The sequence below is a fragment of the Heteronotia binoei genome, chromosome 12 (genome assembly GCF_032191835.1).
Source record: "Heteronotia binoei isolate CCM8104 ecotype False Entrance Well chromosome 12, APGP_CSIRO_Hbin_v1, whole genome shotgun sequence".
In the NCBI taxonomy this organism is placed as follows: Eukaryota; Metazoa; Chordata; class Lepidosauria; order Squamata; family Gekkonidae; genus Heteronotia; species Heteronotia binoei.
In genome coordinates this window covers 15,574,223-15,716,757 of record NC_083234.1, presented here as the reverse complement: position 1 = coordinate 15,716,757, position 142,535 = coordinate 15,574,223, and the positions used below count along the sequence as shown (strand labels likewise).

Sequence of the window (142,535 nt, the reverse complement as noted above, 5' to 3'; positions counted from 1 at the left end):
TATTGTGCTCTCCCCCCCCCCCCAGCAATACTTGCTTCTGGGCTCCATGGTTCAACACCCCCCCCCCCGGTGAGAATTTTGCTGAACTCTTAAGATCTGACAGACTTTCTTTATTTTTTCCCCACAAAAAAAATGAGAAAGTAACCCAAACATATCAAGCAAACAGCTGGAAATCTTCCTCATGCTACTTATTTGCATATGCAAATAAGCCATGCAAAATGAGTCGTGCTAATGAGCCCCCACGCCTCTTTTTCTATGAAATGACCCCTGCCGGTTTGTACACCTTCCCCTCCATAGGTAAACAAAGATCCTGGTAAATGATAGCTAGCAGTGATCCTGCCTTGATTTTGCCAACTGTCTAATGCCAGCTTCCATTTAGGAGATTGCTCGGAGGGATTTTGGTGCAAGGGAGGTGCACGGATTCCCAATCCGATGGATGGTGTCTCAGGAGCTCCCTGCCCACCTGGACATTACTGTCCATCAGGTACGGAAACGTCTATTCCCATTTGGTCCCCACCAATGCCCCTTGGTGGTAGAAAGTGCGTCCAGTTGCCACCCTGTTGGGTGTTCAAGGCAAGAGAGAAACAGAGGTAGTCTGCCATTGCCCACCCCTGTGGAGCTACTCTGGGCTTCCTTGGTGTACTAACCAGGATCAGGATTGCTTAGCTTCTGAGATCTTATGAGATTAGGCTAGCCTGGACCATCCAGGTCAGGGCATTGTCCCTTAGTCCTCTGTAATCTCCCCCTCCTCCCAACCTCAATGTCTAAGTCAGACATCCATCTCTCCCATTCCCTCCAGGAACCCTCAGTCCATTGGCGTGTCCACACGGAACCTGGTCTGGTGACCTGGAGAATAAAAACCTCCAGAGTTGCCAACCCTGCCCCGGAGGACATTTCTGCAACGGCAGCGGCCTCATGGCTCCATCGGGACGTTGCACAGCTGGGTATGTGCAATATGTGCTTTCCAACAATGCAGTGGCAGCTTTGAGGTCTCCAAAATAAATCAGCAGGCAGAACTGGTCTTTTTTTAGTTGCTGAGTCTGATGGGCAGTGGCTAAGAATGCAAAGTGGTACAAAGTTAGAATCCAGTGGCAAAATAGCGAAACGAACAAATTGAACGAACATTTGGTGTGGGTAGCATTTGCATGGGAAACCAATAGAACAGTAACATGTCAGAATGGGAGAACGAGGCAGTCAACGCTGTCTGTTAATTGCTCTTTTGCTTGCAAGTGAAGAAGATATTGGATTTATATCCCGCCCTCCACTCCGAAGAGTCTCAGAGCGGCTCACAATCTCCTTTACCTTCCTCCCCCACAACAGTCACCCTGTGAGGTGGGTGGGGCTGGAGAGGGCTCTCACAGCAGCTGCCCTTTCAAGGACAACCTCTGCCAGAGCTATGGCTGACCCAAGGCCATGCTAGCAGGTGCAAGTGGAGGAGTGGGGAATCAAGCCTGGTTCTCCCAGATAAGAGTCCGCACACTTAACCACTACACCAAACCGGCTCTCCACACCAAACCGGCTCTCCGGGTTAAACGGAGGACGTGTCTTCCCCAGGGGTGTTCCTGTCTACCTAATTTACTTTTTAACATGTAACACGCATTATAAACATCCTTCTAGTTTGCCATTAGAAAAAAAAAAGAATACATTAAAATATAGTGGAAGATGGGTTTGGTATATGTAATGAGATAAACAGCCAATATCTCTTATTTGAGTATGTCAATACAAAAAACATTACTTTGATACATTGTTCTAAAAGAGAAATACATTGGAATACTGTACTTGTTGAGAATGTGTTTAGCATACGTAATGAGATAAAAACCAATATCCCTGTTCAGTCTTGAGAAGGTGTTTGTTCCAAGTATGAGATCTGAATTTAGCGCATAACCCCTGGATATGTCTCTCTGCAAGTTCATTCATTCACTTAGATCAGGGGTCCCCCAATGTGATGCCCATGGGCACTGTGTTGCCCACCGTGTTGCCCACCTGCCAAGTGCATTTAGAAGATGACGAGGAAGCTTCAGCCATCTCTCCTTTGATACCGTGGTCGCTCTCAGAACCAAATCCTTGTGCACCTCAGAAGCCAGTTTGGTGTAGTGGTTAAGTGTGCGGACTCTTATCTGGGAGAACCGGGTTTGATTCCCCACTCCTCCACTTGCACCTGCTGGAATGGCCTTGGGTCAGCCATAGCTCTGGCAGAGGTTGTCCTTGAAAGGGCAGCTGCTGTGAGAGCCCTCTCCAGCCCCACCCACCTCACAGGGTGTCTGTTGTGGGGGAGGAAGGGAAAGGAGATTGTGAGCCGCTCTGAGACTCTTCAGAGTGGAGGGCGGGATATAAATCCAATATCTTCTTAAGTTCCAAACATGGAACTCCCGGGCCACACGTGTTGACCTGAAATGTGAGGAACACAAGGATTTTGCAACATGTGAGCCAGCCTTGTGTGTCATCACTTGAGGATGCCAAGATAAAACCATAAATTGTCCTCATTGGAATGCCCTCCATTTGGTATCTTCTCAGGAGATGCAGAAACACTCTCTGGGGTTGCGCCATGGCTATTTCAAACACACACACACGCACTACCATTTTATGTTTCAGTCACAGAGGCAGGCCTTGAATTCAGCAGGAGCTCACAGGAGCACAGCTCTTGAACCTTTCTGAGGGTTCCCCCTCTTCCTCCCCACCTACTTACCTTCTCCACTGAACAGTAGGTGCAGCTGCATAACAATCCCTGGATGAGCTCCACTACCTATTTTTCTACAAAATGACCCCTGCACAGAGGGTTAGGGTTTCCAAGCTCCAAGGTAGGGCCATGGTGTGGAGAGTAACCCAAAATACTAAAGCACCACCATCTATACAGCAAAGATGAGTTTCTCTTTTATTTTGACTAATAGATATTAATACACAACATATATCACAAGTGAACTGACTAAAGTATTTTTGTTCTAAATCACAACAGTAAAGCCTTTACATATATGAACAAGCATTCCCAAATTAACAATACAGATGTCAAATAGTTTTTGAAACTTATAATAGCTCAGAATGTTCAAACAGACTTTCTATGCCATGAGCAGAGCTTTTTTGTAGCAGGTACTCTTTTGCATATTAGGCCACACACCCCTGATGTAGCCAATCCTCCTGGAGCTTACAGTAGGCCCTGCAATAAGAGCCCTGTAAGGATTGGCTACATCAGGGGTGTGTGGCCTAATATGCAAAAGAGTTCCTGCTACAAAAAAGCCCTGGCAATGAAGCATAATAGTTCCCAAGTGACCCAAAATACTAAGTCACCATCTATACAGCCAAGATTAGATTCTCTCTGTTTTGAGTAATATATATATATATATATATATATATATATATATATATATATATAATATATAAAACACTTTTCTTTATATATAATATATATAGCATTTTGTTATATATAATATATATATATAACAGTAATAACATATATATCACTTTTCACAAGGGAACTAAATAAAGTACTTTTGCTCTAAGTCACAACAGTTAATCCTTTTACATATATGAACAAGCATTCTCAAAATTAGCAATAAAGATGTCAAATAGTTTTTGAAACTTATAATAGCTCAGAACTTTCAAAAAGAATTTCTATGCAATAAGGCAGGGGTGACCAACGGTAGCTCTCCAGATGTTTTTTTTTGCCTACAACTCCCATCAGCCCCAGCCAGCATGGCCAATGGCTGGGGCTGATGGGAGTTGTAGGCAAAAAACATCTGGAGAGCTACCGTTGGCCACCCCTGCAATAGGGCATATTAGTTCCCCCCCAAAAAAGTTTTTTTTTTTAAATTTCAAACAGACTTCCTATGCAACGATGAGGGGTTGATCCAAGCTTCCCGTTTCTTTTCCCTTCTTCAAGTCTTGTAATACGAAGTCAGACATTTGAATTAATACCAATTGTGAGAACTTCTACTGTGGCAACCAATTGTTGCTTCAATGTAGTATTATAAAACATTGATCAGAATTGGAGGGAATCACCATTCTAAACATGTACATGCGGCATCAGCCTACAAAGATTTCCACATCTGGCAAGATTCTCTAATTTGGATCAATGTTTGTAACACTACAGCTTTTACCCTGGAAGTCTGGTTGGTCTCAAAGGTGTCGTTGGACTCTAATCAACTCATGGATGGGTGAACTTTCTGTGGAGATCCAGGTTTCAGAACATTGTCTCTCTTTCGGTGCTTGCAATCCATTCTACCTTATTTCTCTTCTCATCCTGCCAGGTTTTACTGCCTCTCTGGGTCTATAACACCAACACCCACAGATGGGATCACAGGAGCTCCCTGCCCCATGGGGCACTTCTGTCCCTCAGGCAGTGAGAGTCCCATGCCCTGCCCACCTGGCTCCTACCTGGCTGACACACCTGGACAGGAAAGGTGCCACCAATGCCCAGAGGGAAAGTATTGCATCCCTGGTCATATGCCACAGCTTTGCCCCAAAGGTGAGTCCTCTAGCTGCCACAATGCCAGGCTTTTTGTTCTTCAAGAATTCCTTGCAAAATCAGTGGGTTTGGGGTTTTTTTGTTTGTTTTTTTTTGAGAGGATAAGCACACAAACTTCTCGTTCTCATGGTTATATCAATATTTAGATATGTATGTGAATGTTCTAGTACAAAATGACTCCAGCCTGTGTCTCAAACATATTACCTTGTCCTTCAAAACATGGAGGGGGTGGATCTAGGGTTGACAACCCTAGCTTGCAAAGTACCTGGGGGTGCAGCTTGGAGAGGGCGGGGTTTGGGGAGGAGAGGGACCTCAGCAAGCTATAATGCCCTATAACCCACCCACCAAAGCAGCTGTTTTTCTCCCAGGGAACTGATTTCTGGAGTCTGGAGAACAGTTGAGATTCTGGGAAATCTCAAAGCCTCCCCTGAAGGCTGGGAACCCTAGGTGGATTCCACAGAGTATTCTTCTGGAGAAGGAAGGACTTCTGCCAATGAAGCGCAACTTCTGTGCCTCGCTTTCCCCTTCCTGCTGCAGCCCAAAATGCCTCTCCAAAATGCTGCTCTTGGGTACAGCCTTTAAGCGTGGCAACCACACGATGGTGAAGGAACTCTGTGGAATCCCATCCATGATTTTTCCAGTGCCCCCCCCCACCCGCCCCGTATTGACCAGAGCACCTCTTTCATATCTCCTCTTGGCTAATATAAAATCCTAAATGCATTGATGTCACACAGAGATTGAGTCTAAGTGGAACAGGACACCTTTTAACACTGGTGGTAGAAAGTGCTGTCAAGTCAGAACTGACCTATGGTGGCCTTGCAGCGTTTTCAAGGCAAGAGACATTCAGAAGTGGTTTTGGCATTGCCTGTCTCTGAGCAGCAACCCTGAACTTCCTTGGTGGCTTTCCATCCAACTACTAACCAAGGCCAAGCACTTAGCTTCTGACATAGGGTTAGCCTGGACCATCCAGGTAAGGGGTTGTTTTAAAAAAAGGGAGAAGGAGGAGATTGGATATATGCCCCACCCTTCACTCAGAGTCTCATAGTAGTTTACAATCTCCTTTCCCTTCCCCTCCTCACAACCAGGGCTTTCTTTGTAGCAGGAACTCATTTGCATATTAGGCCACACACCCTTGATGCAGCCAATCCTCCTGGAGCTTACAGTAGGCCCTGTACTGAGCCCTGTCAGCTCCAGGAAGATTGGCTACATCAAGGGTGTGTGGCCTAATACGCAAAGGAGTCCCTGCTACATAAAAAAAGCCCTGTCTGCAACAGACACCCTGTGAGGAAGAAATTAATATTTATGGGCAGAATTATAACATCTCAGATCCTTTGGGTTGTCTCAAGGTTCTTTGGACGGATCTCACAGATATCATGAAACAGGTTTTTGTCTGAAGAAATCCACACAAATAATAGGTTTGGCTTGAGAGTGCCTTTAGGACATAACATAAGAACATAAGAGAAGCCATGTTGGATCAGGCCACCTCCTGTGGCAATATAAGAACATACTCTCAGATTGTCCCAAGAAGAAGAAGACTGTAGATTTATACCCAGCCCTTCTCTCTGAATCAGAGTCTCAGAGCAGCTTGCAATCTCCTTTATCTTCTTTTCCCACAACAGACACCCTGAGAGGTCAGTGGGGCTGAGAGAGCTCTCCCAGAAGCTGCCCTTTCAAGGACAACTCTTGCAAGAGCTATGGCTGACCCAAGGCCATTCCAGCAGCTGCAGATGGAGGCGTGGGGGATCAAACCCGGTTCTCCCAGATAAGAGTCTGCACACTTAACCACTACCCTAAACTGGCTCTCATAGACCAACACTGCTCTCGTCTGCTCTCCGTTATCCATGTGTTTAGGGAATCCATTCTGCTCTCCTGGCCATCCATTGTTCATCTTGGGAGCTTCCCATTCACACGTGTCCTTCCCTTCCAGGCTTCTACTGCCCTGAAGGCACAGGCTTGACCTGGCAGCCCTGTCCCCCAGGGACCTACAGCCCTAACCAAGGGGTCAGTCACCGCACCGACTGCAGAACTTGCGACGGAGGGAAGTTCTGCCTGTACCCAAATGCATCGGATGTGACGGGGCAATGCCAGGAAGGGTATTACTGTTCCCAGGGAGCAGACAGGCCTGATCCTGAGACCCAGCACGATGGTATCAGCTCTTTGACTTGCAGCAATGTGCACTTTCAGTACCTGTCTAGTTTGGTTGTCCAAAGGGCCTCTTTCCTTATCAGTTGTGTCAATCACACTACCAGCTGTGCCTCTCTTCTTGTCAATTTATCAGCCTAGTTCACAGCAGTGGAGTGTAGAAAACTGATTGTGGATTGTACCACTGCAGAGGTGGCGTTTCACATGGGGAGGGACGGTGGCTCAGTGGTAGAGCATCTGCTTGTTAAACAGAAGGTCCCAGTTTCAGTCCCTGGCATCTCCAACTAAAAAAAGGCAAATAGGAATAAAAAACCTCAGCTTTCTGAGACCCTGGAGAGCCGCTGCCAGTCTGAGTAGACAATACTGACTTTGATGGACCGAGGGTCTGATTCAGTATAAGGCGGCTTCATATGTCCATATTTGAAAGTTTCACTGTATATGCATTTTTAAAATATTCTGGATGTTCTAGAAAGCCAGATGAAGCTGTAACGTCTTCCCCTGACTCCATAGCTTTGCGCTGTGCTTGTGAATGAAGAGCAAAGTCTTCTTTCAAGGTGTTAGGCCTCATTAAGTCATGGAAGTGCAGCATCTTCCTTATTCTTGGATGGCCCTCAATAGTTTTTCTCCACACCGTGAATGGAAGGAGGCCCGCTCACTTTTGATGATGCATAAAACAGCAGATTATAATTCAAGGACTTTTATAAAAATGTTATTTTTTGCCCTTCTTGCGAGCTAAACTCCCCCCCCCCCTACTCTCTCTTGTTCACAGGTCATGCAGGTCCTTGTCCTACCGGTCACTATTGTCCAAGGGGCACTGCTGTCCCCCAGCCCTGTCCTGTAGGAACCTTTGGTGCCAGGAACAAACTAAGCTCTGAGGTAGGACCAGAAACCGAGTGACGGTTCTTATGCAGAAATTATAACCCTTTCCTTTGGGCCAGTTAGTCTGGTAGCCTGCCCTGCTCAGAGGGACCCACTGAAATTATGATCGTGGCAGGAATCCTGTTTCATAAACCTTTCATATAGATTCACCCAGGGGTGGAATTCTAGCAGGAGCTCCTTTGCATATTAGGCCACACACCCCTGATGTTGCCATTCCTCCAAGAGCTTAAAAAGATAAAGGTAGTCCCCTGTGCAAGCACCAGTCGTTTCCAACTCTGGGGTGACGTTGCTTTCACAACGTTTTCACGGCAGACTTTTTACGGGGTGGTTTGCCATTGCCTTCCCCAGTCATCTACACTTTTCCCTCAGCAAGCTGGGTACTCATTTTACAGACCTGGGAAGGATGGAAGGCTGAGTCAACCTCGAGTCGGCTACCTGAAACCCAGCTTCCGCCGGGATCGAACTCAGGTCATGAGCAGAGCTTCGAACTGCAATACTGCAGCTTTCCCACTCTGCACCACTTTGCGCTTTTTTGTAAGCTCTTGGAGGATTGGCTACATCAGGGGTGTGTGGCCTGATACGCAAAGGAGCTCCTGCTAGAATTCCACCCCTGGATTCACCTATCACTCGGACTGTGCTAATTCCATCAAAATAGTGGATGGCGGTGGCAGAAAGCGATTTACGATGACCTTATAGGGCTTTCGAGGCAAGAGATGTTCAGGGGTGGCTTGCTGTTGCCTGCCTCGGCATAGCAACCCGGGACTTCCTTCGTGGCTTCTCATCCAAATACTGACCAGGGCTGACATTGCTTGGCTTCTGAGATTTGACAACATCAGGCTAGCCTGGGCTATCCACGTCAAAGTGAGAGGCATGCAAAAAAAACCCCTTTGGTATTTTTGGGGTTTGGGCATATTGAACCTGAAGAATATCAGAAATTTCCAGTATTCCCGAATCCCAGTACTGGTGTGGTATCTGGATTCTGTAAATATTCAGGATTGCTGAATTTTTGGGGGCCCCACTATACCCTATGGGAAGGGGTCATTTTGTAAAAAAAAGAGGTGCTGGAGCTCACTAGCACAACTCATTTGCATATGCCACACACCCCTGACATCACCGGAAGCTGAACTAATATCAGCTCAGCATCTACCTTAAAATGCTTCTTGAATTAGAATTGTCCTAATAAAACCTGACTCCCATCATACTTTTTAAATTACTCTCTCCTATGTGGCCACAGTGGCATGATGAAGATTTCCATCTGTCTGTTTTATATGTTTTGGTTATTTTCCCATTTTTTTGTGGGGGAAATATTAGCAAGTTTGTCGAATCTTAGAGTTCAGCAAAATGCTCACAGAGGGTTTGAACAATGGAGTCCAGAAGCAAATTTGGGGGGGGGGGGGTAAGAAAGAGCCCAATAAAATTTCGAGGTTCCAGAGCTCTGCTCCTGTGAGTTCCTGCCCAAAATGAGGCCTGCCTATGGGGACCATTGTAGCCTAGAGAGTTAATTAGGGCTGCCAAGCCCCCAGTCCGGGCAGGGATTCCCCCACCTGGGAGGTGCCCAACCCGCCGGCCCACAGCGGTACCATAATAGTACTACAATATGGTACTACAATAGGTACCATAGAGTTTTAACCTCCCAAATGGCTAGAGCATCTGGGAAAACCATAGAGTTTTCCCAGAAATGCCTAGAGTGGCCTGCTTGTGCACCGTCATTTTGATGACATCACTTCTGGGTGACGTCATTTCGTCGTCCGTGTGAAAGTCCCCTGCCAGGTCGTGAAGAGGACTTGGCAACCCTAGAGTTAAAATTAAAGCGGGTTAGAGAGTTATAGTCTCCTGTCAGGATATCAGACCTCATTGGATTATTTTAGGAAACAAGTTGTATGAGAAACTAATCGGGGCCTAAATTAATCTCTCGCAGGCTGATTGCTCCCCCTGTCTGCCCAGTCACTACTGCAACACCTCTGGACTGACAGCCCCCAGTGGACTTTGCGAAGAAGGATTCTACTGCACGCGGGGCTCCACGATTCCCAATGTGCCAGTCATGGGTCAAAGCGGAGGGCCCTGCCCAGAAGGTAGCAAGTTTCCCAGGGATTGCATGACAAAGAAGCCAGAAATGGCAACTTATGTCTTTTGGGGTCCCTTTTCAGACTGTCTCAAAGTCAGATAAAAAAAAAACACCTCTCTTTCATTCCTTGTGTTGACTGAGGTAAATGGGCATTAAATGTGGGTAGGCGATTATATATCTGGTGTTAGCATCAAACCTAGAGTTGCCAGCTCTGTGTTTGGAAATTCCTGGAGATTTGGGGAGTAGAGCCTGGAGCCTCAGCAGGGTAACATGCCGGAGTGTCCTCTCCAAAGCAGGCATTCTATCTAGAGGATAGGGTTGCCAATCCCCAGGTGGGGGCAGGGGTTCCCCCGGTTTGGAGACCCTCCCCCCGCTTCAGAGCCATCAGAAAGCGGGGGGGGGGGGGAATGTCTGCTGGGAACATTATTATTCCCTATGGAGATGTATTCCCATAGAAAATAATAGAGAATGGATCCATGAGTATCTGGGGCTCTGGGGGGGCTGTTTTTTGAGGTAGAGGTCCCAAAGTTTTAGTACAGCATCTAGTCCTCTCCCCAAAATATCCTCTAAGTTTCAAAACGATTGGACTAGGGGGTCCAATTCTATGAGCCCCAAAAGAAGGTACCCCTATCCTTCATTATTTCCTATGGAAGGGAGGCACTGAAAAGGTGTGCCATCCCTTTTAAATGTGATGGCCAGAACTCCCTTTGGAGTTCAATTATGCTTGCCACAGCCTTGATCTTGGCTCCACCCCAATGTCTCCTGGCTCCATCCCCAAAGTCTCCTGGCTCCACCCCCAAAGTCCCCAGATATTTCTTAAATTGGACTTGGCAACCCTACTAGAGGAACTGATTTCTGTTGTCAAGAGCTGAATTGTAATTCTGGGAGATTTTCAGCCCCCACCTGGAGGTTAACCAATCTGAAAGCACTACCAGAAGAACTAGATAAAGATATATTGTACTAATTGCTCCTCGCTTTTTACATTAATTAATCTATACCACATGGCAAATTAACGCTCTTGTAAGCACGGTACAAATTACACAACAACTCAAAAAAAACAATTAAAGCAGCCGACGAACAAGACAGATCCTCTCCTTAATAAGAACTATTCACATGAAGAGTCTCTTAGTCCTCTGTTGAGCAAATGACTGGCAGACAATCTCTTGAGGTGATCCACAGAGATTTCATACACTTTTCGATGGGAGTCTTCCACTCTTCAACCAAGCCTCGTTAGACACGTCTTGCTAATGTGAAAGCAAAGCAATGCGGGGTTATAGCCAAAATATACCAGCAGGATGTTGACAAAAAAACGGTAAGTATCGAATCACAGATCTAATCTGCAGTAGTCATTTGTCGAAAGCGATGGCAGCAATATTTATTTATTTATTTCATTCTATTTATATCCTGCCCTCCCTGCCAAAGCAGGCCCAGGTGTTGGCAACCAAACCTCTAGATTCAACTGGATTCAAAAACTCCTTCAAAGCCAACAGGCTAACATATCTATGTCATTATATCGGGGCTAACAAAAAAAAAAAAAAAAAACGCCACAGTCACCTCGAATGTAGTCTTGTAAGGCACTCTGGAGAAAAGGGGGGCCAAAAGTCAATAAAGAAAACCAATCCCAACAGTCTGTAGATTTCTCCCAGACAGATGTCTTCTGATGGTGTTTCTCAAGCCCCCTTCTACTGAGGTTTGATCCTGTACAAATCTTCCACCTTCTTCCATGATGGGGGTTCAACCCGTCGCATGAGCATTGGATCTAAATTACTTTCCTCTCTCTCTTTGCAGTCAACAGCTGCACAGCTCTGATCCTTCCAAACAGGAGCATGGCTGGAGACCCCAGCAGGTGTTTTATGTGAGAGAAATCAGGGCTTTTTTGGTAGAAGAAGCTCAGCAGGAACTCCTTTGCATATTAGGCCACATAGGGCTTTTTTGTAGCAGGAGCTCCTTTGCATATTAGGCCACATAGGGCTTTTTTTGTAGCAGGAGCTCCTTTGCATATTAGGCCACACACCCCTGATGTAGCCAATCTTCCAAGAGCTTACAGGGCTTTTCATACAGGGCCTACTGTAAGCTCTTAGAGGATTGGCTACAACAGGGGGTGTGGCCTAATATGCAAAGGAGTTCCTGCTACAAAAGAAGCCCTGAGGCCAAACCCCCTGACACCAAGCCAGCTGGATCTGCGTTCTTGTGCGTTCCTGCTAACAACAACAACAAAAAAGCCCTGGGCTTGCCTATTTCCTTTCTCCGTTTCCCTATTAGTCTTTTAATGTTGTCTATATGTTCTGCCATTTTTATGCATAACTAGGCATCCACTTAATATCAGTCTCACTACTGATATTTGGGTTGGAGAAAAGATGGCTGCGATTCCATCTCAAGCACTCAGAAACCCCCCGAAAAGAAACTCCAGCTTTCAGATTAAAACAGAGCAGTGGCAAAAATTCAGCAACATGCCCCAATTATAATCAGAGCAATTAAATAATTAAAACAATCTGAAGGCAATTATCTAATCACAAGAGATACCAAACGAGCAGTTAACAAGAATTCCTAAAAACAGTAAAGCAATCAAGGGGGACCAGACAGTTGCCTCTCATCCAAAACCCAGGAGAATAAAAACATCTTCGATTGGCTCCTAAAACTCCAAACTGCAGAAACCAAGCAAACAGTGATTAGCATAATCATTCGGCTTGCCAATCTCCAGACAACATCGATCATAGAATCATAGAGTTGGAAGGTGCCTCCAGGGTCATCAACCCCCTGCACAATTCAGGAAATGCACAAATACCTCCCACCACCACCACACACCCAATGATCCCTATGCCACACCCAGAAGATGGCCACAAAGACCTCTAGGATCCTAGCTCAAGTAGCCAGGAGAAAATTTGCTTCCTGACCCCAAAGTGGTGACCAGCATTTCCCTGAGCGTGTAAGAAAGGGGCCACCAGAACTAAGCACTGATGCAACCCTTCCTGCCCTCCCTCTCTGTTCCCCCAGAGAAAATGGCAGTTTTGCAGGGTGGCCTCTAGGGGCATCACATCCTGGCTGATCTTCCTTGCCACACTCCACCCACTCCAAGTTCTGCCCCTAAATCCCTAGGAATTTCCCCATCCACAGACTGAAGCCAAAGGCCTTCATATTTTCTGGAGCCATGAGGGTTTCCTGCATTTGCTTTGACATGTTTTGAGAAGGGGTTTTGTTTCGGAACATGTCCCTTTTCCTCCTCCAGGTTTTTAATGTTTTGCTTCTCTCTCAGGTTACTTCTGTCCGAGGGGCGTAGCTGTTCCACAGCCCTGTCCAGCAGGGTCCTACAATCCTTTGCCGAGGCAAGGCAGCTGTTTCCCCTGCCCTCGGGGGTAAGGAAGAGAAACTCTGCATAGGGTTGCCAAGTCTTACCTTGGCTTTGCTGGGCAGGGGGATACCATAGAGTTTTTACTCAGAGACTAGAGCATCCCCAGTGCAATGTGGCCAGAGTGATGACATCACTTCCAAGTGATGTCATTGCACCAGACATGTTGCATGATGATGGAGCTTTTGGGGGGCGTAGATCCCATCGGTGGCCCGCTCCATGCCAGCAGGTTGGGGACACTCAAACCAGGGGATCCCCTGCCTCCAGCAGGAGTTTAAGCAACCCTACAAGAGGACCACGATAGTAGGTAGCAGGAAAATAAAGCACAAAGCTTCCGTGACTACCAGCCTCAACCACTAAAGAAACAATAACAATATTATCAAAAACTTAGTATATTCTATATAACATAAAGAGCAGACACAACTCAATTACTTAAAGAACAGAACATCCCAAAGCGGCCATCGGAAAATAAGTCCAATTTTTAAAGCAGTCCAGTGCTGTTTTCGACGTAGCACTGAAGGAGGATGATGAGTGATGTCCAAGTAGATTCAAATTTAATTCATAAGGCAGCCAGCAGTCCAATTATTGAGACAAGGATGTACTTTTGCCTTGTTTCACAATTGCTTCTTCAAGCTTCAAGTAGTCAATTTCAGATTCAGGGGCATGAACGCCAAGCAATTCAAGTCTCCAAACTTCAAGTAACTGTAAGCATTAAGTTGGGATGTTCTGTTCTTTAAATAATTGAGTTGTGCCTGTTCTTTATGTTATATAGAATATACTAAGTTTTTGATAATATTGTTATTGTTTCTTTAGTGGTTGAGGCTGGTAGTCATGGAAGCTTTGTGCTTTATTTTCCTGCTACCCAGCAGGAAATTGGCAGCCCTATTTCTGTGGGAAGAAGAAGGAGAAGGAGGAGAATATTGGATTTATATCCCATCCTCCACTTTGAATCTCAGAGTCTCAGAGCAGCTCACAATCTCCTTTGCCTTCCTCCTGCACAACAGACACCCTGTGAGACGGGTGGGGCTGAGAGGGCTCTCCCAGAAGCTGCCCTTTCAAGGACAACCTCTGCAAGAGCTATGGCTGACCCAAGGCCATTCCAGCAGCTGCAAGTGGAGTAGTGGGGAATCAAACCCAGTTCTCCCAGATAAGAGTCCGCACACTTAACCACTACACCAAACAGTTGGGCTTGCAACATCCAGTGAGTTAGTGGGGAGGTCAGTGAAGCTGAGAAGCAACCACCCACCAACGTGTTGGGATGGGGAAATACAGCAGATTCAACAACAGTCAGCACTGGAAATCAAGGAGCAACATAGAACTGGAAAGGAATAATTGGCAATGGAAGTCAGTATTGTCTACTCAGACTAGCAGCGGCTGTCCAGGATTTCCAGTTGAGATCTTTCCTGTCACCTCCAGCCTGGTTTTTTGTAACTGGAGATGCTGAGGACGGAACCTGGGGTTTTAGGCATGCAAAATACTGTACTAAGGCTGACAATGTCAACAACAAAAACTGAACTCCTCTCTTCTCTTGTTTTTTCCTCCTTTCTAAATGCAGGTATTTCTGTCCCAAGAATTCCTCTTCCTTGGTTGGGAGCGAATGCCCAGCGGGGCATTATTGCCCTCTTGGGACGGTCTCAGCAACACAGTTCCCATGTCCCCAGGGGACTTACAACACAAAGACAGGAAGCAGCAATGCATCTTTTTGCTCGCCGTGTGGTCCTGGTGAGTATTAAGAACATAAGAAGAGCCCTGTTGGATAAGACTGGTGGTCCATCTAGTCCAGAGCCCTGTCTCACATGGTGGCCAACCTATTCTTCTGGAGGGCCAACAAGAGGGCACAAAGACCAAGACCTTCCCCTGATGTTGCCTCCTGGGATCCAGAGGTTTACTGACTCTGAATGTGGAGATTCCCCTTGGTCACCATGGCTAGTAGCCACTGATAGACTTATCCTCCAGAAATCTAATCTAATCTGCTTTAGAAGCTGTCTATGCCTGTGGCCATCACTCCATCCTCTAGCAGAGTTCCACATCACTCACTGTGTAAAGAAGTATTTCCTTTTGTCCATCCTGAGTCTATGGTCCTCAGCTTCATTAGATGCCTTCAAGTTCTACGTCTTGAGAAGAGGGACAATAAGTTCTCTTTCAGCTCTCTCCACCCAAGAATAATTTTATAAACCTCTATCATGTCTCCTGCTTAGTCATCTTTTTTCTTAATGGAAAGCTCAAAGGGTGTCTTCTCCACCTGCAGTGATGCCCCACCATCTCTGAAATGTCTATTTCTTTTTATGGTTTCTCCAGGCAGATTATTGGTGTCCCAATATGTTGTCAAAAGTTTTTACGGCTGGAATTCATTAGTTGTTGTAGTTTTCTGGGCTTTATGGCCGTGGTCTTGGCATTGTAGAACCTGACATTTCACAGGACACGGTATTTTGTTCCGTACTGTACTGTAATGCTGGACAACACATCCAGTTACCATGTCAGATGACACAGGGAGGCCATCAGTATCCATAAGCACAAATACAATTTCAACAGGAAATAAGAGAGTTTAAAAATGAATAGGTCATGGTTTCCAGTCCTGAAAAACACAAAATGCTCTGCATCTCACAACAGCACTACAGATAAGATTAGAATTTCAACAGCCAATCCATATGAAAAAGAACCTCCTCAGGAAAGCTCTTCCATTAGCATGTCACAGTCTGTGAAACTCCTACAAGATAATAACTCAGCCCTACTCCACCTTTTCTTGAGTAAATATAAATTACCTGCCTACCATCTTCTCTCTTTGACACAGAGAGAACTCCAGTTTTCTGTGTTATACCTCTGAGGATCCCTTTCACAGTGGCTGCTGAAACGTCAGGTTCTACAATGCCAAGTTTGGAGAGCCAGTTTGGTGTAGTGGTTAAGGGTGTGGACTCTTATCTGGGAGAACCGGGTTTGATTCCCCACTCCTCCACTTGCAGCTGCTGGAATGGCCTTGAGTCAGCCATAGCTCTTGCAGCAGTTGTCCTTGAAAGGGCAACTTCTGTGAGAGCTTTCTCAGCCTCACTGAGAGACCTCCTGATGGCCTCACTGATGGACCTCCTGTTGGAACCTGGGCGTTTTGGCCACTATGTGACACAGAGTGTTGGACTGGATGGGCCATTGGCCTGATCCAACATGGCTTCTCTTATGTTCTTATTGAGGCCACCTATCTCATAGGGTGTTTGTTGTGGGGGAAGAAGATAAAGGAGATTGTAAGCCGCTCTGACACTGTGATTCAGAGAGAAGGGTGGGATATAAATCTACGGTCTTCTTCTTCAAGACCATGGCCATACAGCCTGGAAGAGCTACAACAACTAATATTAATGTCCCCTTTGTGGTTTTGGCTGACAAAGAATAACAGATTTCCAATGTGTCTTGTAGGTCAGTACTGCGCCCTGCCAGGACAGCCTCATGTCACAGGCCCTTGTTCAGCAGGATACTACTGCACCTCAGGAGCTTCCAGCCCAACACCTACAGATGATCGGAGTGGCAACGTATGCCCAAAGGGGCATTATTGTCCAAAGGGGTCGGCCTTGCCCCAGCCCTGTCCCCGGGGCTCTTATAGCAACTCCACAGGGAATACCAAGATGGACGACTGCCTCTCATGTGATGCAGGTATGGCAAGGAGGAAAGGGGGCCTGAGGTGTCTTGCAACCTCCTGCTTTCATAACTAACAAACGAGGTGTGGCTTATTCCTTATGAGAACGAACCTCTGAACTACTTGGGTTCATGAATTCTCACTCCACTCTTTTCTGCTTCTCCCTTTACCCAGATATTGAAGTGTCCTCACAAACTGCAGTCTTTCTAAACTGAACAAAACAGCAAACCGTGCTTTGTACCTTGCCTGTCCAGGACTTTTCTCTTTTTTTGTAGCAGGAACTCCTTTGCATATTAGGCTACACCCCCCCTGATGTAGCCAGTCTTCCAAGAGCTTACAGTAGGCCCTGGAATAAGAGCCCTGCAAGCTCTTGGAGGATTGGCTACATCAGGGGGTGTAACCTAATATGCAAAGGAGTTCCTGCTACAAAAAAGGCAAGCGTGCCTGTAACTGAGCATTAATCAGTGGTTCAGAATCCTGGTTTACAAATTATTTATTTGCTTTTTAAAATACCCTGCCTTTCTCCCCAGTAAGGCCCCAAAGCACCTTTTTCCTGTTCTCCTTTTTATCCTCACAACTTTACTCTGCTCTGGTAAGATCTCACCTGGAGTATTGTGTTCAGTTTGGGGCATCACATTTTAAGAAGGATATAGACAAGCTGGAACGGGACCAAAGGAGGGCAACGAAGATGGTGAGGGGTCTGGAAACCAAGTCCTATGAGGAAAGGTTGAAGGACTTGGGCATGTTTAGCCTGGAGAGGAGGTGGCTGAGGTGATAAGATCACCATCTTCAAGTACTTGAAGGGCTGTCATATAGAGGATGGTGTGGAATTGTTTTCTGTGGCCCTGGAAGGTAGGTCCAGAACCAGTGGGTTGAAATTAAATCAAAAGAGTTTCCGGCTTAACATTAGGAAGAACTTCCTGACCGTTAGAGCGATTCCTCAGTGGAACAGGCTTCTTCGGGAGGTGGTGGGCTCTCCTTCCTTGGAGGTTTTTAAACAGAGGCTAGATGGTCATCTGACAGCGATGAAGATCCTGTGAATTTGGAGTAGGTATTTGTGAGTTTCCTGCGCTGTGCAGAGGGTTGGACTAGCTGACCCTGGAGGTCCCTTCCAACTCTATGATTCAATATAGGACAGAGAGACTCACATTGTAGCGGTATGTGAAGAAGTGAGTAGCGACTCACAGACGTTCATACCACTACAGATTCTTCATAGCTACTGCTGATACATCACAGATGCTCTCTTTATGTTCTCCTCTCAGGGTATTTTTGTGATGGGACAGGGCTTGTCTCTCCTTTGGGACTCTGCATGCCGGGATTTTACTGCAGTGGGGGTGCTGTTTCTCCAAGACCTGCGGAGGTAAGTCCCAGATGGAAGGGGGGTTGGAGAAATGTTGTTTCATGCATCCCTTTGCTCTGTTGCATTTTTGGCTTCTGCCCAGTTTACCTGCAGAAGGCAGCTAACTTCCATCAGAAGCCCCCTTCCGTCTGCCTTTGCTGTTCATGTGGATAAATCCAGTTCTGGAAATACCCTTCAACTGATCCAGGATTGCCTCCCGTGGTTCTCATGTCTCCACCTAAGCCGTTATGCCCTGTTGGGATCTGCCATCATTTTGTCTGTCCTCTTCAGGTCCTGTTTTTGTCTTTCCTGTTCTTTGCAATCATGGCGTGCGCCTCTATATCTGCAGGTAACAAGCAGAGGGGGGCAGTGCCCACCCGGCCACTACTGCATGCGGGGAAGCAGCCAACCTCAGCCATGCCCAGCGGGGAGTTACAACCCATTATGGGGCATGACCCAGTGTTTGGAATGCCCAGACGGTGTTTACTGCGAGATGGGTTCTGTTAACTACACACACTGTCCAGTGGGTGAGTTTCTTTGTGTCAACTGTTATTCTTTCAGATGCGTTCTGTCTGATTGCTTGTTTGCTCCAGTGTCCTAGCTGGGGTGCATAGGCAGGTTTCTTCCCACCTGCTTCCATGTCATCTTTGCAACATCAGGTTTTTATTTTTTGTGCATAATATGCTTTCAGTACAGTTGCTAGAGAAGTTGTCCATTTTGACACGTAAGTTAAGTGCATCTCTTTTTTGTAACCATCAAGTTGCAGCCCACACAAGCCCAGTCTTGTCAGATCTCAGAAGCTAGGCAGGGCCAACTATGGTGAGTACTTGGATGGAAGACGTCCTTGGAATACCAGAGATGGAGGCAGGGGCAGGCTTTATTCAGCCACCTGCCTGAATATCCTCCAGGCCCCCAGTAGGAGTCAGTCTCCAGAAGTTGCTGTAACTTCCAGATGCACAAACACACATGCAAATAACAGTAAAAAATTAAATAAATAAACCCCATAGGACAAGAGAGATTCAGAGGTGGTTTGCCATTGCCCAAAACTTCCTTGGTGGTCTCTCATCCATGAACTAACCAGGGCCAACCCTGATTTGTTTCTGAGAACTGATGAGATCAGGGTAGCCTGGGCAATTCAGGTCAGGCCACATACATACATACATGCACACACACACACACCCAGGGGTGGAATTCTAACAGGAGCTCCTTTGCATATTAGGCCACACACCCCTGATGTAGCCAGTCCTCCAAGAGCTTACAAAAAAGAGCCTTGTAAGTTCTTGGAGGATTGGCTACATCAGGGGTGTGTGGCCTAATATGCAAAGGGTCTCCTGCTAGAATTCTACCCCTGTACGTACATATGTATGTACGTACATAGATACTACATACATACAACTTTATTTGTTGCCATCACTGATCAGCCACGATTAATACACAGACAGTCATAAGCACATTTACATGCAATAAAAATTTAGGCCACATAACAGGCTAATTTCAAATAGTGCAGACATTAAAAAGACTTAATGAGCTGCTTCCTTGTTAAACTTGTTGAGGAGCAAAATTTGGCCACTGTAACGACAGTCCCTTTAACAACAATGACAGCCTTTATTGGCATAACAGCGTAGATGTGTACAATCAGCAAGAGAGAAAACATACATTACCCCAACATTTGAAGCATTCCTCTCTTCTTAAAAGCACAGCTACTTAGCCACTGTCTCAATAATCTCAGGATTATGAGTGGACAATGGGAAGAGAGTCTTACCGCCATCAGATAGTCCCTTGTGATTTTGAAGAAGAGGATCTAAGTAAATGGCGCGAATATCACAGTAAAATGTACAGTACAGGAGAACATATTCAGTACTTTCTATATCCCTTGAACCACAACCACAAAACCTGTTGGAATATGGAATTTTCTGAAACCTCCCATACAGTACTGCAGAAGCTAACATGAAGCGAGCTAACATGAAGACTCTACAAAGCAAGCTAACGCGAAGACTCTACGAAGGTTAGAGGAAGTCAAGCAAGAAAGATATCTTGCCAAGGTTCCACTAGAGGAGATCCCTCATAAAGGTGGACTCATTAGAGCAATCCAAAAAAACAAAGGCATTTCAATACTTGTCAGTTACGTTTGGAAGGGTGATGATGATGGATCTGTCTGCTAAATTAATACCTGCCTTCTTTCTCCCTCCCCAGGACATTACTGCCCACGAAATACAAAGTTTGCCACCCAGTTCCCTTGTCCGCGGGGGACGTACAGCGAGATCCTGAACATCAAAAGTGTCTCTGAATGCCAACCGTGCCCTCCAGGAAAGGTCTGTTCCAAGCCAGGCTTGATGAGCCCAGATGGAGTCTGCACTGCTGGGTGGTATTGCCCACGTGGGTCGACGTCAAGCAAGCCAATAGTTCCAGGAAGTCATTCTGGTATGGAAGAGAACACTGAGTGTGTGAGATCACGGGGAAGAAATGAAATTTGCACCCCAAAAGAACATAGAATATGGCACTACAGCTGAGTCAATATGAAGGAGGGGATTTTTAACAAGAGCTTTTTGCAAATTGTGAAAATCATCCTTTGGGGGCGATCACCATTTCAGAGCGAGGGCTGGAAGAATTGCTCTCACTCCGCATTGGTTCTGTGATATGGTCATGTTGCCAAATCTGAATGGTTATGTGGTATCATCATGGTGCCATGACATTGTTGCATTTACTGATCAGACCCTGACTGGCTGGGATCGTGTAGTCAGTGAAAACTTTAAAAATAATGGTGCCAAAGCAAAAGCCAATCTAGCAGTACACGAAATTTGGCAAAATTAGCAGACAGGGGAGGAGTTTTCAGGGAACGTTTTGCTTCCTTTCCCGAAAGCCTCATTTTGAAAAACGTTGCCTTGGAGATTCTTCGTTCAGCCCTGGTAGCTTGCAGAATTCATCGTCCTCCACACTTCAGCTTTTTAAAAAGCCCATTTCTGATTCTAAAAGTGCAACATTTGGATTGGCCGCGTACAGAATGTAGCTTTGAGCATTGGCTACACCTCCACTGTTATTTTTTCACAAAATTCCTCTTCCATTCCACTAGCAGGATCTGCAACGGGTTTAATCCAGATGTGCCAAGCCGGAACCTTTTGCCCAGAGGGATCCTACGTTCCAGTTCCTTGCACCCCAGGTATATGTACTCATTCTGTGGCAAGCCCAAGTCACCAGTTTGCCAAACCCTTGTTCCCTTTTCTAGTCAAGAAATTCTTGGGGTGGGGTTTGCCATCAAGTCACAGCTGACTTATGGAGACCTCTGGTAGGGTTTTCAAAGTAAGGGATGTCCAGAGGTGGTTTGCCATGGCCTGCCTCTTCATAGCAACCCTGGACTTAGGGTTGCCAAATTCAGTTCAGGAAATATCTGGGGACTTTGGGGGTGGAGTCAGGAGACTTTGGGGGTGGAACCAGGAGCAAGGTTGTGACGAGCACAATTGTACTCCAATGGGAGTTCTGGCCATCACATTTAAAGGGACCGCACACTTTTTGGTTAAGTTGATCTCCACACTTAACCAGTTGCACAGCTATAACCAGCTAGACAACCTAGTTCCTTGCTGTTGGTGCCACCACCTGTGAGGCCAGTGCACAATGAAGCACACACTTGTGGACTGCAGAAAACTTTGCAAAAGGACTTCTGCTGAAACTTTGTTCATGGTGATACTGTAACCCCAGTGGAACATCATGCCGATAGGACGAGACTGTGATGAGAAGACTCATAAAAGCATGAATCTTGACTGTGCTTTCCCCACTCCTCTTTGTCTAGGATATTACTGTTCATCTGCAGAACTGGCGGCTCCATCGGGACCTTGTGATGGAGGTTTCTACTGCACTGGGGGCTCCACAATCCCCAATCCAACAGATGGAGCAGTAGGAGATATTTGTCCTCGAGGCCATGTCTGTCCCCAGGGAAGTTCTTCACCATCTCCCTGTCCTTCAGGTGGGTCTGAGAACAGCTCGGTGCCATGAACCTCACCGCTCTGTCGAGCTTCATTCAGCCATTCAGTCTGTGCCATTTCCAAATGGAATGGAAAGGTATCTCCATAGGGTTGCCAAGTCCAATTTAAGAAATATCTGGGGACTTTGGGGGTGGAGCCAGGAGACATTGGGGTGGAGCCAGGAGACACTGGGGGTGGAGCCAAGACAGAGCAAGGCTGTGACAAGCATAATTGAACTCCAAAGGGAGTGCTGGCCATCACATTTAAAGGGACGGCACACCTTTTCAATGCCTTCCATAGGAAATAATGAAGGATAGGGGCACCTTCTTTGGGGGCTCATAGAATTGGACCCCCTGGTCCAATCGTTTTGAAACTTGGGAGTTATTTTGGGGAGAGACACTAGATGCTGTACTGAAAATTTGGTGCCTCTACCTCAAAAAACAGCCCCTCCCCAGAGCCCCAGATACCCGTGGATCAATTCTCCATTATTTTCTATGGGAATAAATCTCTATAGGGAATAATAGAGTTCCCAGCAGACATTTCCCTCCCCTCTCCCCGCTTTCTGATGACCCTGAAGCGGGGGGAGGGTCTCCAAACCGGGGGATCCCCTGCCCCCACCTGGGGATTGGCAACCCTAGATCTCCACCTAAGAAACTGCGGGGAGTTTGCTAGTTAACATTAGTGCAATACATTTTATTAGGACTGATAGACGATCAGACTTCATGGCACATCGACTCCATTGTCGAAGCTGGAACTTGCAGCCATATAACTAGGGTTGCCAAATCTTAACATGGCTTCAGACAGGGGATTTCCATAGAGTTGGGTTTTTTTACCTGATTGCTAGAGTGCCATGCGCATGATGTGTCCAGTGTGATAACATCACTTCCAGGTGAATGTCACCATACCAGGCATGTTGCGGTGCGCCGGAGCTCTTCAGGGGTGGGGCTCCCTTTGCTGGCCTGTTATGGGTTGGTGGGTTGGGGGCCCCAAAGTGGGGGAACCCCTGCCCCTGGTGGGAACTTGGCAAGCCTACATATAACAACCACGAACTCCTACATGGAATCTACTGTTGGCATCCTGCAGCAGTACCCCATGGTGATCAAGCAGTAGATGTAATATGTAGTTTGGCCCTGTAATGCCATAGAACAGCCAGCAAGCAAGCTTTTGAAGGCCTGGAATGGAGACTTCGCATACAAAACACACAGTTTCAGCACATGCCCAGGGTGGAATTCTAGCAGGAGTTCCTTTGCATATTAGGCCACACACCCCTGATGTAGGCAATCCTCCAAGAGCTTACAAAAAAGAGCCTTGTAAACTCTTGCAGAATTGGCTATATCAGGAGTATGTGGCCTAATATGCAAAGGAGCTCCTGCTAGAATTCCAACCCTGGAAAAGCCCATCAGTGTGCAGTTTATAATAGGGCCAGTTTGCACATCACAAAGTCCTTGTGGAAGGCTGGGTCTCAAATATGCAATAAGAGTTTTGAGCATCCCAAGCAATGAGAGTTCCATGCCTTCATGCTAGGAGGCAAAATCAGGGGATGGCCTCGGCCTCTATGCCCTGTTGTTGGCCCTCCAGAGGAACCAGCTGGCCACTGCTGGACTAGATGGACCACTGGTCTGATCCCACAAGGCTGTTCTTTATGTTCTTACACACATGGGCCCCTTTTTTTTATTTTAGTGCATCTCAAAGTATAACGTCCTTCACAATTCTGATCCACTGGGCTACCTTGCACAGGCTAGAATCAGCTGGTATAGCTTCTCTTGGACCCTAGAATATTGGGAAAGGGGGCTGTGTTTCTGTATTTATTTATTGATTTTATTATTATTCCACCCATTTGCCAGGGAGCTCGGGGCAGCCTGTATGGTGTCCTCCCCACATTTTGTCCTCCATCTATCCCATCTCACAAACTGTGAGTATATAACAGGAAGCAGACCCGGTTCTCTGCCCTGAGCTTCCTGGAGGACAGGTGGGATAAAAACTGCTCACCTGGGAAACTCCATGGCTGAGTGGGGGTCTTCCTTCTTGTAGTCCAGCATTCTTCACCATTATAACCACTGGCATGCTCAGATTGCCTCCTTCCCATTGTAGTTGTGTTGGTCTGCAAAGAACTAGATTTGAATCCACTAGCAGCATAGAGACGAACACGATTTTCAAAGTGTGAGGCAGGGCTTTTTTTGCAGCAGGAACTCCTTTGCATATTAGGCCACACACCCCTAACGTAGCTGATCCTCCAAGAGCTTACAGAGTTCTCAGTGCAGGGCCTACTGTAAGCTCCAGGAGGATTGGCTACATCAGGAGGTGTGGTCTAATATGCAAAGGAGTTTCTGCTACAAAAAAAAAAAATCCTGCGGTTTCCAGAGTCAAGCCTTTTAATTGACAAAGAAAACTTTGATTTTAAAAAACTTATATCCCCAAAATCTCTAAGGACTTGAGTGGACTTGAATCTAAACAGAAGAAAAAGGTACCAGTTCCAGCTTCATGCACACACCCAGCTATACATGGTATCAATTCTAAGTTATAATATTTTTGTTTCTATTTTATGCATATTCTCCCTCCCTTCCTTTCTGTTTTTAAATTCTATTTAGGAGATGGGCTTTGAGTTTTTTCCCCTTTTTCTTGGTTATTTTTTTAAAATAAATAAATAAAATATTGCTATGAAAGAAGATCAAAGAAGAAGATGATGATGATATTGGATTTATGTCCCACCCTCCACTCCGAATCAGAAGGCTCACAATCTCCTTTATCTTCCTCCCCCACAACAGACACCCTGTGAGGTGGGTGGGACTGAGAGGACTCTCACAGCAACCGCCCTTTCAAGGACAACCTCTTCCAGAGCTATGGCTGACTCAAGGCCATTCCAGCAGGTGCAAGTGGGGGAGCGGGGAATCAAACCTGGTTCTCCCAGATAAGAGTCTGCACACTTAACCACTACACTAAACTGGGTACACCCTCCCTGTAAGATATATGTGTATGCATGCTTATATGTACACACACAAACTACAGAAATACACCTGCATTTTCATTTACAGGATCCTTTTTTGCTCACCGCGGTGGCCGGTCGGCACAAGACTGCCGGCTGTGTGTGGCTGGCTGGTTTTGTTCCCGCCAAGGTCAAAGTTCTCCAGAAGGTTTGTGCAAAGAAGGCTGGTTTTGCCCGGAGGGCTCAGTGTCGGATCGAAATCCAGGTAAGAAAAGAAGCCGCTTGTCCTTGTGAGGTGAGACTGTGGAAGGAAACAGAGACATGAATGCCTGGGCTGTGAGGTAATAAAGGAAGAGTGATGGAATTAAAAATTATTAGCCCCTCAGGCGTCAACTTGAAAGCTTTGGCTTGGGCTGTTGAACTCTGGGATGGAACAATGTTGAAGCAGATGCAAGACAGTTTGCTGAATAAAACAGCCATCTGTCTCCTGCCTTTTCTCTGACCCGTGTCCCATTCACCCCGTAAATAGAGATACTCCACAAGTGACAATAACAGAGGGAAAGGCCAGTTAGTTTCTGTAGCAGCAGAAATAAACAGGAGCCCTGAGGCACCTTAAGAACTGGCAAGCTTTTATTCTAACGAAAGCTTTTGTGGCCCTCAATTGGCTGTCATAGATATATAGAGACACAAAGTGATGAAGAAGGAAAAAAAACATTGTAAACAGAGGGACCAAAGGGCCATGAAACGCAGAAAGTACAGGGTGAGATATATTTTGTGTAAAACTGAAAGGTAATCCAAAAAAATACAGAGCCCGTTGATGAGGGCAGGAACCAATGAGACTGCAGTTTTCCTAGTTCAGCTAATTAGGTTCACATACTTTAGTGGCAGAGGAATCTCAAGAGCAAGTGGTGTGTGAGTTTTCTCCACAACTGCGAGTTTTCTCCACTACAGTGGCCACAGTTTGCAGTAGGGGCAGGAAAATGCCTGATGATATCACACACTGCAAATGTGTAGATACTGAGCGGGGAAAATGAGATGGCGGGCTGCCATTTTTAACAGCAGCTCCATTTTGTTCTTAATGTCTTGTTACATCCTTGGGCAGTTAAGGGAAATTGAGAATAAGCATGAACAAATCGATTCAGGTTTCATGATTTACCTCTTCCATTGTGCCTTCAGGATGCCAAGATTTTATGGTTTTTATTTATTTATTAACAAAATTTGTATCCCACCGTTTTTTGCTCAGTCTGGGCCACAAGGTTAGCCTACAGTTCAAACAAGCATGTAATAATTCATATAATAATACATAGCATTTGTGTAGCATTTTCAACTATTGAAAAGTTTTGGGCACCACATTTTAAGGATATAGACAAGCTGGAGCGGGTCCAGAGGAGGGCGACAAAGATAGTGAGGGGTCTGGAGACCAAGTCCTATGAAGAAAGATTGAAGGAGCTGGGGATGCTTAGCCTGGAGAGGAGGCGGCTGAGAGGTGATAGGATCACCATCAAGTGCTTGAAGGGCTGTCATATAGAGGATGGTGTGGAATTGTTTTCTGTGGCCCCAGAAGGTAGGACCAGAACCAGTGGGTTGAAATTAAATTAAAAGAGTTTCCAGCTCAACATTAGGAAGAACTTCCTGACAGAGTGATTCCTCAGTGGAACAGGCTTTTTTGGGAGGTGGTGAGCTCTCCTTCCTTGGAGGTTTTTAAACAGAGGCTGGATGGCCATCTGACAGCGATGAAGATCCTGTGGATTTAGGGGTTGATATTTGTGAGTTTCCTGTTTTGTGCAGGGGGTTGAACTCGACAACCCTGGAGGTCCCTTCCAACTGTATTATTCTAAAACAGCGCAATCACTCCTAATCCCTTCAACATCCTTGTTAGATAGGGGAATAGTATCTCCAAACTGCAGAGGGAGAGGGCTGAGAGACAGACAGACAGACACAGGGAAATACAGAGAGACAAAGACAGAAGAAGAAGACTGCAGATTTATATCCCACCCTTCTCTCTGAATCAGAGACTCAGAGCAGCTTACAATCTCCTATATCTTCTCCCCCCACAACAGACACCCTGTGAGGTGGGTGGGGCTGAGAGGGCTCTCACAACAGCTGCCCTTTCAAGGACAACTCCTGTGATAGCTATGGCTGACCCAAGGTCATTCCAGCAGCTGCAAGTGGAGGAGTGGGGAATCAAACCCATTTCTCCCAAATAAGAGTCCACACACTTAACCACTACACCAAACTGGCTCTCACACCAAACTGGCTTAAGACCAGCTTATTAGTTCATAACAGAGCCAAGATTCAAACAGAGGGGCTTTCCCTAATTCATAGCTCAGTTTCTTACCTATTGCAGGATCCCAGCCCTTACTTTGTTCAACCCCACAATACCTAGATGAGATTAAGCTACTAATAGTTCCCTTTTCCAAAGCTGAATACCGCCAGAGCTTCTATGATACGAAGAGAGCAAAAGTCCAGTAGCACCTTAAAGGCTAACACAATTTGTGGCAGGGGATGAACTCAGTGGTTGTTCAAGCATCACTCGTTCTGCTTCAGAACGGGAAACAGAACAGATCCTCTCTTGACATTTCAACACATTGTTCAAGTTTTTGCTCTTTTCGTGCTAGCCATTCAGGCTTCCTTTTAGATCAAGTGCCCACAACACAAGATAATGTACTGCACAATTTCACTGTATAACTATTTCCCCCTCTGTAGATCATCTGTGTCCTCCTGGTCATTTTTGTCCTGCGGGTAGCCCGGAGCCTAAGCCGTGCCCTGCTGGAAAATACCAGGATGAAGCTGGCCGAAGCACATGCAAAGTCTGCCCTGCGGGAAGGTAAGGAGGAAACCTGTCAGGATCGTTTGCCTCCTGTGGTTATCTTTTGGGCAAAACTGGACCTTGTGTTCTGTGCAGTTCCATGACTCATTTTCCTGAGGAGGTCCTTTGATTAAGCTGGGCCACTGAGGAAGGCTTCAGGTAGAGCCCATGACTGCCAGGAGGAAGGAGGGAAAGAGGCTGTTGAACCTCTTACTTTCCAGCCATTCAAAACTGCCCTCCAAACAGTTGCCTCTTTTCCATCACTCAACAAGATTTATGAGTATCCTGACCCTTCAGGAACCCCAAACCCTTCCCAGTTTCTTGTCCTATCCTAGCAGCAGCCCTCTGACAGAAAAGATCTTTCTTATTTCCCTTCCTCTCTTTGGCACCTAGAATACTGGGATTCCAGGGGCTGGGAACTCTGGGATATGTAGGGTTTTTTCATCCTATGGAGCAAGAATTACTCCTTCAAAGAGCCAGTTTGGTGTAGTGGTTAAGTGTGCGGACTCTTATCTGGGAGAACTGGGTTTGATTCCCCACTCCTCTACTTGCACCTGCTGGAATGGCCTTGGGTCAGCCATAGCTCTGGCAGAGGTTGTCCTTGAAAGGGCAGCTGCTGTGAGAGCCCTCTCCAGCCCCACCCACCTCACAGGGTGTTTGTTGTGGGGGAGGAAGGTAAAGGAGATTGTGAGCCGCTCTGAGACTCTTCTGAGTGGAGGGCGGGATATAAATCCAATATCATCTTCTTCTTCTTCTTCTTCTTCTTCTTCTTCTTCTTCTTCTTCTTCTTCTTCTTCTTCTTCTTCTTCTTCTTCTTCTTCTTCGTAGCAGCAAAAGAATAGGATGTGATAAAAACCAAAAGAGAAGGAACACTTTTAAAAGGTCTTGTACCTTCTGCCTAAGTATGTTTTTATCACATCCCACCCCATAGCAAACAGGGAAAACAAGAGGTCAGCAATTAACCAAACGCCTGGGCAAATCAAAAGGCTCTGAACTTGACATACCGCTGCGGTAAGGATGACATTCCGCAGCCAAGGTGCCACCACTTTAATGGCCCCGCCACTCGTTGCCATCCACCATAATTTTTTGGAGGGGGGATGGAGCAGGGCCTCTGGTGCTACATTTTATGGATTACAGCTAAGCATTACAAGCTGGTCAAATTCATTGCTTCACCCTACCACCTTGAATTTCATTAATTATATCACAAATTATTGCATTGCAGATCACAAATTCAACTTGATTGCCTACCTAAGGGGTATGAGTTAATAATCAACATGAGTGTTCATCAGGGCTTTCTTGCCACTTGGCTACTAGCTCCCAATTAAAGAATTCACATGCACTAGATCCTCATCTTCCAAATAACTTTATGTTGAACTGTTTGATTGGCAGGTTCTGTGGCCCTGATTTCCAGCCACAAGATTCTCTGGAGAACTCTTCACATGGAATGATCACACCTTTCGAATGCCCACCTGGATACTACTGTCTCTCTGGAACAAAAGCTGCCAAGCAGTACCCATGCCCAGAGGGCACCTTCAGTAACCAGACGGGCTTGACCAGCTCCAGGGAATGCAAGCCGTGCCCTAGAGGCAAATACTGTGCAAACCCAGGTGTGTGTGTGTGTGAAGTGCCATCAAGTTGATGAAGTTGCAGCCAACTTAGGACAGCCCTGCCCCCATGGGGATTTCAAGGCAAGAGATGAACAGAGGTGGTTTGCCATTGCCTGCCTCTGTGTAGCAACCAAGTAGATCAAGTTAATAAGGAGCACAGAAGAATTTAGATGAAGCTTTAAGAATGTGTACATGGAGACAAATTCTGCTGAATTGACATTTTATTTGGGAATCCTTATGTGCAGCAGCAGACTGTGCACTCTTCCATATGCTTATTTTCATCACCTGTGTGCCCCTAGCTTTTTGGGGAAGTGCCTTTTCTGTGTGTGGTTTGCTCCCTCTAGAGGTCGCTTCAATATTACATTACTTTGGACTATTTTCCTGCAGTTCTAAAGTGCAGGGAAATATGCTGGAGATATAGAGATGTACTATTGAAATGACCTCTAGAGGGAGCAAAGCATGTACTGGGGGGAGGAAGCAGCAATGGGGGCACACAAGTGAGAATGAGAAGAGCCCCACATATGGGATGTGAACCAGAAGGTTCTGTGTTCAGTCTCTGGAATTTCCAGTTTAAAGGACCTTGAACCGCTGAGCTGGGAAGGACTTCTGTCTGCCTACAATCTCTGGGATCCTCCACTAGTAAGAGAATATAATATGGGACTAACGAATAGGCTGCTGATGCAGTTGAGTGTGAAACAGATGTGATGCAGACAACACTACCAAATATCTTTTCCTTCAAAGTAGCAGCATCGTATGGCTATAGCATGCTACTGGAATTGGTAGATTGTAGTCCAGTAGCATCTTACAGACCAGCAGCATTTTGGGGGTATAAGCATTGAAGAGTCAAAGTTCCTTTCATCAGATATCTGACAAAGGGAGCTATGAATCTTGAAGCTTACTGCAAATCTCCTATGTAAGTTTTGGTGCCCTATGTAAAGCAACTGATATCCCAAAGCAGAGCAAAAATTTACTAAATCTAAAAATCTTTCCAGCTCCATAGAAGTGACGCATTTTGGTACAGATTTGACCCATTTCCTTATGAACAGGACTTTTTTTGTAGCAGGAATTCCTTTGCATATCAGGCCACACACCTCTGATGCAGCCTATCCTCAAAGAGCTTACAGGGTTCTTCTTACAGGGCCTACTGTAAGCTCCAGGAGGATTGGCCTAATATGCAAAGGAGTTATTGCTACCAAAAAAAAAAAGCCCTGGATTGCTGTATCACAGTGCCTAGATTTGGAGCCATAGAGGGAGGCCAGTGGGCTGAAACGCATCCAATCCAGATCAGTTATGGTCATTTCTGGTGCGCATATATTATGCATCTTAATTGAGTCTATCACAAGGGCCAATATCTGTTTTTAATTTAAAAAGATAAAAGTAGTCCCCTGTGCAAGCACCAGTCGTTTTCGACTCTGGGGTGACATTGCTTTCACAACGTTTTCACGGCAAACTTTTTACAGGGTGGTTTGCCATTGACTTCCCCAGTCATCTACACTTTCCCCCCAGCAAGCTGGGTACTCATTTTACTGACCTCGGAAGGATGGAAGGCTGAGTCAACCTGAAGCCGGCTACCTGAACTAACTTCCGCCGGGGATCGAACTCAGGTCGTGAGCAGAGGGCTCTGACAGCAGTACTGCAGCTTTACCACTCTGCGCCATGGGGCCACTGTTTTTAATTTACTTTGAGATAAATGTGTATATTTTTTGTGCACTGGTTAATATTTATTCATTTTAAATTTGACTCCCAGAACCACGGGGCTTATATCTTTGATCACATGCAATTCAGGACTCCCAAGCTAGATATTATCACTCAAACAATCATTTTTTTTTTTTTTAAATCCTCTCTCTCTCCAGGACTTGTGACCCCAAGTGGCCCATGCTTGCCTGGCTATTTCTGCACCCTGAAGGCCCGTCTTCCCAACCCGGTGGATGATGAAACAGGGGACTCGTGTCCAGCTGGGCACTTCTGCCCTCTGGGGAGCAGCAGCCCCACGCCGTGCCCAAGTGGAACCCTTCAGCCCCAGTCTGGGATGTTGTCTCTCGAGGCCTGTTTACCCTGCCCGGGAGGAAGTTTCTGCCAAGGCGAAGGGCTAGCAAGTGCTTCAGGTGAGTTCTCGGCTGCGATTCATGAGTGTGTAGACAAGTAGACTGCTGTTGAAGACGCAGCTGCGCTGGGCAGGGCATATTTCCAGGATGGAAAACCACCGCCTTCCCAAGATTGCTCTGTATGGCGAACTTTCCACCGGCCATCGAAATAGAGGGGCGCCAAAGAAGAGGTACAAGGACTCCTTGAAGAAATCCCTTGGCACCTGTCGCATCAACCATCACCAGTGGTCTGACCTAGCCTCAGATTGCAAAGCATGGAGGCACACCATCCACCAGGCTGTCTCTTCCTTTGAGAATGCACGCATAGCTGGTCTTGAGGACAAAAAGAGATTGAGGAAGAATCGCACTGCTACAGCACCAACCCCAAATCAGACTTTTCCCTGCAGCCACTGTGGCCGGACCTGCCTGTCCCGCATTGTTCTTGTCAGCCATCAGCGAGCCTGCAGCAGACGTGGGCTACTGCACCCTTCTTAAATCTTCATTCGCGAAGTCAAGCCGAGAGAGAGAGAGACAAGTTTGGATGGAGAAAGTTCTATTAATAGACCTCGCCCTCAGGATGCTTGGAGCAAATGGGCAGGCTTTTATATCCAGTTTCTGCCAAAGAAAATAATTACATACGATACATGAAATTTTCAGGGTGCTTGAGGATTTATAGCAGCTTGCTTCATAAAGAAGAAAACAGTGTCTTAATGATTGTTAGAACTTCCTGATCATTAGAGCGGTTCCTCTGTGGAACAGGCTTCCTCGGGAGGTGATGGGCTCTCCTTCCTTGGAGGTTTTTAAATGGAGGCTAGATGGCCATCTGACAGCAATGAGGATCCTATGAATTTAGGGGGAGGTATTTGTGAGTTTCCTGCATTGTGCAGGGGGTTGGACTCTATGACCCTGGTGGTCCCTTCCAACTCTATGATTCTATGATCGTGTGGTGTCAGGGTTAGAGGGCTAGTCTAGGATCTGGAAGACCCTTGCTTGATCTCACACGCAGCCATGGATGTTCACAAGGTGACCTTGGGCTAGTCACCTTCCTTTGGGGTTTAGTTTGTTTTTGTTTTGCATAACTTCCAACCTTATGAAGAGTCTTGATGAACTCAAACCAGGGAGTTTTTTTGTAGTAGGAGCTCCTTTGTATATGAGGCCAAATACCCCTGATGTAGCCAATCCTCCAAGAGCTTACAGGGCTCTTCGTACAGGGCCTACTGTAAGCTCCAGGAGGATTGGCTACATCAGGGGGTGTGGCGTAATATGCAAAGGAGTTCCTGCTACAAAAAAGCCCTGACTCAAACATTTAATCACTTCTTCACAAACCTTAACTGGTACTAGTGAGGGTGTCCCTCCAACAGAGGTGTAGCAGTGGCCACAGGCATAGAGATTTCATGGAGGACAGGTCTATCAGTTCCTACTAGCCACGATGACAAAGGGAACCTTCATGTTTAGAGGCAGTTACCTCTGAATCCCAGAGCCAGGAGGCAACATCAGGGGAAGGCCTCTGTGCCCTCTTGTTGGCCCGTGAGAGAAACTCATTGGCCACCGTGTGAAACAGAATGCTGGAATAGATGGACTGCTGGTCTGATGAAGCAGGACTTTTCTTATGTTCTTGTGAGCGAGTTTCTTTTGCACTCCAGTTCCAAAACCAAGCAGTATGAATGATTTACCTCAGGCACAGTCAGTTGCTGGCTATTGTTTTCAGTGTCTCCTGCTTCCGCAGGACTGTGCCATGCTGGGTACTACTGTGATCTGCTGTCTACGCGCCCCGACCAGGAGCTGTGCCCACCAGGATTCTACTGCCCTGAAGGCACGGGGTCCCCAATCCCATGTGCTGCTGGAACCGTCAATCCATACAACGGGAAACAGGAAGTCTCCGACTGTAAACTTTGTCCAGCTGGGCATTTCTGCAGTGGTATGTGTGTCAATGGCTAACCCCACCCCTGTGCGATGTGTCGTTTGGGTGAATATTCCAGTGGGTACTTGCCCAATTTATATACATCTTTCTTCTCTGCTATTTCAGGGCTGGGGAAGACAGCTCCAGAAGGGATATGTTCCTCTGGTTACTATTGCCCACCAGGACAGACTTCAGCCATGCCCGCTGCCCATCAATGCCCACATGGTTTTTACTGCCCCAAGGGATCTGAGGCTCCAGTAGCTTGCCGGAAAGGAACCTACCAAGCAGAGGAAGGGAAACAATCATGTGATCTTTGTCCAGCTGGGTTTTTTTGCGAACCAACCAATTCAAGTAAGGAAGTGGCAATGCTACACTGTTCAAATCCGCACTTGCTACACTGTTCAAATCCCCACTTGCACCATGAGAGTTTACTGGGTGATCTTGGGCCAGTCACATGCTCTCATCCTAACCTACTTCACAGGGGTGGACTAGATTACCCTGGAGGTTCCTTCTGACTATATGATTCTGCAATTCTGTGCTAATGGTGCATCTTCCCTCTTGCATCATGGCAAAGTGCCTTGCAACAGAGGGAGGCATCTGTATTGGCAGAACACATCCATAGCATCCATCCCAAAGAGTAGCTAAGCATGAGAGACATATCTGAATGGATCTGGGAGCCATGTTAGATTTTACAAGGTAGTACTAGAGGTTTAACCTGGGGCTGCTCCACCTTCTCATTTCCCTTGCTTGTGTGTACCTATTGCTTTAGGGTGGTTTTTTTCCCCACATTCGTTTTCCCCTCTCTAGGGATCAATTTGATATTATATTGCTATATGTCCAGCATCACTGTATGTCTGGAAATAGACCTATGTAATATCGAATCAATCACTAGAGGGGGCAAAACACATGTGGGAAAGGAAAAAAAATTAAGCAATAGGGACATACAAGCAAGGAAAATGAGAATGGAGATGAGTTCCTGACCACTGCAGGAGTTGCATTTTTGAAGAAAGTATCTTAACAAAAAAAAGCCAGGAGTAGAAAGAAGAAGATGAAGATGAAGAAGGTTATGATGATATTGGATTTATATCTCGTCCTTCACTCCGAATCTCAGTCTCAAAGTGGATCACAATCTCCTTTACCTTCCCCCCCAACAAACACCCTGTGAGGTAGGTGGGGCTGAGAGAGCTCTCCCAGAAGCTGCCCTTGCAAGAGGTATGGCTGACCCAAGGTCATTCCAGCAGCTGCAAGTGGAGGAGAGGGGGGATCAAACCCAGTTCTCCCAGAGAAGAATCCGCACACTTAACCACTACACCAAACTGGCTCTCTACACAAAAAGAATGTTCTGTATTTTCTAGGTGCTGCTGTCCAGGCTCCTGAGCCATGCCCTCCAGGGCATTTTTGCCCCCTTGGTACTACGTTTGGAACAGAACATCCTTGCCCCAGGGGCACATATGGGCCTAAGCCTGGTGCCACTGGGGAATCTGAGTGTGAGCCCTGCCCAGCAGGTAAGCAAAGGCACGGATCAAGGAATGCACAGCTTGTATAAGACAAAGAGAGACAAGATGGAAAGGAACGGAGCTTCATATTTTGCATTGTGCTGCCCAAACTAATGATGGGCCTGCAGAGCCAGTTCCGGGTTTTGGAAGTCCCAGGGCAGGGAATGTCTGGAAGGCCCCCTGTCCTCTCCATCACTCCCACTTCCTTGCTCACCTGCCTGCTTTCTGCTTCCCCACCCACCTGCTTGTGCATTTGCTAGGTCTCCCAGTGCTTGTATGGCCTTGTAGACTATATTGGGTGGTCTGTGCAACTGGGGAAACTGCTGCTGGGAGTTTCCCTGCTGTTCATTTCCCATACGCTCTTTCCCCAGCATAGAGCTGCCAAGCCCCCGGGCCGGGCGGGGATTCTCCCCCAACGTCACTAACGTGATGATATTACCCATGAGTGACATCATCACGACGGCCGCTCTAGGCATTTCCGGGAAAACTCTATGGTTTTCCTGGACGCTCTAGCATTTTGGGAGGGAAAACTCTTTGGTACAATAGGTACACCTCTATGGTACAGTAGACACGATGATGTCACCCATAAGGGACTTGGCAACCCTACCCCAGCAGTACTGGGCATCCCTTGCAGATGGGGTTGTGAGTAGTGAAAGGGGTCACAAGCAAGCCAGCGGGCGGTAGGGGAGGCAAGGAGGTGGGGAAATGTGGCAATGCCCCCCCCAGAAGACCTGGGCCACTTCAGGGGTTTTCCCTTTATTTTGCAGGGATGTACTGCTCATCTCCAGGATTATCCCAACCGACTGGTCCTTGCCTCCAAGGCTACTATTGCACCCGAGGAGCCATCAACCGAGCTCCGATTAAGCACAGGGTAAGTGCGTGTCAGGAACAAGCAGAGGCACAGCGGGTTTTATGAACTGCTCAGCGCTAGATCATGTGACACATGGTAGTATTCCCCAGGCTCCTAAAGGCCAAACCAGATGTGTTGTGGGAGTTACCCATCTGGAGCGCCCCACAATTAAAAAAAATTATTTGAGGGGTAGTAGGGTTGCCAATCCCCAGGTGGGGGCAGGGGATCCCCCGGTTTGCAGGCCCTTCCCCCGCTTCAGGGTCATCAGGAAGCGGTGGGGGAGAGGGAAATGTCTGCTGGGCACTCCTTTATTCCCTATGGAGACCGATTCCCATTGGGCACAATGGAGAATTGATAAACGGGTATCTGGGGCTCTTGGGGGGCTGTTTTCTGAGGTATTGGCACCACATTTGCAGCATAGAATCCAGTGTCGCTCCTTAAAACGTCCCCCAAGTATCCAAAAGATTGGACCAGGGGGTCCAATTCTATAAGCCCTCAAAGAAGGTGCCCCTATCCTTCATTATTTCCAAGGGAGGGAAGGCATTTAAAAGGTGTGTGGTCCCTTTGAACTCCCTTTGGAGTTCAATGATGCTTGTCACAGCCTTGCTCCTGGCTGCACCCCCAGTGTCTCTTAGCTCCACCCGCAAAGTCCCCAGATATTTCTTGAATTGGACTTGGCAACCCTAGGGGGTAGAATTTGGATTGGGACCATACTTTATGGGGAGGGGCGTGGGGCTAAGCCTTCCAGCATGCACCATGCACCACCATACCTGAAATAGCCCCAGAACCATTATTTGCCCTACTGAAGTGAACTGTATAAGCTTGACTTTAAGAGCTACATATATGCGGATAGTGTAAGGTTGCCAACTTCCAGGTGGGGCCTGGAAATTGCCAGGATTTAAAATAGGATTTTTTTATGTTGTGATCTGCCCTGAGCCTGCTCGCGAGAGAGGTGGAATAGAAATGAGAATAATCTCTCTGTGGCACATCCTATTTCTTGATTTGTTTCCTGTTTTCCGTATGCAGGTGGATGCTGCCAGTGCCCTCTTGACCGGGAATGATATCTGCCCTCCTGGACACTACTGCCCCAATGGGACCGGCTACCCCATCCCTTGCCTTCCGGGCTCCTTCTCCGCCTCCCTGGGGCTGAAGTCAGAGCGGGAGTGCCAGGCTTGCCCAGCAGGGCTCTACTGCAGCCAGTCGGGGATGTCTGACTTGTCTCAGATGGAACCCTGTCATGAAGGGTGAGAGACGGTGGTGGCCGCTTTCTCTGATTGGATAGCAAGCGGAGACTTGCTGGCTCCCTATGAACAGGACGGGGTAGCTTTTGCTCTCTGTAAACGAATCTGGTCCACTTGACTGATGGAAGCAGGTTCAGATTAGAAGGAGGATAGGACTGCAGATTTATACCCCGCCCTTCTCTCTGAATCAGAGACTCAGAGCGGCTTGCAGTCTCCTTTATCTTTTCCCCCCACAGCCAGGCCTGTAGCTACAGGGGGCCTGTGGGGGCCCTGCCCCCTGACTTCCTGTTGGGTGTCCCATCTCAGGTGCCCCTGACCTTCCCCCTCCCCCACCATGGATGTAAAAGCTGAAAGATTGGGGGCTCCCCCTCCTTCTCCCCATGATTTAAATTGCATGGGAGAGGTACCTAGGAGCAGCTGCTGCTCTCCCCAGACCTTTAAGTGGTGTGGAGGGGCAGTGACTGCCACTGTGTACCTCTCCCATGTAATTTAAATCACTGGGGAGGGAGGGGATAGCCCCCAGCTCTTAGCTTTCACCTCTGCTAGCCCCCAGGTGGTTGCAGTGGTGGGGAGGGGGTAGAAGGGGAGGTCACTGAGTCGGGTGCCCTGGGTCAGCCATGGTGGCCAGGGGAGGGGAGCTGTTAAGTGCCCCCCTGACTTTTTAATATGCCCCCCGACTTTTAAAATCCCGGCTATGGGTCTGCCCACAGCAGACACCCTGTGAGGTGGGTGGGGCTGAGAGGGCTCTCACAGCATCTGCCCTTTTAAGGACAACTCCTGAAAGAGCTATGGCTGACCCAAGGCCATTCCAGCAGCTGTAAGTGGAGGAGTGGGGAATAAAACCCGGTTCTCCCAGATAAGAGTCCGTACACTTCACCACTACACCAAACTGGCTCTCACAAGGACAGCTCTGCCAGGGCTATGGCTGACCCAAGGCCATTCCAGCAGCTGCTAGTGGAGGGGTGGGGAATCAAACCCGGTTCTCCCAGATAAGAGTCCATGTACTTAACCACTACACCAAACTGGGTCTCACATGGACAACTCCTGCAAGAGCTATGGCTGACCCAAGGCCATTCCAGCAGCTGTAAGTGGAGGAGTGGGGAATAAAACCCGGTTCTCCCAGATAAGAGTCCGCATACTTAACCACTGCACCAAACTGGGTGTCAAACTCATGTCGGGCCGGGCTGGGCCATGTGTGTGCCTATGTGGAGAGCCAGTTTGGTGTAGTGGTTAAGTGTGCGGACTCTTATCTGGGAGAACCGGGTTTGATTCCCCACTCCTCCACTTGCACCTGCTAGCATGGCCTTGGGTCAGCCATAGCTCTGGCAGAGGTTGTCCTTGAAAGGGCAGCTGCTGTGAGAGCCCTCTCCAGCCCCACCCACCTCACAGGGTGTTTGTTGTGGGGGGGGGAAGGTAAAGGAGATTGTGAGCCGCTCTGAGACTCTTCGGAGTGGAGGGCGGGATATAAATCCAATATCTTCTTCTTATTATTATTTAAGATTAGGCAGCAGAGATATAAACTTTTTAAAGGACACAGACAAGAAGGACTAAAGTTTTTTTTTTTTTTTTAAATCTTAAAATAAAACATGCTTAAAACATTAGCCCTTAAAGGTGCTTTCCAGGGAACTGGGCAAAGGAAGCTCTGGCTCTTTCTCTCCTTTCCCAGGGGACTAGGAGGGGGAGGAGCCTCAACCAATGGAGAAAACTGTGGTTTTGCTCTGTAGCTCCTGTGCGATTGAGCAAGCCTGGCAAAGCAAGTTGAGATGCAGAAGGAAGCAAGAGAGGGAGAAGGAAGCAGATGACATCCAGTTGCCCGGGGACCTGACAGGCCCATAGCCAGAAAGTTTTAGGTTGGGGGGTCTGAGGGAATAATATTTTAGGTGGAGGGGCCCAAAATGACATCACACACTTTAAAAATAAATTTAAAAGGAGAGTGGCAGTGGCAGCAAGGGCAGCGAGAGCAATGGGGAGAATGGGGAAGGCAAAAACGGGGAAGCGAGAGTGGCGGGGGGAGTGGGGACAGCAAAAACAGGTGGCGGGGAGAGCAGGAGAGGCAAAAACGAGGCGGCAAGAGCAGTAAGAAGAGCAGGGGAAGCGAAAACGGGTGGCGGGGAGAGCAGGAGAGGCAAAAACGGGTGGCAGGGAAAGCAGGCAAAGCAAAAATGGGAGGCAGGGAGAGCAGGGAAGGCCAAACGAAGGAAGCAAGAGAGCAGAGAGAGTGGCGGCAGCGAGAATGGCAGGGAAAGAAGGGGCCATACAAGTGGAAGGGGGGTTGAGTGGAGCGGCTGCCCCAGTCCACCGTAGCTGCGGGCCTGGGGCTTGATAGGACTCCTCCAGGGGCCTGATTTGGCCCCTGGGCTGCAAGTTTGACACCCCTGGATTAAAGGAAAGAGAGCTGTGTTGGGTAACTGGGACTGAGGAACCGCAAAGAACAATGCAAGAAAACAAAGCAGCTCTTCCAGCCCTTCAATGGCCCAGGAGGATCTTGCTTGGAGAGGAGGCATCTGACTCTCTTTGGGGAACGTTATGAATAATCAGGGTGGCTTCAGTTGAAACGAGAGGGATCGTGCGTAGCCCAGAGGTGCAAACCAGCCTTAGATCACCTCTCTGTATCCACAGGTATGTCTGCCTTGAAGGGAATTCCGCTCCCTGCCCCAATGATGGGATTCATGGGTACAGATGCCCCAAAGGTTTCCACTGTCCCGAGGGCACCGCCTTGGAGGTCCCCTGTGAGCCTGGCACGTTCAGCCCTATGCTTGGGGCCAGCGCCTGCCTCCTTTGCCCAGCGGGTACAGCCTGCAGGCATGCTGCCACCACGGAGCCAGCCATCTGCCCTAGAGGTAAGGCATCTCAAGGTAATATTGAACTCTAGGAGTTGGGAAGACACTGAAAGATTTGCAAAGAAGGACCGTCCTCTCTCCTCTGAACTATCCTATCTTCTGGGTTTATTTCACCAGTGATGGTAATGGGAGGGATGGTGGCTCAGTGGTAGAGCATCTGCTTGATAAGCAGGAGTTCCCAGGTTCAATCCCCGGCATCTCCAACGAAAAAGGGTCCAGACAAATAAGCATGAAAAACCTCCGCTTGAGACCCTGGAGAGTCGCTGCCAGTCTGAGTAGACAATACTGACTGATGGACTGAGGGTCTAATTCCGTATAAGGCAGCTTTGTATTTCCATATTTCCGTATCCAGGGCTGGCCCTGCCACTAGGCAAACTAGGTGATTGCCTAGGGTGCCGGCCTTCTGGGGGTGCCAAATTGGGTGGCAGGTGACTCAATGACACTATCGAGGGTGCGGGGTGCGTTAGCCTTGCCTAGGGTGCCAGACAGTCTATAGCCAGCTCTGGTAATTAACTCCATCCTCTAACGCCCTGGTAGGTCACCACTGTCCACCTCAGACTGCCACCCCTTTGCCATGTCCTGCTGGTACCGTGAACCTCCTGGAAGGGGCAGTGTCCTCCTCGGCTTGCAAGCTCTGCCCGGTCGGGAGGTACTGCCGTGGGAATGCTAACTGGGAACCTGACGGTAAGCCAACCTGGTCACTGATGGCCTGAGATAACCTATGTGCCGTAGGAGATTCAAAAAATAGAACGCAGATCAGTTAGCTTAGAGTTCCTTCATGCTTCGGCAGAATTCAGATGGCCCATTTGGGCCAACACCAGAACAAACCGTGTCCGGATTTAAATGGCGTGTTCAAATGCACACATCTGGGTCCTGCCTTTCCCTCGTCCTCCACAATAGTTCTGCCACTTCAGAAAGCTACCAGGTAGGAAGTGGTAGCAAATTGCTGAAGCACTTCCAGGGTGCCTTTCCTGGCTATCTGATTAGCCAGGAAGTGCCAGAGAAGAAGACGACGACGAAGACGAAGAAGAAGGCGACGACGACTACTGCAGATTTATACCCTGCTCTTCTCTCTGAATCAGAGACTCAGAGCGGCTTACAATCTCCTTTATCTTCTTCCCCCACAACAGACACCCTGTGAGGTGGGTGGAGCTGAGAGGTCTCTCACAGCAACTGCCCTTTCAAGGACAACTCCTATGAAAGCTGTGGCTGACCCAAGACCATTCCAGCAGCTGTATGTGGAGGAGTGGGGAATCAAACCCGGTTCTCCCAGATAAGAGTCTGCACACTTAACCACTACACCAAACTGGCTCTCTGTAGACAGTACTGACTTTGATGGACCAAGGGTCTGATTCAGTAGAATGCAGCTTCCTGTGTGGAAATACCTAGCATCTGTTTGCATTTCTTCACCTGAGCACAGCTCCCAAGCATCGTTTCTTTCTCCCACTGTCAGGTCTCTGCTCTGCTGGGTATTATTGCGAGGGTGGAGCCACGGATGCAGTCCCACGAAGCAGCCCTGAATTCCCCCTCAATGGGCCCTGCCCATCCGGGCACTACTGTCCAGAGGGCACTTTGGTCCCCGTAGCCTGCCCAGTGGGCACCCTGAACAATGCTACAGGTGAGTGTGGGCATTGGTCTGAATGGGACACACAGGTTTCAGATGCTGGTTGCTACCAGACTGACCTCTATGGGTAGGCAAAAGAAGCTATGGTTTTGCGTAAAACGCCAAACAATGCTATTAAAGAAACAACTACCAATAACAACCACTTAGGAAGCCACTTAGGAAATTACTTTGAATGCCTTAAAAGTACATAACAAAGCATAAAGGACAGAAGAAAATATTACATTTGAAACCTTTTAGGGAAGTATAAAGTATGTAAAGTGCCGGATCGGTTGGAAGTGCTTTGTTGTGTATTGAAGCTTGTAAAAAGCCCTTCGGGTGAAAACGAGGTTCAAAAGTCCCGGGAGAGCCTGTTCAGCTCTTACATCACACATCAAAGAATCTCTCAGACCATAGTTCGCAATTCCCCTTGCGACCTGAGGTGGTATCCCTTCTGTATCTACACCACGGGAGGAGTAGACAGTCAACCTCAAAAAGATAGTAAAACTAACTTACCAAAAAAACTAACTTATAATGGTTTAACTGTCTATCTAATTTTAATTTAATTTATGAATGTAATGTTATCTATTTTAATTGTTTTATAGTAATGATTGTATTTTACCATAATCATGGTGCATACCATGTCGTGTTAGCCGCCCTGAGCCTGCCTTCGGCGGGGGAGGGCGGGATATAAAAATAAATTTATTATTATTATTATTATTATTATTATTATTATTATTATTATTATTATTATTATTATTATTATTATTAGTTGAACTGTTAGGTTTTAGAAACTGATTGTTCCCCTTCCTGTTTAAATGTAATATTTTGTTCCGTCCTTTATAAGTGTATACTTTGTTATGTACTATTAAGGAATTCAAGGTAATTTTCTCAGTGGTTTTCTAAGTGGTTGCTATTGCTAGCTGTTTCTTTAATAGTATTGTTTGGACATTTTGCCCACTGCTTCCATCCGTGAGTCTCATTTTGGTTGCCATCTCTATGGGAGTACAGCAGGAAGTATTCTGGTTTTCTGCTTTTTGCAGCTGGTTTTGTATGTCCCTTTGCACGTGGTGTCGTTTACTCAAGTCGTACGACCTTTAAGTGCAATTCGTGCAATACAGGGAGATGTAATAGATGCCATTTGGGGATGATTGCGAAAAGCCGTTGGGCAGATTTCCCAATTCAGACTGCTTTTCAAACTGCAAATTGATCTATGGGAGAGCTGGTGAGCAGTGGCTCAGTGGTAGAATATCTGCTCGAGGGGTCATGGCCCAGTGGTAGAGCATCTGCTCAGTACATAGGAGATCCCAGGTTCAATCCCCTGCATCTCCAATAAAGAAGGACAAGGCCGCTTCATGCACAGGACCAGCCCTGCCACTAGGCAAACTAGGCAATTGCCTAGGGTGCCGGCTTTCTGAGGGTAACAAATTGGGCACCCCTCATGTGACTTGGTGACGTTATCAATGCGGGGACTTCAGAGGTTCATTCTCATAATGAACAAACCATGGCTAGTTCTTTACTTACAGAAGCAGCCTTAGTGTTGAAAGAGTTACGGGAATGCTCATTACCATTCAAACCATATAATTTATAAGAGAAACAGACAGCTGTATTTTCAGTTTTGTGTTTGCCTGTAACCTGCTAGCTTGGCAGGGAAAACCAGGCGTCTAAAGGAAATGTTGTGAGTTAATGAATGTTGCAATTAGGCTTGCCAATCCTCAGGTCCCAGAGGGGGTTCTTCCGCTTTCCCAGTCTCCTTCCCGCCCCCAGTCAGCTGGCCGGCGGGGGAAAGCCCCGTCCCCAAAGCCACCATGTGATTTTTTCCCCCTCCGGAGGCTTCAGTCTCCGATTGGAAAGGCTTCCTCTTGGGATGGGGTGTCTGTGTTACTTGGAAGAAGTTGGCTGCAACTCGTGAGTGGAGAGGCCAAGCCCTCACTTCAGAGTCGCCAGAAAACGGGGGGGAGAGGGGAGGAACGTCTGCTGAGCTCTTCATTATTCCTTATATGGAGATCGATTCTCATAGGATATAATGGGGAATTGATCTGGAGGTTTCTGGGGCTCTGGGGGAGCTGTTATTTAGGTAGAGGCACCAAATTTTCAGTATAGTATCTAGTGCCTCTCCCCAAAGTACCCCCCAAATTTCAAAACGATTGGACCAGGGGGTCCAATTCTATGAGCCCGAAAAGAAGGGCTCATATGGAAGGAAGACATTTAAAAAGGTGTGCTGTCCCTTTAAATGCAATGGCCAGAACTCCCTTGGAGTTCAATTATGCTTGTCACACCCTTGTTCCTGGCTCCACCCCCAAAGTCTCCTGGCTCCGCCCCCAAAGTTCCCAGATAGTTCTTGAATTGGACTTGGCAACCCTAGTTGCAATAAAAGGACACAACCCCTGTTTTGGACAGAGAAGGGTAGGGGGCAAATGTACAACTTCTTTGAATGTGGGGCAGATCTCTTCCAGAGTTGTCTTTTCCCTGCAGGAGGTTTATCGCCAGACTCCTGTGTCCCCTGCTCTCCAGGCTTCTTCTGTGCCAGCGTGGGCTTGAGTTCACCTACAGGACCGTGCGCTGCTGGTTTTTACTGCCCCGCAAACTTCAGTTCCTTCAGCCCAACTGCATTTGTCTGCCCTAAGGTCTGCCATGTTCACTGGGAAGCAGTGTGTTTTAGGAACTCGCATTGTAAGCCGGCTGTTGCTTAGCGACAGGGTTCCTCAACGAGGGGCCTGTCTTTGCACCTATTGAGCTTTTCAGAAAGTGGGTGGGGCCATTGTAGAACAGGGCTTGTTATTGGCTGCCCTGTTTCAAATGAAGGGGTTTTCCATTGGAGGATTAGGAGGGCTGGTAAGCACTTGGGCTTTCCTTAGTCAGTGTGTGGCTTCACTCCCCCTTCAGGATTTGCTTTTTCCCAGGAGGTGTACGGAATGAGGTATTCCATTTTGACTCTCGCCTTCTAAGACAGCCATTTTGGACTTGGCTCCTTCTCCTTTGGCAAATTAAAGATACCCGCCAGATTGGTTATCAAAAGTGTGCGATTTGTGGGAGACCACAGCCCTATTCTCCCAGTTGCTTGCCATCAAATGACCTAGTACGGTGTGCTATATTGCCTCTGAACACAGATGTTCCATCAGGCAGCCATTGCTAATAGGCTTTCATAGGTCCATGAATTTGTCCACTCAAAGGCAGAAGTTTTCATGGCAGTCTGTTTTTAGAACATGTGAACAGGGAAGTTTCTCTGAACTATATACCACTCAAATTTCATTCCCTTTTTTTAAAAAAAAAAATTGTATTTATTTTTAACAATTTTTACAATACATAATAAATACACAAAGCGATAGTAGAATAAGTAAACACTTAGACAAAATATAACCTTAAAAAGGTATTTAATAAAAAAAAGAATATTTGTATTTAGATGGTAGTTCACACTTCTTAGTTGTCTTTTCAGTAATATATTCCAAACCAGGGACACCCTATTGGAAGTACCAGCAAAAATGTGGTAGAATTTATGAAATCACAGAACTGTCCATGTTTTGTTTGCTTGTTTGGTTTCAATTTTGCTTTACTGTGTTTTGAACATTTGAAATATCTGGTCTGAGAGCCAGCTTGGTGTAGTGGTTAAGTGTGTGGACTCTTATCTGGGAAAACCAGATTTGATTCCTCCCCACTCCTCCACTTACACCTGCTGGGAATGGCCTTGGGTTTGCCTTAGCTCTTGCAGGAGTTGTCCTTAAAAGGGCAGCTTCTGGGAGAGCCCTCTCAGCCCCACCCACCTCATAGGGTGTCTGTTGTGGGGGGAGAAGATATAGGAGATTGTAAGCCGCTCTGAGTCTCTGATTCAGAGAGAAAGGCGGGGTATAAATCTGCAGTCTTCCTTCTTCTTTTCTATACAACTTGTTTCAGAAAAAGACTGAAGCCCTACAATGTAAAGGGGGGAGGTGTAAGTGTATTGCCTTGTCTTATCCATGCTCTTTGCCCTTTCTCTGGTTCCAGGGGCACTACTGTTCTCCTGGATCTGCCTACCCAGCCCCATGCCCTGTTGGGGAGTACCAGTCCAACCGGGGCTCTGACCACTGTCTCCCCTGCCAAGCGGGATTCTACTGCCAAGAGGGCTTTGCTGGGAACCCCAGGCCCTGCCCGCCCTACGCATACTGCCCTGCAGGTACAAAGATACGTAAACTTGAGTAAGGGAAGCATGTAGGGTTGCCAATCCCCAGGTGGGGGCAGGGGATCCCTGGTTCGGAGGCCCTCCCCCCGCTTCAGGGTCGTCAGAAAGCGGGGGGAGGGGAGGGAAATATCTGCTGGAAACTCTATTATTCCCTATGGAGATTTATTCCCATAGAAAATCATGGAGAATTGATCCGCGAGTATCTGGGGCTCTGGGGAGGCCTGTTTTGGGGAGTAGAGGCACCAGATTTTCAGTATAGCATCTACTGCCTCTCCCCAAAATATCCCCCAAGTTTCAAGAAGATTGGACCAGGGGGTCCAATTCTATGAGCCCCAAAAGGAGGTGCCCCTATCTTTCATTATTTCCTATGGAAGGAAGGAATTGAAAAGGTGTGCTGTCCCTTTAAATGTGATGGCCAGAACTCCCTTATTTCCAATGGAGGAAAGGCATTTCAAAGGTGTGTGGTCCCTTTAAATGCGATGGCCATCCCTTTGAGTTCATTTATGCTTGTCACACCCTTGCTCCTGGCTCCGCCCCTAATGTCTCCTGGCTCTACCCCCAAAGACCCCAGATATTTCTTGAATTGGACTTGGCAACCCTAGAAGCATGAGGCTTGCACCAGTTTTGGTTGCTCCACGGGAATCAGTAGCTGACAGCTTTACCCACAGATTAAAACCCTGAGGTCCTTTCCCTGAAAAGTGCCAGTGGCTGAACCTGAAGCTCATTGCATGCAACGGTGTGATTCACCACTGATTCACAGCCATTCCATTAAATGACGATGAGGGAAGGGAAGGGATTCTTCTTCTGGCATTCCCCGCCAAAATATGAGCAGTATTGGCTGCTCCTGTCAAATTTAGCTGGGTGTGATGGGGAAGCCTCTTTCTGCCCCTATATCCATAGGCTAACAGGGCCGGATTAACGATTAGGCCAAGTAGGTACTGGCCTATGGGCCCCCACACCTTTCGGAGCCCTGGGCTGACTCCCCACCTCTAATTTCCCCCCTGCTTGCAGCCCTCCCAACCTGCGTGCGCAGCCAGCAACTGACCCGCTCTTTGCCCAACTTGCCTGGTGCAGCTGCTGCTGGCATCGTTGCCAAGTTTGCCTCTCTCTGCCTCTCCCCCACAGCTTTGTCAAAGCGACTTTTGAGAAGGTTCCTGCAGGCTGCAGCAGGGGCCGTGGGTGGCAGGGCTGGTGCTTCAACTCTGAGATAATTTGCAAGGGGGCCTCCGAGATTTTGACTGCCTAGGGGCCTCCACAGGGTTTAATCCGGCACTATAGGCTAGCCTGTCAGGGAGCCAAGTCATACCTACTTCATTGACTTGTGGGTTTTTCTGTTTTGTTTTTCTAGGTACTTTGGTTCCTCATCCCTGTCCTGATGGCACTTTCACTTCTCGGGATGTGACTGGCCTACAAGAGGAAAGAGAGTGTCTGCCTTGCCCTCGTGGTCACTACTGCAGGTCATTAGTCTCTTGCTAGCCAGAGCAAGTTTTATTGATTTTTTTTTTTTACCTTCTTGTTTCCTATCAGTCAGGGCTTTTTTTGTAGAAAAAGCCCAGCAGGAACTCATTTGCATATTAGGCCACACCCCTGACATCGCCATTGTTTCACACCGGCCTTTTTCTTTTAAAAAGCCCAGCAGGGACTCATTTGCATATTAGACCACGCCCTTTGCTGTCAAGCCGGCTGGAACTGCATTCCTGTGTGTTCCTGCTCAAAAAAAAGCCTGGGTAATATGTTATTCGGAGAAGGTTTTAACAGAGGCCGATTTCCCACTGGCCTTATGCCGCTCTCATGCTCCTCTTCTGCACAGGGTTTTGGTCGGATTTTACACTATCTGTCCCGGGGCTGTAAATAGCTTCGTCTTTTTCTTGTGGCAAACAGAAACTGGTTTTTAGTGGATCTTGTTTGCTGCGCAAAAGAGGCAGAGTGACTTGCAGATCCCAGGGCAGATAGTGTGAAATCCGACCCCGCGGAGAAGAGGAGAGTGAGGGCGACATAAAGCTAGTGGGAGATTGGCCAGTGTTTTAATGTTTGAGGTGGGTTAGGGTGAAAGATTGTGGTGACCACCTGCAGAAGTGTCAAGGCAAAGCAGGGATTTCAACCCAGGTCTGATGTAAATATAACGTGGCTTTGAGTTTTTCCAACAGTTCCCTCCCCTCTAACTAAATTCTTGCCCATTTCCTTTGCACCAGGAGAGGCCGGATGGAAGGGAAATGCGCTGCGGGCTACTTCTGCCAAGAAGGGAGTTCTGATGCCACCCCGCAGGGCCGTAACTTCACCTGGTTCCCTCTGGCTGAGTGCTTCTGGGGTCAGGAGTGTGCAGGGATTTGCCCGGCAGGTAAATGATCCGTTTCGAAGGCTTTTGAAAGATCTCAGGCGCCAGCTAAAGTGGACAACGAATGGTTTTGATGGTGATATCTGGAGACCTTCAAAGTGATGGCGTAGCAGCATTTCTAAGGGGCCAGGTCTTTCTAAGAGACTTGGGAGCCATCCCTACAACTTCTCAGAAAAAGACTTTGCGGGGGTGGGGGGAGGACAAGCTCTGTTCCAAAGTGAAGTGGGGCGCATTCCCCTATTTCAGGTTATTTGCTGTCACTCTGACCGATTTCGCAGTCACCCTACACTGCTCTGACGTTCCTCTTTTCAGCGGGGCGTCCTCCCAATTTCTCACTATCTTCCCCGGGGCTTCATCTTGCGTCGCGTTTTTTGCGCGGAAAACATAAACTGGTTTTTAGTGGTTTCTGTTTACTACACAAAAACCACGACGCACGATGAAGCCCCGGGGCAGATAGCGGGAAATCGGGAGGACGCCGTGCTGAAAAGAGGAACATCAGAGCAGCGTAGGGTGAGTGCGAAATCAGTCTCTGCTTGCCATTCCTTTTCCAGACCTTCGCATCAGCAGATAGATAAATTCTCCTTCTTTTACTCGGAACCACAACCTAGGTGTGAGCAGTCCTTAGTAGCCAAGATCACAGCTCTTGTATCCTCCAGCTTAAGCTACTTTATCTCCAAAGTGTAATCTTTCCATAACTATTGAAGCAAACCCAAGTCATGACTAGACCTTTCTGGAAACAAAAGCATGGTGGAGATAAAAGATTCAAGAATTCAAAACAGGCCCATTCATCTAGGCCAGAACACTAACATATATTGCAATGGGAAGACTCTAGTCTCTTACGGCCCTGTGGCTTCATCTTCCTTCCAAAGAATCACTTTACAATATGCTCTGATGCCACAGAACAACGTGAGGAGCTGAGCACATTTTTTCTAAAGAGAGGTTGCCTTGTTTTGCAGGGTGTTGCAGAAGCTGTGCCATCTTTGCTGAATCAGAGTGGTAAAGCAATGTCATGATGTTTGCTGTCAGGCATTTTAACTCCATTGTGTGCATGTTTCCTCCCAGGATTCTATTGTCTGGAGGGCGCAGGGGCACCCATTGCTTGCCCAGATGACACCATCGGTTCCCTCCCAGGAGCTGGGCAAAGAGAAGACTGCCTGCCCTGCCCACCAGGCCGGTGGTGTAAAACAGGTTATGATTGATGCATTGTGAGGCTCCCCCACTCCCAAGACAGTCTCCCTGCCTTCCACCATCCAAAGAGGGCGACTGGGCTACAGCTCTCTACCAGCACGCTCACACTTGCTCTCTCTCTCTCTCTCTCACACACACACAGGGTTGCCAAGTCCAATTCAAGAAATATCTGGGGACTTTGGGGATGGAGCCAGGAGACTTTGGGGTGGAACCAGGAGAAACTGGGGGTGGAGCCAGGAACAAGGTTGCAGCAAGCATAATTGAACTCAAAGGGATGGCCATCGCATTTAAAGGGACCACACACCTTTGAAATGCCTTTCCTCCATTGGAAATAATGAAGGATAGGGGCACCTTCTTTTGGGGCTCATAGAACTGGGTCCCCTGGTCCAATCTTTTTGAAACTTGGAGAGTATTTTGAGGAGAGGCACCAGATGCTGTGCTAGAAATTTGGTGCCTCTATCTAAAAAAAAACAAACCAGTCTCCCCCAAGCCCCAGATACCAGTAGCTCAATTCTCCATTATATGCAAAGGGAATCAGTCGCCATAGAGAATAATGGAGTGGCCCCTATAGAATCTGCAGCGACCCCACCCAATCTTCCCTTTCAGTGGTTGCATGGCGTGTCTCTCCCAGAACCCCTCCGTGTGCTGCCATTTCACCGACTCGCCCTCTTCCTTCTCAACCCGCTTCTTCCTTTAAGCTACTAACTCTGGACCTCAGTGGTCCTGATTGCCTATAGAACCTGGTCCCTTCAGTATGTATCATAATAAAATTATTTTGGATTCTTTCTTTTTGGTCATTCTCCTGAATCTGCAGTCTTCCCCTACTGAAGAAATATCAGTTTTAAGATCCTTGAGGGAGGGGGGGGGGAGTGCTTTCTTTGTAGAATGGATGAGCAATTTCAAAGTATAAGTTGAGATCCCTAATATCTAAATCCCCTGCCCTCGTAAATCTATTTCTGAACCAAGAAATGCTGATTTGCATATAAATGAAAGGCATTTGCATGCTATTTGCTTCTTCTTTTCCTATCCATTGGGAAAGATAAGGAGCTCTGCGGAGCACTGAGAAACCCCGCCCATTAACCATGCTGTTCCTCTGCGTAGAAGGTAGATTCGGATTTGCACTGGAATATCTGCAACTCGCTTTTTAACCCTCTGCCTCTCGACCTCTGCAGAAGATCCGGTGGCCTACCCGTGTCCTTATGGACACCACTGCTACGGCGCGAATTACACCCACCCTGGCGGACCCCGGGCTCTCCCTCTGTGCCCCAAGCAAGCTTTCCGAACTGAAGGCAGCCCCGAGCCCCACCAGTCTGACTGCCAGCCCTGCCCACCGGGTTACCTGTGCCCTGAGACAGGTGAGCGGCCATTTCAGCAGCCAGCTTTCGATTCAGCTCAGGAGGAGCAGATGAAGCAAGGCCGCAGGGGGCTGTTGTGGTTTGGGCGTGGGGCAGCAGAGGGGTGTTCACAACGCAGCAGCATGCAGCCAGAAGGGGGGGTGCAGAGAGGGGTTCCCATTTTTGCCAGGTCTGGAGGAGTGAAGGCTCCTAATTTGATGCAGGGGACTTCAACTCTTGGAAATCTCCCTGAAATCCAGGGCTTTTTTTTTTTTTTTTGGTAGCAGGAACTCCTTTGTATATTAGGCCACACACCCCTGATGTAGCCAATCCTCCAAGAGCTTACAGTAGGCCCTGTAAGAAGAGCCTTGTAAGCTCCAGGAGGATTGGCTACATCAGGGGTGTGGCCTAATATGCAAAAGAGTTCCTGCTGCAAGAAAAGCCCTGCCGAAATCTCATTGGGGTCTGACAAAGAGCATCTGATGAAGGGAGCTTTGGCTTTGGAAAGCTCATCCCCCCAAAAATCTTGTTGGTCTCAGGCAATGTTTGCTCTAAGCTGTGGAGTCTTGTGAGCAAGAATTCTACTTTGCGAGAGACTGGCATTAAAGAAGAAGACTGCAGATTTATACCCTGCCCTTTTCCTTGAATCAGAGTCACAGAGTGGCTTACAATCTCCTTTATCTTCCTCCCCCACAACAGACACCCTGTGAACTAGGTGGGGTTGAGAGAGCTCTCCAAGCAGCATTTGCATGCTATTTCAAGGACAACCTCTGCGAGAGCTATGGCTGACCCAAGGCCATTCCAGCGGCTGCAAATGGAGGAGTGGGGAGGAATCAAATTCGGTTCTCCCAGATAAGAGTCCGCACACTTGACCACTACACCAAACTGACTCTCTTTGTGCTGTGAGCTACTGCAAGCATTAGTTTGCTCTGGGGCCACCCTTCCTAAGCTAAGACATAAATGAATAACAAATGTGCACAGGCTCTGTAATGACATTTTGTTGTAAAGAAGCACAAGGTGGTGGAGAGTAAAGAATCAAAGCAAAACTGAAACAAATGATTTGGAGGCCGAAACAGCAGGGCTGAGAAATACACTGTCCTCTTGATCATCAGGTAGCTTGTATTCGGCCTCGTTAGGCCTCGTTAGGCTGATTTCAAAGGCGCTTTCAGCCTTTCTCCTTTTTTATAGCATCACAGCAAAGCAAAAAGATGTAAGCAATTCCTAGCATGATAGGATGCTCTTTTCTCTTGCCAAAAAAGTGTCTTCTTTTTAATCCCAAACCACAAGGATTGTTTGTTCCCTTCACAAATCAGTTTCTGTGCAGAGGTTGTTACAAAAGTCTGCCGAGAAAACATTGTGACATGATATCACCCCATGGGTTGGTAATAACTCGGTGCTTGCACAGGAGCTGGGAGACCCTGAGAGCCAGTTTGGTGTAGTGGTGAAGTGTGCGGACGCTTATCTGGGAGAACCGGGTTTGATTCCCCACTCCTCCACTTGCAGCTGCTGGAATGGCCTTGGGTTAGCCATATCTGTCGCTGGAGTTGTCCTTGAAAGGGCAGCTGCTGTGAGAGCCCTCTCAGCCCCACCCACCTCACAGGGTGTCTGTTGTGGGGGGAGAAGATATAAGAGATTGCAAGCCACTCTGAGTCTCTGATTCAGAGAGAAGGGCGGGGTATAAATCTGCCGTCTTCTTCTTCTATATCCACTGCTGTCTTTCTTAACGTGGGTTTTCTTTTGCAACAGATTCGGTTGCTGCTAGAGACTACCCTTGCGCTCCGGGGTACTGGTGCCCAGGAAGCAGAGGTGCTTTCCTTTGCCCACCTGGCACCTTTAGGGTTCAGCCTGGCGCCACGTCTTTAGAGGAGTGCACCCTCTGTCCATCTGGATTTTACTGTCCCGATCCAGTGGTGTCCGGCATGCCAAACATCCATGGAATACCTTGTGAACCAGGCTATCAGTGCCCTCCAGGTGAGAGAGTTCTACCTGTCACCAGCTGAGGTACATCTGGAGGCAATGGCACAGATCTCTCCCCTCTTCATGCCTGCTCTCTGCCCAGAGGAGGAAAAAAGTAAAACGCACAATGGAGGCTTTGCGCATCTCAAACCTCCCAAAAGAAAAACTGCAGTTCTTCACGCCCCTCATAACCCATGCACATGGCTTTCAAGTTTGATGTGGCATCCAGTCTAGCCCTGAGGCACACAGAGGTTTTTTTTCCCTTTGGGCTGTCAGATGTGCCTCTTTCCCAAAAGGCACGCTGCTAACACGACAGGTTAATAATTTGTAATGTTTATTGTTACTTCCAGGACTTTTGTTGTAGAAAAAGCGCAGAAGGAACTCATTTGCATATTAGGCCACACCCCTGATGTCACCCTTATTGTTCAAAGGGTTTTGTAGGGAAAGTCCAGCAGGAACTCATTTGCATATTAGGCCAAACCCCCTGATGTCACCCTTGTATGGTTTTGAGTAGAAAAGGCCCAGCAGGAACTCATTTGCATATTAGGCCAAACCCCCGATGTCACCCTTGTTTCACAAAGGGTTTTTGAGTAGAAAAGGCCCAGCAGGAACTCATTTGCATATTAGGCCAAACCCCCTGATGTCACCCTTGTTTCACAAAGGGTTTTTGAGTAGAAAAGGCCCAGCAGGAACTCATTTGCATATTAGGCCAAACCCCCTGATGTCACCCTTGTTTCACAAAGGGGTTTTGAGTAGAAAAGGCCCAGCAGGAACTCATTTGCATATTAGGCCACACCCCCTGGTGCCAAGCCAGCCAGAACTGCGTTCCTGCTCAAAGAAAGCCCTGATTACTTGTTTGGCCATGGAAAAATCAGATTTAAATGGACTGGAAGGCCAGAAGACTGCATTGTTCTAAGTGGATAATATAAGGAAATCACCGGAAATAACGTAACTTTCACAATGTGACTTTATTATCCATCGAGTACACCGGATCCAGTTGTGTTTATTATTACTAATTACTTGCATTGTTCTAAGTGTCTGCTGATGCTCCTCCCCAGGTTCGGTCAACCCTTTGCCGTGCCAGTCTGGCTCTTACTGTGGATCCAATACGGGGGTTCCTCCGCTGTGTCCTGGAGGGTATTACTGTCCTGAGGGGTCATCCACATACAACACGCCAGGCCAGCTGTGAGTATAGCCATTCATAGATGTGGTGATGCCTTCAGAGTTAGGGAGACATGCCTAGTTGTGAACCAGATTTAGAATTCAGCTCCCCACCCAACACATCCCCGCGGAGCTGTTTGTGCTATAAAAACTGTTTTCTATCATACTCCCTCTAAGATGTGGAGTCTTTGAACAAAAATTCTGCTTTGTGAGCTACTGGCATGACAGTGGTGAGCTACTGCAAAAAATAATTTGCTCTGGGGCCAGTTTTCCTGAGCTAAGGCAAAAATGTGTGAGCCAGAGGCTAAACAGTGACCTAGTTCACACTAACTCAGCTTAGAGGGAACTCTGGTTTGCGGGATCCCAGGCAATTCGTCTTGGTTCTTGAGGTGGGAATCTTCTTGATATAAGTTAACCTTCTTGATATGTCAACCTACAGCCAATTTGGTGTAGTGGTTAAGTGTGCAGACTCTTATCCGGGAGAACCAGGTTTGATTCCCCACTCCTCCACTTGCACCAGCTGGAATGGCCTTGGGTCAGTCATAGCTCTGGCAGAGGTTGTCCTTGAAAGGGCAGCTGCTGTGAGAGTCCTCTCAGCCCCACCCACCTCACAGGGTGTCTGTTGTGGGGGTGGAAGATAAAAGAGATTGTGAGCCGCTCTGATATTCGGAGTGGAGGGCGGGATATAAATCCAATATCATCATCATCATCTTCATTAGAGGTTCCATGGTAAAATGGTTAATGCTCTAGTCTCTGACTCCAGCAACCCAAGTCCAAATCTCCAGTTCCATTAACCTTTAATGGCATACCAAGGAAAACAGTGCAATACAGTTTGACAGCGTAGAAGGATATATGAATACAACTTTTTGTGGCGCTACATAATGAGAGGAATAAAAGGAGTAATAAAACACAAGAATCTCAGGTTAAAACAATACAATAGAAGTTCAAATCTCAGTAGAACTTTATCTTAGAACCAGTGTGGTGCAGTGGTTAAAGTGTTGGGCTGGGATCTGGAACACCCTGGCTCAAATATCCAGTCTGCCATAGAAGTTCTCTGGGTGATCTTGGGCCAGTCACACACACTCAGCCTACTCGCAGGGTTGTTGCGAGGGAAAAAATGGGGGAGAGAATGAGGTAATCCACTCTGGGACCCTATTGGGGAGAAAGGGACAGTATAAATGAGGTAAATACAAATTCAACAAAAGAAACAAATCAGTCAAATGGGTCAAACAAAATTACATTTCATACCCATTACTTCTTTGATACAGTGACTTTTTAATTAATAATATAATAATAGTAATACTTTTTATTTGTATCCCGCCCTCCCCGCCAGGGCAGGCTCAGGGGGGCTCACAACATAGGAATATAATATACAATAAAACCATACATAGCAAATACAGTTACAATTATAAAATCAGCTTAAAAACATTAGCAATTTACATTAAAATTAACATTGTGGTGCTATAACTTAGGGCTTTAGTAAAATTCAGTGACTAAAATATGTCCAGCGAGACTATCTTGATTCGGCATTAGGTGAAGGCTATTTTGAAGAGGTAGGTCTTACAGGCCCTGCAGAATTGGTCTAAACATCGCAGGGCCCGTACCTCCTCCGGGAGTTGATTCCACAGCAGTGGGGCTGCAATGGAGAAGGCCCGATCCCAGGTGGTCTTCAATCTGGCCTCCCTTGGCCCAGGGATATTCAGCTGGTTCTTTCCAGCTGACCTCAGCGCTCTCTGGGGTTCATATGGGGAGAGACGGTCCCTCAAGTAGGCAGGTCCTCGGCCATATAGGGCTTTAAAGGTGATAACCAGCACTTTGTAATGGACTCGGTACACCACTGGCAGCCAGTGCAGTCCGCGTAGACCCGGCTGTATGTGCTCCCATCTTGGGAGCCCTAACAGCAGCCTAGCCACTGCGTTCTGCACCAGCTGCAGCCGTCGAGTTCGGCACAAGGGCAGCCCCATGTAGAGGGCGTTACAGTAGTCCAGTCTCGAGGTGACCGTAGCGTGGATCACCGTTGCTAGGTCCCGGTGCTCCAGGAAGGGGGCCAACTGCTTCGCCCGTCGAAGATGAAAGAACGCGGACTTGGCAGTGGCCACTATCTGTGCCTCCATAAGAGCTGTTTTAATCACCCCTGACTGTGGCCTCTACTCTTCCAGCTGCGCCTCCTCAAAGGTGCCCTGCCCCTTCACTGATTTCACCTTTCCTTTGCTTCCCTATCTTATTCCTGGAACTTGCCTCCCAGAAGTGGCCTGCATAAGGCTGTCATGCCCCAGAGATGGAAGTTGCTTTGAAGTGTCCCAGAGGTTCCTGGGATGCTGACAGCCACTTGTTTTCCCAGGGAAGAGAGTCATAAAATGCACCAAGGGGTTCAGGAGAGAAGAGATGTATTTCTGCAAAGAGATAATCATTTGCTCTATCTGCCAGGAAGAGCAACATGGATAGCAGTTGCAAAACATGATCTAGATCTGGGGTGGGGAACAGTGGCTCTCCAGATGTTTTTGCCTACAACTCCCATCAGCCCCAGCCATTGGCCATGCTGGCTGGGGCTGATGGGAGTTGTAGGCAAAAAACATCTGGAGAGCCACTGTTTCCCACCCCTGATCTAGATGTTGAGATGTGTTCAGGGTTGACTGGAAGATTGGGGGTTCACCTTCCCATGAGAGGATGATTTCCCTAAATCTGAATTGTGTGAGGGGCTTCCTCCCAGTTCAGGCTGGAAGGATTCAAAGGTGGAAGCACCCATAGTCAGATTCCCCTGGGTGGAGGAGATGAGAGTCAGGATGTGCTTTTGTTCCACAGACAGACATCCCAGGGGTGGATGACAGATCTTGGAGATAAAACATCTGTATTGTTGAGTTTAGTTTAGTGTTATGTTTTTCCTTTCCTTTTCCTAGATCTGTAAAACCAGTAGGTATAATAGTTCTCTTCTTGTGCTTAGCTTGATCTGTTGCCATAAAATTTTCCTGTTTAAGAGAGAAGACATTTAAACTCCTCCTTGTGCACCTTTGGCCACCAGGCATTCAAAAGTTTAACCCATTTCAAGCCAAAAAATATTGAAGGATGCTTTTATGACTCCCCCCCCCCTTGCTATTAATATCCAGCATATTGCATGGGTTAGATGAAGGATGAGGAAGGTCTCGGTTCTGAAATCATTTAATAGATGATATGCAATAGCATGTAGTATTGAATTATACTCACTTGCTGGCATGCAATGGCCCTTAATATCCAACAAGACTGAAGCAATCAAGAGAAGACCATAAAGGTGTTTATTTTTTTTATTATTATTTATTTGGTATTTTGCGGGTGGGGTTTTTTTGTGTGTGCATGTGTATGTGTATCTGGAAGTCATGGTGACTTCCGGTGGCTGACCCCTAGTGGAGGCCAGGAAGATTTTCAGAGAGGTGGCTGAATAAAACCTTCCCCCACCTCTGGACTTCTGGTATTCCAAGGAGGTCTCCCATCCAAGTAATTGCTAGAGTCGGCCCTGCTTAGCTCCTAAGATCTGATGAGATCAGATTTGCCTGGGCTATCCAGGTCAGGCAAAAGCATTTAAATTCTGATGGGTCATTTTCCACGATCAAAATCTATATTTCAGATCAGGGCTTTTTTAGTAGCAGGAACTCATTTGCCTTTTAGGCCACACACCCCTGATGTAGCCAAGACTCCAAGAGCTTACAGGGCTCTTAGTTCAAGGCCTGCTGTAAGCTCTTGGAGAACTGGCTACATCAGGGAGGTGTGGCCTAATAAGCAAAGGAGTTCCTGCTACTAAAAAATCCCTGCTTCATGTTGAAATCTGCACTTAAGTAGCAAAAAAAAAAAAGGACATTTTGGAGGATTTGGAAGGTATACAGAAATTTCTTTCACGTCTAGGCAGAGCACAATGACAGTAAGGAGAACTGAAAGGATTCTAACGAAGTCTGCTTGCGGAGTGGGCGGCGTATCAATCTGAAGTAAATACAATGAAATAAATGAAACTTCAGATGAAGCTAGTGCCCTCACTGCCTCTGTTCCTCTGCTTGCAGGTGCGCCTACCCCTTCTACTGCCCCCTTGGCAGTGCTCATCCGCTTCTGTGCCCAGGAGGATATACCGCCTTGAACACAACAGGTCTCCGGGACTCTCTTGAGAAGACCTGCAAAGCCTGTGAGGTGGGCACCTTTGGCGTCGGTGCCGACAACAGCCCTTCCTGTTCACCCTGCCCACCAGGATTCAGCTGCCCAAGAGGTGATGTATCCACCTTGTGATGCAGAGGGGGGGACCTGCAGTGGAGGCAGAATTTGGCTTCAAAGCTCTGCAGTATCTCTGTAAAATGTCTGTATTACCAGTTTTCCAGGTTCCAAATACTGATTGGTATTCCAGTCCAGGATTTCCTTTCAGGATTCCCCTGTGGGGAGAATTTCTAGAGGTGCTGTTTGTTGCACCAAAATTGCAGCAAAAATACTGGTACCTGTCCCTTAAAAAAACAACCCCGCCCCCCACAAGTTTCAAGTGAATTGGACCAAGTGGTTCAGTTCTGTGGGCCCCAGAATAAGGTACTGCCAGCTATCCTCCATTGCTTGTTAGGGAGCGGGAGATTCCACGCTTTCTCTGGAGCAAAGAATAGCCAGAGGTACAAAAGCAAGCCGAGAAAGTCCTGGCCAAAAGCCTCTCAAAGCAGACAGGACCAACAAACCCAGAGAACCAATGCAGAACCCGAGATGAATCCCAGCAGAACACAGGACAATGTGAACAGCCTAACACAACCCAATACTGATAGGTATTTTTCAGATACCTTTTCAGAATGGACAAATCTGAATGCACATCCCTAGCTATGAGGGGGTGGATGGTTTGGAAATCTCCCCTCTCCAGGATTCTGGTAATACTTCACCGAGATCTAAGAATTCCACGAGTTCTTTAGTGCACCCTGGAAAGCCTTTTTTCAATAACAAGATCCCACCCATTACAATTTGAGTTTTCCAGTAATAGCAGGCCTCAGATTCAGCAGGAGCTCACAGGAGCACAGCTCCTGAATTCTGCTAATGAGCTCCAGCACCTCTTTTTCTACGAAATGACCCCCGCCTAGAATTGATGGACTCTCTCCTCCGTCAGTCATGAAGTCATTCTCCCACCTTTGCCCACAGAATATATTCTGGTAGAAAAAGAGGTGCTGGAGCTCATCAGCAGAATTCATTTGCATATGCCACACACCCCTGACATCACCGGAAGGTGTGCTAAATTCTATCAGCTCAGCATCTACCTTAAAATGTTTCTTGAATGATAATGGTCATAATCAAACCTAACTCCCATCCAACATTTAAATTACCTTTTTTCCTATGTGGTCACAGCAGCATGAGGAAGATTTCTTTCTGTCTGCTTGATACGTTTTGTTTATTTCCCCATTTGGTGTGGTGGAAAAGGTTAGAAAGTTTGTGAAATCTTAGTGTTCAGCAAAATTCTCACAGGGGGTTTGAACAACGTAAGCCAGAAGCAAGCATTTTTTTTTGGGGGGGGGGTGTTAAGAAAGAAAGAAAGAAATGCAATGAGTCTTAGCGGTTCCAGAGCTCTTCTCCTGTGAGCTCCTGCCCAAAATGAGGCCTGATTCTAGGTGCAGGTTCCTGGTGAGGTGGGAGGAAGATGGCTTTGTGATTTCCATGCATTTAAACCCAGCGAGAATCCTCCATGAGAGCCATTTTGGTGTAGTGGTTAAGTGTGTGGACTCTTATCTGGGAGAACCGGGTTTGATGCCCCACTCCTCCATTTGCACCTGCTAGGATGGCCTTGGGTCAGCCATAGCTCTGGCAGAGGTTGTCCTTGAAAGGGCGGCTGTTGTGAGAGCCCTCTCCAGCCCCACCCACCTCACAGGGTGTCTGTTGTGGGGGAGGAAGGTACAGAAGATTGTGAGCTGCTCTGAGACTCTTCAGATTGGAGGGCGGGATATAAATCCAATATCTTCATCTACCTCACAGGGTGTCTGTTGTGGGGGAGGAAGGGAAAGGAGATTGTGAGCCGTTCTGAGACTCTTCAGAGTGGAGGGCGGGATATAAATCCAATATCTTCTTCTTCTTCTACCTTTGAGAAGTCCCCACTGGTTTCTTTCCCCACCCCCCAGGCAGTGCAAGCTACCTGCAGCAGCCCTGCCCCAGAGGTTACTACTGCCCCGCCATGGCACCTGCTCCAGTTCCTTGTCCCCCAGGCACATTTGGGAACACCAGCTTAGCCAAGCGTCTGGAAGAATGCCACCCCTGCCCTGCCGGCTCCTTCAACCATCTCCCTGCTCAGACTGGATGTTTTCCTTGCGGGAGCTCCTCAACATCCCAAGCAGGTCAGTTTGGCATCCGATAAACATGACACTCTCTCTCCACTGTTGCCTGAAGCTTATTTAATAGCAATGTCAGAGTGAGGGGGTTTTTTTGTAGCAGGAATGCCTTTGCATATTAGGCCACACGCTCCTGATGTAGCCAGTCCTCCTGGAGCTTCCAGTAGGCCCTGTACGAAGAGCCCTGTGAGTTCCTGCTACAAGAAAAAAAGGCCTCGTCAGAGTTATTCCTGTCTTGGTGCCGGTCAGTCCATTAAAAAAAAAATCTTGGAGAGCTCGTGCGAAAATGTCCGGCATCCGAATGCACAGCTTTTGGGTCTTTTGAGATACCTTGCTGAGAGTTTGGAATAGGGCTGCCTCCGCGCCAGGCAGGGAGTTTCCCACCCGGGAGGTTCCCAACTTTCCCTGACATCACTAGTGCGATGACGTCATCCACGAGTGATGTAATCATGCCGGCGACATCGCGTGCTGGCCACTCTAAGTGTTTCTGGGAAAACTCTGTGGTTTTCCCGGATGCTCTAGCATTTTGGGAGGGGAAACTCTACGGTACAATATGTACAGTATTCCGGAGGCTGCGAGGGACTTGGCAACCCTAGTTTGGGAGCATTAAAAAGGCACGGTTTGATCCATATAGTAATCCACAGCTTGACTCTACAGCTGCCGGCAGCCGTGTTCTCTTCAAGCTCTGTGTTTGCAGCAAGGAAATTTGGATTGCATAGGAAAATCTATGCAGGCGGTGGGGGTAGTTGGTTAGTCCTGATTTCTTTATTTGGTATACTGATACGGTCATTTTTTTCTCCTGGGCATCTGGACCCAAGATGGGCAACAATATAAAACCAACATAAAAACCACCGACTAAAACAATAAACATCAGCACAACCAGGAGTGGAATTCTAGCAGGAGCTCCTTTGCATATTAGGCCACACACCTCTGGTTTTGCCAATCCCCCCAAGGGCTTACAATAAAGAGCCTTGTAAGCTCTTGGAGGATTGGCTACATCAGGGGGCGGTGTGGCCTAATATGCAAAGGAGCTCCCTGAGAATAACGCAGGTAAAGAGGCATCAAAAACCAAACTAGAAAACATCTTATGTCCCCACCAGCAGGGTAATTCTCTTTTTGCCTGGACTCAGGCTGCCTCCTAAAGGACCCTGGATTAATGCTATTTTACAACCTTTCCCAAAAGCCGGGAGGATTGAAACCCCTTCCCATCCATCTGTCTTCTTCTGCAAAGCTGTTCCAGAGGCATACAGTGGCCACTGAAGGAGCCTGGGCCCAGAAGGTGCCTTAGACAACAAACAGGCTGCCTGGTTTTGCACAAGCTGCTGCTCTCAGATAATCTTCAAAAGCAATCCCAGGTTGAGTGTGTTACAGTAAACTAGTTCTGAAGTTCCTTAAGCATGGCTAGATCGGTGCCTACAAATGGGGAACTAAATACGTCTTGTCTGTGTTAAGTGCTGTCAGGACACTTCCAAATTATGGCAACCCTGTGCATTAATTATCTGCTGATTCCTGGGCATTCTATCACTAACAGCCTTGCTCAGATCTTGCAGTCCGAGGACTTTCATGGCTTCCTTGACTGAGTCCATCCATCTCACATTGAGTCGTCCTCCTTTCCTGCTGCCTTCAACTTTTCCTAACACGATTGTCTTTTCCTGAGGTAGAATTCTAGCAGGAGTTCCTTTGCATATTAGGCCACACCCCCCTGATGTAGCCAATCCTCCAAGAGCTTACAAGGCTCTTTTTTGTAAACTCTTGGAGGATTGGCTACATCAGGGGTGTGTGGCCTAATATGCAAAGGAGCTTCTGCTAGAATTCCACCCCTGGTCTTTTCCAGTGACTCTTGCCATCTTATAATATAACCCAAAGACAATAGCCTCAGATTGGTCATTTTAGATATAGCTTGAGGGGAGGAAAGCATCTTTCTTCAACAAGTAACCATGATCCAAGAAGACTCCCTAGCTTTTAAGTTGAGAAAAATGACTATTTGACCCCCCTTCTGCTTTTTAAGGTGAAACCCATTGTACCTGCCTCGGACTGAATCGGGCCTTCCAAGAATCTGACGGCTCTTGCATTTGCCAAGTAGGGTACCTTTACTATGATGAAAGAGGGAAGGAAGCATCAGATAGCAACAGTGACCAAGACTGCCAACCCCAGGTGAGCAATTGCTGCCCCTCAGAAGCTTTAGGGGCAATTTCATGCACTTCTGGGTCACTTTTTCACACCATATTTTAATGAAATGTAGGCTGATACGAAGATACCTTCAGTGAGGTCCGATCACTGGCCCATCAGTAGTATAGCTGTCCAGATGATGTTTAGGAATCTGAACCTACCCTTTGTCCTACACCTGGACTTTGGCCCCTGTTTGCCACAGAATGTTGGACTGGCTGAGCCATTGGTCTGATTTAACTCTGATGTTCTCCATACAGCTAATTGTGGAAGTCATGGGAAGAAAGGGGTTTCACCCAGTGTCCCATTTCCAGTCTTCAAAGCAGACGTTCAGGCACATGAGACAGGGCCTTTTCAGTGGTAACCCCACAATTGTGAAACAGCCTCCCCAGGGAGGTTTTCCTGGTCCCCTCACTGTCAATGTTCAAGAGGCAACTGGAGACAGTTTTATTTAGGGCTGCATTTGACTGTTGTTGTTGTTTTAATTAGCTGCCGTAATTTGAATGTTTACATTATGACCTTTTATGTATTTTATCAATGTTGTTTTATTGATATTGTTTTTTATTGTTTTTGCAGCCTTTTTTAGTTACGTCGCAAGCGGCCTTGCGTTCCACCAGGGAGAAAGGCAGTTACTAGATGTTTGAAATAAATAAAGCTGCTGCCAGGGGCTACTAATTAGCTGTTTTGAAAAACTACAGCAGATGTCAACCAGCGATCTTTCACATCTCTGGAGATTTTTAAGCCAAGGCTAGAGGGCCATCTGATAGCCTTGCTGATTCTGTGAAGTTAGATGAATCACGAGAGGGAGCGCAGGAAGCGATCAGCATGTGCTCAGCTCTCATGGCCCTTCCTTAGAAGCCCAGAGTAGGGTTGCCAGGTCCACTTCAAGAAATATCTGGGGGCTTTGGGGGTGGAGCCAGGAGACTTTGGGGGTGGAGCCAGGAGACATTGGAGGTGGAGCCAGGAGCAAGGTTGTGGCAGGCATAATTGAACTCCAAAAGGATTTCTGGCCATCACATCTAAAGGGACTGCACACCTTTTAATAATAATAATAATAATAATAAATTTTATTTCTATCCCGCCCTCCCCACCTCAGCAGGCTCAGGGCGGCTAACAACATTTTATAAAAACATACAATAATAATAATAAAACCTTTAAGTTTAACAATATAAAACATCAACAATAAACTTAATAACATTAAAAACCAGTTCAATAAATACAGTTATTCTGCGGTATAGTTCTTCAACCGCATTGGCGGCTCCTTAATTTCTGATCTTCCTAACAGTCCGGGTGTGCAAATTTAAAAAGGACGGTCTTGCAGGCCCTGCGGAACTGCTCAAGGTTCCGCAGGGCCCGCACCTCCTCGGGGAGTCGGTTCCACAGAGTAGGAGCCGCAATCGAGAATGCCCGTGCTCTGGTGCTCTGATATTTAATCTCCTTCGGCCCGGGGATGGTCATTAGATTTTTCCCAACTGACCTCAGTGCTCTCTGGGGTTCGTATGGGGAAAGACGGTCCCTCAGGTAGGCAGGTCCTCGGCCATATAAGGCTTTAAAGGTAACGACCAACACTTTGTACTGGACTCGGTATACAATCGGCAGCCAGTGCAGTTCACGCAGCCCTGGCTGTATATGCTCCCGTTTTGGGAGTCCCAACAACAGCCTGGCTGCCGCGTTCTGCACTAGCTGCAGTCTCCGAGTCCAGCACAGAGGTAGCCCCAAGTAGAGGGCGTTACAGTAGTCTAGTCTTGAGGTGACCGTTGCGTGGATCACTGTTTAAATGCTTTCCCTCCACTGGAAATAATGAAGGATAGGGGCACCTTCTTTTGGGGCTCATAGAATTGGACCCCCTGGTCTAATATTTTTGAAACTGGGCTGGCGGGGGGTGGGGTGGAGGTTGAGGATAGTCATAGGGTGCTGTGCTGCAAATTGGTGCCTCTACCTAAAAATGCAGCCTCCCCTCAGAGCCCCAGATACCGGTGGATCAATTCTCCATTATACCCCATGGGAATCAGTCTCCACAGGGAATAATGGAGTGCCTGGCCGACATTTCCTCCCCCCCTCCACTTTCTGATGACCCTGAAGCAGGGGGAGGGCCTCCAAATGGGGGATCCCCTGCCCCCACCTGGGGATTAGTAACAACTGAAATAAACCACTGTGTTACTTATATATTGCAAATAATTGTTCCACAGATATTTCTTATATCCTGTTCACATATTCTTCACCAAAATCCTTACAAATGTCCCTGAATACAGCACATTGATAGAGGTGTGCAGTACCAAATGAAAGGATACAGACCGTGGACTTTGGTACCATTACAGCAACTGGAAATTAATTTGTATTTTGAGTTGTGCTGTATTCATGGACATTTGTAAGACTTTTGGTGAAGAATACATGGACAGGATATAAGAAATATCTGCGGAGCAATTATTTGCAATATATAAGTAATGCAGTGGTTTATTTCGGTTGTTACTAATCAGTACACGGTGGTTTCCGGTTTTGCTTATCCACCTAGGGACTGGCAACCCTAGCCCAGAGTAATGCCGATCACCGCTTTAGGATAAGACAGGAATTTTCTTTCAGGCAAGATTGGCCAGGGATCCTGAAGGCTTTTTGCCTTTTTCTGGGCCTAGCACAGGGGTCACTGGGAGAGTGAGCAGGGTGGAAGCTGTGAATTGTCTGCATTTTGCAGGGGGTGGGACTAGATGACCCCAGGGGTCCCTTCCAGTTCCATGTTTCTATTTTTTTTCTCTTCTGGTTGGCTCTGAGGCTCTTTTAATTTGTGGTGGGACTGAAGCATGACCTTTTGGGAAGAGAGTATGCGTTTACCACCGAATTATGTTTGGACATAGACCGTCTTCGCACATAGCTTACCTCGCAGTCACAATCCTGTTCCCTCCGCCGCGTCTGTCGGATTTCCCACCATCTGCGCCGGAGTTACAGGAAGTGCCGTGGCTTTTGCTTAGCAAATGTAAACTGGGTTTCAGCAGTTTACGTTTGCTATGCAGAAGCCGCGGCACTTCCTGTAACTTCGGCGCAGATGGTGGGAAATCCGACCGGACGCTGCGGAGGGAACAGGATTGTGACTGCGAGATAAGCTGTGTGCGAAAACGGTAATAGTTTACCCTTTCTCCTTGTGCAGGTGGAGGAGCGCTGTGCTCCTGGAGAGATCCGCTTGGCATCAACCCGCAAATGTGTGTTCCCCGAACAGTACGACTGTTCTCCAGTTTGTGATCCAGTGGGCGGGGAACTCCATGCAGAGCTTGGCATGTGCGTATCTTCTTGACAGGAAAACACTGGTGACTCAAGCTCTCTTCCCCAGGAACTCAAAACCTCACCTGGCGACATGTAGAAGAAGAAGAAGAAGAAGAAGAAGATATTGGATTTATATCCCGCCCTCCACTCCGAAGAGTCTCAGAGCGGCTCACAATCTCCTTTACCTTCCTCCCCCACAACAGACACCCTGTGAGGTGGGTGGGGCTGGAGAGGGCTCTCACAGCAGCTGCCCTTTCAAGGACAACCTCTGCCAGAGCTATGGCTGACCCAAGGCCATGCTAGCAGGTGCAAATGGAGGAGTGGGGAATCAAACCCGGTTCTCCCAGATAAGAGTCCGTACACTTAACCACTACACCAAACTGGCTCTTTCTTTTTCTTTTACCAGCGATAGCATTTTTCAGATATCATCAAAGGATGAGTTCAAAGAACGTCAGTTCGAACAATTTGCTCCTTGCTAACCACCTCTGCAGAGAAAGAGTAACTGATGCTAGGACTGCTTGGTTTCACTCGTTCTGCTTTTGGTCCACCTTTTTGGATGCCATGTATCTATTTTATGGTCTGAATCCTGCCCCTTTGATTTTTCTTTAATATGCTGGTTTTATTTAAAGGTAAAGGTAGTCCCCTGTGCAAGCACTGGGGTTGTTACCCACCTATGGGGTGATGTCACATCAGGACATTTTCTTGGCAGTCTTTTTACGGGGTGGTTTGCCATTGCCTTCCCCAGTCTTCTATACTTTACCCCCAGCAAGCTGGGTACTCATTTTACCAACCTCGGAAGGATGGGAGGCTGAGTCAACCTTGAACCGGCTACCTGAACCCAGCTTCCGCTGGGATGGAACTCAGGTCGTGAGCTGAGCATGGACTGCAGTACTGCAGGTTACCACTCTGCGCCATGGGGCTCCTGGTTTTATTTAGGTCTGTTTTTTAAGGATGGTGATTTGATAACTGCTAAGAGTGGAACGCCTTGACCTGGACAGTCCAGGCTAGTTCAATCAAGAGCCAGTTTGGTGTAGTGGTTAAGTGTGCGGACTCTTATCTGGGAAAACCGGGTTTGATTCCCCACTCCTCCACTTGCACCTGCTAGCTTGGCCTTGGGTCAGCCATAGCTCTGACAGAGGTTGTCCTTGAAAGGGCAGCTGCTATAAGAGTTCTCTCAGCCCCACCCCCTCACAGGGTGTCTGTTGTGAGGGGGGAAGCAACCGCTCTGAGACTCTGAGATTCAGAGTATAGGGCGGAATGTAAATCCAATATCTTCTTCCAGGGGTTTTTTTGGTAGAAAAAGCCCAGCAGGAACTCATTTGCATGTTAGGCCACACCTCTGACATTTCCATTGTTTCACACAGGGCTTTTTTGTGGAAAAAACCCAGCAGCAACTCGTTAGCATATTAGGCCATACCCCCTGATGCCAAGCTAGCCGGAACGGCGTTCCTGTGTGTTCCTGCTCAAAAAAAGCCCTGTCTTCTTCTATATTCTCCCAATCTTGTCTGATCTTGGAAGCCATGAGAACGATGAATGTTAAACTTTGTCTCCCTCCATAGACATTCACAGATCCCTCATCTCCCTTCGTTCCAGGGCTTGAAGACTTGTCTTGCAGCCTGTTTACCCTCCTGTAACAGATTTGGGATGGGAGAAAAATGTTTTAGATGACAGACAAAGTGAAGTTAGGGACAGGATTTACCTTGTCTCACTGGCACGTTCCATTTTCAGAAACAACAACAGACACCACCCACTTTCCTCCTGAATAAATACACCTGGAAGCTCCTTTAACATCTTGCTTGGCACTCAATGAAGCATTTGCGGCTGTGGTCCTGCCATGCGTGGAATGGACCTCAGTGGTCTCAGCGACACTGAGGATTCAGGCCCATCAGGAAAAAAAAAATCATTGGCTGCTGGTGGTGGAAAGTGCCATCAAGTCACAGGCAACTTATGGTGACTGTGTGGGGTTTCAGGACAAGAGAAGTTCAGAGGTAGCTTGCCATTGCCTGCCTCTGCTGGGCTTCCATGGTGGTCTCCCATCCAAGAGCTAAGCAGGACTAATTCTGCTCACTTCTGAGGTCTGATGAGATCAGGCTACCTTGGTCCTCCCAGGTCAAGGTAACAGCTGAACAGAGGTGTTTGCCATTTCCTGCCTCTGCATAGCAGCCCTGGACTTCCATGGTGGTCTCCCATCCAAGTGCTAACCAGGACTAATTCTGCTCACTTCCAAGGTCTGATAAGATCAGGCTAGCTTGGTCCACCCAGGTCAAGGTAACTGCTGAACAGAGGTGTTTGCCATTTCCTGCCTCTGCATAGCAACCCTGGACTTCCATGGTGGTCTCCCATCCAAGTGCTAACCAGGACTAATTCTGCTCACTTCCAAGGTCTGATGAGATCAGGCTAACTTGGTCCATCCAGGTCAAGGTAACAGCTGAGCAGAGGTGGTTGCCATTTCCTGCCTCTGCATAGCAACCCTGGACTTCCATGGTGGTCTCCCATCCAAGTGCTGACCAGCACCAACCCTGCTTGCATCTGAGGTCTGATGAGATCAGGCTAGCTTGGTCCACCCAGGTCAAGGTAACAGCTGAACAGAGATGGTGTTGCCATTGCCTGCCTCTGCATAGCAACCCTGGACCTTGTTGGGGATCCCCCACCCATGTGCTCACCAGGGCTGACCCTGCTTAGCTTCCAAGGTCTGATGAGATTGAACCAGTCTGGGCCATCCTGGTGAGGACCGATTGGCTGGGGTTTGTTGCCAAATCAAATGTCTGCGAAGATGCATGCGTTGGGACCCACGGAAGCTGTCCTTGAAGTTGCAGTTCCTGCAAAGGGAGAGTCATCCGGGCCCTTCTTGTGTTCTTGCTTCGCAGGTGCCGCTGTGAGCAGTATGTCTCCGCAGAGGAGCTCTGCGACCGGCTGTGCTTGCTCAGAACCCCGGAAGTTTCCCTGAAATTTGGTGTGGATAGGGAACTGCTCTTGAGCATTGCAGGGGCCGAGGAAAGAGTGAGTAGAGAAATGACCTGGGGGAGGGCATGTGCTGTGCAAGCAGATGGGGGGGGGAAGCTATGGGACACTCGCAAGTAGGGTTGCCAACCTCCAGGTGGGGCCTGGAGATTTCCCCGTATTACAGTTGATCTCCAAATAACCAGGGTCAGTTCCCCTGGAGAAAAGGGCTGCTTTGGAAGGTGGACTCTGTGGCATTATACTCTGCTGAAGCCTCTTCCCTCCCCAATCTTCACTGTCCCCAGACTCCACCCAGTTTCATGTAATGGTTAAGAGCGGTGGACTCTAATCTGAAGAACTGGGTTTGATTCTCCACTCCTCTTCCACATGCAGCTCCTGGAGTGACCTTGGGCCAGTCACAGTTTTCTCAGAGCTGTTCTCTCAAGAGCAGTTCTCTCAGGATGTCTGTTGTGGGAAGAGGAAGGAGATTGGAAGCCATTATAAGACTCCGAGTGGGAGGGTACAAATCCAGCTCTTCCTCCTCCCCCTCCAGATATTTCCCAATCCAGAGTTGGCAAGCCTATTCAAAAGGCCTGTTGAATACTAGCAAGCTCTCTAGCACGGTGGCTCAGTGGTAGAGCATCGGCTTGGTAAGCAGAAGGTTCCAGGTTCAGTCCCTGGCATCTCCAACTAAAAAGGGTCCAGGCGAATAGGTGTGAAAAACCTCAGCTTGAGACCCTGGACAGCCGCTGCAAGTCTGAGTAGACAATAGTGACTTTTTTTTTTAAAACATAATTTTTATTGAACTTTTTCAAATCATCAAGAAACTTAAACGTAGAGTAATCCATCAGTATTTCCATGTACAATTTTGTAATCAGAGGTCGTTAATACATAGATGCAAATAACATTAAAACAATTAAAAGTACGCTTTGTAACTCTGCTATATAATCCTTATTCCTTATTTCTCCTTGCTTCTGTTAGTAGATGTACATTCTTCCATTAACACTTCTTATCATTTATATTACTACCATAACTGTAGTGATGTAACAAACTCGGGGATTTCCTTTTGTAGAATAAGATAGTCCAAATTTGGGTACCAAATAGTATAGAAGTCAGAGTTTTCCATTTCTGTGTCTGTTTTTGTCAAATCCATTAGCTTATCCATAATATAAAGCTGCCATAGTTTCGTATGCCAGTGATTCAAATTAAGAGCAGATGCTTGCTTCCATTTTGCTGCAATGGTTATTTTGGCCGCAAATGTTAGTAAAGCAATTCTTTTCACCAAGACTGAAGTCAATTTTAACTGATTTCTATAGTTTAGCAGAATTGTTTCTGCTGATAGAGGTATTTTTATACCAGTGATGATATTTATCTTATCCTGAACTTTTAACCAATATGCATATATTTTAGGGCACCATAACCAACAGTGTGTCTATGTTCCAACTTGTGAACATTGTTTCCAGCATAGTGGTGAAAGATCCCTATTACTAATTGATAACTGTTTGGCGTACAATACCAGAAGGACGATCATTTAAACGTAAGGGTCTTAATTATTGTGATATTGACAATACTGACTTTGATTGACCGAGAGTCTGCATCAAGCATGATATTTCTGGGTATTGAATCAATGTATGTAACGGAAGCCATTTCCTCTATGCCTCTAAATTCTTCTCTCTCATAGTTGCATTTCAAAGCTTGCTTCTCCCCCCCCCCCCTTTCCCTTCCTTTCTCACCTCTTGATAAAAGATTTAGATATGCAAGTAACCTTGATGCTGGAAGCGAGGCGCCTCTTCCGACCTGTTCCCATTTATACATCTTATCAGAAAGACAGGAATATCTGGGAACCGGGAGAAGTTGTAGTAACATAATGGTAGTTGATAGTACCCTTTGAACCTTGCTGCAATTTACATCTGCATGTTTTGTTTTGAAGCTATCTTTTCTAATGCCTTTGAAGTAGCCTTTAAGAGTCTATACCATGTGAAACTTTGTATCACTTCCAAGGTATCGCCTTGGAGCAAGTACCGGATTATCAATAAAACAAGTCTTTGTATTAAACAATTGCTTGGTTATTCGAAATACCGATGCTTGACAGTCTGATCCAGTATAAGGCAGCCTCATATGTACCAACTTTCATATGTACCATATACAGGCCTCGGATTCAGCAGGAGCTCACAGGAGCACAGCTCCTGAATCTTTCTGAGGGTTCCCCCTCCTCCTCCCCACCTCGCCCATTGAATAGTAGGTGCAGCTGCAGAACAATCCCTGGATGAGCTCCACCACCTATTTTTCTACAAAATGACCCCTAACCATATATATATATATATATATACTAGACACTTAAGACATCAGGAAATGTTGTTGTCAGGGGTGAGTCATGACAGTTGTCCTGTGTGAAGGCTGTGCCGGTTTGGAGGTCCAAAGAAAATGCTTGACAGAAGATCTGAATCTGGGAAGTGCCTTGTCCACAAGAATCAAGGGGGAACATTGTGCCATTAGGTAGCATTGCCACCTCTGACTTGGGAAATACCTGGGGATTTGAGGGGGGGGGTTGAGTCTGCAGAGAGTGGAGTTAGGGGAGGGGAGGGACCTCAGCAGGGTCTAATGCCATAGAATCCACTCTTCAAAGCAGCCGTTTTCTCCAGGGGAGCTGACCCCAGAGGGCACTGAGGTCAGTCGGAAAAAATAAAATGACTATCCCTGGGCCGAGAGAGGTCAGGCTCCAGAACACCAGAGCACGGGCCTTTTCAGCTGCGGCCCCTGCACTGTGGAATCAGCTTCTGGAGGAAGTGCGGGCCCTGCAGAGCCTCGACCAGTTCCGCAGGGCCTGCAAGACCGTCCTTTTTAGACATGCATACACCGACATCGACTGCTGAATTGCTGTGAATGAGGGATTCGCCATCTACATCACTAGGGAACTACTTAAACTGGCAGAACCAGCGTCAGAATATCACTATCGCTGCCAGATAAAGATAAATTTAAATTAAATTATGTATTTTAAATATACTAACTGGTTTTTATATGTTTAATTTTTTAATTGTTAAATTTAAAGTTTTTATTCATTAATGTAAATGTATAGAATGCTGTTAGCCAGCCTGAGCCGCTTATGCGGGGAGGGCGGGATACAAATAAAATCTATTATTATTATTATTATTATTATTATTATTATTATTATTATCTTGGTCATCTGGAGATCGCTTGTAATAACAGGAGATTGCCAGGTGCCACCTGGAGGTTGGCAACTCTATCACTGGGGGAAAGGAATGGCAGGTTTTGTGCCTGCCAAGGAGCCACATCAGATGCTCAGAGAATTGGGAGGGGAGCAAAGTTTGAATCATTTGTCCTGCTTCCCTGTTTCTGGCAACATCCAGTTCTGCCGCTCACATTTGCCAGCAATTCCCCCTTTCCGTGCTCTGCTTTGCAGGAGATATCAAATACTCTGGGACCGGATGAACACGTGCAGAAAAGCCAGCAGGTCCATCTGTCTCTCTTTGGCCCCAATGGAGTCTTTGGCTTCCTACTCTCCAGCCTTGATGTGCTGGAAACTTTTCTGAAAGGTAAGAGCTTAGGGTCAGGTCTAAATGGAAGCGAACTACAGCAGAGCAGAAGGGGAAATGGGACGCCGGCCTCTCTACAGCTTGGGAGAGAATCCAAGAAGTAACTGCCTGGTGGAAATTGATTATCTGGGCTTTACATCCATGCCCACTGGATATAAGTGGCTAGAGGGGACTTTTTGTGCCTTATCGCCATTGCCAGATACCCCTTATTTTGAGGAATTGTCCTTCAATCCAAAAGTTGTAGGACTAAGGAGCCAGCCCTTATATGAAAACATCAGCACTCTTTTTGTCTTCTTTGGACAGATGCCCCAGTTCTCTTTCATGCAGCCTCTGAATTTTTGGCCCTGCATGCTTAAGCATTTGTAATCACCATGCACATGCCACAATAATAAATGTCCATTGAGGTAGGCTGTGCAGAAAAATGTACTGGAAACCAGGGACCCGGTTGCCTGCCATAAGCTGAGCTGCTCTGTTTCACAGTATTAAAAAAAAAAACTCTGTTGGAGAACCTGGAAATCTAACAGATATGTTTTGGACCTTGTTGGTCTTCTATGACTGTATTGTAAAGGCTGGATTCCAGTGATAAATAAGCCTCCAAACTGAAGAAAGACAGATGAAACATCTTGATATCTAGAACAGGCGTCTTTGGAAGGGCTTTCTTTAGTTCTTTGAACAAAATACTGGGATATTGTTACTCCTTTGTGATTGGAAAGACTGTTTTAGAACTGTCTTCTGTGAATATCTTTTTGCTACCTGCTCTCGTTTATTTGAAGTTCTACGCGCAAGCTTGGTTAGAACACCACTGACCTCTACATTACACTGTCTGGTTGTTTAAAATGTATGGTGTCTCTTAGTGTCCTTTTATTTACACACCGTTTCACAATAAGGCAGCTTTGAAAATGTGTTGCGCTCTGGGAACCTTGATACTTGCCTGCCCATTTCTTCGGCTTGTCTCAGGCACAGTGTGAAGGGGGGCTGTTTTTCATTGTGATTGAAGGGAGCATCTCCAGAAGTAACAAACTTCTGAATACTGGAACGAGAAGAGCACATCAGGGCAAGGCCGCGGCCTCCCTGTTCTGTTTGTTTGGCCCTCTGGAGTAACTATGTGAAATACGATGCTGGACTAGATGGACCGATCCAGCAGGGCTCTGCTTGTTGGAGTGATTGATTCAGCATCCGTGGACATTGTGGGATGCTACGTAACTCTAAGTGTATAGTAGGGTTGCCAAGTCCAATTCAAGAAATATCTGGGGACTTTGGGGGTGGAGCCAGGAGACATTGGGGTGGAGCCAAGATCAAGGCTGTGACAAGCATAATTGAACTCCAAAGGGAGTTCTGGCCATCACATTTAGAGGGATGGCACACCTTTTCAATTCCTTCCTTCCATAGGAAATAAGGAAGGATAGGGGCACCTTCTTTTGGGGCTCATAGAATTGGACACCCTGGTCCAATCTTTTTGAAACTTGGTGGGTATTTTGGGGAGAGGCACTAGATGCTATACTGAAAATCTGGTGCCTCTACCCCAAAAACAGCCCCCCCCAGAGCCCCAGATACCCACGGATCAATTCTCCATGATTTTCTATGGGAATAAATCTCCATAGGGAATAACAGAGTTCCCAACAGACATTCCCCCCCCCCCCCGCTTTCTGATGACCCTGAAGCGGGGGGAGGGCCTCCAAACCAGGGGATCCTCCAAACCAGGAGTCTTATCTCTCTTGAACGAGATGTCTGTCTTTGTTTTTAACCTGGGAGCTGCTCTCTGACATCTCCTCTCTCTGTCTCTTTATTCTCAGTGACATTCTTCATATCCAAGACTTTTTTGGTATCAGGAAGTCCTTTGCATAGTAGTCCACACACTGCTGATGCAGCCAATCCTCCTGGAGCTTACAGTAGGCCCTGCACTAAGAGCCCTGTAAACTCTTGGAAGATTAGCTACATCAAGGGGGTGTGGCCTAATATGCAAAGGACTTCCTGCTACAAAAAAAGCCCTGTTCATATGGCTTGTCATACTTTCTCTCCTGTAGAAACAATGCCCTCAAACTTCCACATATGTTATGCCAGATTATCAGGCCTAGGGTTGCCAAATCCCCTGCAGCCTCTGGCAGGGAGGGGACTATTTTTGCATGCGTGGCGTGATGACGTCACTCAGAAATGATGTCATCACGCTGGCAACGTTGCACACCTACCACTCTAGGAGCATCCAGGAAAACTCTATGGTCTTCCTGAATGCTCTAGCAAATTTGGGAGGGAAAACTCTGTGGGACCATAGAGTTTTCCTTCCAAATTGGTAGAGCAAATTGGTTAAGTGTGCGGACTCTTATCTGGGAGAAATGGATTTGATTCCCCACTCCTCCACTTGCACCTGCTAGCATGGCCTTGGGTCAGCCACAGCTCTGGCAGAGGTTGTCCTTGAAAGGGCAGCTGCTGTGAGAGCCCTCTCCAGCCCCACCCACCTCACAGGGTGTCTGTTGTGGGGGAGGAAGGGAAAGGAGATTGTGAGCCGCTCTGAGACTCTTCGGAGTGGAGGGCGGGATATAAATCCAATATCTTCATCTACCTCACAGGGTGTCTGTTGTGGGGGAGGAAGAGAAAGGAGATTGTGAGCCGCTCTGAGACGGAGTGGAGGGCGGGATATAAATCCAATATCTTCATCTACCTCACATGGTGTCTGTTGTGGGGGAGGAAGGTAAAGGAGATTGTGAGCCGCTCTAAGACTCTTCGGAGTGGAGGGCGGGATATAAATCCAATATCTTCATCTACCTCACAGGGTGTCTGTTGTGGGGGAGGAAGAGAAAGGAGATTGTGAGCCGCTCTGAGACGGAGTGGAGGGCGGGATATAAATCCAATATCTTCATCTACCTCACAGGGTGTCTGTTGTGGGGGAGGAAGGTAAAGGAGATTGTGAGCCGCTCTGGGACTCTTCGGAGTGGAGGGCGGGATATAAATCCAATATCTTCATCTACCTCACAGGGTGTCTGTTGTGGGGGAGGAAGGTAAAGGAGATTGTGAGCCGCTCTAAGACTCTTCGGAGTGGAGGGCGGGATATAAATCCAATATCTTCATCTACCTCACTGGGTGTCTGTTGTGGGGGAGGAAGGGAAAGGAGATTGTGAGCCGCTCTGAGACTCTTCGGAGTGGAGGGCGGGATATAAATCCAATATCTTCATCTACCTCACAGGGCGTCTGTTGTGGGGGAGGAAGGTAAAGGAGATTGTGAGCCGCTCTGAGACTCTTCGGAGTGGAGGGCGGGATATAAATCCAATATCTTCATCTACCTCACAGGGTGTCTGTTGTGGGGGAGGAAGGTAAAGGAGATTGTGAGCCGCTCTGAGACTCTTCGGAGTGGAGGGCGGGATATAAATCCAATATCTTCATCTACCTCACAGGGTGTCTGTTGTGGGGAGGAAGGTAAAGGAGATTGTGAGCCGCTCTGAGACTCTTCGGAGTGGAGGGCGGGATATAAATCCAGTATCATCATCATTTTTCCTCAGAATCTGTTCACACATTTAGCCTGGCAGAGTCAGAAATTGATTGAGTCACTGCACATGTGAACCAGACCTTGGATTATGGTGTTGTTTTCCCGCAGTGCCTTGACTCTGGTCCACTGTAAGCAGGGATGGTTTTTCTCATTGAGAGAAAGGTCTTGTAGTCAAGTGCCCTCTGATTTCCCTTGACACTGATTTTCCTTCTTGTTTCCATCGTTTTTTTCTGGCCCAGGAGATGTGGGGCTGCTTCCCCCAGGACAAAGACATCGACGGGATGAAGAAGCTGCATCCGCCCAGCCCACACATCCCTTACCCACAATTCCCAACCCCATTGTGTGTTTGATATCAGGAGACACGATTCTTTTCCAGCTCAGCATCAATCTATCTGGTGAGTATCCACCACCGAATTCAATTGCCACTCATGAGTTGGTTTAATTACTGTATAATGCAGGGGTGGCTAAACCGTGGTTCATAAGCCGCATGTGGCTCTGTCAGACATATTATGTGGCTCTTGGCTGGCTTGGAGAAGACATTTGTCTCTTTAAATCACTTCTCCGAGCCAAGCTAGCGCATGGTTGGAGAATGCATTTCAAGTTGCTTTCTTTCCACCTCTCCCTCCCTCTTACCATTTCCCCCCCTCCCTTCCTGTCTTGTGGCTCCAAACAGCTGACATTTATTCTATGTGGCTCTTACGTTAAGCAAGTTTGGCCACCCCTGGCATAAAGTCACAGAGGATAGGAACAACAATGCCAATTTCCCAGTAGGGAGGACATCCTTACAATATGTACATACGTATGTAGTTATCATGCACCAAGTCAGGCCTTTGGTCCCTTTGGCTCGGCAGTGTCTCATCTGACATCTATCTGTTCTGAAGAGACTCAGGCAGAGAAGGGAGTTTACCCAACACTTTCACTGGAGATGCTGTGGATTGAACCCAGGGTTTATGGCATGCCAAGCCAATGCTCTGGCACTCAACTGTGGCCCCTCTTACTCCTTCATCTCTAAGGCTGCTAACTGTCAGGAAATTTGTGGGGTGGAGCCTGGAGAAGGCAGGGTTTGGGGAGAAGAGGGGCCTTCGCAGAGTAGAACGTTGTAGAGTCTGCCCACCAAAGCAGCCATTTTCTCCAGGTGAACTAATCTTGGTTGTCAGAAGAAGAAAAAGAAGAAGAGGAGAGGAGGTTTGTGGTTGGTGGTGGTAGCAAATCTTCAAGTGCCACCTGCAGGTTGACAACTCTGTCCTCAAATATGAAATGTGTGCATCCTCAAATGTGAAACGCTGAGAGAAAGAACAAAAGTGCCATTCATTCATTCACTGCTATGTCCCTGTAACCTGTACATAACTCTGGGAGGTTGCAAGAATGTGATATTCAGACCTACCTAACTCCCTGTTTTGGCTTTGCTGCTGTCTTGGTTCTTGGTTCCCCCATTCTCCTGGTATCCTTCGCCTCTCCCTTTCCTTCCCTGTAGCTTCCTTTATCCTTCAGCAGCTTGGGCAATCCTTTCCTTGCCTCCTCTGTCCCTCTTTTGCTTCCATCCTCACTTCTTCACATTCTACCTGCTCCATCTTTCCTTCTATAAGTTTAACATCCATTTTCTCACCCTTTCTTCATCTGCCCAGTTTCTGAGGAAGAGCCTTATTCCACAGTGTGTGTCGGTGTGGCTTCCATATAATATTTGGATGGCGTTCTCTTTGTGCCTGTTCTTCTCAGACCGCAGATCCAGTCATTATCCCGTCTATCAGAAGGAGCATCTCTACAACAGCAATCCCCACTGGGATTTTGGTGCCTTCAGACAGCTGGATCACCTCATACGAGAGACTCACCTCAACATCTCCAGGTACCCTGTGGTGCTTCTGTCACACACGTCCCTTCTGGGGAGGCTAATCAGGCTATAAGATCTAGGGAGCCATCAAAACTATCCATTTACCTCAGTTTCCAGCCTTTAGACTACAAGAAAAGGGGGAGGGTCCAATAATAGGATTATTCTACAGAATAAAAATGAAGGATCCCAAACACCGTGTCCTTTTTGTGGTTTTTATTATAAAAGAACGCACAGGAAAATAACGTTAAAGAACAATCATGGACAAAAAATACAGCAGTCTCTTTGGAACAATCATAATTTTGAAAACGTGAAGCATGATTGTTAGAGTCAAAGGACAAGCTATAGTTACATCAGTGGCCTTGGGTTACACTACGAACAAGTACAAAGCCTTCCCAAAGGATCTGATGAACGCAGCTTTGACACTCCAGAATTTATATCCTGAAAATCTTGTTGGTCATTAAGGTGCTACTGGACTAAAATCTCACCCAAAGGACGTTCCTGCCATCCAGGGCTTTATTTGTAAAAAAAAGCCCATCAGGGACTTGTTTGCATATTAGGCCACACCCCCTGACATCACTATTGTTTCACACAGGGCTTTTTCCACAGCAGGAACTCATTTGCATATTAGGCCACCCCCCCTGTCATCACCATTGTTTTACACAGGGTTTTTTAATAGAGAAAGCCAGCATAAACTCATTTGCATATCAGGCTACACCCCCTGACACAAGCCAGCCAGAACTGTGTTCCTGTGCATTCCTGCTAAAAATAAAAAAAGCCCTGCTTCCATCATTTGCCTTTACCTCATTTGAATGATGCTGTCTGTTCCCTCCTCAGGTTTGCTCACGTTTTCCTGGAGCCAGGAACATATGTCTTCAGGGACAACGTCATTGAGGACAGGGTCTTAATAGTGGTGGTGAACAACAAGGGTGTGGGCTGCGACCCTCTCACTGCCCCCTTCCAGCCTTCTTCCCCCTACCAGCTGGCTCGGCATGGGGTCCTCAAGCATCAGGTGCTGAATGTGGCCCCAGATTGGGCCGCTATCGCAGGTATTGTTTTGTTACAATGGCTCTTCCCCACATTGGGTTTTCCTGCACATCTTATTGCATTGGTTTTGCTCCCTCTAGTGGTGGCGTTAACCTTTCCTAGCCATTTCTCCATTTTGTCTTACAAACACCTTTTGAAGTGGCAGGAGCCAGTCTTTGTGGGCTTGAGCAATGAGATGTTGATAATCTGCTGTGTTTTATTTTAAAATAATTAGGATAATTAGAAATAGGCAGAGCGTTTGACAGTTTTTGTCAAAAGTTCTGGGGTCTCCCCTAATGAAAAGCTTCTCTGCATCACGAGACACTGCAGATGGTTGTTTTGGGTTTCTTGACCCCTTCAGTTTTCTCTTTTTTGGTAATAAACAAACAAACAAGTAAAATACAAGACATCGTGGCTTTTTGTGTGGAAAAAGCCCAGTGGGGACTCATTTGCATATTAGCCCCCCCCTTCCTCGACAGCACCATTTGTTCACACAGGGCTTTGTTGTAGAAAAAGCTCAGCAGGGACTCATTTGAATATTAGGCCACACCCCCTGATACAAATCCAGTCAGCACTGCATCCCTGTGCGTTCCTCCTCCTCAAAAAAAAAAAAAAATCATGCGGGACACTATTCCGGGAGTTATAGATTTAACAGTCATGCAAAAAGGAACCTACAATTGGAGGGGATCTCCCCACCTTTATGACATTTCATTCCCTCCAGATAGAAATAAGAGGCGTTCATTTGTCCAAAAATGAGATTACTTAGATTCTGAATCTGTAGGGTTAACCATTAAAGAGAGCTTCTCCATAACCATCCATTCCCAAGTTTTGACCTTCTGCAATCTTAAAGATGGAGGTTTCTCCTTCTTTCAGTTTGTTGCAATATGCAAACGTGTCTTTGCCAATAACGTTGCAGTTGCCAATAAAGTTGCAGCTATGGTGTAGCAATATCCTTATGCGAAGGTAAATCCAAAAGTAACCATTTGGGATCTAACTGTTAACTTTACATTACAGAGCTTATAATTCACTATTAGTAAAAAAAACAAAAAACAAAAGGTAAAAAGTTAGTCCCCTGTGCAAGCACCAGTCATTTCTGACTCTGGGGTGATATCGCATCACGACGTTTTGACGGCTGACTTTTTACGGGGTGGTTTGCCATTGCCTTCCCTAGTCATCTACACTTTCCCCCCAGCAAGCTGGGTCCTCATTTTACCGACCTGGGAAGGATGGAAGGCTGAATCAACCTTGAGCCAGCTACCTGAACCCAGCTTCCGCCGGGATCGAACTCAGGTCGTGAGCAGAGAGCTCGGACTGCAGCACTGCAGCTTTACCACTCTGCGCCAAACCCTTGATAATGACTGGGCATTGCCATCAACAATGGTAGAAAGAACCCTTCAGTTTTAAAAAAAACTGTATCAGCTTTGCAGCCCTGGGTCAGGGAAGTTGAAGTCTCTCCCCTGACCCCACTCAAGCATCAGGCTGCTTGTCTTTTCCCCTCCCAGTAATTAAAGTGGTTCTGAGGAGTAGACTAGCTGCCAAGGAATAATGCCAAAGGTCTTCTCTAGGGTTTGTTTTAAGACCAGTCCATTTTAGCACCATCGGGACTCTCTGCTTTCCTCCTCTAGAGGTGCCCACCAGCATCTATGATTCTTCGACTGCCAAACTGCATATTCTTTTTAACTGATTATTCCAAACAAACAGTGGGTTTCGCATTAGAACTGCCTGCAGTATAAAAGAACGGTGACAACAGTGCCTAATTAAGTCATCTGGGCATGTGATGTGTAGTAATTCTTTAGGACCGCATTCTAGGGCATGGGGAGATACCTGCACTTCCGAGTGACAAGGCTGAAGCTCGAGTGCAGATCATCATGAGCATGTGATGCACTATGCAAATTCAGATCTTTATCGCAAGAACCGCATATTTGTTTCTGCAGGTGAGGATCCCAGCCAGGAAGGGAAGAAATACCTGTGAAAATAAAAGGGGCACAGTTCATACGTTCCTAACCCATCCCACGTGCAAGAGGACACATCGACAGCTTTCTTTCCCACCCCCACGACTCCCTTGTATAGAGCAGGGGAGCAGCCAGTTTGGTGTAGTGGTTAAGTGTGCAGACTCTTTTCTGGGAGAACCAGGTTTGATTCCCCACTCCTCCACTTGCAGCTGCTGGAATGGCCTTCGGACAACCATAGCTCTCTTATCTGGGAGAACCAGGTTTGATTCCCCACTCCTCCACTTGCACCTGCTGGGATGGCCTTGGGTCAGCCATAGCTCTCTTATCTGGGAGAGCCGCGTTTGATTCCCCACTCCTCCACTTGCACCTGCTGGGATGGCCTTGGGTCAGCCATAGCTCTCTTATCTGGGAGAACCAGGTTTGATTCCCCACTCCTCCACCTGCAGCTGCTAGAATGGCCTTGGGTCAGCCATAGCTCTCTTATCTGGGAGAACCAGGTTTGATTCCCCACTCCTCCACCTGCAGCTGCTGGAATGGCCTTCGGACAACCATAGCTCTCTTATCTGGGAGAACCAGGTTTGATTCCCCACTCCTCCACCTGCAGCTGCTGGAATGGCCTTCGGACAACCATAGCTCTCTTATCTGGGAGAACCAGGTTTGATTCCCCACTCCTCCACTTGCAGCTGCTGGGATGGCCTTGGGTCAGCCATAGCTTTCGCAGGAGTTGTCCTTGAAAGGGCAGCTTCTGTGAGAGCTCTCTCAGCCCCACCTACCTCACAGGGCATCTGTTGTGGGGGAGGAAGATAAAACATATTGTGAGCCGTTCTGAGACTCTGAGTTTTGGAGTGGAGGGTGGGATATAAATCCAATATTGCCGTCGTCTTCTTCTTTTTCTCTTGTGTAATACTATGTTGAGTTTAGGTCTTTAGACATGACACCACCGAAGTAATACTGGAGAGGGCAAGATGATTAATGGCCCCAGAGTGCTTTTCCTCTGAAAAAAAGGCTAAACATCCTGGCTGGGGGAAAGGAAAGCAGGAGCATACATAATGTATGTGTATTAAGTGCTGTCAAGTCACTTCTGACTCAAGGCGACCCCATGAATCAATGTCCTCCAAAATGTCCTATCAGTAACATCATTGTTCAGGTTCTGCAAATTGAGAGTGGGATTGCACGGAGGATGGGTTAGGAATATGAAATGTGCCCCTTTTTATTTTCATGGCTATTTCTTCCCTTCCTGTGCTTTCGGGTTGCCTAGCTGGGACACTCACCTGCAGAAACAAATCCTAGAGTCAGTCCATCTCATGTTGAGTCTTTCCTTTTCCCGCTACCTTCAACGTTTCCTTGCTTTATTGTCTTTTCCAGTGATTCTTGTCTTCTTATAATGTGACCAAAGTACGATGGCTTCAGTGTTGTCATTTTAGCCTCTAAAGAGACTTCAGGCTTGATTTGATTGAGAACGTGATGAAGGTTTCTAAAATTGGGCATGGGATGGAGAATATGTTCATTTCCTCCCCCCCCCCCCCCAATATTTTCATTTTCTCCCATAATGCTAAAATAAAAGGGCAGTTGATAGGCTCTAGATTCTGGACAGGCCCAATGAAATATGACTTCATCAATGAGTAATTAATTTGTGGAATGCACTGCCAGTGGACAGAAGCCACTAGCATAAATGGCTTTAAAAGATGAACATATATATGTGAACATATGAAGCTGCCTTATACCGAACCAGAACCTTGGTCCATCAAAGTCAGTATTGTCTACTCGGACTGGCAGCGGCTCTCCAGGGTCTCAAGCTGAGGTTTCTCACACCTGTTTGCCTGGACCTTTTATAGTTGGAGATGCCGGAGATTGATCCTGGGACCTTCTGCTTACCAAGCAGATGCTCTACCACTGAGCTACCGCCCTCCTCTGAACATTATTAGACAGAATCATGGGGGAGAAGTCCATCAGGGGCTGCCAGCCATGGGAAGCAACTAGAAGCTTAGCTATCAGAGACATACCACAGTGATTGGAAACAACTTCCGGGGAAGGCCTCAGCCTCTGGGTCCTGTTTCATGGGTGTGAAACAAGATGCTGGACGAGATGAAACACTGGTCTGATTCAGTAGGGTACATCTTATATCTACATGAACTGGATATTTCACTGTTGCCTCAAAAGAGGACTATTCTGCCAAGGTTACGAGGATAGGAAGAGCCTTGCTGGATTAGAAATGTATGATCCATCTAGTTCAGCATCTTATCTCATAAAGCAATGAACCTCTGGAGGTCCAACAACAGAGCATAGAGGCTGAGGCCTTCCCCTGATGCGGCTTCCTAGCACTGGTTTTGAGATATTCAGAGGCTTACTGCCTCTGAACCACCAGGTTAACCTCTGGTAGAAACATATATCAAACTAGGTATCTGGATAAGCTCTCTTACTCCTCAGAGACTTTTCTACATGCTCCTTGGTCTTCAAGAAGAAGAAAACTGCAGATTTATACCCCGCCCTTCTCTCTGAATCAGAGACTCAGAGCAGCTTACAATCTCCTATATCTTCTCCCCCCACAATAGATACCCTGTAAGGTGGTTGGGGCTGGAGAGGGCCCTCAAAGCAGCTGCCCTTTCAAGAACAGCTCTGTGAGAGCTGTGGCTGACCCAAGGCCATTCCGGCAGGTGCAAGTGGAGGAGTGGGGAATCAAACCCGGTTCTCCCAGATAAGAGTCCACACACTTAACCACGACACCAAACAGTCCTTTGCTCCATGAGCCAAGTGAAAAGCAACCTGGCAGGTTACTTTAGTTCTTCATCTCACCTTAGCACGCATCTGCTGTCCTGCTGTGCAGCCCTTTCTAGCGACTTTCCAGGAGATTCTTCAAAACATGGGTGGGGAACTTGAATCTGAACAATATAGGCAAGACGGAATCAGAAGAATGGAGATGACGGTGGCCATTTTTTTAAAAGTCTGGTTTGCATTAATGATCGGCATGTGGTTAATTAAACTGGCTAATCCATCTGGGTGTTCCGGCCAAGTCAGAGAAGAGGGCAGAGCGTCTGGCCTTCTCTTCCTGGAGCTCTCCCCCACCCATAACAGAGACAAACAATTCCAGCCGTTCTGCAGTAGGAGATAGGAATGAACAGCCAAGGAGTGGCCCGATGTTACCTGGCCTCACCTTGTTTGAAGAATGCAATAGACAGCTTTGCCTTCTTGGCACCAGAACAGATCGCATCATAGTTTCCCCAGTAGGTCAAAGCAGACACACCATAAAGATTCCTGGGGGTTTTACCTTGGCCTGCAAAAGAAAGAAGAAGAAGAATTGCAGATTTATCCCCCGCCCTTCTCTCTGAATCAGAGACTCAGAGCGACTCACAATCTCCTTAATCTTCTTCCCCCACAACAGACACCCTGGCTGTTTTCCCACTGACCTTACTCCGGAGCGACGTCCCTCTTCACCGCGCAGCGTCTGCGTGGATTTCCCACCAACTGCTGCACACAACCAGGAAGAGCCGCGGCTTTTGCGCCGCAGATGTAAACTGGTTTTTAGCGGTTTCCATTTGCGACGCAAAAGGTCAGGAACTTCCTGGTTCCTCGGAGCAGTTGGTGGGAAATCCGTGCAGACGCTGCGCAGTGAAGAGGGACGTCGCTCCGAGGTAAGCTCAGTGGGAAAACGGCCCCTGTGAGGTTAGTGGGGCTGAGAGGGCTCTCACAGTAGCTGCCCTTTCAAGACAACTCCTGCGAGAGCTATGGCTGACCCAAGGCCATTCCAGCAGCTGCAAGTGGGGAATCAAACCCGGTTCTCCCAGATAAGAGTCCGAGCACTTAACCACTACACCAAACTGGCTCTCTGCACTTGGGGTTCTGGGTGGGAGGTAAGGATAAGCAAGGTGTGATCTCAGGTAGTGTCTGCTATGCAAGGGCCTTGGGATTGACTGATTCCAGGCATATTCATGCTCTCTGCTTGCCCACTATGTCATTGTACAGCTCAGACTGCGCTTGGGTTCCAGGTGGGATGTAAATATTTTAAATCAGTAAATAAAATGTAAACCTCTGAGCATTTCTTTATGTGCCAATTACTGCCGAGAAATGCAAGGATCTTTTCAGTGACCCCTGCAGCCTAACCATGCCATTCTGTTTACCCAGAAGGAATGGGTTTAGCCAAGGATCCCTGGTCTTTTTGAGCCTGCAGTCACATGTGGAAATCACAGAGTAGTGGGCACAGGGCTTTTTTTGTAGCAGGAACTCCTCTGCATATTAGACCACACACCCCCGATGTAGCCAATCCTCTTGGAGCTTACAATAGGCCCTGTAAGAAGAGCCCTGCAAGCTCTTGGAGGATTGGCTACATCAGGGGTACATGCAAAGGAGCTCCTGCTACAAGAAAAGCCCTGCCATAAATATGTAAATATGATTACTCTCTTCCTTGCCTTCAGCCTCAGCTATGCTCTCCTGTCTTTTCAGCGGTGCTTTTCGTCCTGGGCTTCCTCACAGTGGTGCTAACCGTTCTCGCCATTGCGCTGCGGCGGCCTGGCTCCACTCCGAGCCCCATGAAGAGCTGGAAGCCACGGTGGAGGAGCCTGGGAGAGCCACACGTCCCTCCCGAGTACGTCCTCATTAAAGAGAGGTGAGTGACAAAGCAAAGCCCAGCAGATATGTCCAGGGTCGTGTGCTGAGTACGGTGGGGAGTTTTTTCAAGCCTCTCCGCCAGGGCTTTTTTTGGTAGAAAAAGTCCAGCAGGGACTCATTTGCATATTAGGCAACACACCCTGACAGTGTCATTGTTTCACACAAGGACTCATTTGCATATTAGGCCACACCCCCTGACATCACCATTTGGACTCACTTGCATATTAGGCCACACCCCCTGACATCACCATTGTTTCACACAGGGATTCACTTGCATATTAGGCCAAACCCCCTGGTGTCACCATTGTTTCACACAAGGACTCATTTGCATATTAGGCCACACCCCCTGGCATCACCATTGTTTCACACAGGGACTCACTTGCATATTAGGCCACACACCCCTGACACCAAGAAGATATTGGATTTATACCCCACCCTTCACTCTGAATCTCCTTTATCTTCCTTCCCCACAACAGTCACCCTGTGAGGTGGGTGGGGCTGAGAGAGCTCTCCCAGAAGCTGCCCTTTCAAGGACAACTCTTGCAAGAGCTATGGCTGACCCAAGGCCACTCCAGCAGCTGCAAGTGGAGGAGTGGGGAATCACACCTGGTTCTCCCAGATAAGAGTCCGCGCACTTAACCACTACACCAAACTGGCTCTCCCTGCCGGAGCTGTATTCCTGCTCAAAAAAAAGCCCTGCTCTCTGCTAAGACTGCTGGGGTGTTGTAGAAAACAGGGTTTGCTGCTGTTTTGCTGTGGGGAAGAAAAGGATTGGTTACGATGCATATTCTCTCATGACACCAGAGCAGTGTGACCCACCAGGTGGAAAGTTTTTGATTGGCCATGTTGGGGTCTGAATCCACATCTCCATCACTGTGCTAGGATGTGGCTTTGTGCAGGCTGTATTCCCTCAGCTGCCGTTAGTTATCTCTTCTGTTGAAATAACAGTGGTGGTGTGAGCTGCATTGGGGTTTTTTTTTGGGGGGGGGGGGCGGTAAGGAAGAAGGAAGTGGTGAAATCACCCTTTTCCCCTCGTCTGCACACACAGCTCCGCTGAGGAAAGCCCTCCGTTTGTTCTTGTGTTTGTTCCTGGGTTTGTCCCTCTTTGCTCAGTGCATGGCTGTTCCTCCACATGGACCCTGCAACTCCAGGAATGAGCTTTCTGGAGATTAGAATGGCTTACAGGGATGGAGCGCGACCCAGGAAGACTTCCGTAGGATTTTGTTGGGTTTTGTACTGGGTTTTTTTGTTGGCATCAAGTGGCAGCCAATTTTTGGTCACCTTGCAGGGTTTTCTTGGCAAGAGATGTTCAGAAGTGGTTGGCCGTTGCCTGCCTCTGCGGAGTGACCCTGGGCTTCTTTGGTGGTCTCCCCGCCAAGTACTTACCCGAGCCGACCCTGCTCAGCTTCTGAGATCTGATGAGGTCAGGCTAGCTGGGGCCATCCAGGTTAGGGCAGATGATGGGACGCACACCCGTAACAACAATAATAAATCAAGTACAACACCTCTGGTAATCCAGGGTGCCAAATCTGTGTACCGGAGTTACTACAAAGTTCAAAGCCATGTGCACAGAGCTAAAATGTTTCCTGGGTCAAGTAGATAAGCCTATCAGATGTAAGAGAAAACCCAATGAAAAAAGCCGATCTCTGTAGATTGTGTGTTTTGTTTCTGCAGCCTCCAGTTCTATGAAATGCTCGGGCCCAGAGGCTCCGGAGAAGGCCCCGACCGTGGAGAGGGAGGCTTTTGTGAATTCGGTAAGGCCCTTTATAAGACTTATAAATGAATGGGTGGATCTTGGGTTGGCACTCCTGGTCATCCCCAACTAGGCCATTCCAGCAGCTGGTGGGGGACTTGATTCATGCACGCACAGCGTGATGACATCACCCACGAATGACATCATCGCGCTAGCAGCGTCATGCACCGGCCGCTCTAGGCATTTCCAGGAAAGCTCTATGGTTTTCCCCACGCTCTAGCACAGGGGTCCTCAAACTTTTTAAATAGGGGGCCAGTTCACTGTCCCTCAGACTGTTGGAGGGCCGGACTGCCATTACTGTACAAGGCCACGGGCCGTCAGTTCTCTGTCTTCTGCATCTCTCTCCCTTCCCCATACCACACACCCCGGCCTGGGAACTCACCTCACCTTGGTATCACCTCACACTCTGTCTCCGCCGCCTCAGCCCAGTGCCGGAAGTGTGCGTTGCTAACGCGAGTTTAGGTCGAACATCACTTCCGGTCTGATTTTGCCATAACCCGGCGGGCCGCATAAACGTCCTCAGCGGGCTGCATCTGGCCCGCGGGCCGTAGTTTGAGGACCCCTGCTCTAGCATTTTGGGAGGGGAAAGCTCTATGGTACCTATTGTACCATAGAGTTTTCCCTCCCAAATTGCTAGAGTGTCCAGAAAAACCATAGTGTTTTCCTGAAAACGGCTAGAGCGGCCAGCACGCAACATTGCCGGCGCAATGACATCACTCACGGGTGACCTCATCACGCCAGCAACATCAGGGGGAGGTTCCCCCCACCAGCCCAGTGTGGGCCAGCGGGCGGGAGAACCCCCACCCAGACTGAGGGCTTGGCAGCCCTGTCCCCAACACACACACACACACAAAACTGGCTGATTTCTATCCCAACTCCAGCATGACCCATTTTTTATGTGCTTGGAAGAAAGTTTCTGCCTCTAAGCTCAGTTCCCAAAGTCAAGCCAGGGCAATCAGTGCGAAGAGTCATGTTAGAGAAGCCACAGCCCGCCAAAAGACACCCTGGTGACTGCCAGAGATGCCAAAGCATGGGAGGGGAGACTGCAGTGGTTAACCTGCTGATCAGGGCTTTTTGGGGGGGGGGGTAGAAAAAGCCCAGCAGGAACTCATTTGTATATTAGGCCACGCACCCCTGATGTCACTGTTGCTTTGGACAGGGCTTTTTTGCCAAAAACCCCAGCAGGAACTCATCTGCATATTAGGCCACACCCCCTGATGCCAAGCCAGCCGGAACTATGTTCCTGTGCATTCCTGCCATAGCAGGTCCATTTTAAATTGTGCAGAGACCATTGCTTTGTCTACGTTTTTATTTACAAAATTTTTAGTCCACCTTTCTGCCCAATTGTCTGACATTAATTATATAGTCTGAGGGCCATTTTTCTCGTGCTTTTTGGTTCCTTGTTGTGGTTTAAGGGGATGGATAGAAAAGTTTTATGTGGGGGGAGGAGGAGGAAGAGGAAGAAGAAGAAGTTGTTTTTATACCCCACTCCCCTCTACCCTAAGGAGTTTCTGGACCTGTTCAGACGCACAGTTTAATCAGTCGCCGCTTCTGTTTCCTACCGGATTAAAAGTGGCTGATCAGACAGCAACATCTGCCTCCCGTAGTCAATTGTCACACACACCCCAATCCTTCTCCAAACTGGATTATTTTGTTACCTGCTCCTTTGTGGTGTTTTTTGAGTTGTCCGGTTTCACCTCGTAGTTTTCTCCATCTGGATAGTTCTGCTGCGATATTAACCAACTTCCGGATGTCTGAAGGCTGTCCCAGAGCAAAAGGAGCCTCAGACATCCAGCTTACGGTCACCATTTTTTTAACTACTTAGTGATATGCACATAACCGCATAATGTTTTCATCTGTGTGCATGCGCATAATGCTCTTATGTGCCTAATGCTGGAGGAGACAAAAAAAAAGAACTACATGGTGCCGTCATGTGGACGGCAGAAGATAGTTTCACCGCAGAGTGATTTGAATTGCAGTATGGAAGTCAGATCGATAATATTTGGAACAAAGATATTCGGAACAGAACCGGGTCAGTTTAACACGGACTCAACACGCTGTGTGACCAGGGCCTCTGAGTGGTTTACGATCGCCTTCCCTTCCTCTCCCCACAATAGAGACCTCATGTGGTAGATGGGGCAGGGAGAGTCTTGAGAGAACTGGATTCAAGGTCACCCAGCTGGCTACATGCAGCTCTCCATATTAGAGACCACCGCTCTTAACCACTGCACCATGCCTGGCTCCAGATGCTCACTGAGCTGCCAAAATCCAGCACCGTTTCCCCACACAGTTTACCTCTGAGTGACGTCCCTCTTCACCGCGCAGCGTCTGCTCGGATTTCCCGCCATCTGCTCCGCAGAAACAGGAAGAGCCATGGCTTTTGCGTCGCTAACATAAACTGGATTTTAGCGATTTACATTTGCAACGCAGAAGCCCCGGCACTTCCTGCTTCTGCGGAGCAGATGGTGGGAAATCTGAGCAGACGCTGCGCAGTGAAGAGGGACGTCACTCCGAGGTAAGCTGTGTGGGAAAATGGTTCAGCTGTTTCTCTAGTGCCTAATGGTGTGAGAGGAATGGGAAATGCTCAAGGACAGGCTGGGTATACTAGGAAAGGTAAGATCCCCTGTGCAAGCGCCAGTCATTTCCGACTCTGGGGTGACGTTGCTTTCACGACATTTTCACAGCAGACTTTTTATGGGGTGGTTTGCCATTTCCTTCCCCAGTCATCTACACTTTCCCCCCAGCAAGCTGGGTCCTCATTTTACCAACCTTGGAAGGATGGAAGGCTGAGTCAACCTCGAGCTGGCTACCTGAAAACCCAGCTTCCGCCGGGGATCGGTCGTGAGCAGAGCTTAGGACTGCAGTACTGGAGCTTTACCACTCTGCGCCACGGGGCTCTTTAGGTATACTACGTAGGAGTCAAATAGCACCTTTAAGACCAACCAAGTTTTATTCAGAACGGAATGGTGCTGAAGGAAGAAGGGAAGTCCAGCAGATGGTGCTGCTTTACCATCCTGAAGAAAGGCTCTGCTGAAAACACACAAAAAACCCCCAAAACAAGGCAGGGAGACTTCTGTTGTTCACAGAACTGTAGCCAAAGGCAAATTCCAAAGGGCCAGCTATGTTGGGCCCCCGGGGTCAAAGCAAGAGAGGCCGATTTCCCACTCACCTTACGCCGCTTTCATATTCCTCTTCTCAGTGGGGCTTCCTTCCGGTTTCACACTATCTGTCCTGGGGCTGCAAGTAACGTCAGTGTTTTCACGCAGCAAACAGAACCCTCTAAAAACCGGTTTCTGTTTGCTGCGTGAAAACGCTGATGTTACTTGCAGCCCCCGGGGCAGATAGTGTGAAACCGGAAGGAAGTCCCAGTGAGAAGAGGAACGTGAGAGCAGCGTAAGGGGAGTGGGAAATCCGTCAGAGAGTCTTGCAGCACCTTAAAGAGTAACCAATTTATTGTGGTCAGCACTTGTGTGAGCCAATGCCAGCTTCCTCAGATGTATGAAGACTCTTCAATCATCATATGAACATATGAAGCTGCCTTATACAGAATCAGACCTTTGGTCCATCAAAGTCAGTATTGTCTTCTCAGACTGGCAGCGGATCTCCAGGGTCTCAAGCTGAGGTTTTTCACACCTATTTGCCTGGACCCTTTTTTGGAGATGCCAGGGATTGAACCTGGGACTTTCTGCTTCCCAAGCAGATGCTCTACCACTGAGCCACCTTCTCTCCCCATCATCAGGAGGATTTTGAAGCCCCTCCCCTTTTTACAAAACACAGGAAGGAACTGAATAGTCTAAGATATGACTAATAATAGCTGATAATGAATGCTTTGCAGTAATCCGGGACACCTCTCTAGGGGCACTGTGAAAACTATCAGCGTTCGTCTCCAAAACTAACGTTTTGAAGAGTCAGAAAACGCTACTGTAAAGTCAGAAAACAGTTTTGCAGTATATTCCCTAAAAATCACATCTGATCCAATGATAGCAGCCATTCGGTTAGGTCCACAGCCCCTGACGAACTGCCATGGTCCCCCATGAACACCTTTTGTGACCCCCGTCAAGTGTTTTTAGAAAGTAGGTGAAGCCAGGTGGGGCTTTTGCCCAGCAAAGCTTCCGATTCACTTTAGAAGATTTGACTGGTTGCGCAGAATTTGTCCAATCTTTGCTTTGGCAGCAGCTGCCACCAAATCACATGGATCTTCATTGTGTGACCAAAGGCAAGCTGCAGCTGCCATTTTGTGGCTGGCTCCGCCTCCTGAAGCAGCCATTTTAGCAGCAATCAATTTGTGGCTGCTCCCACTGTGCTATATCAGCATTCCAAAGGTGCCCACAGGATCAAAAAAGTTGGGGATCCCTAGGTTAGGCTAACACAGAGGGAGCAGTTGGCCAAGACCACCCTGAAAGCTATGCCAGTTTGGTGTGGAGAGCCAGTTTGGTGTAGTGGTTAAGTGTGCGGACTCTTATCTGGGAGAACCGGGTTTGATTCCCCACTCCTCCACTTGCACCTGCTGGAATGGCCGTGGGTCAGCCATAGCTCTGGCAGAGGTTGTCCTTGAAAGGGAGCTGCTGGGAGAGCCCTCTCCAGCCCCACCCACCTCACAGGGTGTCTGTTGTGGGGGAGGAAGGTAAAGGAGATTGTGAGCCGCTCTGAGACTCTTTGGAGTGGAGGGCGGAATATAAATCCAATATCTTCATCTACCTCACAGGGTGTCTGTTGTGGGGGAGGAAGGTAAAGGAGATTGTGAGCCGCTCTGAGACTCTTTGGAGTGGAGGGCGGAATATAAATCCAATATCTTCATCTACCTCACAGGGTGTCTGTTGTGGGGGAGGAAGGTAAAGGAGATTGTGAGCCGCTCTGAGACTCTTTGGAGTGGAGGGCGGAATATAAATCCAATATCTTCATCTACCTCACAGGGTGTCTGTTGTGGGGGAGGAAGGTAAAGGAGATTGTGAGCCGCTCTGAGACTCTTCGGAGTGGAGGGCGAGATATAAATCCAATATCATCATCATCATCATCATCATCATCATCATCATCATCATCTTCTTCTTCTTCTTCTTCTTCTTCTTCTTCTTCTTCTTCTTCTTCTTCTTCTTCTTCTTCTTCTTCTTCTTCTTCTTCTTCTTCTTCTTCTTCTTCTTCTTCTTCTTCTTCTTCTTCTTCTTCTTCTTCTTCTTCTTCTTCTTCTTCTTCTTCTTCTTCTTCTTCTTCTTCTTCTTCTTCTTCTTCTTCTTCTTCTTCTTCTTCTTCTTCTTCTATGCGGGATTGGATTGCAGATCTTCTTGATCCAAATCCAGCTATTTATTCTCCACACTACAGTTTTTGGAGATGAGGCAAGAGGAAATGGCCCTTCCATGTTTCCTCTTTTTCCTTCCCCACTAAAAGGTCAAGGTAGTCCCCTATGCAAGCACCAGTCGTTTCTGACTCGGAGGTGACGTTGCTTTCACAACGTTTTCACGGCAGACTTTTTACGGGGTGGTTTGCCATTGCCTTCCCCAGTCTTTTACACTTTCCCACCAGCAAGCTGGGGACTCATTTTACCGACCTGGGAAGGATGGAAGGCTGAGTCAACCTGGAGCCAGCTACCTGGACCCGGCTTCCGCTGGGATCAAACTCAGGTCGTGAGCAGAGTTTAGGACTCCAGTACTGCAGCTTTACCACTCTGCGCCACGGGGCTCTATTCCTTCCCCACTACAAAGGAATTAGAAAGATGGTGTGCTTCCAACCATGTTTGGTTATGCAGGCAGAAATTATGAAAAGGGATGTCTTGTATTCAGGCCTCGGATTCAACAGGAGTGTAGCTCCTGAACCTTTCTGAGTTCCACCTCCTCCTTCTCACCTCGTCCGTCGAATAGCAGGTGCAGCTGCATAACAATCCCTGGATGAGCTCCACCACCTATTTTTCTACAAAAACGACCCCTGCTTGTATTTCAGGAGACCAGCGCACCCTAAGAGACCTGGAAGATTTCAGCGTCCGCACTTTGTATGACAAACTGGAAGACCAGAACCTTCATCTTGCCTCTCAGCTGGCAAAACACCGTATGGACATCATGGTCTTCTACCAAGGAGTCCATCAGAAGATCCAGAATCTTGTGGTCAGTACTGAGAGGGAGGAAGTTGGCTCCCTCCCTTGGGCACTCGGAGAATCTCCCACAAGCAGAAAGACCATTATCATATGGACATATGAAGCTGCCTTATACTGAATCAGACCCTCAGTCCATCAAAGTCAGTATTGTCTACTCAGACTGGCTGCGGCTCTCCAGGGTCTCAAGCTGAGGTTTTTCATGCCTACTTGCCTGGACCTTTTTTAGTTGGAGATGCCAGGGATTGAACTTGGGACCTTCTGCTTGCCAAGCAGAGGCTCTACCACTGAGTCACTGTCCCTCCCCAACATAAATGTACATATGAAGCTGCCTTCTGCTGAATCAGACCCTCGGTCCATCAAAGTCACTACTGTCTACTCAGACCGGCAGCGGCTCTCCAGCGTCTCAAGCTGAGGTTTTTCATACCTACTTGCCTGGATCCTTTTTTAGTTGGAGATGCCGGGGATTGAACCTGGGACTTTCTGCTTATCAAGCAGATGTTCTACCACTGAGCCACCGTCCCGCCTTAGCTTATCCAGTTAAGATGTCCCGTCCTTTGGCTAGAACTGTGGCTCAGCGGCAGGGCATCGCCTTGGGATGCAGAAGGTCCCAGGTTCAGTCCCCCAGCATTTCCATTTTAAAAGGATGAAACGGTAGATGATGGGAAAGACCTCTTCCTGAGATTGTGGAGAGCCGCAGTCTGAGTAGACACTAGGGGCTTAGATGGACCAGTGGTCTGACTCAGTGGAAGGCAGCTTTGTGGGCTAGCGTGTGTGTGTGTTCATCGGCGTAGAACTGGCTGATGTAATGAGGATCTGCCCCAAATGTCAAATGCTTCTGCTGACCTATGGCACTGATTGGGAGGAACACTGTACCGATTACCTGCACATGTGCAAGTGTGTGCAGGCAGGGCCGGTGCTGGAGTTTTTGCCACCCCAGGCAGGCTCTGCCCTCCTTCCAGTGGTGGAGGGCCCCCAGCACCTGCCCAAATCAGGCCCAATTTGCATGGAGGGCTTCTCTTGAGGAACCCCCCCCTGCTTGACCCTCTCACGGAGCAGGGAAGTTGAGCGGGGACAGATGGCCCCATCTGCACAGAGCTACTCAGGTAAGCCATTGGGGAAACAAGGCAAGTAGAATTCTTCTCTGCTGCTTTCCAAGGTTTTTAAAATTATGATTATCCTCTTGACAGTTCATCCTGGAGAGCCAGTTTGGTGTAGTGGTTAAGTGTGCGGACTCTTATCTGGGAGAACCGGGTTTGATTCCCCACTCCTCCACTTGCACCTGCTGGCATGGCCTTGGGTCAGCCATAGCTCTGGCAGAGGTTGTCCTTGAAAGGGCAGCTGCTGTGAGAGCCCTCTCCAGCCCCACCCACCTCACAGGGTGTCTGTTGTGGGGGAAGAAGGTAAAGGAGATTGTGAGCCGCTCTGAGACTCTTCGGAGTGGAGGGCGGGATATAAATCCAATATCTTCATCTCTTCTTCTCCATGCAAACGTCCTCCCCACCCCACCACTCAACCTTCCCACGGCGCAGGAAAGCCGAGCAGGGCCAGATGGTACCATTTGCACGGAGGGCTCCTCTTGAGGAACCTGCCATGCAAATGACCCCCCCTGCCCCCCGCTCGACCCTCCCATGTGTCAAGCATCGATACTTCACAATAATTAGACTTTTGTTCTTCAATCAAAAGTAGCTTTTGTTGTTGAAACTCCTATAGCTTGTCAAGGACAGACTCCTTGGAAGTAATGACAGACATAGCATCGCATAGTAACTTATATGCATGGTTCAAAGGAAAAGGTTACAGATAACTTCAAAAGGATAACATAAAGATGCAAATTGACTTGAGGGTTCAAAGGCTTCTCACTAGTATCTCTTTGTACCTAAGGAATGTCAGCTAATAAAAACATCTCCCTTTCTCACACATTCTCTGGGAACCAATAAGACCTGGCTGTGTGAATATGGGGGAGAGGCACTCTACACCGTTAACACAAGGTTATTCTAAACATCCTGGGTCTAGATGGATTTATTATGCACCCTTTGGTTAAAGAAAGAAAGCAGGGGGGTGGAAGAAGGGAAGAGAGCATGAGGAGGGTTCTGCTTTGTATCTGGATTGTCCACGGACCACCATTATGAATAACATATAGAAATGGCATGCTTGACACCATGACACGGGAAAGTCGAGGGAGGCGAGATCACGCGGCCTTTCCCTTCCCCAGTGCCCTCAGAGGACGCTGGGGAAGGGAAACACTGCTCTTCTTCAGCTCTGATGGATCGGGAGAGCTCAGAGCTGAGACAAAAATGAGCGGGAGGCACAGGGACAGCATGAGCAGGGAGGGGGCACCCACCCCTGCCTCCTGCCGGGAGTTGGCACCCTAGGCAATTGCCTAGTTTGTTGATTCCCACGTGCCTGGCCTGTGTGCGGGGCTTCTTTTTTTGGTAGCAGGAACTCCTTTGCATATTAGGCCACAAGCCCCTGGTGTAGCCAATCCTCCAAGAGCTGACAGGGCTCTTAGTATGAGGCCTACTGTAAGCTCTGGGAGGATTGGCTCCATCAGGGGGTGTGTGGCCTAATACGCAGAGGAGTCCCTGCTCCAGAAAAAGCCCTGGCTATATCCCAATCCAACCTGGCAGAGTTCCGGTCGTACTTAAAGTGTAAAGCATCCTCTGCCATCTGTGTGTAAGGTTGGAGAGGTGACTGGAGCGTCCCAGGCAGGAGCTGAGCCTTCTGAGTATTGATCTCTGCGTCTAGGACCTGGTGCAGTCGCTGGACGTGGAGCAGCTGAAAGGCCTGGAAAGGGCAAAGCTCTCCCCGCAGACTACCCCCCAGGTCAGCGTCAGCCCACCCCAGGAGACCCAGCAGGCTGAGACCACCCCTGCCCAAGCGCCTGGAGCCTTGCAAGCAATGGGCTACTCAGGTAAGATGGGAGCTCCGAAGAAATCCATCCACTTGGCAATCCATTCAGATGGGAAGAAAAATAAATAAGGGGGGGGGGGCGGGTTTCTTTGTGCAGTGGAATCATATCCTTCTCTCGTGCACCTCTGCAGGGTCTTTAAAAAAAACTTCTCCGGGTTGCTGGTTTGATTGAAAGAACTCGCAAGAGCTCTCTGTGTGTGTGTGTGTGTGTGTGTGTGTGTGTGTGTGTGTGTGTGTGTGTGTGTGTGTGTGAAGTGTCAGAGGTATTGTTTGGAAAAGCCGTTTCTATATCCCAAACCGTTCAATGGATCGTTGGATCAAAATGAGATCGAGAGCCTTTTAGTATAAAAGCAAAATCAGAACTTTATTTCTACAGGGATGGGGAACTGGGATGGAAAATAAGAGACACTATAGCCTCCATCTTATCTCTAAGGAAGTCACATTGCTAAGATGGAGATCCCTCCTTCTCCTTGACCTCTGGCTACCTGGACAAAGGAAGTCACCTGCCCAGCTGACCGATAGCATATACAAACCAACAGTCCTTCCCCCGAGCTTTCTCTTCCTTGGCAGACAGCCCAGTTCCTCTTCCTTGGTCAGGCGGACAACAGAGAACAGGGAAACATATTTAACCCTATAATGACTGGCATATGTTTAGTAGCAGAATTTTGTTCCGTTGCCATTTGTAAGAGGAAATATTTGGAAGAGCCTTGATTTCATGGACTGTACTCTTACGAGTCGTCTTGTTGTCTTCCTTTATTGCCGTTCTGGTCTTTGACTGAAATAAATATTGATTGATTGACTTCCAGGTGCAAACACACACGCGCGCACACCAGCGTACAAAATACAAAAAAAAAAACCCACATTAAAATGTTTAAAACTGAGATATGTATGCAATAATTCAATTTTAAAAATATAGAATCATAGAGCTGGAAGGGACCTCCAGGGTCATCTAGTCCAACCCCCTGCGCAATGCAGGAAATTCATATACCTCACACACACACACAGAGTGACAACTGCTGCATGCCCAGAAGATGGCAAAAAACCTCCAGGGTCCCTAGCCAAACTGGCCTGGAGAAAAATGGCTTCCTGACCCCAATATAAATTCATATAACACTAGGGTTGCCAAGTCCAATTCAAGAAATATCTGGGGACTTTGGGGGTGGAGCCAAGATCAAGGCAAAAGACACGCAGGACAGGTACAGAATTCCAACATGAAGTGCCATCCAGTTGCAGAGATTTCAAGGCAAGAGACTTAACAGAGGTGGTTTGCCGTTGACTTCTTCGGTGGTTTCCCATCCAGGCGCTAACCAGGGTTGACCCTGCTTAGGCTTCCAAGATCTGATGAAAACAGGACAGCCTGGGCAACCGCTACATCATGCCAAACGTAGTTCCATGTTCTAATAAATGTCAGTATAATCAGCTACTCAGGGCCAGCCCTAGACTGTCTGCCACCCTAGGCAAGGCTAGCCTCTGGGGCAGCCCCCACAAGCACACTGATAACATCACCGAGTCACATGGGGGTGCCCAATTTGGTGCCCCCAGCAGGCCAGCGCCCTAGGCAATCACCTAGTTTGTCTAGTGGCAGGGCCAGCCTGGCAGTTCTTTGAAGACGTTTGGACAAAGGAACTGCATTCGCTTCTCACCAGGCATGCATCCTTTTGAATCCCTCAGGTGCCGAGTGGCAAGAGGCAACGGAGCTGATGAAAGTCCTGGGGATGCTGCTGCGCAAATTCCATGGTGGGAAAACTGGGAAACAAGAAAGGGCACCGAGGCGTGAGGGGGCTGTGGGCCTTGGGCTGGCTGTGCGAGAGCAAGTGGGAGTACAGCAGAGCTACCAGGTAAGGGCGATGTCACCATACCAGGATGCCTTATTCTGAATGAGACCTTTGGTCCATCTAGCGCGGGGGTGGCCAAGCTTGCCTCGTGTAAGAGCCACATAGAATAAACGGCAGACGTTTGAGAGCTACAAGACATGAACGGCAGATTTTGAGAACTGTGAGGGAGAGAGGGAAGGAAGAAGAAGACGACTGCAGATTTATACCCCGCCCTTCTCTCTGAATCAGAGACTCAGAGTGGCTTGCAATCTCTTTTATCTTCTCCCCCACAACAGACACCCTGTGAGGTGGGTAGGGCTGTCACACAGCAGCTGCTCTTTCAAGGACAACTCCTGCGATAGCTATGGCTCTCACAGCAGCTGCTTTTTCAAGGACAACTCCTGCGATAGCTATGGCTGACGCAAGGCCATTCCAGCAGGTGCAAGTGGGGGAGTGGGGAATCAAACCTGGTTCTCCCAGATAAGAGTCCACACAATCACTACACCAAACTGGCTCGCTTCCTCAGGGAGGGAGCAAGGAAAATAGATGAGAGAGGGGGGAGGGAGAGGTGGAAAAAACAACTTTAAGTTTAAATGCGTTCTCCAAACCACTGGCTGGCTTGGCTTGGCGAAGATTTAAAGAAACAAATGCCTTCTCTAAGATGGCCTATGAGGTGGTGGGGGCTTCAAGAGCCACACAATGTGTGAAAGAGCCACATGTGGCTCTTGAGCCACAGTTTGGCCAACCCTGATCTTGCAGAACGCTGTCAGATCTAACTGGTGGCAGCTCTCCAAGGTCTCCAGCACAGCAAGGTCTCTTCCAAAATCTACTTCAACTGGAGATTCCAGGGAGGGAAACTGGGATGCAGCCTTCTGCAAGCAAAGCTGTTGCTCTGTCAAGTTTGGGAGCGACACTCTCCTTTTTCCTCCATTTTGGGCCTGTGATTCTTCCATCTTCTTATCCCTAGGACACTGACTTGCTGCAACAGCATGTGGTATCCAGTGGGGAAAGGGCCTCTGTTAGTTCCCATGGCTTCGGCGATCAAGGTAAGGAGATGGCTCCATACCTGATAATGGAACCATCCTTTGCTTCTCGTCTTTGGATGCTGTTTGATAAATATCAAGGAAACAGGGGTATGGGGAATTACTCCTGTACACGGTTGTGCTGATAGAACAGCACCTTAAGTTGCTGAACTAATTCAAAAGGAAGGCACTAGGGAGATAAGCCTGGGTCTTGCTAACGACCACAGATGCTGCGCTCAAAGCAGTTTATTCAGTTTTTTTTGCTTCTGCTAAATGGTGCAGTTCCAGAGAGCTGCCAGTAGGTGGCAATGTGAACCATGTGCCTTCCGGAAGCCTCCGCGGGTCCCTGGGTTTAATCTTCCACCGGCGATGTCAATTTCCCTGGTGACATTTTTAACTTTGATTTAATTGTGTTAAACATTTCTATGCCGCCTTGCTCCCCAAATACGCTCCCCGAGGCAGCGAACCTTGAACATTAAACTCTTTCAACGTTAAAAATGGTGGGAATGTCCAGTGATAATGGAATTCTGGAGAAAAATTCTGCCCACTATCGAACACATAATTGGTCATAAAGTTCCCTTTACTCCGGACTCTATATTGCTCAACCTTTGGAAAAACATGGAAGTGCCTAGACACAAGAGTGATTTGGCTGCATTACTTATCTTAGCAGCGAAATTAGTAATAGCCCAACACTGGAAGGCCTCTCTCTTACCTACTCAACGTGTTTGTTTTTTAAAAATTTGGGACCTAGTAGTGATGGACAAATTAGCTACTACTATAAGAATTTCTGAATCATCCGATACAGGCCAGGTAAAAAACTTGTTTGTGGAAAAATGGTTCCATTTTTTTGATTATGTACAATCTGAACAAAATACACTGTGTAAATTGCCGGACAAGTACTTAAATTTTGCTTTATATTAGAACAACACTATGCTTGGCATGTTTAGTAATGTGATGGCTCATGGATAGACTCTATGTTTGTTAGTGTTATAGTTGTTGTTTGTTAAATGTTATATATGTTATTATTCTAATAAAAATTTAAAATTGAAAAAAAAAATGTAATCTCTGACCTGGATAGTCCAGGCAAGCTTGATCTCATCAGATCTTGGAAGCTAAGCAGGGTGGATTATTGTGGTTAGTCCTTGGGTGGGAGACTTCCTGGAAATACCCAGTTGAGAGGACAGGGGCTGGTTCTAGTCAGTCACCTCTCTGAACATCCTCCAGGTCTCCAGTAAGGGTCAGTCCCCAGAGATCAACATGACTTCCAGGTGCATATCCTTCTCCACTTTGAACTTTATGAAGAGGAAAGATTGCGGCTAATTACCCCACTTTTATCTAAATTCAAACCCTTGGAGTTTTGCATAGAAATTAGAACTGAGGTACTCAGAAATTTTTATCGGAAGATAACACAGAGCTCAATAACTCAGGCAGTAGGAGGGACGGTGGCTCAGTGGTAGAGCATCTGCTTGGTAAGCAGAAAGTTCCAGGTTCAATCCCCGGCATCTCCAACTAAAAAGGGTCCAGGCAAATAGGTGTGAGAAACCTCAGCTTGAGACCCTGGAGAGCCGCTGCCAGTCTGAATAGACAATACTGACTTCGATGGACCGAGGGACTGATTCAGTATAAGGCAGGTTCATATGTTCAGTAGCAGAATTTTGTTCCGTTGCAATTTGTAAGAGGAAATATTTGGAAGAGCCTTGATTTCATGGACTGTACTCTTATGAGTCGTCTTGTTGTCTTCCTTAATTGCTGTTCTGGTCTTTGACTGAAATAAATATTGATTGATTGACTTCCAGGTGCAAACACACACGCGCGCACACCAGCGTACAAAATACGAAAAAAACCCACATTAAAATGTTTAAAACTGAGATATGTATGCAATAATTCAATTTTAAAAATATAGAATCATAGAGCTGGAAGGGACCTCCAGGGTCATCTAGTCCAACCCCCTGCACAATGTAGGAAATTTATATACCACACACACACACAGAGAGTGACCCCTGCTGCATGCCCAGAAGATGGCAAAAAACCTCCAGGGTCCCTAGCCAAACTGGCCTGGAGAAAAATGGCTTCCTGACCCCAATATAAATTCATATAACACTAGGGTTGCCAAGTCCAATTCAAGAAATATCTGGGGACTTTGGGGGTGGAGCCAGGAGACTTTGGGGGTGGAGCCAAGATCAAGGCTGTGACAAGCATGATTGAACTCCAAAGGGAGTTCTGGCCATCACATTTAAAGGGACGGCACACCTTTTCAATTCCTTCCTTCCATAGGAAATAATGAAGGATAGGGGCACCTTCTTTTGGGGCTCATAGAATTGGACCCCCTGGTCCAATCTTTTTTGAAACTTGGGGGGTATTTGGGGGCGAGGCACTAGATGCTATACTGAAAATTTGGTACCTCTACCCCAAAAAACAGCCCCCCCCCCAGAGCCCCAGATAACCGCAGATCAATTCTCCATGATTTTCTATGGGAATAAATCTCCATAGGGAATAATAGAGTTCCCAGCAGACATTTCCCTCTCCTCCCCCCACTTTCTGACGACCCTGAAGCGGGGGGAGGGCCTCCAAACCGGGGGAATCTCCTGCCCCCACCTGGGGATTGGCAACCCTATATAACACTAATATGTTACATAGCAGGGGTGGCCAAACTGCTGCTCGGGAGCCACATGTGGCTCTTTAACAGTTACCATGTGGCTCTGGAAGTCCCCCACCCCACCGGCCAACTTGGAAAAGGCATTTCTGTCTTGAAATCACTTCTCCAAGCCATGCCAGGTGGCAGCTTGGAGAATGCATTTAAAGTTAAAGTTGCTTTCTTTCCACCTCTCCCTCCCTCACCCCTCACCCATCTGTTTGCTTTCCTCCCTCCCTCCCTCCCTGTCTTGTGGCTCTCAAACATCTGACATTCATGCCTTGCGGCTCTCAGACATCTGGTGTTTATTCTGTGAGGCTCTTACATGAAGCAAGTTTGGCCGCCCCTGTTACAGCGTCTTCTCCCCACCCTCTCATCCCCGCCTCCAGATCTGCCTAGCCGTCTACATGAAGCCATCATCTCCTTCTGGGACCGCAAGCACAACTTTAGGGTATACATGAATATGCATGAAGCAGCTTTAGCTGACTCATACTTTTGGTCCATCACAGTCCACACTGTCTGTCTACTCAGACTGGCAGCAGCTCTCCAGGGTCTCAGGCGGAGGTCTTTCACATCACCTCTTCTTTTTTAAAACTGGAGATGCTGGGGATTGAACCCGGGACCTTCTACTTGCCAAGCAGGTGTTCTAGCCCTAAGCCACAGCCCTTCCCCTAAGCCAGGGGCGAGGAACCTTTTTTCGGCCATTTAGATATTTATAATATCATTCACGGGTCGTACAAAATTATCAACTTAAAAAACAGTGCTCCGCCGAGGGAGAACAATTCAGGCTGGCAAAATTAATGCAAATAATTGGGTTTTTTTTTCTCTTTGAAGTCATGTGGAGATAGCCTAATATGGCACACACACACACGGCCTGCTGCCCTAGGCCAATGCCTAGGTCAAGGGCTTTTTTTGTAGAAAAAGCCCAGCAGGAACCCGAGGAAGCCGCTGCACAGTGCAGCTGGGCCCCACAACCCTTGCTGGCCAGCCAGGCCCCAGAGAGGCTGCCACATTGGAGCCAGTTTGGTGTAGTGGTGAAGTGTGCGGACTCTTATCTGGGAGAACCGGGTTTGATTCCCCACTCCTCCACTTGCACCTGCTGGAATGGCCTTGGGTCAGCCATAGCTCTGGCAGAGGTTGTCCTTGAAAGGGCAGCTGCTGTGAGAGCCCTCTCCAGCCCCACCCACCTCACAGGGTGTCTGTTGTGGGGGAGGAAGGTAAAGGAGATTGTGAGCCGCTCTGAGACTCTTCGGAGTGGAGGGCGGGATATAAATCCAATATCTTCATCTACCTCACAGGGTGTCTGTTGTGGGGGAGGAAGGTAAAGGAGATTGTGAGCCGCTCTGAGACTCTTCAGAGTGGAGGGCGGGATATAAATCCAATATCTTCTTCACATGGCTCGCCTCAGCACAGCAATCTCCGAAAGTCAGACCAAGTGATCTCGAGGGCTATAAACGGCTCTCGGGATGGACGTTCCCCACCCCTGCTCTAAGCTATGTCAATGTTCATCATCAGGGCTGAATCAACAGACTCCAAAGAGCAGTGTGCCGGCCTGTCTGGCCGAGCTGGAAGTGGAGGCCCTGATGGCAGCTTCTCCCCTTGCCAGGACGTTGTGGGAGATCAAGCAGGCTTTGGAGGCCGCTCAGAAGCCCCCTCCCTCTTTGCCTCTTCCAGGTAACACTGCTGAGCTTTGGGCGGGTCTCCTTCCCAGTGTGCCAGTTTGGTGTAGTGGTTAAGGGTGCGGACTCTTATCTGGAAGAACCGGGTTTGATTCCCCACTCCTCCACTTACAGCTGCTGGAATGGCCAGGGGTTAGCCACAGCTTTCATAGGAGTTGTCCTTGAAAGGGCAGCTGCTGTAAGAGCTCTCTCAGCCCCCTCTACCTCACCAGGTGTCTGTTGTGGGGGGGGGGAGAAGGTAAAGGAGATTGTGACTGCTCTGAGGCTCTGAGATTCAGAGTATAAGGTGGGATATAAATCCACTATCATCTTCTTCTTCACACCTTGCATTTTTCAGCTTGCTAAATGCTCTCCTCGCAAAGGTCAAGGAGATTGTGACTGCTCTGTGACCCCGATTCAGAGTATAGGGGAGGAATAAATCCAATATCTTCTTCTTCCCTTGCATTTTTCAGCTTGCTAAATGCTCCCCCTGGCCATATTTCCAAAAGCGACAGGCTTCCATGCCGGCTTCCCAAGCCCTTGCTTTCTTTTCCAGGAGCTGTTTTGTACGACAGCCGTTCCTCAGGACCTCATCCTGTGGTCTCCACCGACTTGGCCAGCTTGTCCCCTCGCCATTTTGTGGTTTACCGTTTCGGCTGCACCGTGATGCGCCTCCTGGGGAAAACGTTCTCCTTCCCGGCCATCGTACTCCTGTTGGCTCAGGAGGTCCCCAAGCAGAGCCCAGCCCAGCTTCCATTTGCCGGAGATTCCTACTATGATGCCGAGAACAGGTTCCTGTACATCTTGTCGTCGCACCTGGAGAATGCTGGGGGATTTATAACGGCCTTGTTGAATGCCATGGCACAGATCGAAGCAGGTACAGTCGAGCTGGGTGAACATTTAATTTAATTTTTTTATTTATACCCCACCCTATCCCGCAAGCGAGTGGTAAAGCAGCAGTACTACAGTGCTGTGGTCTGAACTCTCTGCTCACGAGTCACGACCTCTGAGTTCGCTTCCAGTGGAAGCTGGATTCAGTTAGCTGGCCCAAGGTTGACTCAGCCTTCCATCCTTCGGAGGTCGGTCAAGTGAGTACCCAGCTTGCTGCGGGGGGGGGGGGGGTGTAAAAGACTGGGGAAGGCAATGGCAAAGCACCCCGTCAAAAGTCTTCCGTGAAAACGTTGTGAAAGCAACGTCACCCCAGAGTCGGAAACGACTGGTGCTTGCACAAGGGACCTTTCCTTTGCTATCCCGCAAGCAGGCTCTGGGCGGCTTACAACATTAAAAAGACCTTACAAAAACATTAAATGATCTACATCCAAACTAGCTAATACCATAATTACAAAATCTGTAAAATTACAGAATCACAGAATTAGCAAAATAATATCCAACATAACTTAAGCACCCAGTTGGTAAGGTGCTGATAAGGTGCTGGGGGAAGCGGTGACTTCAGGGGACACCCATTGGGTCAATTAAAAGCCTGGTGGAAGAGCTCCATCTTACAGGCCCTGCAAAACTTGGATAAATCCCGCAGGGCCTGGATCCCCAGCAGGAGCTCATTCCACCAGGTGGGGGCCAGGACCAAAAAGGCCCTGACCCTTGTTGAAGCCAGTCAGGCATCCTTAGGACCAGGAATTACAAGATGATGTTGTGCAGCTGACCTCACGGCCTGGGGGGCCTCGTATGGGGAGAGGAGGTCCCCATTTGAAGCTGCTTCATACTGATTTGGCCCATTGGTCTCCCTAGCCCACTGTTGTCTGCTCTGACTCACAGGAGGCCTCAAGCAGACATTTCAATTTCTCACTTGCTATCTAAAAGCAAAGCTACAGAGTACAACAGGAGCTCTCGAGTAGAAATAGAGTTGCCAGGTTCAATGCAAGAAATATCTGTGGACTTTGGGGATGGAGCCAGGAGCAAGGTTGTGACAAGCATCATTGAACTCCAATGGGAATTCTGGCCATCACATTTAAAGGGACCGCATACCTTTCAAATGACTTCCCGCCAATGGAAATAATGGAGAATAGGGGCACCTTCTTTCGGGGCTCATAGAATTAGACCCCCTGGTCCAAACTTTTTGAAACTTGGAAGGTGTTTTGAGGAGAGACACCGGATGCTATGCTGCAAATTTGGTGCCTCTGCCTCAAATATCAGGCCCCCCAAGATACCCATTATACCCTATGGGAATTGGTCTCCACAGGTAATAATGGAGTGCCCAGCAGACATTCCCCTCCACACGCTTTCTGATGACCCTGAAGCGAGGGGAGGGCCCCAAAGTGGGGGATCCCCTGCCCCCACCTGGGGATTGGCAACCCTAAGTAGAGGTTTTATTTCTGAATCTGAAAATGAAGCTACAAAGGAAAAGAAAAGAAAAGAAAAATACACACCTGCCGCTGAAAATGGCATCCCTATGTCAACGTCATCCATTTCCCTCTGTAGCATCTTGTTCAACCTACCGTTTCCTGATGCCTTAGATTCCTAACGATGCGCACTTCTGCTCCATTGCCTGCTCCCTTGCATTTCTGGCTTGTGCAGGTGAGAAACCCATAACATCGGGATGAGAGCTGCCTTTTTAAGCAGCAGCCCTGCCTTCCTGAGGGACCGTCTCTCCCCATATGAGCCCCAGAGAGCGCTGAGGTCAGCAGGGAAGAACCAGCTGAATATCCCTGGGCCAAGGGAGGCCAGATTGAAGACCACTCGGGATCGGGCCTTCTCCATTGCAGCTCCACTGCTATGGAATCAACTCCCGGAGGAGGTGCGGGCCCTGCGATGTTTAGACCAATTCCGCAGGGCCTGTAAGACCTACCTCTTCAAAATAGCCTTCACCGAATGCCGAGCTAAGAAAGTGTCGCTGGATATGTTTTTAGCCACAGAATGTATCAAAGATCTAAGTTATAGCACCATAATTAATTTTAATACAATTTGTAAATGGATTTATGTCGATTTTATAATTATAAGTGTAAGTACTATGTATGATTTTATTGTATTGTATTCATATGTTGTGAGCCGCCCTGAGCCTGCCCTTGCGGGGAGGGCGGGATACAAATAAAAAGTATTATTATTATTATTATTATTATTATTATTATTATTATTATTATTATTATTATTATTATTATTATTATTATCCTTTGTACTGCTTAGTGCCCCTCCCTCCAAGGCTGTTTAATTGGAATTTAACCTGGGATTTGTTGCATGCCAAAACATGCACTTTAGCCACTCGGACTGGACAGGTGCCACTCAGGTGTCCCTTTCCATAGCACTCTGATAATCCGCTGTGGCTTTCTGCAGACTGTGCTTCAAGGTGCCCACGTGTGGATTCGTATACACATAGGGGATAGGCCGGGCTAGCCTAACCTTGCCAGATCTTGGTAGCTAAGCAGGGTCATCCCTAGCTAGTGTTTGGGAGGGAGACCACCGAGGAAGTCCAGAGTTGTGACACGGAGGTAAGCAATGGCAAACCACCGCTGGATGTCTCTTGCTTTGAAATTCCTTTCTGGTTGCCATAAATCAGCTGTGCTTTGATGGGGGGTGAAGGGGGATGCGTATTTTATACATTTTTTTCCTCTTTTGTTGGTACTTTTCCGTTGTGTAGCAAGACAGTGATCTGTGGGTCTCTGTCCTTTATGAAGGCACATTTTGAGGTACAGAAGAGGTAAAGAAAGGTATGTGAGTCCTCAAGAGAGAGCAGATAACAGTGAAGAGAGGTGAACAGAATTTGAACAAATCTGGAAGGTTCAAAGATTATTCTGCATGGCTCTAGCATCCTAGAGATAAGTTTAGATTGAGGGACAGAAGACTGTGTTTAAATGCCTATTCTATTTCCCTTTGCTCAGACGTTGCTGGTCAGTTGTTGCTCAAAGAGATGTTCCCTTCTTTTTGTAACTAATGACAGTTTATACTATTGTTTTATTTTCTTTTTCTGAAACTTCTGGTTCTTAATTTGGAGAAAAGTCTTTCCAGAAGTCGGAAAAGGTCTAGGGGAACAGACTACTACTACATAATGTACCTCTGACTATTGGCCTGGAGGTGGCAGCAAAGAGTAAGGTAAAATTGTGCTAGAGGGGGTCCAAATACAGCCGGAGAGTGGAACTCTTCATTGAGGGCTAGCAGCTTGAGTCCTAACTGATTAATTTGCAAGTCCCCAGTGGTTGCAGCTGTTGCCTGCAGGGCCTATTTTACTTCAAGCAGCACACACTCTGATTTTCCAGTTTCTTAAAACAGATCTGGATCATGCCAGATATTGTGATGATGAAATCCTGGCAACTACCAAGTTAAATTAGGCTGCTACACCCTGTGCTAATCAGATTGCCTTTTCCCATAATTAGAAACCGGGAATAGGGTTTTTCCTTTCCCTCTTATGTAGCAATTGCTTGGCAGGCAGTCTTCCATTGTCATGTCAGTTTTCATTGTTTGTTTCTCCTTTCGTTGCTTAAGCCCTTTTGAAAACGAAGGCACTACGCCTCCTTTTGCATTTGTTTCTTAGCACTTGCTCTGGGGTGCCATTTTACCTTGACAATACCTGGCACGGCTGCAGTCAGGGTCCTCTTGTTTTTAGAAGCAGTAGAGCTCAAAGAGATTGTTTTTAAAAAAAAAAAAAAAAAGGTCGTCCCCTGTGCAAGCACCAGTCGTTTCCGACTCTGGGGTGACATCACATCACGACGTTTTCATGGCAGACTTTTTACAGGGTGGTTTGCCCTTGCCTTCCCCAGTCCTCTACACTTTCCCCCCAGCAAGCTGAGTACTCATTTGACCGACCTCGGAAGGATGGAAGGCTGAGTCAACCTCGAGCCGGCTACCTGAACCCAGCTTCCACCAGGATCGAACTCAGGTCATGAGCAGAGAGCTCAGACTGCAGTACTGGAGGGCAAACCAGAGGTTGCAGGAATTTCTCAGTGCAAGGAAAGGACATGATCCAGTCAAAGGCAGCTGAATCCCTCCTATTTTTTCAGTAGGGTTGCCAGTTCCAATTCAAGAAATATCTAGAAGCTTTGGGAGTGAAGCCAGGAGACTTTGGGGGTGGAGCCACGAGCAAGTTTGTGACAAGCAGAATTGAACTCCAAAGGGAGTCACATTTAAAGGGACCACACACCTTTTCAACGCCTTCGCTCCTTTGGCTGTTGTTGATTTTCCAGGCTGTGTGGCCGTGATCTTGCCACTGTGAGACCTGATGTTTTGCCAGTAACTGTGACTGGCATCTACAACAGCCAATGGACTCTGGCCATGAAAGCCTTTGACAACATATTACCTTCCCTCCGTTGGAAATAATGACGGATAGGGGTACCTTCTTTTGGGGCTCATAGAACTGGACCCCCGGGTCCAATCTTTTTGAAACCCAGAGTGGCATCAGATGCAATACTGCAAATTTGGTGCCACTAACTCAAAAAACAGCCCCCCCCCCCATAGAGTCCCAGATACCAGTGGATCACTTCTCCATTTATGCGAATTGGTCTCTTTAGGGAATAATGAAGTGCACAGCAGACATTTCCCCCACCCCTTTCTGATGACCCTGAAGCGGAGGGGGGGAGGCCTCCAAACCGGGGGATCCCTGCCCCCCACCTGGGGATTGGCAACTCTATTTTTCAGTGACAAAGTTAAGCATATGGGTTGCCAATTCCAGCTTGGGAAATTCTTGGTGATTTGGGGGTGGAGCCTGGGAAGGACAGGTTGGGGTGGGAGGGACCTCAACTGGGTATAATGACATACAGTCCAGTCTCCAGAGCAGGAATTTCCTGCAGAGGAACTGATTGATGTAGCCTGGAGATCAGTTGTAATTCCTAGAGATCTGCAGGCCCCCTTTGGACGTTAGCAACACACCTCTCCCAACGATGAGGGTGATTTCCAAGTTTCAGGCTGGATCATACCAAGACACTCCTCCTCCAGCAATAGGAATTCATTATTTCCTGCACTGTGCAGGGGGTTGGACTAGATGACCCCGGAGCTCCCTTCCAACTCTCACGATTCTGCTTTCTGCAGGAAATTTTTAGTGAAATTTTGTTCATTTTAAGTGAAATTTTGTTCATTTTAAGTGAAATTTTGTTCATTTTAAGTGAAATTTTGTTCATTTGTTCATTTTATGCCCAATTTTAAGTGAAAGACAGCCAGTTTGGCGTAGTGGTTAAGTGTGCAGACTATTATCTGGGAGAACCGGGTTAGATTCCCCACTCCTCCACTTGCAGCTGCTGGAATGGCCTTGGGTCAGCCATGGCTCTTGTAAAATTTGTCCTTGAAAGGGCAGCTGCTAAGAGAGAGTCCTTTCAGCACCACCCACCTCACAGGGTGTCTGTTGTGGGGGAGGAAGACAAAGGAGATTGTGAGCCGCTCTGAGACTCTGAGATTCAGAGTGGAGGGCAGGATATAAATGCAATATCATCATCATCATCATCATCATCATCATCATCATCAAATGTTGCACCGCTCTATAGGATCAGGACACAGGTCTTTTCCATATTCTTGCTTTCCTCCCTTGTCTATTTCTGTTTCTTGGGGGAGGGAGGGGGGTGTTTTAAACCTGCAGTTTAAATCTGCAGGCAGATGTTTTGGACATCAAACAATGTAATATTGAATCGACCACTAGAGGGAGCCAAGCACATGCTGAACCAGGAGGGGGAAAGACTCCGAAGCAACTGGAACACACAAGCGAGGAAAATGCGAATGTGGAAGAGCCCACAGTCCCTTAAATGCAGCCCCCAGCATCTTAAAACAATAAGGAATTTGAGCCAAGGAGAGGGGTTGAGACCACAAAGGCCACATATGCCAATCGTGCAACTGGACAGATAGCCCATTTGTTTGTGCCCAGGATACATTTGTTAACAAGGCCATGACACAGGTGTGGATTGTACCATTAACAACAGATTAGTTCCATCTGGATCCTGTCCTGCTGTGCAGATTTCCTGAATACCTGTTGTGCTCAAAGGAAACCGCCCCACCCCCCAAATAATGCAGAAAGGTCTTCAAACTGGCGAGCAGATGTGGCCTTTCCTAGGTTGACCATTTGGATCCCTTCTCTTCTTTTCCAGGTCCTCCAGTTTGGTGTAGTGTTCAATGCACGGACTCTTATCTGGGAGAACCGGGTTTGATTCCCCACTCCTCCACTTGCAGCTGCTGAAATGGCCTTGGGTTAGCCACAGCTATCACAGGAGTTGTCCTTGAAAGGGCAGCTGCTGTGGGAGCTCTCTCAGCTCCACCCACCTCGTTGTGTCTGTTGTGGGGGAAGGAGGAAAAGGAGATTGTGAGCCACTCCTCTGATTCAGAGAGAAGGGCGGGGTATAAATCTTCAGTCTTCTTCCTCATCGCTTGTCTCCCTGGAGCAATTCAACAAAACTGACATCCAAGTTTCAGCTAGCTGGCGTGGTTTGCAGCTTGGTTTTTCTAAACCGAACTTTGTCCATCCTTGATAGCTGATGGAAAGGAGGACAGGAAAAGTACAGCGCTCTTGGCGGTGGGCAGACACTAGAGGATGTTGGGAAATGGGAACTGATCGAAAGCTTTTGATAGCTGAGGGTTCATTTTGTGCATCTGAGAGTGGGGGCTACTCAGGGCTGCTGAGACCCGCCATAGGGTCCCAAACTATAAGTTGCCGCCCCCACCCAGAGCCACATGAGACCTCCAAGAACAGGGGTGGCCAAACTTGCTTAGGGCAAGAGCCACATAAAGACTGTTTGAGAACCACAAGACTTGAACATCAGCTGTTTGAGAGCTGCAAGACGTGAATGTCAGATGTTTGAGAGCTGCAGGGCAGGCAGGAAGGAAGGAAGGCAGGAAGGAAGGAAGGAAAGAAGGAAGGAAGGAAGGAAGGAAGGAAGGAAGGAAGGAAGGAAGGAAGGAAGGAAGGAAGGAAGGAAAATAGATGGGGAAGGAGGGGTGGATAGAAAGTAACTCTTAACTTTAAATGCATTTTCCAAACTGTTGGCTGGCTTGGCTTGGAGGAGTGATTTAAAGAGACAGATGCCTTCTCCAAGCCAGCCAGTGGAGTGGCAGCAGCTTCGAGAGCCACAAAATATGTATGAAAGAGCCACTAACCTTATGCCGCTCTCACTCTCCTCTTCTCTGCGGGGCTTCTGTTGGATTTCACACTAGCTGCCTCGGCTCTGCAACTCACTTCGCCTTTTGGGCAGCAAACAAAAACTGGTTTTTGGAGGATCTTGTTTGCTGAGCGAAAAAGGCAGAGCAAGCTGCAGCCCTGGGGCAGATGGTGTGAAATCCAACAGAAGCCCCGCAGAGAAGAGGAGAGTGAGAGCGGCATAAGGTTAGTGGGAAATCGGTCCCCATCTGGGGTTGCCGACTCTGGGCTGGGAAATACCTGGAGAAAGTTGGGTGTGGAAATCGGTGGGGGTCTCTATTGGCAAAAAGGTCGGAAGCTGCAAGATTAAAATCGTTCTGATGACTTGGGGGCCTCCCTTGTATCTCTCTTACCTTGCATCTTTCTTCTCGCCCCCCCAGGCCCCAAGGAAGCCCCCCCTGCTAATGCTGGCTTTTGGAAGGCGCTCAACACAGCCATCGCCGCTCTAGCCAGTGCTTTCTTCCAGTGTTCTTGGGGAGCAGCAGAGACAACAGAGAAGGTGAGTGTGTGTCTGCAGAGAGCTTCCGCCCAAATGCCGTGAAGCTGCAGGGGCCTTTTGAGTACTCCTCCCACCCATCAAAGACACGTTTTATTTATCTCATTCATGAATAGAAAAAGAGTGAGAGTGACTTCCCACTAGCCTTGCGCCACTCTCAATCTCCTCTTCTCCGCGGGGCTGCTGCTGGATTTCGCACAAGCTGCCCTGGACCAGCGAGTTGCCCCGCCTCTCTTCAAGTTCCCTCCGCAGCAGGCAGGATCCTCCGAAAACTGGTTTCTGTCTGCCGTGGAGGGAACTTGAAAAGTGGCGGGGCAACTCCCCGGCTCGGGGCAGGCTTGTGCAAAATCCAGCAGCAGCCCCACAGGGAAAAGGAGCCACAAGACCGGGACAAGGTGAGTGGGAAGTGGGTCTGAGTGTCTGAAGACTGTAAAGTTTCCATATCAGCAAAAAATAAATAAATAAAATTGGAGCGGGGAGGGGGTTGCGTGTGATCTTTCTGAGGTTTGTGCTGGTCATTGAGCGTATTAAAATCGAACGAACAATCTTTCTGAGGAATAGTCTTTCTAATTAGAACCCCACCGGAGACCTTCCTTTTCTTCTTTGCTCCTTCTTCCAGAGCCCTGTGACAAATTGCTCCCCCATTTGCTTAGCCACTCGCTCCATTTTCGAAGAACTGCTGAGCGTCCCGATGCTGCCGGATTCTCACTTCCTTGAGGAATGCCCACACAAAAGGTACCAATGGTTTGTCTGATGAGACGCCCAGCCCTGTGACAAACAAATAAGTCTCCGTCTGAGATTCTGGCTCCGTAGGTGACCTTCGCGCATACGTTGCAGCAGCAGAGGTTTTGTGCTTTGTTTTGTTTGCATAACTGAAATAATTGCTTACCTTATATAACCTCCCCATTCTTTATTTCCTTATTTGTGCAGGTAAGCAATCAAGCCCCATGACTAAGACGTGATCTTTATTCTGCAATAGTGTTGGCTGCATGATATTAGCAGGGGTGGAATTCTAGCAGGAGCTCCTTTGCATATTAGGCCACACACCCCTTATGTAGCCAATCCTCCAAGAGCTTGCAAGGCTCTTTTTTGTAAGCTCTTGCAGGATTGGCTATATCAGGGGGGGTGACCTGATATGCAAAGGAGCTCCTGCTAGAATTCCACCCCTGGATATTAGTGCATATGTTCCAAGAATGCAGCCATCTTTAATGGCGCACCAAATAATGATGCTTAGCATTTATACAGTGCTTTTGATTTACAAAGCACCTCATAGGCATTATTATTATTATTAATATTATTATTATTATTATTAATTTTATTTATATCCCGCCCTCCCCGCCTAGGCAGGCTCAGGGCGGCTAACAAACATTCAATAAAACATGTTATAAGTACAGTAATTAAAATACATTAAGTGCATTAAACATATAGACACACTAAAATTATAAAACAGCAGAAAATTATCAAGATAATTATCTTGTTATCTTCATAACACCCCTGTAAGGCAGGCCGGTATAATGATCCCTGTCTTGCAGATGGGCCAGGCTAAGGCTGTGACAGGGTGACATGGTTAAGATACCTTAGAGAACCCGTAACAGAAGCAAGATTTGAGCCTGGAACCTCCTGAATTCCAAGAATTACAAAAGAGCATTGTGCAACCTAAATTCCAGATTTCCAACAATGCTGATCTTTATCTATCCAATTCTGAATTCAAGCTGAGGGAAGTTTGCCTTGGACACGTTGACGCCTACAGGAAGTATCTCCTTGTGTTGAGAAATCTAGTAGGGAAAGATAGCAGTGTAAGGGTTACTGTTGTATTACCCAGAGAGCTAACAGATCTAACAGATAAGCAGCCTCAAACAGGTGTCCTGGAGAGGTGGCAGAGAAATGTTCTAGATAAACAGCTAGATAGTGCCAACAGATGTAGGAAGGCCTTGTAACTAGTTTAATTCCTCCTTTTCCCAGTTACCTCATCATCTTAATGCAATGGATGGCAGGTTGGCATTGATCCTCTGAACATGGTTGGGTAGGGTTGCCAAGCTCCCGCCAGGGGCGGGGGATCCCCCAACCAGCTGGCAGGGAGCAGGCTACTGGGGGGGATCCGTCTGCATGTGCCCTCCCTGGCATGACATCACCCTGAAGTGACGTCATTATGCCGGGGACGTTGCGCTGGGGACTCTCTAGGACTCGCACTAAAAACTCTATGGTACCATAGTGTTTTAGCACAAGTCCTAGAGCTTCCCTGCACGATGTCCCCTGCACGATGACATCACTTCCAGGTGACCTCATCGTGCCACACACGCTTAGCGCGCACGAAGAACAAGTCCCCCGCCGCAGCAGCGGAGGGACTTGACAACCCTATGGCTGGGTGGCACAAGTGGGACATTCCTCTTATCTCTTCCATGATCCTCAGGGTGCAACGTTACAAAGCTTTCCAGCTGCAAGCAGAGATTCGAAATATAATGGAGAGTCCAGAGCAAAAAGGAGGGAAGGAGGAGGCAGGCGGCGATGAGAGGAAGAAACGGGAAGGAGATTCCTCTGGCCACAAGGTATGTCATCAAACTGCTGCCATTTTGCCTGCTTTAGCGCTTCTGCCATTCCTTATAAAGACAATCCCTCATTCCTCTTTGCTGCCCTGCCCTCTTCAAAAAGCAGCAAGGCCAGATTTGCATACCACACGGGCCTCTCTGTGTTGTTACAAGTTCCTCTACCGAGACCTGTCCACCATTTTTTTTTTTTTTTGCCCAGAAACTGTGGCTGTGCTCTCACAAGGAAAGGAAACCTTGCCAGAGTTCAGGGTTCTGATAATGGGTGCCTTTACTGTGCTATCTTTGTAGCGGCGTGGGGAAACAAGGAAGTAAGGAGTGTTATCTCCTCAGCATTCAGCTGTTATCTTCTGAGCAGAAGGATTATCTCCTCAGTACTAGTAGGCAGGTGCCTGGCTGGGAGGCAGCCAAAGGTCAGTGGCAGCAAGATGGAAGACTGTGGAGATTGAGCCCCTGCGTAGGGCAGCCAGATGCGACGGAGAGAAGTGCTTTTGTGTCTTACATCATTATGCAAAATTTCAGCACATGAAACTCTTGCAATGTGCCTTCTGTTGAAATCACTTCTTCTCTATCACATAGGGTTGCCAATCCGCAGTTGGGGGGGGCAAGTTTGGAGGCCCTTCCCCCACTTCAAGGGCTGTATCAGAAAGCGGGAGGAGGGCTGAATGTTCCCCTGGGCCCTCCATTATACCCTATGGAGATCAGTCCCCATAGGGTACAATGGAGGATCGATCTGTGGGTATCTGGGGCTCAGGGGGGGTGTTTTTTTGGAGGTAGAGGCAGCAAATTTTCAACGTAGCATCTGATGCCTCTCCTTAAAAAAGGCACCCAAGTTTCAAAAAGATTGGACCTGGGACTCCCAATTCTATGAGCCCCAAATTAAGGGGCCCCATCCTCTTATTTCCAATGGAAGGAAGGCATTTAAAAGGAATGTGGTCCCTTTAATGCGATGCCAGAACCCCCCTTGGAGGTAAATCATGCTTCTCACAACCTTGCTCCTGGCTCCACCCCCAGAGTCTCCTGGCTCCACCCCCAAAGTCCCCAGACATTTCCCAAGTTGGACCCGGCAACCCGAATATCACAGGAGTCACAAGAGGTGTTCATTCCATCTCTAGGCCTCTCTTTTCCAGGCGAAGATTGCTGAGCTGGAGCAGACACTGGATGCCTTGAACGAGGACTTCTTCCAGCTCACCGTGCAGGCTTTGACCATCCAGAAGGAAGAAGAGCATTTGAGCCTGGAGTTCCAAGCCCATGAGGACCCCCATGCTGTAAGAGGATCATTGTTTCATTGCCTTCCGCCATTTGCCGGGCTCTTGTTAGTTGTGTGCCTGTATGTACCTTCATTAGCTCATGGCAAACAAAACTCTTAGCCCTTTTGTAATTTGCAGGGCTTTTTTGTAGAAAAAGCCCAGCAGGAACTTATTTGCATATTAGGCCACACCCCCGGGCACCAAGCCAGCTGGAGCTGCGTTCCTGCTAAAAAAAAAAAGCCCTAGTAATTTGTCTTCACAACAACAGGGTATTACATTTTAACCAGTAAACACAGAGGGGGAGAGAGAGAGAGAGAGGGTGTTTTCGCACAGGGCTTACCCCGGAGCGACATCCCTCTTCACCGCGCAGCGTCTGCGTGGATTTCGCACCAACTGCTCCGCAGAACCCGGAAGAGCCGCGTAGTGCTGCGGCTTTTGCGTCGCAAATGTAAACTGCCAAAAACCAACTTTATATTTGCGACGCAAAAGCCGCGGCTCTTCCGGGTTCTGCGGAGCAGTTGGTGCGAAATCCGCGCAGAGGCTGCGCGGTGAAGAGGGACGCCGCTCCAGGGTAAGCCCTGTGCGAAAACGCCCAGACTCTCTCTCAGTACTCCCTTGAGCCCATTTCAGGCAAGCAAGAGAACTTGGTGCCTCTGCTCCAGTGTTCAGAGTGCTAAACACATGTAAAATGAAGATTTCACTCAAGAAAGTTAGTCCGGTTCTGCTGTTTCAAACAGCTTCTCAATTCAATCTCGTCTTCTGGGCACCTCTTGATGTTTCCAGCGTTGCGCTATTAAAATCCTTGCTGCTTTTCCGCTACTTTGGACCAACGTGGCTACCCATCTGAATTTATGAACTAGACCCTTTCAACCTTGATGGGCACTGGTTCTCTGAAATGTCAGGTGTTGGTTTTTCCCAGCAACTGGTAGTTGCCTTAAGTGGAAATACTGGGGAATTTGAAGCTGAAACATTATGTAAATAAATAATATCCTTTACCACTGGGTCCTGGACCCTTCTTTGTAAAGGCATGCTTAAATCCAGGGCTTTTATATATATATATATATATTTGTAGCATGAACTCCCATGTATATTAGGCGACACTCCCCTGATGTAGCCAATCGTACAAGAGGGTACATGGCCTACTGTAAGCTCCAGGAAGACTGGCTACATCAGGGGTGTTTGGCCTAATATACAAAGGAGTTCCTGCTACAAAAGAGAAAAGGAAAGGTCCCCTGTGCAAGCAGCAGTTGTTTCCGACTCTGGGGTGACGTTGCTTTCACAACGTTTTCACGACAGACTTTTTACAGGGTGGTTTGCCATTGCCTTCCCCAGCCATCCACACTTTTCCCCCAGCAACCTGCAAATGGAAGGCTGAGTCAACCTTGAGCCGGCTACCTGAACCAGCTTTCGCTGGGATCGAACTCAGGTCGTGAGCAGAGCTTAGGCCTGCAGTATTGCAGCTTTAACACTCTGCGCCACGGGGCTACAAACGAAGCCCTGCTTAAATCTAGCAAATAGTAATCAGAATCTGGATCTCTAAGTACCTAGCATCCAGTCTCTTCCACTGAGCCAGGAACACCGTTTCCGTAGTGCTGCCAAATGGAGTGGTTTGATTCTGCTGCTTTCTCTCCCCTCATCAATGTTACAGTCTTCGTGTGATCTTCATGAGGAGAGGACGGAGGACTTCTCCGAGCAACTCGAGTATTGGGCTGCTGTGAGAGACAAAGCTCTGCTGCTGGAAATAGAGAGGAGTTTTGTTGTGCGGCGCATCAAAGGCGTTGAATCCGAACTGGCTTGCCTTCTGAAGACCCACGATGGCCACCAGATGAGACCGTCCAGTTGACTGCATTTAGATCTTGCTAGAGCAGTGAGCCCTTCATATTAAAGGCTTACTAGACTCCCGCAGGGCACTCATATATACACCCACAGCAACACACACACAGACATCGTTTTTGTTTCAAACCAACGGTTGTCACAAAGTGCCATCAATCCCCTTTAACGGAGATAAGCAGGAGCCGGATACTCTAACTACGGATAAGATCTCTGAAAGCTTAAATCCCATAAATCCGTATGTCTGATATCGAAACTTTATAATGAAATGGTCTCCAATTCTGGAAACATTGGAAACTGATCCACTATTGGTTGGGATATTTAAACAGAACAAATGTTGGATAAACTCTCTATTGTATTAACTTAAATTTTATATTGTTAAAGTCTATTTCATATAGTTATGAAGATAACATCGGCATGGAAAACAGTTTGATAAACATTTTGTAATTAGCTTAATAACTGTATTCCCATATATAGGTGTTTTCTTTTATTCGCTTCATTTGTTTTTGATTGATTGATTGATTCGTGTTAAAATCTGTGTTAAAACTTGAAAATTTGTACCCGGTACAAGAATATTAGGTCTTGGAAAACATTTGAACTTTTATTTTGTATTTGATTAACTAATATTTCAATAAAAACGTTTTTTTGGGGGGGTGAAAAATTCATTTGCACATATTCCACACTAATAAGTGGCCTTCGTGGCAGGGGAAAACTAATCCTGTTGGAAAACTTGGGGAGGGAAGGTGGCTCAGTGGTAGAGCATCTGCTTGGGAAGCAGAAGGTCCCAGGTTCAATCCCTGGCATTTCCAAAAAAAAGGGTCCAGGCAAATAGGTGTGAAAAACCTCAGCTTGAGGCCCTGGAGAGCCGCTGCCAGTCTGAGAAGGCAATACTGACTTTGATGGACCAAAGGTCTGATTCAGGATAAGGCAGCTTCATATGTTCATATGTTCAGCTAATCTTATATGCATCAGATGGATATAACGAATCTGAAGACGCACATGTGGCTTTCAGAACCATCCTTCTGGACCACCTAGCAGTAGCCAGACTGGGGTGCTACTATTTTGCAGTGGCTCCATTTCTGTCTTCAGCGTATGATCAATCGCCACTCTTCCTGTACCCCCTTGGTCTCCTATAGCAAGGCTTCATCTTAATTCCTGTCCTATTTAACATCTACAAGAAGCCACCAAGAGAGATCCTCCAGAAGTTTGAGGTGCAGTATCTTTAGTATGCAAGCGACACCCAGCTCTACCTTGTTCTGTCAACAGATCCTACAAGGGTGTAAGGTCCTGAATCATTATCTGCCAGTAATGATGGGCAGGATAAGTATGAACAAATTGGAACTTAATGCTGACAAGATGGAGGTACTGTTGGTTGGGGATGTAGACAGCCCTGGAGCTGAGTTTGCACCTATGTGTGGTTGATATTCTCCATGAAGATAAACATGAAGATCCAGGTTTAAACTTTGGGTGTCTTCCTAGATCTGGCTTTGTTCCTGGTGGCCCAAGTGGCATCTGTGGTGAGCGATGCCTTCTACAACCCTTGGCTAATACACCAGCTGGCACCTTTTTTAGAGAAGTCTTCTTTAGCAAGTTATGCATGCTAAACAGGACTTTTGTACCAAACTCTAAATGAGGCTGCCTTTGAAAAGTTCTTGCCAACATCAAACTGTTCCACAGCAAGATTGCATTGTTGTTACTCAGGGCAAGCTGATTAGGCCCTATAATCCTGTTACATCTTTGTTGGCTCCTCGTTTGGTTTCAGGTCTAATAAGTGCTAAATGTTTTGGAATCAAGATGCCTCGAGGGCCAGATTTTCCAGCATGGACCAGTCCGCTACTATAGGTGCCAACTTCCAGAAGGTGCCTGGAAATATTGTATTACAACTGGCTTCGGAGATCAGTTTCCCTGGAGAAAATGGCTGCTTTGGAAGATTGACTCTGGCATTATACTCTGCTGAGGTCTCTCCCCTCCCCAATCCCTGCCCTCTCCTGGCTCCACCCCTAAATATCCAGGAATTTTCCAACTAGGGCTACCTACCAAGCTCCCACTGGGGACAGGGGATGCCCTGCCCTGGAGGGCCCCAACCCACCAGCAGGGAGCAGGCCACCAGGGGGATCCCCGCCCCTGAAGAGCCCCATTGGCTGTGCTGTACCCAGCATGATGATGTCACCCAGAAGTGACATCATTGTGCTAGGGACGTTGTGCTGGGGACACTCTAGGACCCAAGACGGGAGCACATTCAGCCGGGACTTCGGGCTCTGCACTGGCTGCCAATATCCTACCGAGTTCGGTACAAGGTGCTGGTTATTACCTTTAAAGCCCTATATGGTCTAGGACCTGCCTACCTGAGGGACCGTCTCTCCCCGCATGTTCCCCAGAGAGCACTGCGATCGGGATCTCAAAATCTTTTGGTTGTCCCCGGGCCGAAGGAAGCCCGCTTGAAGACCACAAGGGACCGGGCCTTCTCTGTAATGGCTCCATTTTGGTGGAACCAGCTGCCGGAGGAGGTAAGGGCCCTGCGGGATCTTACTCAATTCCGCAGGGCCTGTAAGACAACCCTCTTCCGGCTGGCCCACAACTAACCGGCCCTGTAGCCCTGTATCCCTGTATACTGGCTACTGAATATTGAATATGGAACACCGGAATGCTGAAGACAGTATACCGAATCAGTATTTGAATTTGAATAGAGTGTAGCTTCACGACCGCTGTCTGATTTTTAACGATATGTATATTTATAACAAATGTTGGATTTTAATTATTTAATATGAAATGTTAATTTTAAAGTGTAATTTATTTTTATGTTAGTTTTACATATGTTGTAAGCCGCCCTGAGCCACTCGGTGGGAAGGGCGGGATATAAATCCCAGATAAATAAATAAATAAATAAATAAATAAAAAATGCTAAAAACTCTATGATGCCATAGAGTTTTACTGCAAATCCTAGAGCATTTCTGATGTGACACTCTAGGCATCATGGTAAAACTCTATGGTACCATAGAGTTTGTTTACAAGTCCTAGAGCGTCCCTGGTGTGACATCCCCAGCATGATGATGTCACTTCCAGGTGATGTCATTGCACCAACGGAGGGACTGGGCAATCCTATTTCCAACCCAGAGCTGGCAACCCTAACACATACTGAGACCAGCTGCCAATGCTTGCTCTGTTATCTTACTATATTCAGGGATTCCATGACAGGTTTCTTGGTTGCAGCAGCCAAAATTGTGGAATTCAGTCTCTTGTGAAGCTCATTCAGCATGTTTGCTAAACTTCCATAAAGTGGTGAAGATTGTTTAGAGGAAGATTGGTCGATGGGAAGCTTGGTTGGAGGGAAGATTGGTTAGAGGGACTCCCTTGGTTAATTATGTTGTGCATGCAGCTTTGCTTGATTTAACCCCATTGGCTTTGAATACCTTTCAACTTCCTAATGCTTTCACAGTGTCGTGTGTTGGGTCTTTTGTTAAGCTAAAGTGCTAAAGTGATGGTATTTTGAAAGCAGCTTTTGTAGAAAAAAAAGTAGAATATAAATATTTAATAAACAAGTACTGTTTTCCAGTGTTCATTCTATATGAAAAACATCAGTCACATTTTTAAATTGAATCTCCCATGCTCCCTTTCTGTAGCTTCTTCTAAAAACAGCTGGTTTTGGTCTGAATGCTCCTTTATTTTTGTACCGCAGCGTCCCATCATATTTCAAGTATCATGTCAGCACTGTGGTATTGCATGTGTGTGTGTGAGAGTACCATCATATGACATGTTGTAAGCAATATGGTTTCTTCTTGAAAGTGTGATGTTATATGCTGATGCATTGCATAGTTACATCACTGATATGAGTTGAAGAAAGTCACATGGGCCAAGATAAATCAGGGAACACACATGCACCACTATTATGTGATCACACAGCTGAAACCTGATGCCATATCATCTTACCACTGGCTCCCAAATAACAACCTGAAAACATTTGAAGGGGGGAAAAAGCTGCAAATGCAGTTTGAACATTGGCAAAAGTTAATCCAAACAACAGGCAAGTTGCTTTGGCTGCGGGATAGTACAGGTGTGAGGGAAAGTGTGAATGTGTGTGCACTTAGAATCATAGAGCTGGAAGGGACCTCCAGGGTCATCTAGTGCAGGGGTAGGGAACGTTGGCTCTCCAGATGTTTTTTGCCTACAACTCCCATCAGCCCCAGCCATTGGCCATGCTGACTGGGGCTGATGGAAGTTGTAGGCAAAAAAACATCTGGAGCGTCAACGTTCCCTACCCCTGATCTAGTGTAACCCACTTATACAAACACATTTGAGCACTGGAGATTAAACCAGCACACTCTGGTCTCATCAGTGTGGGTGCTGAAAAAGGCATGATAGAATCCATATAATATAACCAGGGCTCATTTTGTAGCAGGAGCTCCTTTGCATATTAGGCCACACACCCCTGGTATAGCCAATCCTCCAAGAGCTTACAGGGCTCTTAGTACAGGGCCTACTGTAAGCTCTTGCAGGATTGGCTACATCAGGGGTGCGTGGCCTAATATGCAAAGGAGCTTCTGCTACAAAGTGAGCCCTGAATATAACTAAGCTAACTCACTGAATGGATTCACAAAGCTATGTATTTAGTAATGTCGCAGAATCAGGGCTGGATTGAGCCATGGTCTCCTGCTAAACCTATTACTTTAATATCTATAGTAAAATTAGCTTCTATAGTTATTTGGTTTTGTTTCCCAGGAGGCTGCAGAACTCCGTGGCCTTCTGGTACCAGTGATCCTGCGCTTGATTTTTGTCTTAGCGGATGTTTATACATTCCAGGAGTTTAGTGTTTAATTAGAGTATCAGAAACTAGCTTCCTCGACTCTCTGAATTGCCCTATCTTTCCTTGACTTTCTTTGGCCCTCCTGACTCCAGAGATAGAAAAAGTTGAGCTTTGTCATGTACCTCAGGTAGACGTCAGATGTAAAGCAACAGACTTTACTGACAGTTCTGTTAGCTCCTGTAGATAGAAAAGGGTACTTAATGGCTGAATTTAGCCTTGTCCGGCCCCCTGTGTTATGGGTGTTGGCAGGCAACCAGGATATATCATTTAGAGACTTACAATGTGTTCTGAATCAGAAATTTGATTAATTTTGTATGCCGCATTCCAGATTCTTATATGTTTTAAAGGGTTTTACATTTGGGTTTGAAGTTAAATAAGAGGTGTTTTGAAGCAACTGTGTCTCTCTCTTCCCCCCCCCCCCCTAATGCAATTGGGAAGCCAATTTCTCTCCCTCCCCAATGAACACAGTGGGGATAGGAGTCCATGAAAAGGTTCCCGGACTCCTACGGTGCGTTCACACTACACTAAATAATGCATTTTACGTTCGGATTATATTCCAACCTGCACTATGAGCCCGCCCGCCTTTGTTATAAAGTACTGTGTTGTGTTGTTTTGTTTTTAATTGCATTTTATTGGTTGTATTGTATTTGACCGGTTTTACTTGGATGTGATGTGCCCTGAGCCCGTTTGGGAAAGGGCGGAATATAAATTTACCAAAATAAATAAATAAAATAATTTTTTTGCTATTCTTACGCAGTAAAAATCCAGACGTAAAACACATTTTTCTTTAATGTAGTGTGAATGCACTGCTAGTTTCCCCAACAGGTAATAGTTGCAAAATGGAACAAAACATTCCATGAGCAGTTTTTAAAACAATTATATTTATGCTGGGGGTTTTTAACCAATTTCGATTTGGTAGCAAAATAAAACAGGAGCCCAGGTAGGGTTGTTACCCTCCAGGTGGGGCCTGGGGATCTCCTAGAAGCACAACTGATCTTCAGACTATAGTAGTAAGCTCCCAGAATTACAGCTTTTGCCCAGACGACAGATGTCGGTTCCTCTGGAGAAGATGGCTGCTTTGGAGGGTGAACTCTAGGACACTGCACCCCAAGGAGGTCCTACCCTTCTCCAGACTACCCCCAAATCTCCAGGCCTTTTTTACCCCAGAGCTGGCAATGCTGTCTAGAACCCTAAATCTGGTGGTGCTTTGAAGACTAACAAAACTTCCTTCAAAATGACTCCAGAATAGGTTTCGGTGAGTCAGAGCTTGGTCCATCAGATAAGGGCTGCTAATCCCAGCTGGCACCTGGAGATTTCCTGGAATTACAACCGATATCCAAATCGCAGAGATGTTTCCCCTGCAGGAAATGGTACCTTTGGAGGGTGAAGTCCCTGACATCCCTCTCCTCCTCAAACCCTACCTTCTACAGGTCCATCTCCAAATCTCCAGAGATCTCCTGATTCAAGAACATTACATCCCATGCATAAAGTATTCATCCATGAGACGGATGCATTTATCCTCAAACTGTAGACAACTGGAAAGGGTAGGGCGGGGGTTAGGGTTGCCAGGTCTGTGTTGGAAAGTACCTGGAGACTTTGGGGGTGGAGCTGGGAGAGGGCGGGGTTTGGGGAGGGGCCTCAGCATGGTCCAGTGCCATAGAGTCCACCCTTCCAAGCTGCCATTTTCTCCAGGGGAGCTGATCTCTGCCAGCTGGAGATCAACTGTAAAAGCGGGAGATCTCCAGGCCCCGCCTGGAGTCTGGCAACCCTAGTGGGGGTTGATGATGTCACAAACGTAGGCAAGTTAAAAAAATCATATCCGGTTGAAAAACCATATTTATTTAAAACATTGCAGTGCCCCTGTTCCACCTGCTAGCTGGTGCCTAATGGAGTTGCGATCAAGCAGTCTTAGATGATGTCAAAAGGAAAAGTATAGCAGATTGGCTCTATGAGGAAGCATTCTCATGCGAAACATGATCCAAAAGTCGATGGGCATGTAAAGGACAATTCCCCTTGGAGCCTGGATTTTCAAGGAATTTGGATTCCACAGAGAATTGAACAAGAGGAGTGAAGGACTAAGCAGTTTCTGGACATTTGGTTTTTTGAGCCTTGTGTTTCCTCCTTCTTAGTGATATTTTTGTATACTGTGTTTTTCGGTATCATTTCAAACAAAGAGAGACTTTATATGATTTATATCTTTTATTGTGTGGTTTGTTCACAGTTGCTAGGTGATTTTCTGCCAGTTGGAGATCAGTTGTAAAAGCGGGAGATCTCCAGGCCCCACCTGGAGGCTGGCAACCCTAGTGGGGGTTGATAATGTTACAAACATCAGCAAGTTAAAAATCATATCTGGTTGAAAAACCATATTTTATTTATTTAAAACATTGCAGTGCTCCTGTTCCACCCGCTTACGTTCCGGGTCTCCCAAGGACTTCCCACCTAGGAGTGTAGGGTTTGCAAAATGTCATGGAAATAATCAAGTCAAGGCTGTGTTTGTGCATTGTGTGTCAAGTTCCCATCATGCAGAGAGAGAGAGAGAGTTTATCTCTGTGAGCTCTTGTAACTGCCGGTGATACTGTGGGGGATTAAAAGATTGGGTCGCATGTGACGCGTAGGAAGATTTAGTGCCGAAGCAAAACAGTGGGTTTTCTTTCTTACCTCAGCACTGCCACTGGTGTCTATACGGGCCTGCAACCGCTTCCGCTAACACCGTTTTTCTCAGATCCCTTTCCAGGCAAAGTTACAAGAAGGAAAAGCTCTCTGGCTGACTGCCATCTCGCCACCTCAACGAGGCCTCAGTGTTCTTTTCTCTGACATAACGAAGTAGGATTTGTACAACTGGCACCAAAGAATGAGGCTCTCTTTTTTTGGTCCTGTTGTTGCCTATGGTTAAGAATGTTTGCATGGCCTTTTGTCAGCACAATACATCACCCTTGGAGAGGGAAACAAGGCACGGCGGCAGCACCCAGCAACTGCCACAGCTTACGTACTCAAATTTAGTTTCCAGAAGGAGAGCTCTTTCGTTCTGCCTGCTGTCTTGAGGGAGCCAGGAGTTGGTCTCAAAATATGTTCTGCCCTTCCTCTGATCTTGATGACTTTGCATTACTAGGATTGCTTGCTAATACCAGACAGCCATCATCTTGAAAGCACACGATCAAAGGTTGGCATGGGGCTGTTATATTTTCGCTCTATAGAACTTTAGAGGATTATAACCCGCCTTGAATTATATATATATAAAACCATGTAATAGAGGGAAGAGGAAAGAATTCCAGTGGACTTAATGTGAATTACAACAGATTTATCTATTTTCACACACCTACTTCTTGGGTATTTTCCAGTTCTTTGGGTCATCACCGTAAAGGAACGTTGTTTTGTATAATGTTTTAATGGCATATTGTCCCGTCTTTTTCCTTCCCCCTTCAGGTTAGCAGAAGACATGTTTATAACTGTGCTTCATGGAGGTATGTGGTCTTCTTCTCGCTCGGGTCTTCTATAGTCTTTGTCTGCAATATAATATGATGCAGTCTTTTGAGCCAGTTTGGTGTGGTGGTTAAGTGCACACAGGGCTCTCTTTTTCTAGCAGGAGCTCCTCTGCATATTAGGCCATGCCCACCTGATGTAGCCAATCCTCCTGGAGCTTACAGTAGGCCCTGTACTAAGAGCCCTCTAAGCTCTTGGAGGATTGGCTACATCAGGGGTGTGTGGCCTAATATGCAGAGGAGCTCCTGCTAGAAAAAGAGCCCTGTTAATAGCACAGACTCTTATCCGGGAGAACTGGGTTTGATTCCGCACTCCTCCACTTACGGCTGCTGGAATGGCCTTTGGTCAGCCATAGCTCTGGCAGAGCTGTCCTTGAAGCAGCAGCTGCTGTAAGAGCTCTCTCAGCCCAACCTACCTCACAGGGTGTCTGTTGTGGTGGGAGGGGAGGTAAAGGAGATTGTGACCACTCTGAGACCACTCAGAGTATAGGGTGGGATATAAATCCAATAACTTCTTCTTCTTTGACCCCACTACATGGCTGGCTCTCCAGGTAGGGGTTGTGGACTCGGGTGGTTGGTTTTGGGATGTAGCAGATTCCACCACTGCCTTTCCTATTCAGGGCCAGATTAACAATTAGGCCAAGTAGGCACTGGCCTATGGTCCCCTATGCCTTTAGGGACCCCGGGCCGGCTTTTCTCCCCTGGTTTCCCCCCTGCTTGCAACCCTTCCAGCCTGCATACCCAGACCGCAAGTGAGCTGCTCTTTGCCTGACTTGCCTGGTGTGGCTGCTGCTGGCTTCGTCACCTCTCTCTGCCTCTCCTCCACACCTTTGTCAAAGGGGCTTGAGAAAGTACTTGCAGGCTACAGCAGGGAGCCATGAGCAGCACGGTGGGTGTTCAGACTCTGAGACAATTTGCAAGGGGACCCCCCATGATTTCAACTGCCTAGGGCAGGGGTGGCCAACGGTAGCTCTCTGGATGTTTTTTGCCTACAACTCCCATCAGCCCCAGCCATTCGCTCCTTCCTCATTTAAACACAGGTTGTGTCTGCCAGTCGCACTTTCTGAACTCTTAACTGGGAACAAGAGAGAAAAGAGCATTCTCTTTGGCAGCCCCTCGGCCAGTGTGGGGAGTCATGGCAACAAAGGGAAGAGGCCAGAGTGGGAGCTTCAGGCTACATTCCTTGTAGATCTATCACTACTCCGCTAAATAAGATACAAGAACGTGGTCATTATGTAGAGAGCAAATCAGTGTTGTGCAGGCATTTTTTGAGCAGGAATGCAGTTCCAGCTGGCGTGGTGTCAGGGGTGTGTGTGGCCTAATATGCAAATGAGTTCCCGCTAGGCTTTCTCTACACAAAAAGCCCTGTGTGCAACTATGGTGAAATCAAGGGGGGGTGGCCTAATATGCAAATAAGTCCCTGCTAAGCTTTCTCTGAACAAAAAGCCCTGTGTGAAACTCTGGTGAAATCAGGGGGTGTGGCCCAATATGCAAATGAGTTCCTGCTGGGCTTTTTCTACCAAAAAAGCCCTTGTTAAGTGAGCAGCTCATGCCTACTGGGCCTACTTTGGGGTAGCAAAATCAAGAAACAGAGGGCCATGCCAAAGCATTGCTTAACGCACACTTGCTTGGACAGTTTTCTAGTGGTCCGCTTCCAATTTCCATCCATGTAATGGACAGTAATGCTTGGTGAAAGACGCTTGGCGAAAGTCATTCATACAGTGAAGGGGAAAAGTATTTTTATTAAAGTATATACGTATCCGTGACCTCCTCCTCATGAACACCTACACTCGTGGCAAGGCAAACCAGCTGACTTCAGTGGTGAAATATGGATATCACTGAAGATGGCAGGATAGAAGACAGAGAGAAGTGGCCACACCTGGGGCCCAACACATCAGGTTGTTCTCTTGCCACTGCAATGAACAGGTTGCACAAGAGAGAGCCACTGTACCCTTCCCACAGGTTTCATACATCACGCAGGAGAACTCTTTTATAGACTGTGCCATGTGTTGGGTTAATTGGGCACATTTCAGTTGGATTCGCCTCCTCAGGCATGCGAATGTCTTTAGCCGGCTACACCGTCAAAATGTGGCAGCAAAATATGCTGAGACCACAAGCTAGTTCTGTTTGGCACATTTAGGTGCACGTGAACAGACTGCACATGTTATATGTGTTTTAGCCAGGCAGTCACATGCAAATGACACATAACTGAATGTCCTTTCGTCCAGCCCACTCTAGAAGACACCTTTTAGGATTGCCAGCTCCCGGTTGGGAAATAACCTGCAGAGGGTGAGATTTGGGGAGAGGCGGGAACTCAGTAGGGTACAATGCCATTGATTCCACCCTCCAAAGCAGCCATTTTCTCCAGAAGAACTGATCTTGGTCATCAGGAAACCAACTGTAATAGTGAGAGATATCCTGGTGGCACCTGGAGATTGGCGAGCCTATGCCCCATGAAGGAGAGTACATGTCTGACTTTTTCTGAAGTGTTTGGTTTCACGCACAACATCCTGCTAGTTCATAGATCCCAGTAGGCAGCCGGGTTGGTCTGAAGCAATAGAACAAAGCAGTAGACAAGTGCACCTTTAAGACCAACTAAGTTTTATTCAGAATGTAAGCTTTCGTATGCTCTTAAGCAGACTTCATCAGACAAAATGGGAATGGCAAGCAGCAATACTTAATATAAGTGGGCAGTGTGGAATCATGAGAATGTTTTTAGCAGATTAAAAGAATCACAGGCAGGGATCTGTGTTTGTTAGTGCAGGGCAAAACAGGGTTGAAAAAACATTGGAGAGTGAGAAATAGCAGACTGCTGTCATAGGTGCGGGTGCCAAAAATCTAGGTAACATTCTGGCTTTGTTAGTTTAAATAGAGGACATGGTTTCTCAAGAGATTATAACATCCATATAGTTTGCCATAAGATGGGCTGGTATATGCAATAAGACAAACAGCCAATATCCCCCATTTGAGTATGCCTATACAAAAAGACAAAAAACCCAAATATTCTGATACAATGTTCTAAAAGAGAAATAATATGTTAGCCCTTAGAAAAACAGGGTGCATTAAAGTATAGTGGGAGGTGGTTTAGTATATGTAATGAGACAAACAGCCCACATCCCTCATTTGAGCATATCAACACACACACAAAAAAATTATTCTGATACACTGTTCTAAAAGAGAAAAAGAATGGAACACTGTGGATCCACAGCTATACTCGGTGAGAGTTGGTTTAGCATATGTAATGAGATAAAAAACCAATATCCCTGTTCAGTCCTGGGGAGGTGTTTGTCCCAAGTTTCATGATAATTTGTAATTCAGCAGTTTCTCTCTCCATTCTGTTCTTGAAGTTCCTTTGCAGTAAAACAGCTACTTTGAGGTCACCCATTGAATGCTCAGGAAGGTTTCTTAGTTCTGTAATTCCTGATGTCAGATTTGTGTCAATTTATCCTTTGGCGTAGGGTTTGTCCTGTTTGCCCTGTGTAGAGAACTGAGGGGCATTGTTGGCATTTAATGGCATTTATAATGTTGGAAGATGAACAAGTGAATGAGCCTGAGATGGTATAGTTAATGCTGTTAGGCCCAGTGACTGTGTTGTCTGGGTATATGTGGCAGCAAAGTTGGCACTTGGGTTTATTGCAAGCTCTGGTCCCGATGTTCCTGCTCAGATGCGATGTTGTATTGTTGTGGGTGAGGAGTTGTTTGAGATTGAGGTTGTTTGAGATCGTCTGTGTGCAAGGAAAGGTCTACCCCCCAGTACTTTTGAAAGAGAGCTGTCACTGTTCAATAGAGTTGTAAGTTGTTGATGATACGTTGAACTGTTTTCAGTTGAGAGTTGCGTGTGACCATTAGTGGTGTTTTGTTATTATTTCTTCGGGGTTTGTCTTGTAACAGGTTTTCTCTTTGTTATGTCTTGAAACGTAAGCTAATGTACCGCATGCGATCGCTACAGAGGAGACCAGGGGAAACCCACAGGTCCCCAGATGTAGCTCGCTAGATGCCCCGCCCATCAAGATCTGTGGCGGGAAGTTTAAGTGGCCAGGATTGGACTGGTCAGACTGGGGGGCAGTTTCAGGAAATGCATATAAGCGGGACCCGGCCCGCGTGTCCTCCCTCTTGTAACGTACCACCGAATAAAGCATGTTGCCTCAACCTGACTCATCACTCAGTACATTACAGTGGTGATGAGGATGGGATTCTAGCCAGGTAACTCCCGAAGAGGGCCTTCGCGAAGCTGGCCGGAGATGAAGAAGGCACACCATCTAGGGAGACGGAAGCACCCACCGCCGCAGCCACCATGGCTAACCAGGGTGGAACGACCGGTCGTCTCGAAGAGTTCAACTCCGCTAAACCGGAGAGGTGGGAGACCTACAAGGAGCGGGTCAATTGCTACCTTTGAGCAAACATGATAACGGACGACAGCCGTAAGAGAGACGTGCTCCTGAGCGTCTGCGGAGAGGCCACATTCGAGATCGCCAAGGGTCTCTCAGCCCCCACAAGGATCATGGAGAAGACGTATGAGGAGATAGTCCAACTCCTTATTGGGCACTTCTTGCCCCAGCCCTCAATCATCGCCCGCCAATTCCTCTTCCACAAGAGGGACCAAGAGGCGGGAGAGACGGCAGCCAAATACCTGGCCGCCCTCCGCCAAATTGCGGGAAACTGTAGCTTCGAAAAGCTAGAGGAGGCCCTGAGGGACCATTTCGCCTGGGGCCTGAGGGACAAAAGACTACAGCAGAAGCTCTTCGCAAAGGAAGAGCTCACCCTCCAGGGCGCCTTCAATGAGGCAACCGCGTTCGAGAGAGCCACTAAAGCTTTCCACAACCCGCAGGCAGAAGCCGTCCACCAGGAAGAGATGGCACAGAGCCACCCAGAGGAGGAGGAGACACACCAGCTACGCCGCCCACCAGGGATGGGACCGAGAGCGACCCAGCGGCCGCGAGCAACCGAGAAACCAGCTACCACCAAGTGCGCCAGCTGCGGGGACCCACACAAGCGTCGGGACTGCCCCTATCGCAATGTGGACTGCAGGAACTGCGAGAAAATGGGCCACATCACGTGGGCTTACCAGGCTAAGGCCACCCGCAGATGCCAGTCCACCAACCAAGACTCGACGGAGGACTACTTGACCACCTCAACTAGCCTGCAGGTAATGAACTTGCCCAGCAATACCCCCGGACAAGGTCAAAGTATCGATCAGGATCGAGGGCAGCCCCTGCCTGATGGAATTGGACTCGGGCTCCTCCATCTCCATAATTTCGGAGGAGTCCCTAAGAAAACTGTGCCCACGTGGCCGGCCCAGGCTGCGACCGGCCGGTTTTATACTACGGGACTTCCAAAAGAAGCCTGTACAGATTCTGGGATGGGCCACGGTGAGGGTGGAGTTTAAGAGCTTTAGGGGAAAACTTGATATACTTGTGGTCAAACGCCAACTCACCACACTGCTGGGCCTGGCCTGGTTCCGACCGCTGGGAATTCAGATCGTGGGGATGCAGCAGCTGGGGACGCAGGGGTTCGAGCACGTGTGCCGGGAATTCCCAGAGGTGTTTGATGGGGCCCTAGGGTGCTACAAGGGCCCTCCCATATCCTTACCCCTTGACCCCCCACGTGCGACCGATACGGCTGAAGGCCAGGCGGGTTCCATTCGCTCTTTAGCCCAAAATCAAAGCAGAGCTGGACCAACTCACAGCCCAGGGAGTGTTGGAACCGGTTTCATACGCCGCATGGGAAACCCCAATAGTTACCCCGGTGAAGCCAAATGGGGACGTGCGCATATGCGCCGATTACAAGTGCACCATAAACAAGGCACTACAAGACAACCCATACCCTGTTCCAGTAGTCAGCCATGTTTTGGTAGCGCTAGCGGGGTCAAAAATTTTTGGGAAGCTGGACTTGGCCCAGGTGTATCAGCAGCTCCCAGTGGATGCCGAGACGGCGGAAGCCCAAACCATAGTGACCCACAGGGGAGCTTTTAGGGTGCGGCGGTTGCAATTTGGGGTGAGTGTGGCTCTGGGGGCTTTTCAGAGCCTGATGGATTCTCTCCTCAAAGGGATCCCCAGGGTGCAACCGTTTTTTCGACGACGTTCTGATCGCCGCACCAGATGCAGAGGAGTTCAGCAACCATCTGCGAGAGGTACTCCACAGATTCCAGGCAGCCGGACTGAAAGTGAAGTGGGAAAAGAGTTCCCTCAGGGTGCCGATGGTGGAGTTGTTGGGGTTTGCGGTGGACGCTGCAGGGATCCACCCGATGGCCGACAAGACCAAGGCCATAGTGGATGCCCCGGCCCCCACGTAGCAAGGCGGAGCTACAAAGTTTCTTGGGGTTATTAAGTTTTTATCATTCATTCTATGAGCCCCAAAAGAAGGTGCCCCTATCCTTCATTATTTCCTACGGAAGGAAGGAATTGAAAAGGTGTGCCGTCCCTTTAAATTTGATGGCCAGAACTCCCTTTGGAGTTCAATTGTGCTTGTCACAGCCTTGATCTTGGCTCCACCCCTAATGTCTCCTGGCTCCACCCCCAAAGTCCCCAGATATTTCTTGAATTGGACTTGGCAACCCTAACATGTAACCAAAGAAAGGGGCAAACAGCCCCACCCCAGTGCCATTTCTGGTGCAGAAATGCCATGGGAGGGATGCTTAGATACTCTCCCACCCCCATACTCCATTTACAGCCAAACAGAGAATCTTGAGACCTTTTAAGCAATGAGTCCCTTGCTTGAAGGAAGAACTGGGAATGAAGTTGAGAATCCATGCCCTGACACATAGATTGTTTCTTTTGGCCCTCCTTGGCACAGGTGATTGCCTAGGATGCCAGTCTTCTGGGGGTGCCAAATTGGGTAGCCCCCCATGTGACCAGTGATGTTATCAGTGCAGGGGCACCAGAAGTTAGCCTTGCCTGGTGTTATGTACTGAGATGGCAACATTGACTGCACTGAATTTACTGTTATGCAGTGGTTTCGTGGGCATCCAAGGAACCGTGGGTCTGTCTGAGGATTTGGATGATTTGAACTCTGTACAGCAACCGAAGAGCGGTCCTGGCACGAAGCTTGACCGCCGTGATTTAGTATGAACTGGGGCGTGTGCGTGTGTTATTGGGAATGTATATAAGCAGGGCCTTGGCCCCACCACGTTGTCTTCGTAGTGTGTAGTCACCAATAAAGCAGTTCTGTGTGAACTACAAATGCATTGAACCCAGTATATTACACGTAGGGTGCCAGACAGTCTATGGCTGGCCCTGTCACTGGGTCTTTAAAAAGCCATAAGCAGCATTTTGGACCAGGGTTTCTAGGGGGAGGGACGGTGGCTCAGTGGTAGAGCAGCTGCTTGGTAGGCAGAAGGTCCCAGGTTCAATCCCTGGCATCTCCAAAAAAGGGTCCAGGCAAATAGGTGTGAAAAACCTCAGCTTGAGACCCTGGAGAGCCGCTGCCAGTCTGAGAAGACAATACTGACTTTGATCGACCAAGGGTCTGATTCAGTAGAAGGCAGCTTCATATGTTCATATATGTTCATATGTTCAAATAGGCAGTCGGACAAGAGAAGGTAGCCACAGCTGCGATATGCTCCTCAACAATAAAGCTATATGACCTGCTCTATATTTTTCCTTCGTAGAAAACAAGGCAGACATTTTTAACATTCACTGTAAAGTCCGGCTTCTCTTGGATGGCATCAAGAGCCGCTGTGGCTGTGAGGAGAAAGGTATGGTGATGGAGAAAAAAAGACTCTTTTGCAGTGATCTAGGCCCCTTATATTATTTGAAGCACACGAAGCCTGAAGGTAACATTGGCCTGGAACAGGGAGTGGGATGAAAGTGGAGAGTTCTCAGGGAACACACAAAAGGAAGTTGTGTTTCTTGTGAAATAGATGCTCGGCCTTAGAGGGTTTAACTGCCAAGCCCTGTATCATTCTAATAATGCCTCCAGTTAACGAAAGGTGACTCATATGCGTTGCCAGGTTGGTCCATCCACGAGAGATAATCAGAGCCTTATTACAGTTGCACAGGGAAGGAGGCCAAACTGTGGCTGGGCTTGCCGTTCCCCTAGCATTGCCTGATTGGAATCAGAGAGAAACAGTGTGGTGAAGCGGTTAGAGAGCCAGACTGGAATCGGGGAGACCTGTATTTAAGACCTTGCTCGGCCATGAAACTCACTGGGTGACCTTAGGCCAGTCACATGCTGTCCACCTACCTTGCCTTTCAGGGCTGCTGTTAGGATAAATGCCACCCTGTGTTCCTTAAAGGGACCGTGAAAAAAAAATACTTGATAGATGGAGCCTAGAGCTTCTAGACCAGAGAAATATCGATTTAGTGATACCAACAGATTTAGCAATATAGAAAGCGCCTTTTGGAAATCTAAATAAGACTCTTTTCACTTGTTGAAGGGGAGGGGCTGAGCACGTAATCAGCTTCCCTTGTGGCCCCTTCGTGATCATCGCTGATGCTGTTGAGTTCCTGCATTGTGTGTTTCAGGGGAAGTAGAGTTAGCGGACGAGACCGGCCAGATAAAGAATTTGCTCCTGAATCAGCATCGTTGCGCAGCTGAGCTCCTGAGCGAACGAGAGACCTACGTGCTCCTTAGCGTAGCAAGTAGGTTCTGGACCAGGGGGCCCTAACCTTTCTGAGCCTGGGTGTTCCTCTGGTATTTTCAGAGGGCCTGATGAGCAACACCTAAAAATGGCTGAAACAGAAGGCAGAGCCAGACACTTTGCTATCTATCTATCTATCTATCTATCTATCTATCTATCTATCTATCTATCTATCTATCTATCTATCTATCTATCATCTGTCTGTCTGTCTGTCTGTCTAACCAGTTTGATGTAGTGGTTAAGTGAATGGGCTCTTATCTGGGAGAACCGGGTTTGATTCCCCACTCCTCCACTTGCAGCTGCTGGAATGGCCTTGGGTCAGTCATAGCTCTGGCAGAGTTGTCCTTGAAAGGGCAGCTGCTGTAAGAGCTCTCTCAGCCCCACCTACGTCACAGGGTGCCTGTTGTGAGGGAAGAAGATAAAGGAGATTGTGAGCTACTCTGAGATTCAAGGTGGAGGGCAGAATATAAATCCAATGTCTTCTATCTATCTATCATCTATCTATCTATCATGGATGCTCCCTAGTCTTCTTGATCCTCTGGGGGATGCTGCTGCTATTGCATCTATTTTTTTTAAAAAAAGCCCTCTTTCATTGGACAGAGGGCAACCAATAATAAACACTGTCTTACACTACTCACTTTGTGAAGATCTAGGAGGGCACCACGGAAATTACTGGTGGTCACCATGGGTGCTCCATTGGGGAATTCTCCCCTAGATCACTACAAAGAATAGGTTTGCATGTTAAGCCATAAACATGTTGTTTGAAGGAACAGTAATGAAGTTAACAAAATGCTGACACCAGGAAGCCCAGATTCACCAATCAGAATAATTTATGCAAATCAGTTTCAGTTAATGGACAGTACTATAGGGGATTTACTGGCAGTCAACAAATGCCCAGGCCTTTGTCATCGGCAACACAGCAGTGTCACTTTTGGCATGCACCAGAAGTGATGTCATCATGTCACTGGCAACTTAGGGACGCTTTGGTACTTGAGCAAAAACTCTATGATAAAAAGGACTTCTGCCACAGAGGTCTGACCCGGTACCATTGTGTCACCATCAGTGTGATGATGTCACATCCAGTGTACCCTGAAAGTAATGGGATCATAGAATCAGAGCTGGAAGGGGCCATACAGGCCATCTAGTCTAGCCCCCTGCTCAATGCAGGACCAGCCTGTGTTTGTCCAGCCGCTGCTTCAAGACAGCCAGTGAGGGGGAGCTCACCACCTCCCTCGGAAGCTGCTTTCACTGTTGAACAACTCTTACAGTAAGAAAGCTTTTCCTGATATTCAGTCAGTACTTCTTAGTTCTCACCCTTAATTTAAATCCATTCTTGTGAGTCCTATCCTCTGCTGCTAACAGGAACAGCTTCCTACCCTCATCTGAGCAACAACCCTTGGAATACTTAAAAAGAGCAATCATGTCCCCTCTTCTACATATGTTCTCCCACTGAGCTACAGTCCTTCCCCTTGGTGTATCATGAATATGGAAACACAGAGCACGAATTCAGAGACTCAGTTCTGCTTACATTTCCACCCCAGGATCCGCAGCTAAATCACATACTTCACGAGAATATGAGTTATGATCTGTAGCTTACCACCCTTTTCCTCTGGAACAAGATGTGACAGTAGATTAGATGAACTATTTGTCTGATCCAACCGGGTGGTTCCAAATGAGATATAGCCTCAGAGGTTCTTTTCGCTTCAGCTACCATCTTTGAGGATGTGAGATACCCAATGTTTGGAATATATATCTGGAAACTGAGATTTCATTTCAACAGCTGAAAAGCCACCATGAAAAAATAACATCTAGTTAAATAGCAGAGGGGCCCACAGTGAGCAGAAACACAGCGGAACACAGTTCCAGCTGGGTTGGCATCAGAGGGTGTGGCCTAATATGCAAATGAGTCCCTGCTGGGCCTTTTCTATTAGAAAAGCCCTGTGTGAAACAATGGTGACATCAGGGGGTGTGTCCAAATATGTAAATGAGTTCCTGCTTGTAAGGATAACGCCATAGCAAGCTCAAGAGAGAGCCAGTTTGGTGTAGTGGTTAAGTGTGCGGACTCTTTTCTGGGAGAACCGGGTTTGATTCCCCACTCCTCCACTTACACCTGCTAGCACGGCCTTGGGTCAGCCATAGCTCTGGCAGAGGTTGTCCTTGAAAGGGCAGCTGCTGTGAGAGCCCTCTCCAGCCCCACCCACCTCACAGGGTGTCTGTTGTGGGGGAGGAAGGTAAAGGAGATTGTGAGCCACTGACTCTTCAGAGTGGAGGACGGGAAATAAATCCAATATCTTCTTCTTTAACTCTCTCACTTTATGCTGGCCAATAGGCAAGCCTAACACCTAATTATTTCTCTCCTTTCCCTTTACAGGGGGTGAAACCTCTTCAGGGGTAGAATTTACTCCTTTGTTGCAAGATGACAGTGTTGTTAACCATAAATTCCTAGGTGAGTAAAGACATTTATTGATGCATAGATTGATTAAGTACAGGATAAACTTGGAAATGAGATCATCAGCTGCAGCTAATCTGCCCATATCACGTAACAAGTACGTTGTTAGAAATTGCTACCATCTTTCAAAGTACCTCTGTCTCCAAAAGGAAGGAGATCAAGAGGGCATACAGCTAGACGACTGTTTCATTTTGCACACACACACACACCCCCACCAACAACAACCAACCAACAAATCTGGAATGAGCCTCAGGGTCATGCAATGATGTGAAATTCTGATTTGCAAGGCAAGCAGAAACCATAGTTGGACACAAACACACACACAAAAAGCTGCCTTATACAGAGTCTATTAAGGTCTATTAGGGTTGCCAAGTCCAACTCAAGAAATAGCTAGGGATTTGTGGGGTGGAGCCAGGAGACCTTGGAGGTAGAGCCAGGAGACTTTGAGGGTGGAGCCAGGAGACTTCAGAAATGGAGCCAAGAGCAAGGGTGTGAAAAGCACAACTGAACTCCAAAGGGAATTCTGGCCATCACGTTTAAAGGGACCACACACCTTTTAAATGCCTTCCCTTCATTTGGAATAATGAAGGATAGGAGCACTTTGTTTGGGGACTCATAGAATTGGACCCTCTGATCCAATATTTTTGAAACTTGGAAGGGGGTTTGAGGAGAGGCACTGGATGCTATGCTGAAAATTTGCTTTGAGCACACTGGGAACTGAACTAGATAGTGGTTTGTTTGTTTGTTTGACTTATATTCCGCCCTTTCCCATAATGAGTTCAGGGCAGATGATAACATGAACTGAACAACAATTAAAAAAACCTATCATCTAAACTTAGAAACAATACAATTAAATTAGCAAATCAAACAATGAAACAAAAAAGGTGCATCGTCAGGCGGAAAGGGCACATTTTACAAGCTACAGCAGATGGTCTGCGCGGTCCCTTTCAGCTCTATGATTCTGTGATCGCTGGCTCACAAAAGATGAATGCCGCTTTGCAGAGTCGATTGACTTTTTCTTCTTTCTGAAGCTAAACTGGGGAGCTGGCAAGACCCAAAGGCCCCCTCGCCCAAAGTGAAATCCAGAAAGACCCATCATAAGAAATCAGCCTTGGATGTTCCAGCGGTGGACGGTAAGCTCAGAATTATGAAAGAAAATGGCCCAATGCAAAGTTCATTTTGTGAGATTTCACATGGGTAGGTTGCTATTCCAATGGTGCAATAAAACATTTTATATATTTTCTTCTTGTTGCTGCTGAGCCAAATGACATCATGCATCTTGAGATGAGGTCTTATATCCCAAAAAACCATCCTAGGGTTGCCAGCCTCCAGGTCGCCTGGAGACCTTAAAAACATAAGAACATAAGAGAAGCCATGTCAGATCAGGCCAGTGGCCCATCCAGTCCAACACTCTGTGTCACATAAGAACATAAGAGAAGCCATGTTAGATCAGGCCAGTGGCCCCTCCAGTCCAACATTCTGTGTTACATAAGAACATAAGAGAAGCCCTGTTGGATCAGGCCAATGGCCCCTCCAGTCCAACATTCTGTGTCACATAAGAACATAAGAGAAGCCATGTTTGATCAGGCCAGTGGCCCATCCAGTCCAACATTCTGTGTCACATAAGAACATAAGAGAAGCCCTATTGGATCAGGCCAGTGGCTTATCCAGTCCAACACTCTGTGTCACACAGTGGCCAAAAAAAAATTATTTTTTTGTCACACAGGGTGTGAAAAGCACAACTGAACTCCAAAGGGAATTCTGACCGTCACACAGTGGCCGCCACCACCTCCTGTGGCAGTGAATTCCACATGTTAATCACCCTTTGGGTGAAAGGTAACCTTCCAGAGTTATAAGTGATCTCCACACTACGAAGATCAATTCCCCTGGAGGAAATGGTAGCTTTGGAAGGGCGACTCTATGGTATACCATGGAATCAAGGCAGGACTGGATTAACCATTAGGCAAAGTAGGCACTGGCCTATGGGCCTCCATGCCTTTAGGAGCCCCGGGCCGGCTCTCCCTCCGCCCCCCATTTTCCCCTACTGGCAGCCCTTCCAGCCTGCACACACAGCCAGCAACTGAGCTGTTCTTTGCCTGACTTGCCTGGTGTGGCTGCTGGTGTCCTCTCCAAGTTTGCCTCTCTCTGCTTCTCCACCACAACTTTGTTAAAGGGGCTTTTGAGGAGGTGCCTGCAGGCTGCAGCAGGGGCCACAGGCAGTGGGGTGGGCACTCATAAGAACATAAGAGAAGCCATGTTGGATCAGGCCAGTGGCCCATCCAGTCCAACACTCTGTGTCACATAAGAACATAAGAGAAGCCCTGTTGGATCAGGCCAATGGCCCATCCAGTCCAACACTCTGTGTCACATAAGAACATAAGAGAAGCCATGTTGGATCAGGCCAATGGCCCATCCAGTCCAACACTCTGTGTCACATAAGAACATAAGAGAAGACCTGTTGGATCAGGCCAATGGCCCATCCAGTCCAACACTCTGTGTCACATAAGAACATAAGAGAAGCCATGTTGGATCAGGCCAATGGCCCATCCAGTCCAACACTCTGTGTCACATAAGAACATAAGAGAAGCCATGTTGGATCAGGCCAATGGCCCATCCAGTCCAACACTCTGTATCATGCAATGGCCAAAAAATTTATATATATATATATATATATATATAGACACACACACACACACACACACACACACACTGTGGCTAATAGCCACTGATGGACCTCTGCTCCATATTTTTATCTAACCCCCTCTTGAAGCTGGCTATGCTTGTAGCCACCACCACCTCCTGTGGCAATTATCTCCAACTCTGAGATAATTTGTGAGGGAGCCCCCAAGATGTTGATGGTCTAGGGGCCTGCCCAGGGTTTCATCCGGCACTGAGTCGAGGAGAAAAGGAAATCTTAGAATTATATCGCATCTCTACTTTGCGCTGTTCCCTCCCCAAATTCCACTTTCCCTGTCTCATCCCCTTCCAAATCTTCAAGAATTTCCCATTCCAACCCACAATGGGCAATGCTAAGATTCCAAATTCAGCTTTGTGTATTTCTGAATTTAAGCCTATGTTTCAAGGACACCTGTTTTTATATCTCACAGATGCTTGTAGGCACATTAATATAACAAACATATTCAATGGCAAATAATCATCACCGACAAGTTAACGATTGTATTTTGGATCAAATTGGGCCGCCTTGTGAGTCTGCCTGTAGCAGCAGAAAAGAGCAAGAGTCCTGTAGCACCCTAAAGACTAACCTCTTTTTTTTTTTACAGCATAGGAGCTTTTGTGAGTCACTGCTCACTTCTTCAGCTGTGAAATGACGCTCTGAAGAAGCGAGCAAGGCTCTCCGAAGAAGTGAACAGCGCAGGGCCGTAGCCAGGATTTTAAAAGTCGGGGGGCTATTTTAAAAGTCAGGGGGCACCCTTTCCCATCCACTGCTGGGCTTGCCGCTTCTCAGAAGCTTTCTGAGGTAGGGACAAAAGCTGGAGGCTCTGAAAGTGGCCAAGTCAAGGCAGCCAACCCTAAAACTTTGGCGTCAAGAAGGGACTGCACCATGCGTGCTAGCAGGGGGTGGGGAGATTCCTTCCAACTCCCTCTCCCCTACCATAGCACTTTGCAGCCAGCAGCTCTATCTATCCCCCCCCTCCCCGGCCCATTCCACGCGGCTTCCTCTGCCTCCCTCTCCTCCACCTCCCTCCTCTTTGCCTGCAGTTTTTGCTGCTGCAGTGCATTGTACTCTGTTTAGCTGCCCTGGCTTCAGCGGCTGCTGATGACGCTTCGCCAGCTCAGGCATGGCAAAAAAGAAAAAAGCAGGTTGCACCCCAGTGGGCCTCCTGGTAGTCTACAGGCTACAGGCCTGGAGCAGCGGCTCACCCAAAAGCTCACACCCTGCCATAGAATCATAGAGTTGGAAGGGACCTCTAGGTTCATCTAGTCCAACCCCCTGCACAATGCAGGAAACTCACAAACACCTCTCCCTAAATTCACAGGATCTTCATTGCTGTCAGATGGCCATCTAGCCTCTGTTTAGAAACCTCCAAGGAAGGAGAGCCCACCACCTCCCGAGGAAGCATGTTCCACTGAGGAATCGCTCTAACGGTCAGGAAGTTCTTCCTAATGTTGAGCCGGAAACTCTTCTGATTTAATTTCAGCTCGATGGTTCTGGTCCTACCTTCCGGGGCCACAGAAAACAATTCCATGCCATCCTCTATAGGACAGCCCTTCAAGTACTTGAAGATGGTGATCATATCACCTCTCAGCCACCTCCTCTCCAGGCTAAACATCCCCAGCTCCTTCAACCTTTCCTCATAGGACTTGGTCTCCAGACCCCTCACCATCTTCGTCACCCTCCTCTGGACCTGTTCCAGCTTGTCTATATCCATCTTAAAATGTGGTGCCCGAAACTGAACACAATACTCCAGGTGAGGTCTTACCAGAGCAGAGTGAAGTGATAGCATCACATCACATGATCTGGACACTATACTTCTGTTGATACAGCCCAAAATTGCATTTGCCTTTTTAGCCACCGCATCACACTGTTGACTCATGTTCAGCGTATGATCCACTAAGACGCCTAGATCCTTTTCGCACATACTACTGCTAAGACAAGTCTCCCCCATCCTATAACCATGCATTGGATTTTTCCTACCTAAATGCAGAACTTTACATTTATCCCTGCTAAAATTCATTTTATTGATTTTAACCCAGTTTTCCAGCCTGTCAAGGTCATCCTGTATCCTGTTTCTGTCTTCTTCTGTGTTTGCAACCCCTCCCAATTTAGTATCATCTGCAAATTTAATAAGCATTCCCTCTATTCCTTCATCCAAATCATTGATAAAGATGTTGAACAAAACAAGTCCCAGGACAGATCCTTGAGGCACTCCACTTGTCACTCCTCTCCAAGAGGATGAGGAACCATTCACAAGCACACTTTGGGTGCGATCTGTCAACCAGTTACAGATCCACCTAACGGTAACAGGATCCAAACCACATTTTACCAACTTGTCAACAAGGATAGTATGTGGTTAGTCTTTAGGGGGCTACTGGACTCTTGCTCTTCTCTAATATCTAGTTGTATTTTAGCTTTGATCTTAGGGATATGTTTCTGTTTGGATTTAATAGTTTTAAAGACACGTTTTTAAAATCTGTTCGCTGCCTTGGTGACTCCGATGAGGGCAGAAGAGTGAGCTATACAGTTTGTAAATAAATAAACCCAGGCCTTTCTTTGGAGCAGGTGCTCCTTTGCATATTAGGCCACACACCCCTGATGTAGCCAATCTTCCTGAAGCTTACAATAGGCCCTGTACTAAAAGCCCTGTAAGCTCTTGGAGGATTGGCTACATCAGGGGTGTGTGACCTAATACGCAAGGGAGTTCCTGCTACAGAGAAAGCCCCGAATAAATCCATAATTACATCATCTTGGAAGCAAGTGCTTCCGAGTCCGCTGCCGTGTTGTTGCTGTTGCCAGATGTACCGTGTCTTACGTGTGGAAGGCAAACCGATCAAAACCAACCTTACAAACTGAACTTCCAAAATGTCTGAACAAAGCAGGAGTCAAGTTGTACCTTTAAGACCAACCAAGTTTTATTTACAACGTAAGCTTTCGTGTGCTCTCTAAGCACACTTCATCAGACGAGGGGATCAGGTATTGTGGCTGGAATACTGCATGTATGCCAACCACAATACCTGATCCCCTCGTCGGATGAAGTGTGCTTAAAGAGCACACAAAAGCTTACGTTCTAGATAAGACTTGGTTAATCTTAAAGGTGCAACTTGACTCCTGCTTTGTTCAACTGCTTCAGACCAACACGGCTGCCCACCTGGATCTTCCAAAACGTCTGTAGTTCCATGCAAGGAACCCACCAGGCTCATTTCCCACCTAAGTACACCCAAAGTTTGCTTAATTATTATATCTTTTTGCTGCAGGCTTACGGAATCATTCGCCCCACGGCGGCAGGACTAGGACGCCCATTTCCTCCCCCAGACAAAGCCGGAAATTCTAATGACTGCTGGATCCCGAGATATAACCAGAGTGAAAGCCCTGGGAAACATCTTTTGGGCTACTTTGCAGAAATGTTGCTTAGCTCGTCGACTCTCAAGAGAAGAATTTATCCTGCAGCCTTCCTTTCTTTTTGTATCTTTTTTTGGAAACCTTTCAATCTCTCATTTCCCCACAAAACGTTTTTAAAAGAACCAAAAATTTATGCTTCTTGGTGTGAAAAGTGAAACAGTCCCTTGATTCTCCTTATGGAACCAACATTGAAGACGCCATATTCAGCACGAAAAATCAGCTCTTGTGAGTCTCTTCCCTTGCATGAGACTATCATGGCGATTTTTTTTTTTAGCAGGAACACACAGGAACACTGTTCCAGCTGGCCTGACATCAGGGGGTGTGGCCTAATATGCAAATGAGTTCCTGCTGAGCTTTATCTTTAAAAGGCCCTGTGTGAAACCATGGTGATGTCAGTGTGTGTGGCCTAATATGCAAATGAGTCCCTGCTGAGCTTTTTCTACAAAGAAGCCCTGTGTGAAACAATAGCGATGTCAGTGGGTGTGGTTTAATATGTAAATGACACCCTCCTGTGTGAAACAATGGTGATGTCAGTGGGTGTGGCCTAATATGTAAATCTCTTCTGGGCTTTCTCTACAAAAAAAGCCCTAGCAGCAGTTGTATCTTCCAAAGCTCAATTTGCACCAAGGCTTACCAAGACGTATTCCTGGGGACTTATGTTCAGTGTTACTCATTAGCCCAAGAATAAAAATGAAAACGGCCTGTGTATCTGTGTATATGTTGCAATTGG

General features: G+C 47.5%; 4 protein-coding genes across 4 annotated transcripts in view; all 4 read left to right on the top strand.

Moving 5' to 3' along the window:
* LOC132580698 (multiple epidermal growth factor-like domains protein 6) overlaps positions 1 to 7,498 on the top strand; it is a 24,307-nt gene extending 16,809 nt beyond the window's left edge. The window contains exons 7-11 of the mRNA XM_060251691.1: positions 380 to 484; positions 800 to 944; positions 4,242 to 4,459; positions 6,387 to 6,605; positions 7,371 to 7,498. Of these exons, the coding sequence (XP_060107674.1) occupies positions 380 to 484; positions 800 to 944; positions 4,242 to 4,459; positions 6,387 to 6,605; positions 7,371 to 7,498 (815 nt within the window). The remainder of the gene's footprint in view (positions 1 to 379; positions 485 to 799; positions 945 to 4,241; positions 4,460 to 6,386; positions 6,606 to 7,370) is intronic.
* Positions 7,499 to 46,670: 39,172 nt separating this feature from the next.
* Positions 46,671 to 102,911, top strand: LOC132580697 (uncharacterized). Its single transcript, XM_060251689.1, has 23 exons — positions 46,671 to 46,768; positions 47,504 to 47,649; positions 48,709 to 48,834; positions 50,007 to 50,189; positions 51,915 to 52,139; positions 53,183 to 53,309; positions 57,311 to 57,510; positions 59,375 to 59,587; positions 61,590 to 61,735; positions 64,887 to 65,014; positions 67,867 to 67,999; positions 71,361 to 71,493; positions 75,211 to 75,366; positions 76,688 to 76,814; positions 77,634 to 77,845; positions 84,212 to 84,374; positions 86,051 to 86,130; positions 92,061 to 92,221; positions 94,954 to 95,119; positions 96,790 to 96,956; positions 97,900 to 97,978; positions 102,102 to 102,260; positions 102,754 to 102,911. The coding sequence occupies exons 2-23, from the start codon at positions 47,514 to 47,516 to the stop codon at positions 102,909 to 102,911; spliced, it is 3,378 nt and encodes a 1,125-aa protein (XP_060107672.1). The 5' UTR covers positions 46,671 to 46,768; positions 47,504 to 47,513.
* Positions 102,860 to 117,080, top strand: LOC132580453 (uncharacterized). Its single transcript, XM_060251265.1, has 6 exons — positions 102,860 to 103,121; positions 110,681 to 110,799; positions 111,416 to 111,531; positions 113,207 to 113,342; positions 114,455 to 114,607; positions 116,238 to 117,080. The coding sequence occupies exons 1-6, from the start codon at positions 102,911 to 102,913 to the stop codon at positions 116,430 to 116,432; spliced, it is 930 nt and encodes a 309-aa protein (XP_060107248.1). The 5' UTR covers positions 102,860 to 102,910; the 3' UTR covers positions 116,433 to 117,080.
* A 7,566-nt stretch (positions 117,081 to 124,646) lies between these two features.
* On the top strand, positions 124,647 to 141,797 carry LOC132580492 (uncharacterized protein CXorf65 homolog). The gene is made up of 6 exons (XM_060251332.1): positions 124,647 to 124,681; positions 132,306 to 132,392; positions 133,162 to 133,278; positions 135,649 to 135,723; positions 136,758 to 136,859; positions 141,661 to 141,797. The coding sequence occupies exons 1-6, from the start codon at positions 124,657 to 124,659 to the stop codon at positions 141,735 to 141,737; spliced, it is 483 nt and encodes a 160-aa protein (XP_060107315.1). The 5' UTR covers positions 124,647 to 124,656; the 3' UTR covers positions 141,738 to 141,797.
* Positions 141,798 to 142,535: the final 738 nt, after the last annotated feature.

Excerpts from the sequence above, each read along its gene's own strand:
- LOC132580697 (XM_060251689.1), top strand. The coding sequence starts at position 47,514 with ATGGAAGGGAAATGCGCTGCGGGCTACTTCTGCCAAGAAGGGAGTTCT. Across the intron at positions 48,835-50,006 it reads AGGCCGGTGGTGTAAAACAG|AAGATCCGGTGGCCTACCCG; the intron begins GTTATGATTGAT and ends CGACCTCTGCAG. Across the intron at positions 86,131-92,060 it reads GGGAGGCTTTTGTGAATTCG|GAGACCAGCGCACCCTAAGA; the intron begins GTAAGGCCCTTT and ends CTTGTATTTCAG.
- LOC132580453 (XM_060251265.1), top strand. The coding sequence starts at position 102,911 with ATGCGCCTCCTGGGGAAAACGTTCTCCTTCCCGGCCATCGTACTCCTG. Across the intron at positions 110,800-111,415 it reads CAGCAGAGACAACAGAGAAG|AGCCCTGTGACAAATTGCTC; the intron begins GTGAGTGTGTGT and ends TCCTTCTTCCAG. Across the intron at positions 114,608-116,237 it reads CCCATGAGGACCCCCATGCT|TCTTCGTGTGATCTTCATGA; the intron begins GTAAGAGGATCA and ends TCAATGTTACAG.
- LOC132580492 (XM_060251332.1), top strand. The coding sequence starts at position 124,657 with ATGTTTATAACTGTGCTTCATGGAG. Across the intron at positions 132,393-133,161 it reads CTGTGGCTGTGAGGAGAAAG|GGGAAGTAGAGTTAGCGGAC; the intron begins GTATGGTGATGG and ends TGTGTGTTTCAG. Across the intron at positions 135,724-136,757 it reads TGTTAACCATAAATTCCTAG|CTAAACTGGGGAGCTGGCAA; the intron begins GTGAGTAAAGAC and ends TTCTTTCTGAAG.